Consider the following 144,179-nt stretch of genomic DNA (forward strand, 5'->3'; position numbering starts at 1 on the left):
ATGATGACGTGAATCTTTAAAAATGTATTAATTTCCTCCACTGTTGTATTCTTCATTTGTTTATTGTCAAGTTTCCAATCATTGTATTGCATTTTCCTCAACAATATAAGAATTTTATAAACACCACCTGATTGCATAACACTTTCCACCAAATCTTTATAAAAGAACTTTATTTGTTTATATATTGCAAGGCTATAACTTTAGACTAGTTTAAAATGAGTGTATACATATGATCATCCTTTACATTTAATTTTTGCTAATGATTAACATTTTAATTTGATTAAACCGGTGGCTCCCAACAGTTCCAGTTTTGCTTGGAGTGACAACAAAGCTCATCTTATATTATGTAAAAGAAAATGACCAAGAGATAACCATTTTGTTTTTGCATTCTTTTTTTGCAGTTCTCATTTTGTCTTTCCTTTACAGCTGTGTGTTTTCATGCTTCTCTACAACTCACTCCCTTAGAGGTGGGGGTAGGTTTACTTCAGCTTGAGGTAACATCAAAGGAAGGCAGACTTTGATTACCAAGAATTGTAAAACCAATTCGGCTCTTTATAAACGCTTTGGTTTCAGTTAGGCGAAGAATAACAGGCAATTTTTTTTCTCAGCGTTTCAGAAGTCAGATTATGACACGAAATAATCAATCCTAATACTTCCTGAAGTAACCGAGATTATCATTTTTACAGTAATTGTGTAGCCCTACTTTTTGCTGCTGTAGTGAGAAAAATGAAGCCACATACTCGTTCCGTTCACCACCTGCTGCTATTTCTTCTCCAATGCAGTCATGTGCCTTACTGCTAGCTAATTTCACAGATTGTCTGCTGTGGTAGAGAACGTCCCTTTAGTCATCCTAAAGACAGATACAGAGATGGGCCCACTTTATCAGATAAAAGAAATGTACTTGTGTAATTTGCTTTAAAAAAAAAGATACAAAGAGTCGAGACCAAGTGTTATTTTTAATAAGTTCACACAATGGATGAAATAGGTGTTCTAAAGAATTTCCTGTGACCTTAAATCAACAAGCAGCAGCTCTGATTATCTACCTCTGTTACGCTGTGTGTCACTGTGAGTGTAACTGCATATCAGTGTGCGCTCTACTGCAGCTGCCAGCTTTTACTATCGCAAAGACTGTTCTAATGTCTGTGCTCGTTCTCTTCCTAACATTTGCTCCATTCACCTCTACACGCTGCTTGGATTTGTGCAGTGAGCATTGTGTGAAATTCTGTGGGGTCCTGGCATTCATGTGCAGATTGGCGACCCACTGCTTCCTCTGTTCCTGCGTGCTCTGGGTCATGCACTGAAAAATAAAGAATCATGCTAGCAACAAATGGCAAACCCAAAAGTCAGCAGTTCAGTTCACGGAACCAGGATTTCATGGAATGCTAAAGTAGTGAGAGGGGAAACATGGAGGTCAAAGGTAAATGACCTTTATATGTGCTTAAATATTAGTAACACATAGTAGCATACATTTGTACAAAACAATTTACTTAGTCTGATTGAGTGCAGAGGTATTTATTTCCATTTAAATCTTTTGGGTGCAATTATTGCAAAATGCTGAAAAAAGCTCCGTGTGTCCTCTGTGTAACTATCATTTTCTATTTTAAGCATATTAACTGGTAATAACATTGTGGATTAATGGTCAACAACATACTTTATAATCTCTTATAATTAAAGTAATGTGTAATGGTCACATTGTAATTCCCAGGGTTTGTGTTTTGTTTTGACAAGTACTGTTATCATGTGTTGTTTACTTATTTACAAGCTTATTTGCAATTACAATAAAAAAAAGCAGTAAGTGACATTTCCTTGTATAGACAAATTTTATCCTGATCTACAGTGATGGTGTTGATCACTAGCTAACAGCTGTCATGAAAACAAGTGTTTCACGAACTGTATTGCTTCTCTTTTATTTTAACGTTCAGCTTCCTTCACTTTCTCATGGTCAGCTGGTGACTGTAGACCATTTCTGAAATGGAGTCAGGTTTGGTGGTTCTGGCCTTGGGCATCTCATCGTCAGATAAAGCAGTACAGTTGTCTTCTGCAGAAGGTAGTCCATGGCTTGAGTCTTCTGTGAGTTTTTTACACCTTCCCTTGCAACACAGCTTTTGCAGCATCCGCAAAAGAGCAATTCTTAGTTCTCGAAAGCGCAGGGCATACAGCAGTGGGTTGACTGAAGAGTTGACTAGACAGAGGGTGCTGCAGAAAGCAAAGGCCCGCTGTTGGTCTCGGGTCAGGATCACTGAGACATCTACTAGCATGAAAGAAAGCACAGGAACCCAACAGCCCACCAGTATGAGCAGAATCAGGCCAAAGGTGCGAGCCAACCGGATATCCATCCTCATGCGAGATTGAGCTTTTCCTGCTGCTCCCTGGAAGCTGGTCATTGAGCACTCATGGCGGTGGGCCTTCCACAGGATGAGAGCATAAGCCCCCAAAATCAGAACCAGAATCACAAGGACGAAGCTGGTCCAGAAGGCTTGATAGTGCTTATTGATGTATGGAAACAAGTTTGAGCAAGGTGGAGTAAGGCCTGTGGAACACCTCCAGCCCATTAGAGGTAAGAAGGAGAGGAAGATGATTGTACTCCAGAGAATCAGAAGGCTCAGCAGGGCTCTGCGCCGTGTCAGCAACACCTTGTAAGTCGAGGAGTGGTAGATGCAGATGTAGCGGTCCAAAGCAGTCAGCAGTAAACTTCCCACTGAACCAGAGAAGGCCATGGTGACGCCGCCTAGCTTGAAGAGGTAGGCGCTTGGGTCATCTTTGAGATGAAAGAGGTGAAAGTGTAAGAAACTTATGGTGAAGAAACAACTGGCAAAGACATCAGCCAGAGCAAGGCTGCCAATAAACAGATAGGATGGCCGCTTTCGCAAGGTGGCTGTGCTAGCAATCACCCCCAGCACAAGAACATTTTCCAGTAGTGTGACAGGGCCTGCCAGGAAACAGATGGTGCCGATGGCTTTCCTCTCTTCGTCACTCAGGACCATGTAGCACGTCAGATTCACACAGGACTTGTTAACTGGGAGAAAAACACAATCAGTACCGTGACAAGTCTTAGCTGACCAGTCAACTGTACATACAGATGTCCTTTTTTTATATAACACAGAACTCAATTTTACCATTAATGAAAAGCTGCATAGCTATTGTTGATGAGATATTACCTGTGTGTCCATGGTCTACAGAAGTAGCTTTCTCCCCGTCCGTCATTCCAGCTACTATAATTAGGAAATGAAGTACAAAAAAGCTGTAACAAATGTTAGAAGTTATTTATGAAGCACAGATGTCTCTACAGAATCTGATCTGTCATTCACATCTTTATGTGTTAAGATTCCGTCACTTTGACGTATGTCACATTAGGTCGGACGGGACAGGTAACTTCCCGTGGTGAAACAAACAAACCAGAAAACGTGATTACTTTTTTATCTTGTTGTCAACATTGAAGCTGGAGCTTAAAGGGAACATAAACGTCTCTGAGTCAAGACAGAAAGTCATTTAGAGGCCAAAACAAACACACGATCATCACAGTTTCAGCTGATGATGTTACAGGAGAGATAGTCGCCTGGTAGAACATGGTTTCAAGCAAGCCATAAAACACTTTGATTTTTTACTGAAGGCTGAATTGAGTTTAAAAATTCACAGAGATCTATCCTTGTGCCTGTTATGTTAAAAAATAAGCCAATTTTTCATCATGATATGTTCAGTGTTATAGTGAAATTTCAGCTACTATATCTCTAAAACATTTAGCTTTCCCATTCATGTCAGGAACATCTATGCACATCACATAAATGTTTATCCCCTAGGGTGGATACTCTGCATTATAAAATTATGTAGTTTTTGTTAGCTGGCTTTTTTGGAAATATTTCCAGACTGCTGTTGCGCCGTCACTGTACAGGAGCTCCATGTTGGTGCCCTCTTGTGGAATCAGAGGAGACTGTATTTAGTCGTTTTATCAGCGGGTGAAGGTCACAGTTGAATTAAACGATCTCCAGTGAAGTGCGTCGCCTGTATGCAATCAATAGATTAAAGGGTTTGTGGAAAGCTGAGGCAAAAACATTAGATTGAAGTAAATTATGCTGTTATAAATGAGAAGAACTGCCTTTAAATGTTTGCACAAAGTGGCTTAAGATTGAGGATTTCTTTGTTCTTTTTTTTTTTTTTTGGCGGGGAACAGCATGACTGATGAAATACAGAGGGTTTAATCAAAATATTCCTGAAGCAATATATTTCTAGAGCAGCTGATAAACACTCAGAAATTATATAAATAAGATTAGGTGTGGCATTGTTCCAATTATACCACGCTATACTGTTTTCCACTGTATCTGTGACACAGCCATGTGAAGACTATAAAAATTGCATATGTATGAGGCCAAAGGAAGCACGTATTGAGAAAGATCCTTATTGAGAGACATTTTATGAACATTGTGGTGACATGCGCAGCGTCGTGTGGCAATAACCCCTTGAGTCACTTTTGCGCCTTGACACATTGTTACAAAAGATCATGAACCCTTTGGGCAGAATTGGAATAAAAAAAAAATAAAACTACTATTTGAAGTCACTCTTCTTTTATGTATTGCAGGAAACAGAGACTTTATTAAAATAAGTCAGAAACAGCAGGTCAACTCTCTACACATTAGATTAGAAATATTGCAGAAAGCATATTTTTTTCTAACAATTTCACACTTGCAAAATGCCACTTAAACCAAATTGCTAAATCTCATATATAAGAGAAAAAAATTAACTGTTAAATAAAGTTATAAGAGCTCACCTTCTCTTCTTTCTTGGCAAACTACTGAAATATCTGATTTCCTGCCTCTTAGCCGCAGAGCTGAAGCTGCATGACACGCAAACCAGCAGGCGCGAGTACTGGTGTGCATGTGAAGGGAGAAGACAAGGAGGGTATAGCTGTGATGACATGAGGGGGCGGGAGCTGCTTAGACGACATCTGAGATAAAACAAAAACCAAGCCCACTTTTTGATCAATTATCCACTCTCTGTCACAAATTCCAATTTTCTTCTGTTTGTTTTTTTCCGTAATATTTTCTTAAACAGAAATAGAGATTACCAGTAGATCATTCAAAGATCAACCCTTTTGAATTTTGAAGTCTCTCATATATTTCAAGTATGCTTCATGAGGTTGGACTGTGGCGAAAAGCCAATAAGATTATTGAGTGTCAGATATCAAATGTTAAGTGTAAAAAGCATGATCATAAAAAAAGAGGAAGTGGGCCATAATCACATTGGGTTTTGCAGCATATTTTGCAAGCGCCAACAGCTTCTTATGGTGCCTAAATATCTCAATAAGAGAACTTTCGTTATTTCTAACGAACTACCTAAGGTCAAGATTGAACTGTCCTAGTCAATGTGAAGCCCTCTTTCAATTAGATTATTTCTATTTAAATAGCAATTGTTTTCCACCTCTTTTTGTTATTATCTTCTACTCATATTCATCTGACAAAACGGCATCTATCATAACAGAAATATGTGCGTATACCCTGTCCCTGCAGGATCACTTAGTTAATGCTTTACTCCAGGGGTAGGCAACTCCAGGCTTCGAGTGCCGGTGTCCTGGAGGTTTTAGATGTGTCCATGATCCATCACAGCTGATTTAAAGGGCTAAATGACGCCTCAGCATTTCTTGAAGTTCTCCAGAGACCTGGTAATGAACTAATCATTTGATTCAGGTAAGGCAAGGCAAGGCAAGGCAAGTTTATTTGTATAGCACAATTCAACAACAAGGTGATTCAAAGTGCTTTACAGAGACATTAGAAACAAGAACAAATAAAAAGCCTGATTTAAAATTGATTAAAACAAGCAAATAAACTAACTAACTAATTAACAAACAAACAAACAAACAAAACAGTATATAAAATCAAAACAGATAAAATCAGAACAGTAGATAAAATCAGTAGTTAAATGTAAGTTTTGAAATTTAAGCTTAAAAGTGTGGATTTGGTGCTTTATTCAAATGCAGCTGAGAACAGGTGAGTCTTCAACCTGGATTTAAATAAACTGAGTGTTTCAGCTGATCTGAGGCTTTCTGGGAGTTTGTTCCAGATATAAGGAGCATAAAAGCTGAATGCAGCTTCTCCGTGTCTGGTTCTGACTCTGGGAACTGATAAAAGACCGGATCCAGATGACCTGAGGGATCTGGAAGGTTCATACTGGGTCAGGAGGTCATTGATGTATTTTGGTCCTAAACCATTCAGAGCTTTATAGACCAGCATCAGAACTTTAAAGTCTATCCTCTGACGGACAGGCAGCCAGTGTAAAGACCTCAGAGCTGGACTGATGTGGTCCACTTTTTTGGTCTTAGTGAGGACTCGAGCAGCAGAGTTCTGAATGAGCTGTAGTTGTCTGACTGATTTTTTTAGGTAGACCTGTAAAGATGCTGTTACAGTAATCAAGCCTGCTAAAGTTGAATGCATGGACTAGTTTTTCCAGGTCCTGTTGAGACATCAGATGTGTCTCAACAGACAGGTGTGTTGACCTAGGGTGGGATCTAAAACCTGCAGGACACCGGCACTCGAGGCCTGGAGTTGCCTACCCCTGCTTCACTCATTAATTCTATACTCATAAAACATTGCTTGAAGGATTAGAAGAACAGTAAGTAAAGGAATTGTAGATAATAAAAAGATGGCTTTAATTCCTTGGTTTTCTTGTTTGTCCTGCAGTAGACTGCTGACTTGCCCAGGATGTACCTCGCCTTTTGCCCTATGAGAGCTGGGGTAGACTCCCCCCCCCCAACATGAGCCAGGAATTGGATAAGTGGAAGAAAACAGATGGTTACTACAGTATTGCGACAAACCCGTATAAAGATTTTTAGATGTAAAAGTTGGCATCCTGCATTTGGCTGGCACACATATTATGACAAATATGGTGCAAGAACACTGAACATTTAAATGTGGATAGACATGAAACGTGTATTCTGCACTCACAAATAATCTTGTCACGATCCTGGGTCTTATGACCCAGTGTTTTGAGTTTGAGTTTATTTTGATGTTTATAGTATATGGTTAAGCTCATTAGTTTTTCTATTTCATTTGTTATTAGATTCCCCTTGTGTCTTCCAACCCCTGTTAAGTCTCCCTTGCCCTTCATGTGTTTCATGTAGGGATGGGTACCGGTGTCCGGTGCCATGATGGCACCGGTTCTGACATAAACGGTAGTAACCAGACCGAAAAGCAGCGCACATTTCGGTGCTTTATTTCGGTGCTTTTTTTTCCTGAGCTGTGATACACTTCTAGCCAATCATTTTACGTTTCCGAGGATAGTAGGCGGGGCCAGGTACGTAGGTTCTGTTAGAGCAGAGCTACAGATTAAAAATGTCCAAGGCGAAGCGGTCAAAAGTCTGGCTGTACTTCACAGCAAAATATGCAAACTCAGCAGCAACAAGTGCTTTAAGCTGATACTGTGATACTGTCAAAGGAGGTAACACCAAGAATCCGATTAAACAGCTGGCGACGCATAGCGTTTTTTTAAAAACCGAGAAATGCGCCGTATTTGATAGCTTGCTGCGAGACCTCACACCGTGCACGTCGGGTGGGTTGCCAGTTATCGGACCCGGAGCAACATCCCCCAAAAACCCGAAGAATAGAGTCCTGGCCCCTAGCCCTGCCAGTGTAGCAGAAATGATGAGGATGATGATGCAGCAGCAGCCGTTCTTCTCTGCGTGAGTAGCTTAATGTTCGTGTGTAATTTACGTTGAGTAGGCTAAACACGTTATTACATTAATGCAGGTAAGGTGAACTAGCAAACATCATCATAGCTACATGCGGCTGTCTTCTTGTTTGATGGCAGATACTCCCTTCACCCTGGCCAAAAAGCTAAAATGACCAAAGAAAAAGTGGGAAACAGTTAAACATGAGAGGTTTTTGGACGAAGTTTGTGTTTTTTCCATTGTTTATGCACTGCTTCCAGCCAAGAGTGATACCATATATGCCCCATAGCTGCAGAAAAGGCTAACATTGTTATCTTTTTACAAAAACCAGCTGAACATGAGAGGTTTATGGACCAATTTTGTGTTCTCCATTCTTTAAGCACCGGTTTGAGCACCGTTTAAGCACCGGCACCGTTTCAAAAGTACCTATTTGGCACCGGTATCGGATAAAACCTAAACGATACCCATCCCTAGTTTCATGTCTGTGTCTTACGTTGTCAAGTGCAGGTTGTCATGTCTGCGTCTCATTATGTTTCCTGTTTTATTTTGAAGGGGTCCGGTGTTCCTATGTTCAATGTTTTTAGTTTTGCTCTCCTCTTGTGACGTCCTTATGTTCATGTGTGTCAGCTGTTTCCCCATGTGTTTCCATTTCCCTCATTATCCTCCTGTGTGTATTTAGTCGGTGTGTTCTGGTCATTCTTTGTCAGGTCGTCTGTTGTTCACGCCATGTTCTTTACACCAGGTTTTTGTTTAGATTTCCCAGTTTAGGTTTGTGTTAATTTTGCTTCAGTTTGCCTTTTGTTTGTACCTTTTACCAGCCTCATTAAACAGCTTGCTTTTTGTTAACTTTCAAGTTTTGTTCCCTGTTCCTTGGAGTCTGCATTTTGGGTCCTTCTTGTCAATTCATACAGTCTGCCCTCGCCAGACTGCGACAAATCTGTTAGGAAATAAAAGTTGATTATGTTCATCTGGGTGTGGTGTTTTCAGTGGTAGAAACATTTCATCACCCCTTTAAGTGGCTTTTTCAGTCTTAGCTCACTCCAAGTTCCCCCAACTTTATAAACAATGCATCTGCAGAATGACTGAAACTTAATGAACAATGGGCTGTGAGGTCAGTTCCTTGATCATTAATATGCAAGTTCTCATGACCACTGATCAAAGACCATTTACCGAAGGCCTCTACATTAAAAATGCTACTTTTGGGATTTCCTTACCTGGATGATTGAGCATGCATCAAAACCCCTACAACAGACAACTTTATAGTTTTTTCCTCTGTGTGTGTTGCAATTCAATAAATCTGACTACATGTTTGATTTTTGATCCTTATATTTCACCACCAAATTCATTCTAATGTGAGCCACTCTACTTTGACAGGATTTCAAGTGTCCAGTTCAGCATTTTGAAATTGAACTAGTCAAATACTGTCTGCATAGTGATAGCACTGACTCACTTGACCTGAAACCCTTTTATGTGAGTAGTCCACTCGCCCATTGTATTGTAGTACTGGTGGCAGTACATAGGGGGCAATACTAGGCAACCCTGATTCAGTAGGCAATATGACTGAGTCAGGAAACTGGCCAAAAGCATCAGACTAAAGGTGACAAGTTAAAAGTTTGTTTAAAGATTATTCATTAGAAATACAAACGCAACAAGCAGTCCACTCAGCAATGAGGTCATTTAATTTAGATTAAGTCCCATGTGGTAAAAATAGGCTGCATTAGTTTGACAACAATTTAATCAGATCTCTAAACCACATACCCGAGGCAATCTGAAATAAATTAGCAACCTATTTTAGCATTTAGAGAAAATCATGCTCAATAACACAGAGTCGGTAACTGGGTCTGACGAATTTAAGTAATATATCAAATTTCATGAAGGAAAGGAGTTAGTGTTCTACTACATGACTGATTTAAAAGAAAAGGAAACAAAAAATGTCTCGCGGAAAGGCAGCGATATCTGGTGCACGGGCTGTGTCTTCTCCTCCTTTGACCTGATAAAGTCAGCAGGACAGAAAGCAGGAAATGTGATTAGGAGCAGGCAGCACAGCTTCAATAAGATTTCTACTCGCTCACTGTCTGTCCAGGTGCAGCATAAACACGACAGACAACAGGGCAGACTAAAAGCTGAAATGTTCAATTATCTGTTGAACTGCATCATCCTGTTACACAATCCATTTTTAGAAATTGCCTTGGACACAAACATCAGGGCCAGCTCTGCTGCTTCAGACAGATTTGGATTAAATCCATTAATCAAATTTCCGCTCCTCATTTCCAGATTGCCAGACCCTCAGGGAGCAGTATCAGTTCACTGACATGAAGAACACAGGAAAAAATGATTGGGCAAAAAATCTAATTACTTGGATGCTTAATTCTTTAATCATGCTTAATTATTTACTTTGTTTTTGTTAAATGAAAGGCTCGACTTCTAAATATGGAAATGAAACGCACCAAATGAAAATTGCAAAAGCACACAGATAAATCTAAATCTCTGACTCAAATAGCTTTCAATTACATCGTCATGGGAAACGGGGTGGAGTGGGTGGAGACGTGTGTCCAGGGGGGATTTGTGACAGAAGGATAGCAGCAGGATTGAAAAGCAAGGTTTACAAGATGGTAGTGAGACCCTGCTGTGATGTATGGTTTGGGGACGATTTGAAGATGGAGGTGGCAGAGCTGAAGATGCTGAGACCTTCAGTGGGAGTGACCAGGATGGATGGGATTATTAATGAATTCATCAGAGGGACAGCTCAGGTTTGACACGGTTTGGACATGTACAGAGGAGGGACAGCGAAGTGGGTTGAAAATAGAGCTGCCAGGCAGGAGTAAAAAAGGAAGATTCATGGATATACGTAATGAAGGAGGACATGCAGAGAGCTGGTGTGACAGAGGAGGGTTACATTCAGGTTCATAATGTTTTGGGCAATAATACAATTTTGTAATTTTGCCACTGTTTGTGTCTGTGCCCCTGGAAATTGTGCATATCACCAATTGTTTCCTCTTAGTTGCAGCTTGTTTATGGGTCTCTCTGCCTTCATATTAGAAATTAAGGCAACTTATAGCATTCTTTATAGTAACTGAGGAGCATGCGTCATTAGGTTCAAGATCACGTGACTAACTTGGCCATTCAAGATTGCCCAATTTCTTTATGTTCTTTATGTCTTTATGTACTCTTGGTTTGCTTTTGCAGAGTGTTTTGGGTCGTTATTCATTTGTACTGTGAAGCACATTTTGACTACTTTTGCAGCATTTGGTTGATCTGAGCAGAGAGTATAACCCCGTGCACCTCAGTCACATCAATAAATACTAGTGGCCCAGTTCCACCGGTAGCCACACATGCCTACATATAACATATTTCACAGACAGATCATGAGCTGTTCCTTTCTTTCACCATACTTTTATCTTGTCATCATTCTGATACAAGTTCATTTTAATCTTTGTTGTTCAAAACAATCTTTTTCACACCTATATAAAAATGGCTGTACTTCCTAAAATACATCATAACTTAAAGATTAAACTGTGCTCTTCAATCACATTTTGACGGTTCGATTTGACATTTACTGTGCTGGTGTACTGTGACAAAATTACAAAAAAAAAAAAGTGCAACTGTCTAAAAATGTATGGACCTAACTGTATGTTTATTGCAATAACTGAGTGAGAGAAAGATATCAATTAATTATGACAAGGACAAGGATATTCACTTGCTTAAAAATTGAAATTTAACAGACAATCTAGAGCGTTGTTTACTTTCACTTCAACTGGGACATGATCAGGGTTCTTTTTGAGGGAATACGAAATATGAAAAGTGATAGCTACAATTTTTAATTCAACGTGAGAATTATGAATGCCGCAGGAACCTCGATGGAGTTCACAGAGATATCTGTTTATCTGTAAAGAGAATGTATATTTTAATAGGTCACAGCCACATCCTGTAGCGTTGACCAGACTTCCCACAACCCACAACTGCGTAAGCTCTATTTGTTTCTCAACAAGAGAATTAAAAACACAGCTCTGCTCTCAGGTCTGAGGCCTCTGACCTCTTCTGTGCCAACAGTCACACTCAACAGTCTTTTAACTGCAGTCATGCTGAAACCTGCAGAAGTTTCCTGTTGGGCCCGTACCCACCACTAACCGAGTCAGCTCAGCAGCAAATTTTATAAGAAAGAATAACTCCTGAGCAAGTTAGTGCACAGCTGAACGAGACGATACAAGGCCACCCTATAACCAGGATCCCACTCCGTCAGTCACAGGTAACAAAGCGCCTGGGAATAGCATACCTTATCATAGTATAGGATTAGGACTACATATATGTATTGATTTGTGTTATCTATTTAAATTGGGTCACTGCAGTGGGTAGGTCATCAGGCTCAACGCCCCTCAGCTTATGTTAGCTTTGCTGCACACAAGGTCTTGCATTGCATGAATACAAGAGGTCATTTGTAATATGAAAATCTGAGTTCATAAAACTTGGATGACTCATTTGTAGTGTTGTGAAATTTTCTGTAAAAAAAAAAGGTCTGCAACACTGTCAGCTGTGGTCAAGCTATTTTTATTACTGCATGCATGCAGGAGAGCGAGCACACACATCAAAACATCACAGGTCTAAGTTACGAGCACTCTGCCCTTGGGGTGTCTCAGCTCCTCTTTTATACCTTCACAAACAACTCTGTATCTTCCCAGTTACAACAGGTTTCTGTCCAATGGGCTGTTTCTGGGCAGAAAACAACTCCCACTATCTTTTCCCAGGAAGCTCTTGGCACTGGTCATCTTTGGAGTTTAGTCCTTCTACGCCCTAACAGTTAGCAGATAACATAGTGAAACGTCGTTAAGCAAAGCTAAGCAGTTTTCACAAGGTCATGCTGACACATACACATACTCCATCTAAGCATATGCATAAGCACTTAAATATTTTAAATGAGAATAATAGATATTTTCTATTAAAATAGTGAATAAAAATGACACCTGCCATGCACATGCATGCAGATGCAGAAAATTCTAATTATTGGATGATAACCTGCACTTGGTGTCCCTGCCCCCAAAAAGTAAAATGAAACCCATACCCGTGATTGCAAGGAAGTCATTAATAATTCAGAAATCATGCACTGCTATTTCTGGTGTGGTGATGCCAGCATTAGTCGAAACAAATAAGGAGTTAAATGTATTTGTAATTTAAACAGCTTGTTAGGTTCATAAAGCTGTAAAATAATACAAGTGAATTGAGCCTTTGCTCATGTAATGACGGAAACTGGGAAACCTGAGAAATGTTGTTGAAAACTGCCATTATTTCTCATCTGTTTTGTAAATCAGTGGTCTGTTAAAAGTCACATTTAAATATATATATATATATATATATATATATATATATATGGTAAATGGTAAATGGCCTGCATTTGTATAGCGCTTTTCTAGTCCATAGGACCCCAAAGCGCTTTACACTACATTCAGTCACTCACCCATTCACACACACATTCACACACTGGCGATAGCAAGCTACATTGTAGCCACAGCTGCCCTGGGGCGCACTGACAGAGGCGAGGCTGCCGGACACAGGCGCCACCGGGCCCTCTGACCACCACCAGTAGGCAAACACGGTAGGCAAACAACTATATGAAAATAGTTCTGTCAACTACACGTCAACAATAACTTTTTCATCTGAAAAGGTATTTTTTCCTGTTTGGTTTCAGTGGTTCATTCCAAATATGCTCTGTGGGCATTTTTCACAGAAAACCATCTGCGGCTGGCACATCTTCAAAAAAATGGCACATCTTCAAAAAAAAAAAAGTGTTATCTGAGTGTACCAACTTCATCTGCGCACTGTGGTGCTAACTAAATAAATCTTAAATAACAGTAGGGATGAGAAGGACCTCCAATTTAATGTGCCTGTTTTACCCAAACCCACTTATAGATCAATTTCACCATGGGTTTCATTTTAATATTTAAATTCTGTAAATTATGTGTTACTTTTATAGCATATTAAGTTTCTTTGTTAAGTAACTAATGTACAAAAATGGTACTTCCAGGAAAAAAAGGTTTAATTTGAATATGTTTACTGAGAGTACAGATTTTCTTTATATGTATTGAACTTATTGCTGAGCTGTGTGAAACTGCTTCTGTACTTTCCCCACTTCCCTTTGTGTGGGCATATGACAAACATTTTGCACCATTCAAGTTCATATTCATAACTTCAGTCACTTGTTTGTAGGCCAACAGGACTCCGTAAACAATCAGGCCAATAGATAATCTGTAATTTTGTTCTTTATCTCTGTGTGAGGAAAAAAGTTTCCATCCAACTTTCTAATTGTACACTATCTGTGTGACGTGTTGACACTGCTTGGCTTCTGCAGCCAGTCAAATATGGCGAGTAGTCCTTTCCACCCCCCCATGTGTTTCTAGCGACCTACCCAGTCTCTGGGTGACCTACTTTCCGTACATAGCTGACTCTTGATTGGCACAGCCCCATTTCAAAGATTACTTTGCTTTGGGGAGTGTCCTGCCTTGCCATGGCCTTCAGCCTTCAGCAGCGTTGTGCAACTCTTTAAAAATCCAGGCGAGAAAAGAAGGCAAGGCCTCGATGACACAGAGCGATGACACTTAGCCCTGCCTGCGCTCATAAAACCTACTGGAAGACTGCCATGGAAGTCAAACCTCAAAGTCCTTTGAAAAGATTGGGTGGAAAAGTGAGACCAACATCAAAGGGACAAACAGGGTAATATATGTAATATAGCCCCCCCAACCCTTATTAAGACCTCCACCCAATGAATTTAACCCTAAAACAAAACACTTTTGGGATGGACAACCGCTCATAGACATTGTTATTACAGCCTGTTGCTGCTGTGTCAAGTGGGCATAAAAGGGGTTAACCTGAAAAAGCAAGAAATGTGATAAAACAAACCAAAACAGTTTCCTGTGGCACAAACCTCAGTAAATCTAAACACTGGACGTGTTTACAACCTAACCGAAGGGGTAGCGGACATGCTTGGTGTCTTGGTGTTACATAACACTTAACTGCCTCTATGCTCACTCTAAACCTTTATGTAATGTTTTACGTGCCATCTCGGGTATTTCCTGTCTATTACGTTAACTTCCAGAGCCCGAAAGTGGTGTTTTTTACCTTCTTTATTTCACTTCTCTCGGGAAATACCCGAGCTCCAACAAAGGCAAGGAGAGGAGGGTCGGCAATTAACGTCACCAGTCTGGCAACAGGCAACTTGTCGACTGCCTCTTCGGTGATTGGTTGTTTATTTCGTAGTCGCTTTATGATTGGTTAGATTTGCGTTGCAAGGGAGTACATACCGCTGCTGTAGAGTCCATTTTGTCGCAATTCTGAGTCGGGAGAGAGAGAAGTGAGATCTCTTCACCGGCCTTTAACACCAAATAAGCTTCGAGAGTGACGGATTTGTAGGAGATATAGTTTGCTGTGCTTCCTACATAGTCCGTAGAGGGAGTTTAGAAGCTAACTGTAAATTCTTTTCTGACGAAAGGCTTTAACAACCAAGCCTGAAGAAGTCGGTAAGAAACAGTTTTGTACCTCGTCGCCATATTAAACCGAGTTTCTTTGTTTTGGTTCTGTGCCAAAATAGAGCGTCCTAGATCATAAAAAAAAACGTTAGAATTTGAACCACTGGATTTGCTAATTAATTCAATGAGCCTATATGAAGGGTATACTTACTATTTCGTTTTATTATTAATTTACTACACAAGAACAAGGGAAAAATTGGCCGCAGTTTAAGCCCAGCCTGAGCAAACAGAAGTGGGCTATGATGTCGCACTTTTCTTACATAACATTTTCGTGTGATAATCGCTATAGATTACAAGTTATATGCAAGGTTTTTATAAATGTAATGGCGAGGAAATGTCATTTTGTCGGTACTTCAATGTTATGTAATAGAATATTTGAAGAAAACGTCAGTTCCCAGTCACACGTCACAACACTGTGAGCGCTATTGTTATGTTGAGTCCTGTCTATTTAGCATATCTAATGGACGTTAAGTCCTGTCAAGTTAGCATATCTGATAAGCGTTTTTTGTTAATGCCCTGAAGGGTCGGCGACTTCTTGGAGTATCGTGCGCCGAGGTGAATTGATGTTCAGCTCGGCTTCACGAGAAAACAACGCTTATTGGCACATGAAAACCTTAGACCCTGCTGGACACAAATGTGCAGCGAGAGGTAGACAGAAGACTACTTCGAGGACCTGGGGCCCGATTGGAGGAGAAAGATTGAAGAGAGACGTCTACTCGGTTAACTTTCTGACAACAAAGAGGTGAGCTGGCGCTGTTTTCCTGGTGTCCGTGTGGGGGATGGGCGAGCCTCGCTGTATGGTGTTTCTGCACGTAGTCTCTGTACTTGTTTTTATTGTGATGTGGTGCGCCTGTGCTCGCGGTTGGTAGTCAACAACTTGCGCTGTAATTGCATAGATTATTAGCGTGAATAGAAATGTATAACCAGAGTTTATTTTTAATAATACTATTCTCACAATTTAGGTGACACGTAGAGCAAAACCAGTATGGGAGGTGGAGAGAGGTACAACATTCCAGTTACCCACCCTGAGCGCCCTTTGGCTAAGAAGAACCACCAGCTTGGCCGGGCAAAGCAGCGAAGCCGTGACCAGAACGGAGCAGCTGCATCCGTAGGGGGGGCAGGGGGCCTTCACCACCACGGCCACCGACGGAGCGAGAAAGGCGCTGCCTACCACAGGTCTCCAGAGACACGGCAGGCCGTGTCTGCAGAGAAGAATGCTTCTGTCCGTTTTTCCACCAACTATGATCAGAACTGGGAGGGTGCAGTGTCTCATCTCAACACACTCCTGGCAACCCAAGGCAGCCCAAGCTATGCAGGGCCTAAATTCAGTGAGCCACCTTCACCCAGTGTTTTGCCCAAACCCCCTAGTCACTGGGTGTCTTTCCCTATCGGCTCCTGTGACAACAGGGAAGTTATGACCTTCCAGCTCAAGAGCCTCCTGAAGGTGCAGGCCTGATGGGGGTGATACCAGTTCTTCATTTAAAGAAAAAAAATAAGCCAATGCATGGACCCACCCACCAGGAACGCCTCAGTTCTGTAGTATTTTTAGCTCTTTTCTTTTTCTCTCCTTTTTTTGGCCGACCTTCAAAGTTGGTGGATGCTTGACAGGAGCAATGTTTTGCAATTCCTGTTTACCATCCATTTTAAAAAAACTGATCATTTAAAATTTACAGAATTGCAGCCTTGCTGGTTGGTGATGCCTTTAGCGGAGTTTCTGTGACTATGACAAACTGGATATTCTTTGTACTTATGTTTTGTTTTGTTATTTTTAATCTTGGCTGCCAAGGCAGATTGAGTGTGCTTTTTTCCCCAAACAAGGATGGTAACATTAGTCAGGTAAATTCCCATCACTTTTACGGTCCACTTCTTTGGACAGACATGGTGTTTCATTTATGTTTCTATGAAGAATGATCTTTGGAGTTATCTCCTTAAGCTTTAGGTGCTAAAGCAGGTTCATATTTGTAGCAATTTTATTTCTTTTAATCAAGGGCCCGGTGTTGTTTATATATCACATTCATTGTTTGGCTAAAGAAGGCACTCAACTGCAGTTCTGCAGGGAAAAAAAGATATTTTACAGGAGATGAGCTGTAGTGTAACTACAGGTTAATGGTATAACCTCAAACGAAGGGTAGTAAGAGACCATGGCACACTGGCTTTGGACCACCAACTCACGTACCCTTTTTTACTGCGCTGTGCGCACATGCACTTGGAGTTGAGTGTGTCCAAGGTCTACAGCACTCTTATCATAGCATTATTTTGTATAAGTGCTTTCTGTTGTGGTTGTTGAAAGATGTATAATGTGCTGTGTATAACCAAAGCAACGTTTTGCTTTTCTTTTTTTGGACATTTGGGCAGAAGGCAGTGTTGCCATTTCCACTTGCCAACTCGAAGTGAATGGTTTGACGTCTCCTTGATCACCTGTTCATCTGTTCTGATCAGTACCGTTACTGCTCCTCAGTCTCTGCCTCTTCAGGACAGTGCCTGCAGCTCCAACATGCGGAAGGGGGCCTTGCTTAAATGTGGGACTACTGAGTTTTGTTTTCTCAAAAAAACCCCACATTGCCTGGCCCTGTTGGCTGTATGCTTTTGTGCACAAGGCGAGACAGAGCTAAGGAATGTTTCTGAAGAGGCCCAAGCGCCTCAATGTGAGACAGGAGGCTGGTGTTTGTGTTTACAAATTAAGTCTCAATGGTTAACTACCCCATAATCAACAGACACTTGCTGCCTGTTGTCTCTTGCACTTCTGTCCCTTAACCTTCTGCACTGCAATCAGACTGTTTTCTTTTTTTCACAAGTTACAGGCCAGGATGCTGTTCAATTAACGGAGGCGTAATTGACTATCTTCTATGGATTCTCTTTCAGTTCTCTGTTGAGGCTCTTTGCTTTCCCTTTGCAGAATTGGAGCCATTCATGGCCAGCTTAAAGATGACAAAACAAAGTATGAAAGCTTGTGAGTTCAAGAGCCATGTAAATAATGAACTGTATAAAACACTTGTAGCATATGTACATTTGCAGGCCAAGTTTGTGGCCTGTTTGACAAAAGTATTTTTAGTAATAACACTGAATGTATGAGACATGCTAAGGTCATGTCTTGACTTCAATACTGAAGAATATTTTTGTTAAAAAAAAAAAAAAAGAAGCTGCCTATAGCATCTATCAGTACCCCTACACTCTGATCTTTCCAGAGTTATTGCACATTTTTTATTGTGTATTGTGCAGTGTAGGTTGAAAGATGCTAAACGGGAAAAACAAGTAAAATAGAAAAAAAAAACTCCCAATTGGACTCTAGGAGACTTGCAAATGTATAGATTTGAGTTGTGAATGTGCTTACAATGGTGTGTAAGCATAGCACTTTTAAATTGTTTTATTTTTTACAAAAAAGAAAAACTGTGCCTAAGTTAAAACTCATACTGAAACTGACCATAATCATTGGTGGAAATTCCCAAGTTGACCAAATATTTTCCAGACATTTTCGGTTCTTGGCTGTTCTTCCGCCTGCTGACAATTGAAAATGTCTATTATTTTAATTACTGCCTTTTCTTGGTTCATGTAAACTTTTTTTTTCTTGCCCAGACTAAATCATGCATGGCAGTCTCCATATTCGAAATTTAATTCAGTGAATTGGCTTTTTAATTTGTCCCTCGGATGAAATGTCACCAAGAACAATGAAATGTGCCCTGTTTACAATTGGTGTTAATTTGTTACAAAATGTAAAACAAGAAAGCACTCTTTGAATTGATGAAAAACTTGAACGAAAAAAAAAACAAACCTCAAACAAAAAATTAAATCCCCTCCCCTACCCCCCTACTTTGTGTTTGAGTATTTTTGACTTGATATAGTAACACTTGTTTGACACTACCTTTACAACACAGCTTGTTCAACTAGAGCAGTGTAAGAATGTATTTATTGTCAAAAGATATCAGGTATAACAGTTTAAACAAGGGAGTTACTTAGGGACACGAAAAACAATTGATTCTTATCTTTAGTATATTATTACATAACAAAATGACTATTATTGGGTACCAGCTGTATCAGCATATCTTTCATTGTCACAGCAATTACAATAACTATAGTATACAAGTTGGCCTGCTGAAATTAAACCAGACCAGGGCATGTTGTGAATACTGGCAAAGCAGGCCTTCAGTTTAATTTAACACATGTACAAAAAAAAAAAAAAAAAAAAAAAAAAAAAAAAAAAAGGAGGGCAGGAGCCAAATGTGCTTTTCTTACAAACATAACAAAATTGTTTATTTACCTTTGGCAAGAGATTCCTCCATATTCAAATAAGAAATGAAAGCAGGAAGCACAAGACTCCTTTTACACATGCACACCTTTCTATAAATACAACCTTTTAACATGTCTACTTGCACCCTGGTCTCTTCATAAAGGTCACAACAGCAGTTCTTAACACAGTTGGACCTTGAAGCATTCAACTTTGAGTGCATGCAGTTACATTGATAGATAGTGACGCACAAAATCATTGCTCTGCATGAGTTCCATAGCTCACTACAGTAGTAGCTTATATCCAATCTTTTTTTAAAAAAATTTACAATATAAGGTATTCTTCTGTTACGAACTTTCCCAATCCAGAAGGTAGCCTTCTCTCTGTGTGGGAGGGAATTGGTGCAGTTCTCAGCAGCAAGAGCAGGGAACCATATGTTATACACGCTAGAGTCAATACTGATAATGCTTGTAGCTACAAAAGCAAAAATCTTGTGCACACATACTGTGGTTCTCCTGTCACTGCTGCTTGTACGTCTGGGGAAAAAAAACAAAAAACCTGGGAGGAACGTAACAGAACATTATTAACCAGTTAATTAATCATTAACCAGATTAATGAAGCCAACAATGTGAAGTAATGCATGTCCAAAATGGCTAGAGGTGAACATTAAACAGAAACCTCTAGAGAAACATAAACAGGGCTTTGGAGAACAGTCTGTCAGTGGCCTCCAGACTTGCGTCCAGCCCAGGACCTGGAGCGAGAGCGTGACCGGGACATGGATCTAGAGTAGGAGCGTGATGGGGATCTCCTGACAGACTGTTTCTGGGATGGGTGGAAGTCTTCGGCAGGGCTGTGAGACCTGGACTGGCTCTTTTTACCTTTTGGTCTTGACCTGGACGCTGATGGGGAGCGGGAGGTGGAGTGTGAGGCCGTTTCATGGTGTGTTCTGTGGTGGTCACTGGGAGGAGCTTTGTGCCTATTGGGATTATCATTACAGTTACTATCATTACAGAGTACAGTGCCATGTTTATATGATTACTGAAATACAAGAGGACAGAAATGAGCCCACTTGTTATTTTCATGGCTTCTGCTTCTTCTGTGTCGGCTGTAGGATCGAGAGCTGAAGAGGGAACAAGAAAACAAAATTGCTGAGTTACTGTACAGTTTGAGTGAATTACTTTATATCCTTACAGCATGGCTTGCCTACATACAAGCAGTATATGGCTTCCTCTTTATTACATAAATTGTTTCCTGCAGAAACTGCCACGCTCGGACATCGTCCAAAGTTTCTGTGTACAAACCTGCAAACATCATGCCCTCTCACAAGCTGCGCATGGCCCACACAATTACAGGAAACTACATTTATGGCACATGTCACAAGCAGATCATAACTAAAACATAGTCACAAATAAATATTTCACAAGAGGTGGTAGACTCACTCATGTCAGCACATAGAAATAAGTGCACAACAGCCACCAGGCACACAGCACATTCGTCTCAGAACACTGCAGAGTGCACAAGCTCTCCTTTAAAGTTAAATGACAGAGGGGAGGAACCACAGCAGGAACTGGTCTTATTGTGATTGGTCACTTTCAAAGCAATGACACTCCAAACTTGCTAAATGACTGCTTTAGTTAACTGTGTTGCACCAAGTTGCAATCAGCCAACAGCATGAGTGCCATTTCAGACTGTTCACTTACATTTTGGTAAATGAAGTTCACAGAATAGTTTTTTTTTTTTTTAAATGTAATGACAACTGTCAATTAATTTAATATTTAAATGTAACAAACAAACAAAAAACAAAACAGAGAATTCCAAGAATGTATTGCATATCAGTTTGTAATTATGAGGAAATTAATACTAAATATAGGCTCCACTTTAAAGTTCCACCAGAGAGACGAGTGATACACCCACCATGTTTCCTCAATCCATCATTCAACCATCAGTTTTCTTTACCGCTTATTCCACTCAGGGTTGCAGGGGCAGGATATGAAGCCTATCTCAGGGTTGAGAGGTGGGCTATAGGTCCCCAGCTCATCATGAGAATAGCAAGTTGCTAATTTGCATAATCCAAAATTGTAAGATAGTCACCCGAGCAATTCTTTGAGGGATGTTGAAAGGTTGGTTAAGCTCTCGTTTCAATACCCTTGACATATTAAACAGTTATAAACGTAAAAGACAGTGAAAGACAGAAACCCAAACTCAAGTCAGTCACAAGCTAGTGCACTCCTAGACCAAAGTCTAGATAAATGGGAGGGTTACGTGTAGAAGGGCATGCAGTGTAAAAACTGTGCCAAATCAAATAATTTTAATGTGGATCTATCTGCTATAGTTAAAAGTACATTTGTGAAAAAGCCACATTAACTGCTTGTTACGTTATCATTAAAGTAGTGGCCAGTGGCAATAGCTAATAATCAAACAAAAACGTTAAAGTGAGGGATAAGAAGAAAATGAGAAAAAGTCCTGCCTGTATAACGTCCTAATTTAACAGAATAACAATTTGTTATGTCTAAAAAGTGTTATGTTCGCAAAATCCCAGATTGAAGCTGAGAAAACAAACGAAAACAACAAACGGTCACATATATACGGAAAATTCTGCCAGTCCCTGCAGTACCCCACCGCCACCCTTTGTATTATATACGTGAATACATACATGTAAACACAAAAGGTTTCTTACAGCAGGTAAGTTCTGACAGGGTTGTAGCTCCTGGATTAGGTAGATTTGATGTGTGATCATGTGTATGTTTTAATGCATGTTTTTGTCTCAGGTTTTGTCACAAAACAATTTCAAAGCCAAGTCACAGCTGGCTAAACTAAATGAGACATTTTTCAAAACATTTTTGTAAGTAGAAAAGTTAAAGTTTGTCATTTTGTCCACAATTGCCTACAGTCTCTCTTTAAACCACTATTTTCTCTGCTGCAGTGTGCAGCTCGTTAGATCCTCAGCTCTGGTCTTCAGATCTAGTTCAACAAACCTCTGGATTCTCTGCTCGGTTCAGCTATTGTTCCCCTGACACTGCACAGCCAGTAACCTGTGTGGTTCTCCATTTGTCCATAATGAGTTGTGACTCACTGTCCACAGGCTGCTACGTTACTGATGACAGGTGGCTAATGTTGCTATCATTTAGTTGCTAATAGTTAAACGGCAAATGTTAGCATGTTAACATTTATGATAACTCCAAATTCCTGAAGTGTTGTTCAATGCTCTCCGGTGGCAAAGAGGGCAGCTCACTGGCCCTTCTATAGCTTGACCAGCCTGTGAAAAAAACCTTTTATTTTTATATTATTAAATATTGATACAATTAATATAACACTGTATATTTTATGTTGTGGATTTGGATTGCATAATGTTACTAAAGCTTTGATATAAATATGGGTTACTAAACCCTATGTCCCCATTTCGTTGAGTCACCCCTGTTGCAGGTATTGCTCTGATATAAAGTAGGACAGCTGCTTGCAGCTTTTAGCTAGCTACCTAATCTAAACATCTTATCAGACTAAGCTAACAGCCCATCTCCATATTTTAACTTCAGTAGCTTTACTGTAGATTTTCCTTGTGGAAAAAACAAAAATGAGGATGGCTACAGAGTTTGCTTCTCTTCACGTTGAAGGTTTTTAAACAGGTGGTTTGATGGAGAACTCCCACCAGCTTTTTCCAAATAAAGGTTTTAATAATGCTTGCAGGAATAAGTGCTGCTGTTTTGCACACTAGAAAATGTTTGCTTTAACCCCAGCTGAGCTCAGCATCTCAGTAACTGCTCTGCCTCTGCACTGTCTACCCACACAGAGCAGAGGCAGAGTGCCAACTACCCACACGGCATCTCCCTGATAAACTATGACAGCATCTTCCCTGCTGCTGTTGTGTTATCCGTTTTTTTGTTGAAAAATTGGGGGCTGCTTGGGCTCAATGTTGTAATATTGTTTTAATTTGCACATGTGCGCCAGATATATTTCTATTGCATATTTATTTTTAATACAAAACGTGTGTGAAACGCTTGCACTTACATAATGACATCTGAGTGCTACAGAGTTTAAACAAAGCAGTGAAGCAAAATTTGCATTGAGAATTTTATTTATATTCATGTTACTCGAATTGTTGCAGCCCCAGTATGTACACACACACACACACGTCCCCCCCCCCCCCCCACTCTATTGAGTCATAAATTGTCCCTCCATCTTTCCCCTTTCTTTTTTCCTCCTCCTTTGCAAGTGCCTGCTTTCAGAGCTGCAAACATCCATAAAGGACTCCTTCACACTCACTACATTTATATAATTATGTTTTTGGTGAACTTTAATGTCTTATATTCTTTAAAAGGTGTAAAAGTTGCCAAGAACTCACTCTCTAGGGCTCTCAGACCTCCGAGGGCGACGGTCAAAAGAAGGGCTCCGGGACCTGCGGCGATCATAACTGCGACTCCGTGATCGTCTTCTGCGGGTATCCCGATCATCCTCATAGCGAGAGAAACTGCGAGGGGAGTGGCGCTCCTTGGCCTTCATCTGATTAGGGGCTTTATTGACAAATCCACATCAAAAGGTTATGTAACAATACAACACATTTCCCAAAAGGAGATGGTGCAGTTAAGCTCAAGTAGGAATGCCAATTGGTCATACTCTTGCGGTCTCCCTGTGCAAACTGGATCTCAATCTGGCGCCCGCAAACCCATTTACGATCCAGGTTGTGAAGAGCATCTTCTGCATCCCGGACATCTTCAAACATGCTGGATTGTTAAGGACTTTTAATTTGGAAAGGTGGAGCTGAAAGCTGCACGCATGCAATACAAAAAAAACAAAACAAACAAAAAAAAAAAACAGCAAGCAGCTGCAACACAAGTAAAATAAAAAGCAAACACACAAAAAAAAAAAAACACCACACAGCTACTGGATCAGTGAGGCCAAAAATGTATAAGAGTAATTCATCATCTCAGCATATTTCTTTCATTTATAATTGACCGTCTTCCGTAATACCAACTCAAATTATGTAACATTAAAAATAGGCCCATTTGTGACTTCAAATTGTGAAGACAAGACAAATACTAATGGTGATCAGATTGGGTAGGATACAAAAAGTCTGGCTTGTTACCTTTAACATGCTTGACCTTCAGCTTGATCTTTATAGCCTTGGCAGAAGAACTTGAGGTTTCCTGCTTGTCTTTGCCCAATAAACACTTTTCTTTTCCTCCCTTTGGTAGACAAATGGAAGCCTGGAAGCTCTCTTTTTTTGTCCTCTTTGTATCTTCATGCTTTTGCTCTGTCTTTATTTTCCAAATTCCACTACTGCTTGTCGCCTGGATGTCTTTGGCTTGAATCTACTCTACAACCGCCTTTCAACTTTCTTTGGTGTGGGGTCTCCATACCTGTATCTTTACCATTCTGAGGCAACAACAGAAGAAATATTGGTTAGGAGTATATTTAATGCTAGAAGCATTAAAAAAACAAACAAAAAAAAACAATTACATTACAAAAACTCCTCTTAAAAGGGAAATATTAAATCAGGTGTTACTCAATTCACTGCACCCAACAGATCAGAGTTGATGCTTTACAATCCATTAGTGAAAAAGTACGAACATAAACTGAAAGAATAAAGGATATTGAATGTAAGCAAATCCTCTTGGTCGTCGTGTATAGAAGTCAAGTGGAATGTAGACATCTACAATAGGCCCATAACGACCAAACTCACGCCGTAAATCCTCTGGCCTAAAGTGTCATGAAATAAGCACATTTATTCTGCTGGCTACCATATGAATTTGGCTCGAGTCCAGTGTGCAGCACATACACAAGAGTTGGCGCCAGCAAAGCATCGGACATTGCTTAACAGCAAATAAACCGAATTACTTTCTTACTCATAAGGAAGTTTCCTCATCAGGACATTTAAGGTGAATTTGTGCAATTTAACCAGAAACTGTCTTTTTCACATATTCATTGCGGCCATAAAACCCATATATGGCACTTTTCACAGAAGTGATTTTTTTATTTTGTGAAATCAACCACACTTAAAAATCTACTTATTATCTTTAATAATAAGTACTTTAAGTCATACTATTCACATTTAGGCCTCTAGATTATCAAACAGAACTCATTACGCTAATTTCCAAATACATTTTTTATTTTAATCTTGGCAGCAGAAACAATGTAGCACAAAGGCAGTTACACCTTAGGGATACCAATGTCCCCAGTTAGGAAGCATAACCCATTGTGAATCCATTTGACCTGCTTTGGTGCCAATGTTGTAGCTGGCATCATGACATTCGTCATGGCATCTCCAGGCTCGCTCACACCTGCCACATGTACTCACTGTGGACTTGCATCCGTGAAGACAACGGGCTAGTTCTAAGTGTTGTCTGGTAATGCCAAACACAGTGTATGGCATGTGAGCACATGTCCTACTAAAGGATGCCCTACATAGTCTTTGGTCAGAAACACACACATGAGCAAGGCTCTGTTCATCTTCACACAAAGGAGCAGATACTGGTCCTTTTGCTGGGTCAATTCCCTTCTATGGTCCCGTGAAACTCCCCTGAAGGAATGGGCTGTCTTCTGGGATCGCCTCAACAGTCTTGTGGAGTCAGTCAGCACTCCTGACTGTTATTCAGTCAGAATAATACCAATTCTATTTGAGGGACTCTTTGGAAAGGATACGCATTGGCTAAAATTTCAAAACACTCAAAAGACATTCTGTTTAAAATAAAATTTAAAATGCCTTTACTCTCATAGCACAGTCAAGCAAGTGCCTGAACTTTTTGTTTAAGCTTAAACAGCCATGCCCTCAGGATAAAGGCCTTTTGAACTTAATTTGAAAACAGAGCACCTTGAAGTGCATTGAGATCCCTTCCACTGTCTTAAGCCTGTGCTGGGAGACAAATCAAACCTCGTGACAGGGCTTAAAGATGTGCAATCCTGTAAGAGGTGGACTATCTCTGTAACTCGAATGGACCACAGTCTTATGATGTCAGCAATGACATGGGCACCAGCAAAAAGTAAAACGAGAAAATAAGTGAGAGGGGATATAGAGAGAGCAACGGTCTGTGGCCACCACCTTCAAAACCATTCTGTCGTATTGTTGCCTCTCCAATCCACCTGTTATCACTTTCACGTGCACCAAAGCAGATAAAATGAATTCACTATTTATATGCCCGAAGTTTTAATTGGCTGTAATGTTCACGTGTTGCCTTAATATTTTTAATTAAAAATATTAATGATAGGAAGGACATACAATTAAATTCCATAATTAAAAAGTGCATAGTGCAAAAGTGCGTAAACTACAGATATTGTAGTTTACTTGCAGGAACTGCTGCTGTCCAGCCTTTAGTTCAGTTTCAAAGACGTATTTCAGTCGTTTATTTTTTTTGTCCCACAGGTCAGGGTGTAGCGTTAACTTCAGTTACAACACGAATGTTTCAGCTTCTTATTTCTAAATATTACCAAATATTACACGGTTGTGTTGTCCGTAGCCAGCTTCTCTGTTCGGAGTCGCTCTCTGACCGTTAACGTCAGTTTCCTAATTTTGATGATGACATCACGTTGACATGTTTGCTAACTAACTAGCGTCACATTTAGCCTGACCATGCCTGCTTGCACGCCGGCGGGGTTGAAAGTAACAACGTACCTGGACTCGTCGGCGATGTTTCTGACAAAAAGAGATGTATTCGGAGGCCTCAGGTATCTCGCCATTTTTCAGCGGCCCGTTGCTACTGTAGAGAGGCCGTGAATTCGTGTATTGCAGCTATCTGTACCGCAGCTGAGACAGGCTACGTGGTCAGTCAGAGCGCTCTCTCGGCACTGCGCATGCCTAGAAGTAAAGCACGACGGTCTCTCTTGCTCTCTCTTTCTCAGTCCTCAGACAGGGATGTCAAACTGACAGTTTACATTGTGGACCACATATAGGCTACTTTGAGCATAATTGGATCAGTGAAACTCCCTCTTCCTGTGAATGTAAAGAGGTTTAATTGCATTACAATTAAGTAGCAAACGAAATAAGTTTGTCAGCACGACTCGACTGGAAGACTTAAATGTGCAAAATTAAAGAAAAATATTTAGTTCATTACTGAGACGGTCATGTAGTTATAAAGTTTTTGTTAATTCAATGTCTTTTGAATCCACAGAAATTCCTATGGTATATAACTGCCATTTAATTGTTGATCTATTATTTCATTACGTTATTATTGTGAATGGCCAAAGGGAGGGTCCTCATCAGCAGGAAATGTAATACAGTTAAAAGTCTAAAATCTGACCTTATGTGTGACAAATCTGTTTCATACTGTCTGTGATTATAAGAGAAACATATGGCAATCACAGAGTCCTGAAATTAAATGTAATTCCCTAAAAGTTAATGTTTTAAAATATTTGACAAAATTTCCCTAAAATAACCTTATAAGCTTAAAGCTTCCTTAAGTTGTCCCTTTAACCTTTCCTGATTTAAAATTACTTTTTTCTTTCATCAAACAGAAGCCAAGTCCCCACACTGACCACAGAAACTGATTTATGCCTGCTCAAGCCCCCAGAACTATCCAAACCAGTATCACGGCATAGCGTGCATTAGACCCGCTAGTCCACTAGAGGATGGTGTGGACGTCAAGCCACAAGCACATTTCTCAATATAGCAGACATGGCAAACACAACTTTTATCAAATGCTTCTTTGCATGGATATCTTTTGTTTACCTAGTTAATATTTTATAAAACACGTTAGACACAGAAAAAAGGCCTCACAAAGCAATGACCTCATGAAGACCATTGCAAATATAAGGGGACAGAAATATGACACACACTGCTCTTTTTAATCAACACTTTTATTTAAATAGACACTGGTTTCTTCACTGCCAAGTTTATATCCGTTTGCTCTTTCTGATGAGAGTTGTCGACCCAATGGTCAAAGTCTGAAATTGGATAAAGAAAAGAAAACACTTTTAAATTACAGACAATATTAAGATTATAATCCAGCAAATAGTTTGTTTGGTTTTTGATGCTGCTACTGTCTGAATTCTGGTAAGGTGGACTTTACCTCAACTATCTCTCCTCCTTTGAGCTCTTGGACGTGGCGGAGCCTGTCAGTTTTGCAGACCAGTTTGCCGCCCTCAATATTGACAATGCACTGCAGAGAAGTGGAAGAGACAATACACATAAAGAAACCCTCAAAACAGACAAGAAAATGAATTTAAACCCTTCACATCTTCAGGCCCACTAACATGTAATTTTATTTTACTTGACTTTTCCAGTAGGAAGAGGAGTATTCTTAGACACAGATGACTGAACTTTAGTCAAACAGAAGCAGCAGATGCAGCAATAAGTGACCAATTTAACAGTGGTACTGTTGCCATAACACAACGTAGCAGTTTACTAAATATGAGTATGATTCACGAATAAAGAGAATGCAGCATTTTTTTAGTCTCTCAAAAGTTGCATCATCCTGAAGTAAATTAGCATTCAAGATAATATTTCATATAAAAAAAGAAGTTAAATAAAAATGAGTAACCTTGATCTTCTTGCCGTCCATGGTGGTGATATCAGCCTCCTTGCCGATGGTAAACGAGTTGGTCACGGACTTTCCGGGAGTCTTGGAGGTGATGACAAAGTCATTGCCACTCTGCTTGATCTCAGTGATTGGCTTGACGTCCTTGGCCACTTTGATGACATCTTCTGGGAGCTCTGTTAAGCAGAACACATGTATATTGTTAATTTATGCACAATAACCTACAACTTCAGCTACTGAAAATAATCAATTTTTTTCTTTACCGCCCAGCTTTTTTCTCACCCATGGCCCTGAGGAACTCCTCGTAGTTCTCCTGAGCATAGACCTGCCACGTTCCACTGAAGTCCATGTTGTTTAGAGGGTCTGGCTTCTCCTTCACTGAGGTGGCGGGAGGCTGAGGCAGCTGTGTGAAGCTCAACACAATGTGGAGATTGCTAGCGTATGCCCCACCTTCTTATACTTGATGGTATAGGGCTCCCAGTGCTATGTCTAATGAGTAACAACGTCCTCTGAAGTAATCACATGTTTGAATAACCTGGAGTTCATTTATACCTATGTGGCGACACAGCGTTCACCAAAGGTCAATTCATATTGGTAAATTTAGTAAATTCAGTAAATTTAGCGTTTAAGAGCTTCACTGGTGTGAAAGTTGTGCAGATCACACATGGACTTGGCAGTAAAATGCATGCCAGCCTATTTCACAGCTTGACTATTTTGATCCTCATTAGTATTATAAAGGAACAGCTATTCTTCTTTGAGGCTCCACTTGCAATTTATGACAAAGGATCTGAATCAGCAAAAGAGCACACGAACAAAGAATCGAACCTTTTATCAGAAGGATATCAAATCGTAGAGGAGTTTAAGGATGAAAAGAAGAAAATGCTAAATGAAAGCATTTCATAAACATGACTAATATGCAGACCTTAACTGAACCTCATTCACGTCTCCAGCCTGCTAATGTAAATCTACCACTCTGAGGTAAAGTAGAAAGGTTAATGACACTGCGGACTGTTTGCTTCCAGAGTGGAAAAGAAATCATTCATTGCTAAATCTATTTTAGAAGTAATCCACTAGAGAAAAATTGCTGTAAATCCCTTTATTCACTACACACACACACACACACACACACACACACACACACACACACACACACACAAAAAAATACAAATCTGCTTCAACGGAAACTAAGATCAGAGTTTAGGGTTTTTCAAAAGCACTTAAAGTGAGACTTGTTGAAACTGGCAGCATGACCAAAAGCAGATAAATGACAAAATGCAGTGCAAATTCAGTGCTAGTGGAGCAAGTAAAAGCCAGCAAACTAGCTCTGTAATGTCAATTACATATCGTATCTATATGTATCTAATTGCTTACAGAAAATGCTACCATTGTTTACTGCAGAACACTGGCTACTATAGTGGTATTTTATAAGATAATCAGCCGAAAAGAGTTTCATTAAGCAAAATACTAGACACATCAAATAAAGTAGAAGCAAATCCTGGAGTAGAGGATACTGTGGTTTGTTTGCAGGAAATTCTCAAAAGTAACATGTGCGCAGATCTTGGTAAACCCTCACTCCCTGCAGAAATATCGATTTTTGACTCAGTTTGGAGTCCTAACTCAACTCCACTGCATTAGCTGGAGGTTTCTCCCCATGCTTGTAAACACTCACGGTCACGTCAACCGTTTCAGAGCCGTACTTGTTGCGTACAAAGATGCTGTACTTTCCAGAATCTTCCATGTTGACATTGTTTATAGTGATGCTGCTGCACTTGGGCGCCTTAGTGATTGTAAAGTGATCCTGGCTGAATATCTCCCTATCGTTACGAAGCCAGAAGATCTCTGGGGCTGGTTCGCCATCAATGTAGCACGTCAGACACAGAGACTGAAGAGAAGGAGCAAACAAGATATGAAATGGCAGGTCACAGAGAGAAGCACATATGCAAGATTTAAACAGTTATTGTACCTTGCCCTCCATAATGGCTACCACATCAGGAAGGCCTTTTGTCACTTTAGCCCGATCTGAAACAAAAAGGCAAAAATAACTCTCTGCTGGCATATGATGTAGAATCTTTTAATCTTTGCCACGGAAAGAAATGTCCTGGGATTAACACATAACCTATCACTCACTTTTCTCTGCAATGGCCAGCTGCCTGAGGGATGAAAACAAAGGGTTAGATCAAAATGAATTGCACAGTGTCAGGCAACGATAATCTGTTTTCAAGTAAAACCTCTGTCTTTTGGAAAACTGTTCTGTCAGTGTCAGTAAAAGCCTAGATATCTCATCCAGTGCATTGGGTGTAGCACTTACTTTAACCTCTGGTGCTCCAACAGAGCGTCATCAAAAGCTGTTGGATGTTTGAAAAATAATCACAATAAAAAATCTGGGGAAAAAAACGATCTCACAATCTAAAACCTTTAAACTAAAATGACATTTGCACTCACCTTTTCCCGACAGGTCAAGAAACCGTTTGTGTGTCTCTTTGCCATCAAACATCTCCAATGTGTATTTTCCTTTATCGCTCTCTGTTGGGTTAAAGATTTCAATCCAAACCTTCTGCATGCTGCTGCCAGGCTTTGTTCTGGCTCCCTCGTCAATCCTCTTCTCTCTAAGCATGGAAAAGAGCATGTACACAGTTATGTACTGCCGTATATTAAAGTTACTATATAACACAGTTATGTTAGATCAGTGTGGCAGCCGGTAAGAAATGATTTCCTTTACATCACAGCTAAAGCATTTTTAGCACTGATTAGTGCAAAGAGACTAATGAAAAATGAAATGGCGTTAAGGAGCCTTTAAAATATTCTCATTTGCTGTTATCATTGAATGATCCAGCAGGGGGTGCTAGCAGTTTAAGAATTTGAAGGCTGTTTCCAGGCTATGTTCTTTGTAAAGCATATGAGGAGGATGAATAGGATATTTTAGTGGGCAGATTTGCATGTACACATCAAAGACATCAAGGCTCTTTTATTTTTAGGTCTTTAACATGCAGCTGTTGAACTTTATTAGACGTTTTACAGCCTGTTCATGTAAGGGAAGCAGCCTCAGACTTTCCCATAAAAACAAGTGTTGAGGTAAATTATCACGCAGTGGTAGATGAAGTACTCGGACAGCGGTACTAATATCACAATTCTCCATTACAACTTACAACTATTACAATCCATTACATTGAAAATGTATTTATGGCATAAACAGAGGTTAATAGAGCAACTTGTTTCCTTTTACTGCTTTGCTATTAAATATCACAGCATTGCTATTTCGCATGCATTGATGTGCAGGATAGATATATATAGAGATGTATAGAGAAAGTATCAAATTCTGGGATTTAGGAAGAAGATTCATCTTATTTTAGATTAAAAATTACTTCATTATAATAATAAAATTATATATATATATACATATATATATATATATACATACATATATATACATACATATATGTATATATATATATATATATATATATACATATATGTATGTATATATATGTATATATATATATATGTTGTGTGTGTATGTATGTGTGTATATATATATATATATATATATATATATATATATATATATATACATACATACATATATGTATATATATATATATATTAAAAGCTGGCTGCTTTGCTGCAGAGCTGTTGAATTAATTTAAAATAGTTATATGTCTGAAGCAGGTATTGGACGTTAGATCAGAGAAGTGTTCTCTTGGTGAACTTACTTGAAGTACCAGCTGGTCTTCAGGAAGCTTATGTAGTATTTAAGTGAGCAGTAGAGCTTGAAGCCTTCACCGGTGCTCTGAATCTTCAGTGAGCTGGCTGATAATGCTGTATGGGGGTGGGACTCTCGATTAATATAATAGCACATTTTGGATATATTTTAGCAATTCAAAACAAAGTGTTTGTTATCTGGGGTGCTCGGCACAGTAATATTCTGGGCACGGAACAGCTAATCAACATGGCTTTCAGGTGTATTATCCCCATCCCGACACAGCTCACCTGATGTAGAAAACAAGCCACTGGCACATTTCACCAAGATTGTTCTTCTGAATACGTGTCACTTACCGCACTGTTTACTCAGGTGCTGGAGAAGCTTGTCATACTCTGCAAATTAAAAAAAAACAATCATCCATATTCAAATAGATTTTTTATATTTTATTTTAAATGACTAATTTCCATGATAAATCAAATAACACAAAAAGCAGTAATATTTGTTTGGCTAGAAAATCAAGTATCACCTTCATCCAGCAAGTCCAAGGTGCTCACATCTTCTCCTCTCCCGTCTGACACCACAGCTCTGTACGAGCCTGCCTCTTTCTTTGTAACCTGAGGGGGGAAAAAATCATCTACTGTGTAAAAGTTAAACATATTCAGAACATTCACCATTTAGTATGTGATATCTGTGAGAACCAAATATTTGATTAAGAGGCATTTCCAGGGCAAGGCTCACTTCAAGGTGAATCTTGATTCATCTCAAGGTTAAGACTCATGTAGACTTAATCCTGTAAATGTCAGCTGTCACTCTGTTTATCTCCTTTCGCTCTCTATATCAGCTACAGTGTGATGATTCATACTTGCCTTATCTGAAAATAGAACAGGACACAATCATTATGCATACCTGTGGGATAGTAAGCACGCTGACCCCTGATGATGGATCATATGCAACCTGAGTCACCTCCAAACCATCCTTAAACCACTTGAGAGATGTTTCCTTTTTTGCATTTGTCACCTGCGTCAGGAGAGATAAACAACACCTGTAAAAACAGCACAAAGTGTTCTCGAAAGCTGGTGCAAAAATTGTGGGTCCTTTCATCTTGTTTTCATCTTTGTTTATGTTAGTATTTTAGCTTTGGGTTACAAGGAGGCTCATATGTTATTATACTGTCACATTATTTTTCAGTCACTTTAGACTGCCAAAATCCATTCAAGTTAGAGTTATATGAAGATAATTATGTGCCAAAATAATTTCAGTTTTAATGTAAGAAACTGAATAAACTTTCAGGGACTGCAGAGGTTGAAATGTTCCTTCACTCTTTCTTCACAAGTGAATACAAAAGATGGTGACGATAAGAAGTTTCACATTTGCATTTGGAAGCTGTGGCTATGAAGTCTGTACCATTTGGCCAAAATAGCTCTCAAGTAAAACAGGCTGTCCAAAAATGCAAAAATAAAACAAGTCTGCTACAGAGAAACAAGAACAACCAATGTGGCCAGACAAACAGTTCAGTTAGTTCTGATAAAAAAAACCAAACAAAGAATGATCACCGGTGAATTCAGCCACATTAAAAGGCAGAGAGGTGGTTCATCACCGAATCCTTTAAATGATTAAAAATGACCTCATCCAAACAAACATCTATCCAAATGAAGAACACGATCCAGGAGGTAAGCACACAATTTATCAAAGGCTACATCTGCACTAGAGCAAATACAGTGCTCAACAAATGTAGTAGAGTACTTATCACAAAAACAAGAAAACACAAGTATTCAAAAAATTTGTCAAAAACTCATTTGAAACTAAAAATTGTTGTTTTTTATTTGGCAAATAAACCATTTCTATGTTCAATTTTATGTTCATACCCACATTTGAAATTAGAAAGTAAAACATTCAACCACTAAAATGATTTTTTTTCATTCAGAAATGCAAGTAAATAACTGTAATTTGGCATTTTAATAAAAAAAAAAATTTTTTAAGCTTTTTTTCTAAAACCAGTAATTCTGAAAATTCATGAATAACAACAAGAATTATATTATAGCATTAAAAATATCATTTTCGTTTGAGAGCTTCCACAGACTGGTAGATGGAGATCTACAGAAAAATGCTTTGGTGCAGCTGTGGCATAAAACTTATATTGGGTGATGATCTAATATATTTGCAATTTATGGACAAAAGTATTGAGCCACATCTTTGAACCACATGAATATAAAATTAAGCACTTAGCCATACATTTTGCCTTTGTGGAAGAAAAGACCTCACTTTTCTTCCATATAACACAATCAGCTGTAAGTGGTATTATTGTAACATGGAAGCTTAAAGGAACCAAAGAAACTAACTATTAAAGCACGTGGTGTCCTACTGACCCAACAACTGAGTTTCAAACCTCTTCTGGCATCAACATCAGCATAAAACTCTGTATTAGGAGCTTCATTGCATGTGTTTCCATGGCCTAGCAACTCCTGTGTATCCCAGTACTTTTGTCCACATTGTGCTTATTAATCACTACGAGGTGAAAACCATTCATCAGCTAACTGATGAAACAGCCCTCTTTGGACAGATTAAAGTGGAATGACAGAAAGAAAAAGGCGAGAAGGCTTGGAACAGCTCAGACTTAAAATTGTTGATGTGACAAACATTAGTCAATAAGTGATAACAGAGTTAGCATAATACTACTAAAATGGTTATAGTAGCACTATTTTCTGGTGGTTAGTATAAATGAGATATGTCAGTATTCGGACATATAATATGTAAAAATATAAAAGTACCTTGCACTTCAAAATTAATTCACAATCCTCATTTACACTCCAGGACAAGAATTCCTGGAAATAAGGACCTTGGAAAACAAAACAAATGATTATCCATCCATACTGATCATTTAATTTATTCAAAACACATCATTCATAACAGTATGTTCAGTACACGCACAGTGGTAGGTGTCTGAAATATGAATTATGGTATGATTTAATCAGGAAACATACTGCAGGAAAGATTTCCCCAGCTGGTTTTTCTTTTATAGCTTAGTATTCTGCTTGTAATAGACAGAATGAGTTCTGTGGACTTTGGGTCTCACGTGGACTTTGAATAGTGGATTTGATTTGAGATATTCTGTTTACACAAGCAGACACTGGGACATTGGCCTCTACACACAAAAGAGTTTTGGAGCAGAACCTCTCGTATCAGGTCTCAGAGCTCAGGTGATGAAAACAGAGAATTCAGCGGCACAGGAAGCTTCATGTCTCTCTCTATGCAACTCTCTAATTTTAATATGTTTCATCAATACAGCGATTATGAACGCCTGTTGCAACTATTAGCTTTCACCTTGGAATGAGATAAAAAAAAAAAGTCTTTTAAAGCAACAAGGCATCACTGAATGAATAAGATCAGTTCACAAAGACATTTCTCAGCATTAGGTCAAACAGTCATCATAGAATATCTGCGCCACTGGCTGTCGTGATGGTCCTTGACTGTCGGCTCTGATTGCATTAGTTGTTTTTGATGTGTGGAAGATTTCTTACCAGTCTTCCTCTTGTTGTCATGTCGGATTGCATCAGCCAAGGCCAGCGTCTCACGAAACTCTGACAGAGACACAGACAGCGTCAGACTGAGTGCAAGAATGAACCCAAACAAGATCGAAATGACATTTAATCAGATGAGAAGTGATTTCGACCTGTTGAAGTTGTATTTATACTGTAAGGCAGCGGTCCCCAACCCCCTGGCCTCGGACCGGTACCGGTCCGTGAGTCGTTTGGTACCGGGCCGCGAGATTTGAGGCTCAGGTGTGAAATGTATGGTTTTCAGGGTTTTTATCGGTTTTCAGCGTTATTTTGTTATTGTTTTTATCGTTAACTCGGATTTCATGGGTCTTTTCACGTGTGTTATGAATAAATCTTCTTTTTTTCGGTACCGGTACTAGTTTTATTTTGCTGTATTTATCCGCGACACCTTAAAGGCCGGTCTGTGAAAATATTGTCGGGCATAAACCAGTCCATGGCGCAAAAAAGATTGGGGACCGCTGCTGTAAGGGATATGATATCTGTGTTTATATATCCTTTATCAATATAGACACACATGGCACACATCAGCAAATAAAATCCAATTTTTACATCTAAGCACTATTAAATAAATCACCTAAAGCTGCACGAAAAAATATCAGCAGACATGTTTTTGAATGCGCTTTTGCATCACCACCTTTTCAGATCATAGCACGTCAATTTCTCTCCACAAGCAACATGTTCAACAAGTTTTCCATTTTCTGTTCCACTTCTCGATGACCTGCGCATGAGGGTAAAACTCACTGAGTGGGGGTGTGGTGTAAAAGTGAAGAGAAAATCTGGAATAAACAGATTTTATTTTTGCATTGCAAATAATATAAGTTATCTGAGATGTTTGCATCATTATTTTTGTATTATTGTTGAATGGTTTTCACCCTTTTATGTGTGTTTCTGTGTTTCTAAATTATTAAGGGAGGGAGATGTATTTTAGTTAAGGCTGCATTTTGGGTTTTTTGCAGTAGCGTGTTTATTTATTCATTAAGTGCCTTTTGTGACATGCCTGCTTTTCTGTGCAGCTCTTCCTTGTTTATCGGTCCTCAGATTTAGCACTACTCACTTAATATGAGAGAATGACTTACTTTTATCCACAAAGACCAAAGTGAACTGGTTCTTGGCGCGGCCGTCTCTCAGCTGTGCCGTGTACGAGCCCTCATCCTCCTGAGAGAGCTGATCAAACAGTATCTCCACCAAACCTTTGGCCTTGTCAAAGTTGATCTTGCGGTGCTGCAGAAAAGCAAACAAATGTTGCCACACATACAGCACACCCATCAGCTCAGATGATCCCAGATGGCAGGTGAACGTGCTGCTTGCAACTACCCTATAGATGGCTCCTCGTACAGAGAGAATACATCATGAAACAGTCACATAAAAGCATCTGAAATGCTATGTGCACACTGAAGATGAAATACTTCTTCTTTTCTATAACACATGCAAACACGCAAACAAACAGTGACACAGAGAAAACAGCCTTTGAGCTCATTTTCACGGCTTTTATGCTCATCAAGATAAGTGTATGCCTTGCATGTTGATAGGCCTCAGTGGTGGATGTGATTTGTGATGTATGGCAAGCCTAAGGGCCCTAATCAGCTAAATGGCTTTTGAATTCACAAACCTCAGCTGTGATCATTTAGAAATAATGTGTAATCAGTGCTGTTCAGATGGAACTCTGATATTGGGAAATAATGGAATAAATGAAAATGAAATACAAGCGATAAATGGAAGCTGCTGAATATAAAGCAGCGGCAAACAAACCAGGGCAAAGAAAATGTAGCCGACAGAGTTGTGAAACCGCAATAAATATGCTGCCTTGTATTTGTTTTTCTCTCTGTGCACACATCAATGCACGGTTCAATAACTACAATGGCAGCACTGATTATTCTGTGCTCAGTGTCACAACACATATAAGTTTGTTCACATTCAGTTTATGTTCCTTTATGATTATGTTTCTTTATTTTAGGCGATCTGACTTTGAATTGCACTTTTACATTTTCCATATTTGGTCTCTCATTACATTACATTACAGTAACATTACATTAGTTTATCAATAATAGGGTAAGGATCTTTTTGAAATAGCTTTTTTGCTTCCTTGTTTTTGTTGCAAATAGTTACTGAGACAGAAATTTTCTTTCTTTCTTTTTAAACCCTGACCCTTATGTGACATAAGGTCCAAGTCTCCATGACCCTGGATGGATAAATAGTTAAAAAATGGATGTGTGTGGATATACACTATCTGTGCACTTTATTAACTGGACCTTGCCAGTGCGTGGTTGGGCTCCTTTTCACCTTCAGAACTACCTTGATTCTTCATAGCATAAACTCAACAATATTTTGTAGACATTTCTCAGAGCTTTTGGTCCATATAATGCAGTTGCTGCAGATTTGTTGGCGACACATCCATGATGTAAATGTCCCATTCCATCACATTCCAAAGGTGCTCTATTGGCTTGAGCTCTGGTGACTGGGGAGGTCATTTAAGTACAGAGAAGTCATGGTCATGTTTAAGAAACAGCTTGAGATAAAGAGAGAACTGCTGAAAAGAGCCATAAGAGGACACTGCTGTCATAAGGGAAGGACATGGCCAACAAGTGTTCTTAGGTAGGCTGTGGTGTACCAAGTGGTTGTTTTAGCTACTGTTGCCTTCCTATCAGCTCAAAGCAGTGTGGCCATTCTCCTCTGACCTCTGTTATCGACAAGTATTTAGTCCAGAGAATAGGCGCTCACTGATATTTTCTCTTTTTTGGACTATTCTCTGTAAACCTTAGAGATGGTTGCACAGAAAACTTTCAGTAAATCAGCAGTTTCTGAAATACTCAAATCCGCCTGCCTGGCACCAACAACCATGGCCACATTCTAAGTCACTTAATGTCCTCGGGATTCCCATACGCTTGTTTGCCATACACCTGGGGTCATTTTCGACCCGAGAACAACACAAGGGTTTTAAATCACCTTTCTTCATCAGTCTGATGCTCACTTTGAACTTCTGCAGGTTTTCTTGACCATGTCTACAGGCCTAAAGCCAGTATTTTGCTGCCATGTGATTGGCTGATTAGATATTTGCATTAATGGACAGGTGAGTCTAATCAATTGTCGGGTGAGTGTAATATATTTCAACTAGTTGTGTCATAGGAAGGAAAAAGGAACATTTTTCTTAATATACCAGATTTCAAAATTTCAAAGAGCTATTTCTTCTTGCACTAGAAGGTAACATTAGTTTATGTTATTGTTTTAACTATAGATTTACTACCCTAAATTATATTTTCCTGAAGAACAGTGTCCAAATTTGTTTCATGTGCCTTGCCCAGATGTTGGCTCTTTCCCCCACATTCACCTGAGCTGATTTTTCTCCTAGACTATGTAAAATTAGCACAGCTTCCAGGCCTGTCTGTAGCCGTGAACACCTGCTCTTCATCTTTGTTGATAGCCTCACCATCCTGCATCTCAGGATGTTCGTTTAAACAGTAATTGCTGTTTTGAATTCACACTGACTTGTCATAAACACAGATGCTTGCACCTACACCTGATTATTTTCACCCGGTAGGGTTTCACGACATCTGCAAATTTCCCACGTCGTGAGCATGAAAGGGGGGAATTTTCAGCAAGCTTTGATGTCACTACCTGGGGATTCAAATGTATTCTATATTACATAGCAGAAACGGAAAGCTGTAAATCTGGTTTGTGGCCACTTGAAGAATTTGAAAGTGTGAACAAGCATGTCTGTACAGCATCACAGATCATCACAGATAACCCTTAATTTAAACCATGACCAAATTACTGTGTAATTAGTGACATGTTTCAGCATTTCGTATCTGGTAGTTTGTTTTACACGCCCAGAAATTTGGAACCAAATCATTCAAAAATCTCATGACAACACTGAGCTTTTAGTCAAACTGTCCAAAAACCTCCTTCCTTTTCCCAATCACGTCTTGATCCTGATTGAAAATGTCATGCATGAGGTGTGTCAACAAAGATGCAAAAAAAATTTAAGGACTTCACAGAAGAGTCTTGAATGTGCAGAGAATCCAACTGTACTTAGACTAGACTTCATTTCTAATCTGGGTCTGCTGTGTTAGATTACGGGATAGCGATATCTTTTCTTTCGTAAAGGATGAAGCACCTTATTTTAATGTGATGACCTCCTATTATGGCTTTCATGCAAATATTTCCAAGTCACTTCACTCAAATAAGATGTTTCCTAGACAAACAAGATCACAAGTGACCTCTACTCACTCATTTCGGCAGACTGTCAAACTGAATTTCTCAGATATTGATGTGGGCTGGCCCAAAACTAACCTGGCACAGGTGATATAAACTGCTGTTCAACACTAATAGAGTAACCTTCAGCAGCTTAAAAAGTGGCCCATTGGCAGATTCTTACATTAACAACGCTTAACCATTTAAAGCAATGGTAGTATTTCTCAGGGTTTGTGAACTCCTCAACTCTCAAATTGGCAAGGACACAGGATAACCAGATCAGTGGCTCTTACCGGCGTGCTGGAGATTTCCCGGTCATTGAAGATTAGACGGAGCTCAGCTGCATTACTCAGACTCTCAGTTTGAAGCCAAAGCCGTACACTGCCTTTCTCAGAAACCTCCACCTGCCAGGCCGACTTCAGTGCAATCACTGCCAAAGATAAATTAAAGGCAGATTAAGTGATCAATAAATACTAATAACACTAATTCCAGTGATTAAAATAAGCTGATAGCACAATGTGAGCTCTTCCTCATATATTATAATGTCTTAGCAGTACGTACGCGGATTTCTGACTTGCCAACTGAGTTCTTTGAGCCGTTCAAGATCTGGAAAAAAAAAAATCCAACAGAAACTCAAGGTTAATTATAGTTTGATCTGAACACGGGTTACATAATGCAGTTGTATTGTCAAAGTACTAGTGAATAGTGCAATAGTTGAAGATCAAGATCGATTGAGACCATCTGCCTTGCTGGGCGAGTGACCTTGTGGAAGCGGCTGTGAGCAGAATAATTACTCGCTTGCGAGAAAAGCTTGATAAAGCTTAAAATTAAAGGCTCTTTATATTCCTGCTGCCGTCAGCTTCTTCAATAACGCAAGAGACAACTGAACATTTTTCATTCTGATGAGTGTTACGTTTAGAAAGGGGCATGGGGTGCTCGCAAGTTTACCACTTTACCTTCAGCTGTGAAATCGTAGCTGGACGACTGCTGGGGGTTGTCGCTCATGTTCACCGTGTAGAGACCCAGATCCTCCTCAGAGGGGTCTGTGAAGGTGAGGACTGACCTGACAGACAATGAAAAACAAACAGATGCATGTACAGAGATGCTGAAGCTGTCTTATTCCACCACATCTCAAACATGCGCTATTGAACTGAGCTCTGGTGAATGAGATGATTTGAGCTTTGTGACATGGCGTGATGTCCTACTGAAAGCAGCTATCAGAAGATGGGTGGGCTAATGCTGTTCATGCCAAATTCTGACCCACCATCTGTATATCGCAGCAGTAATCCAGCCTCATCAGACCAACACTGTTTCATAATTTTCTGTCTTCCAATGTTGAGCCTGTTTGAGTCCTGACCTCAGTTTCCTATTCTCACGAGTGGCACCTGGTGTGGTCTTCTCCTACTTGAAGCCTATCTGGTTCAAGCCTCGTGGTGTTGTGTGTACAGCTATGCTCTTTTTTTATACCTCGGTTGTATCAAGTGGTTCTTTGAATATGAAACTGAAATGCACCGAGTCTTTTTTACCTTTTTTAACTTCAAACACACTTTCCCGTTCATAAATGCTGTTAGACATTTTCAGAGAAAAAATAATGATTGCTCCACATTGCACATGAAAAACCTACCTATTCGTCTTGGTTTCTGCTCTCACTCTCCCAGCACCAATTGGGTCTGTGTAATTTTTGCTCCAGAGGAATTTGCTCTCATCATTCATCTCAGCAGCTTCGTATCCCAAAAATATGAAGCCATCATCATCCACACCAATCTCAATGTTTTTGGTGCCTGAGAAAGAGAAGCCTGCTTAGAAGGGGTCGTGTATTTCACTTTATTCTACAGTGCTTCTGGTGTTGTAGCACCATACCACTATATAAGTAATAGTCCATTTAGTGGCACCAAATTGAACATAGTGCATATGCTGGATAGTGCATATTTTTCACTGCTTGGGTGTACAACACTATCCAAAAGTCTTGGTCCATTCCTCATTTATATTTTGCAAGGAAAATGAGAAATTAAGGGCATGAATGTATTGAAATGTGTGAATATAAATGGAAACACATTAGATAAGGCAAAAGTTTGTGCAATTTCAAGGAGCCTGAAAAATCAATGTTTATTCTCTTTTAAGCAAGCTTTAGTGTGCTTTCTTTAAGTGGACTTCAGGAATACTTCTACAGTGACATTCAAAGCTCTTTTTTGGATGTTGGCTGCCTTTTGATGATCCCACACTGCTTCAATAATGTCCAGGTCGGGGCTGTGGGAGGGCTGATCCATGACTGATAGTGTTCCACTGTGTGTTTTCCTGTCCAGGTGTGCTTTCACAGCATTGGCATTCTGTTCGGGATCATTGTCATGCTGAAAAAATTAAGCTATTGCCAATCAGACACTCCATGGTGGTTCCAAAGTGCAGTGATTTACACATTAGCCTAACAAATGAAAAATCACAGTTGGAATTTGGGACGAGACATACATCCCTTGGGGGTTCCATAAGGAAGGACATCTGGCATAAAAATCTGTCAAATAAAATATGTTTAGCTACTTGCTGTGGCAACCCCATGAGCATAAGAGAGCAGCTGAGAGTAGCTTACCACTAAAATCCATCAAAATCTATAATTTTAGTGGATCAAAATCAGGCGTGATGTGAATCAAATTTAACAAGCTCTTGGCACTTCTCCGTCTTTTCTCCCTGTTTTCTGACTTTAAAAATGAGTTCTGACAGCCACTCTTTCATTGAGTAATTTCTGAAACGGTTTAAGGATCAAATGAAAGGGTGGATCCATCTCTCCGGCCGTGTCAGGTCTTTGCTGGACTTTTCTAATTTTTTAAGGACATAATTGTCATATACTGTCCTTCCACAAAGCCTTAGAGCTACAGCTCAAGTCTACTTAAACAAATTACAAGGAACTCTGTGTAAAGAACTGCATGTTTTGCTGGATATAAAATGAAAATATAATGTATTTTTATTGATTTATTTTTAGGAAATCCACTTGTTTGCTTTGTTGTATAGAGCTAAAGCTGTTCCTGTTTCCTGTGTTTATGCTAAACTGGGTTAACCATCTCCTGACTCCTCCTTCATATCTGACAGACAAATTTGAGATCTTTGCTAAGATCTTTTGTTCCTTTTCAAAAACTCAACAAAAACAACAAACAAGTGTGCGGTTTTCCTATTATTACATACACATAGGAATTTTAATTTGTATAGTTTGTCTAGAAGCTTACCTGGTTGTGTCTGAGCTATCACCGGCTCAGACGGCAGAGAGGCATGACCCACGCCAGCCTCATTGATAGCCGACACACGGAAACGATAGGTCTCACCCACCTGAAGTCCCGACACCTGGATGCCATTAGAAACACATCAAATATTTAACAGTCACTGTCATAATTCATCACAATCATTTAAACATTTTTAGCCCCAGACTCACAAAGTAATGAAATTCTAGTATGGAGGTCAGAGATCATTTTTACACTGATAACAATCCAGTCATAGGCTAAACCACACCGTCATCGCTTGCCCTGTCACCTGATTAAATTTTGAACATGCTTATACTTCGCTCACCTTGTAATGCGTGTCAGAAATAGTTTTTTCACTCAGAGCAGTCCAGTTCTCTGATTGGTCACCCTGGCTGATTTCGAGCAAATAGCCAGCGACGGGGCTTCGTCCTTCATACAGTGGAGCAGCCCATAAGACCACCAGGGAGCCGTTTCTCACCTCCCTGATCTCCAGGTCGTAGGGGCAGCCTGAGAAAGAGGAGAACAGATCATGGACTTTGAACACAGGGCAACAATGTGAGGCCAGAAAAGTTCGGTAAAAGTGCACAGACACAAAAACAGCTTGTCTTTGTCACAGTGGAAAGTCATTACAGAGCAAACTATAAATAACAATAAAGTCAAAATGAGTACAATGACTTTCCTTAATCTACCCCGACTGACTTCATCCCAGAATGTGGTAGCTAATTTGCTTAATGATTTTGGGTCACTTTTAAATCATTAATGGCACAGAGGAAAGCCCATTTGCCAAGATTAACGAGCTGCGCTTTAAAAGTGGCACATTTGAGAGCGCCTTTTTCCATTTTCAATATTAATGGCACACAAAGCTGATATGAGCAGAGTCAGAGTGGCTGGGACATCTACTGAGCCTCGACTCTGGACTCTAGGTAACCTAAAGGGAATGCCTGGAGACACCGCTCAGCGCTGAAAATGCATCTCTCCTGCATTAAGTGTAGCCAACAGGCTTCAGATTGCTCTAAAAACATTTTCTACTCTTGGAATGGTTTTATTGCATTGAGAATAATCATTTCAGGCCTGCACGTACCACAGCTGTTAAATGTCCAAGCATTTATTTGGAAGGGGCAGCCAATCACAAGACTGAAAGGAAGCTGAGGTGGCCTGCTTCAGATGGAGGATAAACTGAGAGGCAGCATCAAGTACAAGATAAGTGTCATTTTGAATCATGCAAAGCTGATGGTAGAGTCTACCATCAGCTTTAAATAGGCCTGTGGGTGACACATCAGTCTAACGTCAATCAAAAGTAAGAAAACAACAAAATTATTATTTATTGTTACTCCATTAAGAATGAGTCAAAACATAAAGCTAAAACTTTAACTGATTTCATTTAACAAAAAGATAGATACTACGTTATTTCCATCATTAGTCATTTATTGCTTCAGTGACTTTTTCCTACTTTTTCTGTAGTGTTTTCAGTGTCTTGCTTTGGGATACCAACAACCATCCATAGCAATATTTGAGCACAAGCCACAGATGATAAACACATAATGAATTCCACTAACTGAATCTAACCACAGGCTGTTTTTGTAGATACTGTGTTTTCACTTGACCACTGACCTGCGCTTTAATGGCACAATAAGCAAATAAGCACATTTTATTCTGAAACCAAAATATGTATGTATGTGTAGTGACCACACACACACACTTCCACTGATTTATATAAATGGGCCTTCAAGTTGATGGATGGTCTCAGATGGTCACAGGAGCCAGGGTCAACAAACAGAGGAAACCGAATACCAGGAGGGTACTGATGGAGGCACATAGCTCAGGGGATAAAACAGATTTGTGTATAAATGTAACAAACAACTTTTAATATTTAAGTTCTTACAGTTACAGTGCAACATGCAAATTACATTGTGGAAAGTGAACATAGATTTGAGCACTGATCAAAAGCTTTTGTTAACATTTTCATATAAACAGAGTTATTTATTTCAGTAAGCTGGATCCTCTTTAAAATAAATAAAGAATATATTTTATTCATAACAAAGACAGGTCCAAAAAGCTTCTAATAGCTGCAGTTCCACTAATGGATTCAAAAGTGACTCAGTCCCCATTGACTCCCGTGTTGAGATGCCTGACTTCAGAGATAAAATCAACATGTTTACAGACTGCTGAAAAAACATGACATGGTTACAGTTAATTTCCACTTCAAAAATAATTTATGGTCAACCTTTGCATTGTATCCCAATATAAATGGTATTATATTAAAAAGGGTCACTAACTATATGTGTTGTGATGGAAGAAGTGTTTAGGGTCTTTAATTAAGTTAGGGGTGTATTGTTCAATGGGCTAATTCATGCGTGAAAGGGTTGCTCACATAAATAAACCAGCGACAAGCAAAACAAAGTGCAGATTTAAACATTTAAGTACTTTAAAAGTAAAGCATGCATAACGGAAATTTAATTTCACCTGGCTCTGGCATCGTCCACTTCTCACATAGGAAAGCTTCACTGGGTTCAGACGGTTTCCCGATGCCGACCACGTTGGCAGCAAACACACGGAATTGGTAGAAATGTCCGCTTGTCAGGTTGCAAACCTGCAGAAACATTTACAGTACACTTTACAATGCACCTGTGTCTTGGGGTAATAGAGTGATTAAATCCCCCCCCCCCCCCCAGATATTAAATATTGCTATTAGTTTATGGCACCTTATTGTAATACTGAGTTGTAATATTACTCAGATCTTCCCAATTGTTAAAGCAAAGCTGTTCCCTGGTCATGAAACTAGAAAATACATAATTTATTATTGACATATTACTTGAGTATTGCCATTCTATAGGCTGTATTTGTTTTTGTTTTCCTTAAATTGATTTTCTAAATTATTTTAATACTGTTTCTAAGAACATCAGTGTAGTGTTATTTATCTGGCACAAACAGTGATTCAAGCTTTTATTCATATAAATCAAAACCAAGTACTTGAAAACATGGATATGATGTCCCATCAAGCAGGGACAAAAAGCTCCCTCATTGAACAGTTAAAGCCTCTTGACTCAGGAAGGCATTTTACGACATATTTTCTCTGGAGATGCTGCCACAGCATTTTTCTGCAGCCTGTCCCCAGACACTTCTGCTTTGGAAAGACAGGCGAATCAGCCTTATTGATCGCCTCATTGATCTTTCTATTCACAGCCACTTAGACTTTAAGGCCCTTATCGGCGCTGTGAACACTTGTGAACCTCTGCTTCTACTTTCAGCTCTCCACCAGCAACTAATTGACACAACCACGGAGAGCTTTCTTCACTGTATCTAAAATACGCCACCCGACACCTGCTGCCATGCTCGGATCATCAAGCTACAGACCCCTGTGCACGATGGTGCATGGGCCCTGTGCTCATGGCCAGAATGCTCTCTGGACAATCCAGCCTGCAACAGTCTGCAAGTCCCTTTATTAACTAACGATCCCCCTCTAACCACACTTAGGTGGAGCAACAATCATGGTATTAGACTGAGATAAAGCCCATCCCAAGTAATGACTGCAAATTTCATCCACTAGATGGCAAACATGATGCATGTGATTATTAAAGAACTATTTTCCATCCTCCAGCGGGACACCTGTTTTATAGAGAGTTTTATCAGCAAAGCATCTGCAAGGTTGGATGATGAAAGGCTGAAAACATGACCTGTACTTCACCTAGACTTGAATGTATTCATATTTTTTCTTTTGCAGCTTCTCTACATTTTAGGTGTAAAATATCATATTTTCTATTCCACTGTATTCATCTGAAGTTTTTTTTGTTTTGTTATTTTGCAGGTTAGGAAAGATATTTCATTAAAAAAAGAAAGAATAAAAAACTGTTTCAGATTTTTATAATTTTATCTTAAAAAGCAGTCTAGACAGTTTTGATGGTTATATTTAAATATCAATTTGAGGCTCACAGAGAAGCCTGTTAGTATAAGTTGATTTCTACTTTATAACAAGCAAGCTACAGCAAAAGATTAATTAATATATATTTATGCATCAGACTTAACAAAGCAGTGTTAATGTGTCACTCAAAATAGCATCTGCTCTGGAAAAAAAGTGATTTTTTTCTTTTATTAACTGGTAAGTATATGCATATGATAATACTTCTGTACTGTAAGTAGGATTTTATATGAAGAACTTTCACTTGTTACAGTAGTTGTACAGTATTTTATTGATACTTCTACTTAAGTGAGCAATCTGTGTACTCGTTTTAGTTAAGTGAGAGAAAAACAGGAGGTTAAAGTGTGTTTTTGTCTTCTAAAATGGGCTCCTGATGGTCCTTTGTGACAGCTAAAGCAAAGAAGCTTCCAAACCAAAATCATGAGCACAGCTCCAGACAGAAAAGCAGCCCTGAGCTCAAAATTGCAGCACAATCGATGTTCTAATGACTCTAATTTGCATCCAGGAAGCCAGCAACTTGATTCAAATGAAGGCTCACGCCGATTCTGTGCTTCTTGAAGATGCAATGTTGAAAAGGCTTGTTTAGTCCAAAAGGGGGCGCTGCATGTTCTCATCACAGGGTTTCTTCTTCAGCAAAAGGGGTCTCCAATCCTCAAAAGTCTGCACTTTGCAACACGCGGGGCTAATCTTGATTTATGGTGGCACAGTCATTTTTGTTCTAATTGGCTTTGTCTTTGTTTTTCCCAGGAGCTAAAAACAGCCACTCACACATAACACATTTGCACAATGTCTAATTACAGAGCACCTGTAATCTCTCTGAGACAGGTTAAAGATTTAACTTTCCTCTGGGTCTCCATGGACACTGCTTGTTGCCTAGTGACACAGCCAGTGCGGATGAGGGAGCTTTGGCCGTTATTGCCATTATTTAGAGGCAACTGCAAAATCCAGAAATAACTTTTATTATTGTCATTATTATAAAAGTCCTTAATGCAAGGACTAGCAAGTGACTAGAAATCTCTCCGTGCACTTATTCTTTTTTTTATTATTTTCATCAAAAGTATAACAGCATGTTTTTTGTTTTTCGGCTGCTGTCAGTAAGTGGAAAACATGCAAACATGTTTTCTGCTGACATAAGGAAACATTGCATAACGCTAGCACTTTTGTATTGTTTATGCTGTCCATACTAACTGTACAATGTTTGATGACTGTATGAATATATCATAATAACAACAATGAAAACAATACCAGCCTGCTGTTGTTTTGCAGGTACAAGTTTTACCATGTTGGCATTCTACCTTAAAGCTCTAGGCTTACTGTCTTAGCTGCTAATTAGCACAGACAAGTCTGGAATCAGTGTTGAACCAATCTTGGTGCTAAATCGTGCCGCATGCTAAAGAGGACGCCGATGTCTTGACATTTTTAAAAGCAATCCATCCAAACAGTTTGACATTTTTCTAATTTAAAAAAATTACAACTGTACACAGCAATTGACTATAAAAAGGGGATGAGCTCTATTTCCCAAGGAAGTTGAGATCCTTCAACATGCACAGCAAAATATTGGAGATCAGTCAGCTGTGGAAAGTGCAGTCTGCTTAACTGTGGTCTGCTAGAGAAGCATCATAAAACCTGGTGACAACAACAGACTGACTAAACTGATCAGGAAGACCGACTCTGTGACTGGCTGTAAACTGGACACTTTTAAGGCTGTGGTGGTGACGAGGTCACTGAACAAACTGCTCTCCATCATGGATAGTGCTGACCACCCTCCACAGCACTTGCTGGACAGGCAGCAGCCGCACCCCTTATCTAACAGACTGATTCAGCTCAGCTGCCACGATGATAAGCAAATGCAATAACACTACAATCCAACATATCTGTCTGGCACGTAATCATGTTTCCTTTCATTTACAAAAAGTATTGACATTGCTACTTTGTCAGGGTAGCTGTAGCTCAACAGGTAGCGCAGGTCGTCTATGCATTGGAAGGTTGCTAGTTTGATCCCTGGCTGCTTCAGGCTGTATGCCAACTATCCTTGAGCAAGATACTAACACCAACTTGCACTCGGATGCATCCAGTGTGGAAAAAAATGTTTAGATGAATGGGTTAGTGAGTGCTCTGGTAGAGTAGAAAAGCGCTATACAAGAACCAGTCCATATATTCTTTTAAAAAATATTTTACATTATTATTATTAACATTATTATTATCATTATTAACATTATTATTATCATTATTATTATCAATAATAATACTATATTCTCCTGTGACATAGGAATTTCCCAAAATGGGTTAAATAAAGAATTTCTAATGTTAACTTATCATTTTAAATGGAGAAAAATGGTCTCTTTAAAAACTGCATTGCAAAGTCCGCTCTGCTTTCTGTGCCAGTCTGGTTGACAGCAGACATTTCAGTGAAATCCCAAAACTGTGCCTGTGTCTGTAACTGTAACCAGACCATCACCTAATTCAGCACTTAAATTTCAGAGAAATGGTCCAAAACTTTCAGTATTACCCACCTTGAACTGGCGCTCTTTGACAGGTTTGACGTTGACCTCTCTCCATATTTCCATGCCCTTTTCCTTCTGGTCCAGATAGTAGCCACGTACAGGGCTTCCCCCGTCAGAGAACGGAGCCCTCCAGCCCAAAACCATCTCTGACCCAGTGCATAGCAGAAGGACGATGGCAGAGGGAGCAGAAGGAACATCTGGACAAGCAGAAGGAAATGGGGAAAAAAATACATATAGATGAGAAAGTCTCAGCAGGCACTCCTTCTTGCTAAATAGACCAAAAAATGCCAATAACTCTCTGGCCGACAACAGCTTCTGTCCAAATTTTCAATCTCACAACTCTAGGCCTACATTAGACTTTCTCCAATGATAACGAAATAAATATTCACCTCATATTCTATTTGACAAAAATGCATTCCTCACAAAGAATTGGATTCAAGCTATTATCCCACAGGTAATGGTAGAGTAGCAGAATAGATGTGAGATTATTCTGACAGTGAGTGCCAAGCGAAATGAGTCACAACTCTACTATACTGCAGGCTGCAGAAAGCATATTATCTGAGACTGCAAGAAGGGTCAGTGGCTTTTCATGTATAGTCAGTCTCTACCGGATTAGTCATTTGGTAGAGCTTACTTGACAAAACATATAGACTGTTATGTGACAGGATCACAATTTCCGTTAGATATGATAACAAGAGCAGTGAACATTGATGTGCTATATTAATGCAAGCTTTGATTTCTCTGCCTTCTTTGTTAAATATTTTACAAAAATGATTTTGCACTACCTAAAATGCTGCAACTATGTGGAGGACACCAAATAACAAACGTAGGGTGAATGTTGGAAGCCTTTCATTGTCCTGCTTTACAATGCATATGCATTAACGGGGAGGACTCGTGAGGCTGCAAATGAAAACTACCAGTGAAAAACAAAAACCCATTCTACCAAGACTGAGCGAAAGCTGAGAAAAAGCAAAAAAAAATTATTAAACTGTGATGAGAAGTTTACAAACACACATTATGGGCATGAATGTCATGATAATTTGGTGTTTCAATGATTGACCAGGTCAAAGAAATCCAGAGTGGAGTGTTTTCACAGCGTACAACTTTAATAACTGAGGGCAGAAGTTTGAATTTGTTTTGGGTTTTCTATAATCCACACATGGTCAAAATTATACATAGAGGCTGAAAAATACACATACATTCACTTAAATCTTTTAATAAGTGGTGCTGAAGGTTCTACAGTGTCTTTTTAAATGACAATACAAAGGCCGATTAACTTCACGTTATTGATCTTGATCGACTTCAGCTGGCAGTTTCTCTTTTCTAACATTGAAAATGATTTATTAGACGGCACTTATTCAATTGACCGATCAGATCCATGGGAAAATCTGAGGATTTCAGTGAAGATCTAAGCAGAATTGCAGATTTAAACAAGTTGTGAAGGAGCCATTTGTAAACAACTGCAACAGATTCTAAGATTATCAGTAAAAACAACTGTACATAAGTACAACTCATTTGGATGAATCATCACTTTGCTTGGAAGAAGACTCAAACGGTCACCTTCAGATGACAGGAAACTGATTGGGATGTTCAAGACAACCCAGGAACCACCGAGTCTCAAGCCACAGGAGCTGGCACTGCTGGAGGTCTACATCACCATGGAGAGGATGTTGACTAAGACAGAAACCCCTGCTCTAAAATCAACACCTTGAAGATCAACTGAAATATGTAGCTGCCCTTAGGCTAACTTTACACTTCACTAACGGCCTTCTCAAAGCCCTGGCCTCAACCCTATTAAAAATTTGTGAACTCCACTTAAAAACCAAGAAGCCAACCAATTTAAACTGGTGGTCAAATATCCAGGTTGAATTATGTCAGATGTTAAAAGAAACCATTAAAATCTCCAAATTATTATGACATTCATGCCTATGATTAGCATATGCATACCACAACTGTATACCAAAGAAACCCCTGAACATACTCAGCACTCACTGCCATTTAAACATTATAATATAGTGTGAGTGCTCTGAGTTAGATGCTCAATAACAGAATTACAAAATATTTACAAAATATTTAGTATTTTATGTTTTTGTCTGGCAGGCATGCTTACGAATGGCTGATTTGACCATGATGGGTTGAGACTCATCTGAATAGCTGCTGTTTCCTGCTCGGCTCACACACTTTACTCTAAACACGTAGTCCTTCCGAGTCTTGAGGCCATGGACTGTAAACCTGAGGAGAGATTATGTTCAAATCACATATATTGTAGTTGTGCATTTTCTATGATATTCATTTCTATTTCTTTTTGACTTTATGTTTTTAATTCAGTTCATTTCCAGAGTTGATTTGCTGATTTCAGTTAGCTTTTGCAGTTTGAACATACTTAGTTGTAGTCTAATTTCAGTGTAGTTTTAGTCTTTTTAAGTATTAATGTCAGGTGGGCCAGAGGCAGGATTTAGAACAATTACTATAGATGTAAAATGAAAAGAAAGAACTTTTTGAAAGCAGTCTCTTAGGTGTCTAAAGCCTCAATAAATATTCCCATCAAAGGCTCACCAGACAAGCTGTCATAACAAATTTGACCAATACTAAAAGTAAGACTAAAGAAATCTGAAAGTCATATTGATGTTATTTTCAGTGTTTCTGCTAAATTAAAGAAACATATCTGTTTACACTTAAAAAGTTTGTGTTTTATTTTAATTTAATTCAATTTCTTTTTATATCCACTGTGAGTTTTAATATTAGTTTTTGTTAACTATAATAACCTTTATTTATCATGCATATCACTTATAATTATCTGGGAATGGCCTATGAAATTAGATCATTTTGACTGTCACTATAACTTAATTTTATTCATACTAACATTTTACCCACATACCTGTTTTTATCAAAGGGCTTGTTGTTAACTGTCTTCCAGTTGTGTTTGCCAGCTTCACTGTAGTACAGATAATATCCCAGGATGCCGTTTTTGTCTTTGGGCTCTTGCCACTGCACCAGCACAGAGGTGTCTGTGTCTCTAATTGCCATGACAGAGTGAGGTGGAACTGGCACAGCTGGTGGGAATCAGATAATAAACAAAAACATATCAACTAAAACCACGAAACTTAAAATGGTAAAAGGAAAACTGACTACAAGATAGAAAACACCTATTTTTCTGTCAATAATCTCCTCAGGAGTTGGCCCACAGTAGAGCTTGGAGTAACTTTGTTGTTTTCTATACTGAAATAATCTAGAGTAGCATTATAATTCAAGGACTCTATCATTGCTTCCCTGTCTTGTTTGTCTTGTGTATACACACATGCACTCACACACACCTACACTTGATCTACAGGTCCTAGAAATGCCTGTGTGGGCTCTCTCTGGGTGATTCTAACATTGGCCAAAGGCGTGATCATGAATGGTTGTCTCTCCTTATCTCTCTGACAACCAACCTGTCGAGAGCGTACCCTGCCTCTTGCCCCATGTCAGCTGGGATAAACTACCACACAACCCTGAACTGGATGAGAGGTAGGAGATGGAAGGACTTATTATAATTTAACTTCTGGTTTCATAATATAACACTGGCACCCCTGGTGTTTAGACTGGTTCTAAACCTTGCTTTCACCATGCAGCTTTAAGCCACTGGGTATGAAATCTTCTGGGAAAATGAAAAATCACTGTGCAACCAAAAAAGGAAGATGACTTTTGTTTTTCCCAGTAGCTACTGGCAGTTTTCTGCACATAAAACACTGGATTCTATAGGGTGCATAGTAATAACTGTAAAAAATCTACCCTTAAAAGGAAAGAAAACACACTACTGGTATATAAGGCAGAGAAATATTATTTTACGTGGACTTACAATATCATTACTTTTTACTGCTACAGTTACATATTCTTGGATTTAACAAGTGATATCTGCCCAGCCAACCCTGGTTGGTGTTTCTGGGGCAGGTCTGCCAAAAAGTAAATGAATAGAGTCATCATATATTCATATATAGGTACAATATAAAATTATACCTATTGTTGTGCATCAAGATATTCACATTCTGATTTTCAGACATGTAGAGGACCCCTTTTCTCTGTCACAGTCAATTTTGGGAGCGTACATTATTGAATCACATAAGTTCACGTGGAGCATCTCCTATTTCGCTTGGATATGTTTTGTACTTTTTTATTTATGGGTTGTTCCAAAACATCTGCCACTTTGCAATGAAATGTTTTTTTTAAACAATAATCCATTTCATATGTGGGAAACCTTAGAGGTTATCAAAAACACCGCTTTGCTTTGTTCCACCTCCACTGGGGGTACCTCCAAATTTTGGGAACATTCCACTGAACTAAATATTTTAAGAGGAAGAAAATGCACTCAACACATTTGTTAGAGCACAAGGGTACATACAAAGTTGTTCAGAACCACTTACTGAAAACGTTACTTTTTTTTTGCAAGAAACTTTCATGAATTCTATGAACCAAGCACTGAAGGAATGAAAATAAAAACCTTAGCACTAATTTCAGTCTTTTTTTCTGTCAAAATAAAAAAGTAGTGCATGGCCATGTTTCAGTATTGTTGTTTGGCTTGTTTGTGCTGTTTTGTTGAATCGATACATTTAATCACATTGAGAAAAGTAAAAATAAGGCGGGTAGGTATTGCTTATATGCTAAAAATAGATCATTTTAGGTCATTGGTAGACATGTATGTTTCAGATTTCGTGGCTATAAAGAAGGTATTATTGTCATAAAATTAAAACAATAGGTGTTATTGGTCCATAAACTGTAAAAACATGTGAATTTAGCCCATTGCTAACCCCCCCACATAGATGTGTTCTAGGCAACTTAATGACGTTATATTATATATAATGCAAAATGCTTTGTAGTTTTGTAGATATAAATTAAATGTTATTGTGGTCAGATAAAAAAGGATCCAATGCTTTTATAATGAGTCTAAGTGCTAGAAACAGAACGCCTCATTTTATCCTGATGCTAAGTGGTTGCTAGGCAACTTGTCCACGCAACAACATCAGATACCGATAAGAACCAGCAGGGGCCCGAGAAGTATCTGTGTGCCAACTTGCGAAGTCAGTGCCCAAAGAAACTAACAAACAGACAAGGATTTGTGTGTTATGGTAATGTTATTAGACCCATAAGATACGTCTCATACTGTCATTTATTTAAAATGATAATTATATGGTTGATAAATTATTCCTATCGAGCCCTCAATATTGTACTGTGATCTGTTCTCAATAAGAAATCCAGATAATCTATTAAACCACTGAAAACCGAGATAAATATAGCCACATCATTTCTCTTGTAAAATTACTGTATGAGTGAACATGCAGAGTGGGAGAAATACAGTTCAGTGTGGAAATGCTGAACGATGACGGCACGCTTTAAAATCTAAGTGACCTTTACAAGAGGCAGAGTAATAAATGGCTACCGGTACATAACATATTTAATCTCACCTTGTGCCTTTCCGAGGGAGATCGGTGTGCTCGGCTCAGAGGGATCACTGACACCATACTTGTTGACTGAACGCACTCTGAAGTAGTACTGCTTGCCCTTCACCAGGTCAAATACTGGGAACCTGGGAGAGTTTACCACCATGTCCAGACTCACCATCTCCCAGCTGTTTTTTCCTGTCAGGGACTGAAACAGGTGGGGAATTAGATTAATTTCCAAAGTGCTGTCTATCTCAAGGACATCTTCATAATTCAGGATCCTTAAAATATGCAGGTGGATTCAATCTGCACAGTTTGGAGTGACAGACAGTGATACTTTGATTTAGAAAGGCAGAAATATGAAAAAAGGAACAATATGCCAGGAAAAAGTTAAAAAGAAGACAGATGGGTAGGTATGCAAATTGTAGACCGCCAGTTTGTCATCTTGAATTTTTTTCCTTTTCATCTTTGTCAATTAGCCATCATCATGCAGTGTCTACATTATAGGCTACATTAACGTAGCTGTTGTCCTGCTCTGTATTGCCATCATTTCTTTCCCCAAGTCTCCGGTGAGAAACGGGTATGTTCCCAGAGATCAGTGATTATAAAGTGCTTGCTCAAGGGCGAATATGATATTTGAATGTTCTCTTCATTATATAAGAGGAAGTGAAGCTGTAGACTTTTAGTAATTTCAGATGCCTGTGACAGATTTGACAGTTTTATTACCTCAGTAACTTATAAAGCTTCAATAAAGATCTATTTCCTGTAGCAGTTTTTTTGATTATTGGAGCTAGAAGCTGTTCAGTGCCTGGGCTGATATTAGAGAGCCTTTAGGCCTTCTATTATTGTAAAAGCCAGGGGCTGTCCACACACTCCAGTGTGTTGGAGAAAACTTTTTTGACATCCCTGATAATGCCTCTGAAAAAAGATTTTTTTTAAAGGTTGCTGGATTAGATGCATGACTAATTTTAAACCAAACAAAGCCTTTTAGATAACACATTCAGCCAACAGCCAATCACTAGAAAAAATCTCTGCATGCAAGCAAAAAAAAAAAAACAACTCCTGATGCCAGAATATGTGGCATGTAAGAGCAACATCAAGGTCTGCTTGTTTTTAATAAGATGGTAAAGTTTCAGTTAAACTGACAACACCGCAGTATATGTGGGTGTGTATTTCTTCTCCTTCTGTCTGTTTAATTAGTGCTGTTGTCAGCAGCCTGCTGTTAATTTGACTCACGTTCCAGCTCCGGACTTCCCAAACAAAACAAGGGGGAAGTACTGATGCAAGAACACTGATTCTTGTGTTCACTGGATGTGAAGGTATTACTAATTGCAACTGTGGTTAGCTGGATACGTGTAAATATTCATATATGAGAGAGAGCATTATATACACTTATAAGAAACTTGGATTGGAGCCCATTCACCTTCAGAAGTGTCTCAGGTCTTTGTGACTCGAATTCAACAAGGTACTGGAAAGATTCCTCAGAGATTTTGTCATATTCCTGGGTCTGTTGAACCAGCGTTTTAAGTTTTAGTTTATTTTGATGTTTATGTTTAAGTTCTTTAGGTTAACTAAGTACACTTGTTTATTAGATTCTCTTTGTGTTTTTCTACCCCTGTATTTAACTTTCTCTCACCCTTTATGTGTTTCATGCTGTGTGTCTTATGTGTCAAGTTTGCATTGCTATGTCTGTGTCTCATGTTTCCTGTTTTATTTTGAAGGTCTGTGTCCTATGTCAGTGTGCTTCCTTTGTCTCGTTATGTCAGATTAGTGTCAGCTGTTTCCCCGTGTGTTTCCACATCCCCTAATCGCCCTTGTGTGTATTTAGTCTGTGTGTTTCTGTTTATTCATTGTCAGGTCATGTGTTGTCTTTTGTGCCATGTTTCCATGTTTCCATGTTCCATGTTCCAGGTATCTTTGTATCCAAGTCAGGTTTCATGTTTTGGTTGTTTTATGTTTATCTTTATGTCTGTGACGGTTCTCAGTCATCCAGGTCGGTCATCGTAGTCAAAGGAGCTTGCAAAGAAAAGCGTCTGGACTTCTTTAAGTTGCTTGAAGACGTTTCACCTCTCATCCGAGAAGCTTCTTCAGTTCTAAGGTCAAATGGTGGGGAGTCCCAGATTTAAACCTAGTGGGAGTTTCCCCCCCACAGAGAGGCAAAAGGACCCCCTGATGATCCTCTAATCGCCTGAGCCAAGGTGTGAAACTGGGTGTGGGTTCCAATCAGCCAGGGTTTCGGATGAGCTCATTGTGAAACCTGGCCACACCTTATCATGCGAATTCCTGAGGTCAGATGGCCCAGGATGTGAGTGGGCGTTAAGGCGTCTGGGGAGGGAACTCAAAATGTTTATCTTTAGTTTCCCCAGTTTAGGTTATTGTTTAGTTTCACGTATGCCTTTTGTTTTGTAATGTTTTACCAGCCTCAATAAACGGCTTGCTTTCTGTCAACATTAAAGGTTTGTTCCACGTTCCCTGGTGTCTGCATTTTGGGTCCTCTTTGTGAATTCATACAGTGTGCTGCTGCATACTGTAACAGAGTTTGATCCATATTGACGTGATAGCATCACACAGATGCTGCAGTTTATCAGCAACACATCCATGATTCAAAGCACAGCCATTTAACTCACTGTAATATTAAAGAACCCAGTTTAGATGGCATGAGCATTGTGAAAATGTGTACACTGTGGTCATAGAGTGATAGACATGTGCTGTTAAGAAGCACCACACCATGTGGTCTTCTGCTGATGTAGCCAATGTGCTTCAAGGTCTGACATATTGATTGTTCAGAGAAGCTCTTCTGCATAACTTGGTTATAGGGAATGGTTATTTGAGTTTCTGTTGCCTTGTTGTGAGTTTCAGCCAATGTCTTCTGGCCTCTGGCATCAACAGGATATTTCCACACAGAGAATTGACACTTACTAGACATTTTCTTTTTTTTCTTCAGACCATTGTCTTTAAACAACTGGGCTGGTTTTGTGTGAAAATCCAAGTAGATTTGCACTTTCTATAATAATTACACCAGCCCATCTTGTGACAACAACTATTCCATGTTTAAAGTCACTTAAATTCCCTTTCTTCCCAATTCTGTGATTGCGAGCATCTAAATGCATTTAGATGCTGCAATGTGATAAATGTAGATATATGAAGTTGAAAAGATTTATTTAGCAGAGTAGCCAGGTGAGTTTATATCTAATTGTAATTTAAATGTAGATATTTTTTAATGTCTTTTACTGTAGTAGGTGCGTGTTTGTTCAGAAATCTTAAAAGTGTAGATGTTTTCTGGATGGAACTATTAATCCAGCATCTACAGAGCAACATGAAACTTTTGTTGGAAACCTGAAGGTATAAAAATCACTGCTCTATCAGGTCTGGATTGCTGTCTGTCGTCTGCTGAGGTTTTAAGTTGCTGAATACTGTGGTTGCCAGCTAGATGCAATCATTGTATTCTGTTTGGTACAGAGTAGGTAAAGTACATCGTCTATTGTTGCTAAAAACAGCTGTATGCACGCTGCAGGCAACAATGATGCTATGTGACTCGAGACTGAACCAAAACACTAAAGCTGCAGTAAAATGGAAGCAATTAGCTGAAACATGATATACCGCTTCGTAAAGTGCAGAAGCTGCAGACTCTGGTGAAAATTCTGCTGGGTTTTCAACTTACACAGGCCCATTGCATTTTCTTAATCTATAATTATGGAGTTAAGGAGCTTCGGCTCAAATGAATGTTTAACATTTTACTGCTGTCCATTTCCCACATATGCATATATTTTTAATTCAGAGGCAGGTCTTTTTAAAATGAAATAAAAGCCAATTTGTAAAATTTCACAGAAGGTAATCAGTCTCATTTCTCAGATTTGTAAATTAAACTGTATAAGTTTATCTCAATTATCCAGCCATCTTAGAAATCTAAAATCTAATCATGATATCCTAATCTTTCAGTTTTTCTCCTCTTCTGGCATGAACAGTTATCATTGCAATTTTAGTTTGCAGTTCTTCAGACAACATATCACATGACTTCAGATTAACCCTGACTCCCAGAGCAGGCCACTTCTTCAAATAGCGGATCAAAACAAATCAGCTTGATAATAAACCTCTGATATGTTATAGTGACCAGTTTCAAGTCGCTGTGAGGAGATTTTCTACTGGCTGCTACAAAGATTGGAGATTTTTCTCCAAGTTTAAATTATGCTCAGATGTGATTGATCTAAAAATGATTTTTAGTAGATGCACTAAAACTTCACTTATGAGCTCATAAGATGAAAGAAGTCCCTCGGGGAGGCCTGCAGCCAATCAGAGTCTTCTGAGTTGTTGTAATATGAATATTTATGTGCCGTGACTGACCCGCTCCACGTAGAAGGTGAGCGGCTCCCTGCCTCTGGGTTCAGGCTCGGTCCAGCTCAGCACCACGTAGGTGTCGCTCACCTCGCAGGCGTGGACATTTGTGGGAGGAAAAGGAGCTTTGATTCGACCTAGAGAGCAAAGACAGGAGTAGGAGGCGGAGGATGACGAATGCAAAAGTTAGAACAAGGTCAATGAGAATGAAAATCCAAAAAAGTGTTGGCTGAGAAGCTGCGTTTGATTCTCTTTCTCTTAAAATGCTTTGCTGCTGAATGTGTGGACAGCACCTGGCTACCCCAGTTTCACCTCCTTTTCTAATACCTAGGTATAGCAGATAACATGTAGTCAAATACTTTCAGTGACACTCCAAATGATTCAAGGACAATAAAAGTGTTCAGGTTTAGCCAGAAGTGTCCCATCTGTGTCTGCACGTTTGTATTCCTTGTAGAGTTTGTAGAGCTGCAGTGTGGATCAGAGAAGAGCTCCACAGCTGAAAGAGTAGTGAAGAGAGAGGGATGGTAGAGGCAGCAAACCTTTGTTAGTATACAGAGGAGTATCTGAGCAGCAGGACACACTGTGCTTTAAAAAAAAAAAAATTCATCTAGTGCTGCAGCGGTTACGGAAAAAACCATAAAGCCATGTAGTAAAATCTGCTGATGACAGACAAAAGCAATGATAAGCTCCTTAAACCCATTTTCAGGGAGGGGACTATTTATAATGAATGCTGTGAAACTGTGAAGACATACACATATTTGTGTGGTATATGTGAAGAGAAATGAAAGTTTACTGAGAACACAGATATTATTAAGCAGGCTCATCGGCGGTTGTACGGGTTTTCTCAGCGGGGTAGACGAGGGAGTAATTATAACATATTTCACCTCCTCTATTTAATGCATGCTTGCATTTCTTTCATTTGTTGCTCCAGAAAGACAAGAACAGGCTAAAAGAACAACTAACACCAGTTTTACATTTATTATAAGAACCCAAAGATCCCTGATAGAGCTCTATAAACAAACAAACAAACAAACAAGTACACAGTAAAAGCCAAGCCATCACTAATAACCCCACACATGTGCTTCATAATGAGCATAACAATGCCTCCAGGACTGAGTTTTAAAGCACAGGCTTGCACAACAAGCCAACAATACTTGGTAATCAAATGATCAAATATTGTCCATAAGAGGGATGTTAATCACAGTGAATATTTTTTGGTCTCTAAATGGTTTATGTACTTTGCAGCTTTACTGCTTTTGCATTTACATTTCTTTTGAACATTTAACTGTTTATTCAATGCTGTATTGTTTGACTTTTGAATATGCTAATTTAAGGGAAAATGGTTTGATTTTTGTGGCTCTTAAAGTGCTTAATCAAACTCTGTTTGAAGCCAAACAATATAGTCATTTTAATGCACTCTTTTTTTTTAAACAACCAAGCAGTAGGAAAATGATGTTTAATGTGCAGCTAAAATGAGCATTTAGGGACAGTAAGTGGAATGCACCTGATTGGTGAAGTCAGTCACCTGACCTCAGTTCAAAAGAAGATGACTGCAGCACATCTTTAAATGTCAAACATAAAAGTGTTTAGCATTTTATTATTTACACATAATGATTCAACGTGGCAGACTGAAGTTTTCTCCCATACGGTGTGTATACTGTGCACAAAAGGAAAGGAACAACAATACATGTCTGAAGATTTCTTCCTGTTAAAATGGAGTTTTTTCTTCCCACTGTCGCCAAGTGCATGCTCATTTGGGGGGGCGGCGGCGGGGGTGGGGGGGTTCTCTGTAATATAAAGTTCTCTGAGGTAACCATTGTGACTTTGCGCTATTTAAATAAAACTGAAATGAATTTCATAAAACTTACAACCTGACATCTGTGTCTGATAAGTGAAACCAATGCCAACTTTAACCTTAATTCTTTTTTCAGTGATCATCTGAGGTCATTAAAACCATGGGCTCCTATAGTCTTTGCCCAATGCTGATGAATATATGGCCTCAAACATAATGAATAAAACATCAAATCCACAGTGTGGATTGGTTGGTGGTTTTTAGGTGTATAGATTGAAGTTCTCTGGTGACCTGTAATCGTTTTTCTTTGGCACCAAAGACTATTACTTCAGTTTTGTTTTTGTTTAGCTGGAGAAAATTGTGGCACAACCAGTCATTAATTTCCTCAATGCATTTACCAAGAGCCTGTACAGGGCCTCGGTCTCCTGGTGACATTGTGATATATTTGTGTGTCATCTGCATAGCTATGATAGTTGATTTTGTTGTTCTTTATAATCTGTGCCAGTGGGAGCATGTAAATGTTAAACAGAAGGGGTCCCAAGATGGAACCTTGGGGAACTCCACATGTGATACTTGTCTGCTCAGATGTGAAGTTACCTATTGATACAAAGTATTTCCTGTTTTCTAAGTATGTTGTGAACCAGTTTAGTACAGTTCCTGAAAGACCTGCCAAGTTCTCCAGTCATTTGAGTAATATGTTGTGGTCAACTAGAGCTTGAGACCATAAACTCAATAATAAGGAAGAGTTAGATGTCTTTTTTATTAACTACAAAAGTCACATCCTGTTTTGGTTGTGACTTTTTTTTAGCTCACTTTTCTAATCTGGAGGCTAGCCTCCCCTTTTCAGAAAGCCAAAATAAGGGAGAAAGTTTCCTCTTTCATTGAACTTAGAGACCATAATTTAGTGGCTCTCAAACTTTTCATGCCATGCACTCCACCTTCAAAAGTCAAACAAAGGTCAGACCTCCAAACGTCACAATTTTTTATAGATCATAAATAATAAAAAAGGGATCCAAGTTTAATTTTAGAGGAACAAAGGTCAGTGAGACAGCATTAGCAAACTACATACATCACATTCATTCGGCTTAGTTTCTCTCCAACCCTCCCACAGCTCTACAGCATATAACCTTTCAAATATTCTGATTCTTCATTCTACACACAACATACAATCTGGACAAGGGAGTGTCTGAAGTTATGTGTACTGCAACAGAGTCAGTCTGGATGGAGACTGATCTTAGAAGTTCAGGATGTTGCAGTGCTATGTCATTTCACTTCTGTTAAAAGCTGCACACATGCACTTCTTTGTTATACATGTATACACTCCTTCTGCTCTAAACCTCCCCTGGAGAACAGAATAAAGAGAGTATAAATGGACTCCCTGTGCTACATGTTTTAGATGGCTCCAAAAACACAAATTCCTCCTCCCGCTTTCCTTTTTATCTGTCCGTGGGTTACATTGCCAAGGTTATCAGCCCTCTTCACAGGCATTCACAGTAGCTCGAGCCATTATGTGCATTTACCAGGACACCGCCAGGGATTGTTCATTCTTTTCAGTTCTGTAAATGGAGCAAATGCTCATTGCTACAGTCATACAATTACTGCAGCTCATTGTTAAATATAATATGAAGATGCATTAAGCCACAAACCCCGAGGGATCCTGCAGGCATAAAGGAGGCACCATGCGTGCCGGTAAAACATGGATGCTGTTTTAAATCAATGGGGAAAATGTTCAAGTGGCTTGTTTTTCTGACAAAATTATGCACTGTAATAAAAATAAAGCTTCTCACCTTCCAGTTCATCTTTTGTGATAGTAATGGTCCTTCCCCTGTCCACTGTAACCACTGAGAAAGGAGAACAAAACAGACAGATACAGGTTGAAGATAGAGAGGATAGAAAGGAACGTGGTACCAGGGTAATGAAGTTATATATGAGCTTACGATAACAGTATTATTGTATTAATGTTAGAGGAGCAGCCACTGATAAGAAAGTCGGACTCAGAGAGACACAAAGAAGTGAGCTAGACCGACATGGGAGGATGGAGAGCAGGCCGGAGGCAAGTCAGCCTTCTGTCTGTCCTTCATCTGTGTTTAATGATCCACAGCATCTGACCAGAGTCCATCTGTCCTCCCAGTTACACACAGGCACGCACACACTCCACGATCCACATCGCATCTTATTAATTGCTTCCATCATTCCAACATTACACCGTTGACCAAACAGAAAAGCTTTAAACTACGTAATCTTTTAGGAAATAATGTGTTCTACCCCACAATGTAATTAAGAAGCTGTCAGAGAAACAACTGCAAAAGCCCGCGGCTCTACAAAGTGAGATCTAAATCTGCACACCTACATCTGTTCTCTCTGGTAGTGCTGATTTCCTTGCAGGTGTAACATGGCAACTGAGGCAGATGAGGTGAATAAACAGTAGGAACGAACTGATAACGCATTGTTGATGCTCTCTGTAGTCATTTGTAGATGCAGATGAGTGACAAATTAAAGGAAAAGCCTGAATAAATAAGTGGGGATACATAGTGCACGCAGATGCTTCCATGAAAAGGCGCAGGGGTCGCTCAATGGCTTGATGTGTTCGAAAATAATGTAAATCATATGCTGCGATCACAGTCAGCAACAACCCAACAGCTGCATAAGATTTTGAGCCTGATTTCAGACAGAATTGCCCAATGATTAAGCTGCATTTCCATCTTTTTTCTGCCATTAGGTCCACTCTAACTAACTACAAGCGAGAGGGAACATATTTTTTCTCTAATCACTCACTGGAGACAACCATATCCACCTGAATCCAAAGGCATTTTAAGTTGTTGTCCTTGGGGCAGGGTGCTAGCTATGTAAAGTACCCCTTGATAACAGTGGTAAACCCACCCATGGTGCTGATTTGGTAGGCATTTGTCCTCCAATAGCACTTATGGAGCAACTGCATTTTCAAACCACAGTGCTTGATGATGTCTGCTATGTTTAGTGGAGGAATTTAAACTTTCTTTGACTCTGGCTCTCAAAAGACCATAAATTGAAATATGTAGGAAAGTGCTGAAACTTCAAGGATCTTTTCTAAGAAGCAGGAGTCTGTTCATGTGGAGCTATGAGTCAACAGCTCTTGTTTGAAATGTACTATATAAATAAAGGTGACCTAACATTAGTCTGAATGAAGGAAATAATGATACACTGGCACCTTTTCACTCTGGCACACGCCATGTTTTCCTCTCATTACCCACAATGCAGCTTGAAAGCCAACAGTTAAGTCAGAGATTTAAGTCAGTAAAGTCCAGATGAAAATCTCAAGGTATGAGAAGAAATTCTTCTTCCTTCTGACTCTATAATCTTAAATTTTTGGTTTTCAAAGTAGACCAACTTTCTCTAGAGCCAGAAAAGCATCTTTATGCATCTTTTGTCAGACATCCAAAAGTTCTACCAAAGAAAAACACTTTGATGTGTCATGCAAGTTCCCCCATTTTTACAAACCACATGAAGTACATGAACCTGACAGCTAACTGATAGGACAGTTTTAGTGCCTGTGATCTTACATCAACAAGGCTGCCCAAGAGAGAAAATGACATCTTAGAGACTGGAAACATTTCTTTATTTATTCATCTTCTTTTATGAACTCAAACAATTAATTATTTATGATTAAGGAATAAATACAACTGCATCGCAAAGCCTGATTCAGTAATTTAAGGAATTTCAGGAGAGTGTTTTTTCCACTTGCTAATTGATCGGGGAAAGTTCCTCCACTAAAGCACTCATGCATATTTGTTGTGCATACTTTGGCATTATTTATGATATCAGACGCCAAAAAGACAAAGCTCTTGAGGTATTCTTCCGGTCAGGTTTAAATTTCACTCCACAAATAAATTAGACGGTGCAGGAAAAATCAGCAACGTTAACAGTGGATTTACATTTTACAGCTTTTTATATGTCAGTGTTGATGTTTAATGTGTTACCCATAGTCCTGGTGTGTTCCAGGGGGTCTGCAGTGAGGACGGGCTTCGTGGCTTTGGAGGGGCGCCCTGCACCGGCCTGGTTCACACTACGTACTCTGAACTGGTACAGAGTTCCTTCCTTCAGCCCAAACACTGGGTAATGGCAAATCTTTTGAATATCCCCATTGCAGCGCACCCACTCACCCTGGCCGAGGTCACATCTGAAAAGGACACACGGTGCGAGGGAGAAGTCAGTCCTGAAAATACAGTAATAAAGAAAAAAAAATTGTACAAGAAAAACAAAAAACTAACCCATTGTGTTTGAACAACACTAGGTGCAGTCTGCGGGGTACAGTATTATAACACCAATTCTGAAACACTTTATCCCACATAGCAGCCAGTATGTACGCCACAGAAGAGTATAATTGTGACCAGAGAGCATCGCGAAAATAACAAGGCTCCAAAAACAAGGCTCCAAAAACAGAACAAAAATGTTTTTTAAGTACAAGTCCAGGCTCAAATTGTACGACATCAATAACAAACTGTTGCCACTTTTCTAACCAGACGGGGGGGTTGCTAGGGAACTGGGAAGTATCCTACACTTTGTTTCGTTGTTCAGTAACCAGTAGCGTTTAGAGCTGTGTGCTGTGACTAAAGAAGAAAATACACAAACGAACATGAAATGCAGAAATGCAAATATATGAGCACACATGTTCAGGTGATCCTGACTGATTGATTTTGGTTATAGCTCCAGTAGCTGCTCTCCTCAGAGAGCCTTTGAGTCTGCTGTTAACACACAGTTGAGGGTTGATAATTACCATCTATACCATCCATCTCATTAGGGCTCTGCCAACTTAATATGTCCAATTCAAATTCCTCAGCAGCAGAAGCACACAGAAGGGTTAGTAGTGTAGGCTTACTGTTGGTCACATGTTGACTTGCAGTACAGGAAATCACTGTGAGTCCAATCTAAAATAAGCATTTTAATGAATGCCAAATCAACGTGAGCTCACTGTAGGAGATCCAATCTCTGTGCTGGATATTTCTGGCAATGAAAACCTGAAATCTTTTCGTCAATACTTTTCTTTCGTTGTTTTACTGAATTCAAACATGCACACAGTCTGAAAAGGTAGTGTAGTCAGACTAATTGTCTCACAGTTCATCAGTTGATTAAGTGCCTGTTTAAATGACATAATCAGCTGTCATTTTAATTAATATTTAAATGACATGATAAATCACCAACCAAGCAATGACTTAATGTAGAAGCTTAATGTAAAAATCAATATGAACACAATGAAAAAAACAAAACAAAAACAGTTCTGACAATCGAAATTTCATCAGTCAATTTTCAAGGTTAAAAAAAAGAAAGAAAAAGAAACCCTGACATTGCATTTGCAATATGTAAAAAACATGAAGGTGACTCGATGCCATGGTTTGCTGTGTGGCAGGCAGGATGTAGGACCCAAATGCAGGACTCACGGACAATGAAGGAGTGAACTAAAGAAGGCAGCTTTATTTTGGCTGTAAATGACTCTTCACACAAAAAACAAAGCCTTAAAGCGAGGAACTAGAAATACGAACTAAAATCAAAACACTAAGACACTGGGAAGCTAAGGAACTAAACTGGGAAACAGCTGAAAAAACTACAAGAAGCATGGAGGAAAAACACACAGAGTAGTGAAGGTACAACGTGACAGCACACGTGCTCAGTGTGTGTGAGGACTACAATACACAGGTTGAAAACCGAGAGGATGGAAACGGGTGGAAACACAGCTGGGACTAATCAGACGTAACGAGACAGGAGTAAAGCAAAGCTCCAAACACTGAACACAGAACACAAGACTATCAAAATAAAACAGGAACCACACGACAGGCACAAGTGCACGGACTTGATACTGAACAGAGGGAACACGGAGCACAGGGACAGGAGTGACATGAGACACGACTAACTGGGGAACAAGAAAATAAACATGAAGACAGAACTAAACCTACACTGAACATAAAGGGCACATGAACAAAACCCAAGAACTAGAAATCAAGAAATACTACAGAACTTAGAGCGCTAGAAATACAAAACAGAAACCACAACACTAACAGTGATAAACCATGATGTAATCAAAAACTAATAATAACACAAAACACTGGGTCACTAGGACCGTGACACTCTGTCTTCTGGACAGTGTTGTGTAATATAGAAAATGATAGGAAAAATTTGTCCGAATACAGAGGTGGGGTGTACCTCACCTCTAGCCCTGGGACATGCTCGGGTTTGTTGAAATCTAACAGTGTGTGGACACATTTGGAAAGAAAGTGCAGATGGATGTGATTGCACCAAAACTGTTAAATCATTAACTTTTTAAAAGGGAAAATCTAGAAATCCTAAAATATACAAAGAAGCACATTTCTATGTGAACAGGATAAACACCTGCTCAGTGGACTGTTGATTTGCCAACACTGTCAGCTAGTTTTCAAAGGTCTGAAATAAACTTTCAGTGTCAGCTTTCACTTTGTTTTACCTGATTCATTTGAACCCAACGGAATATTTGAAGTAAGCGGTACATCGCGATTCTCACCGTTCCACATAATATCCCTGCACAGGTGAAGCTCCATCAGCACTGGGCGGCTGCCAAGTCAGGAAAACGTAGTCCTTGTTCACGTCAGACACCTGCACTGCGAGAGGAGACGCGGGACCGCCCACCACTGTAGCTGATGCATCTATGGATGTCAGCAGAGAGTCAGTTAGCGAGAAGAAAAACGGCATAGAAATATTCAGCCCCCAGCTATGTACTAATAACTGAACTGAATTTGTGTAGTTCTAATGAAGGCTGAATGAACCAGTAAACAATACAAACAGGAGCAATTTGTCCCAGCTGACAGAGAAGTTTGTGATGTGCTGCTTTTTTCACATTATTTGGAATATATTTATTGGATTTCCAGTTTAGCACTCAACTAAATCGTTTACTGTGGAAACACAGGGTTTGTTTTTCCAACAAACAAAGTAGGAGAAAGATAGTGAGCCAAAGGAGGAGGAGATGTGTAAAACCAAGGGGAAAAGGAACTGGAAAGTTTAATTATAGGATCTATAGCAATCTAGTTCATGCAATTGATTCAAACATATAAGCCTGAAAGTAAAAAAATGGCCACCAATCCTGGGTTTCTTAAGTTTTCATGTCTGCAAGATTTTCAGAAAACTTGACCTCTGACCTTGAGGTCAAGATCACTGAGATTCCTGTCCAAGATTTTTAGTAGATGCACCTATGGCATCAATTTGAAAATCCTACATTGTGTCAGTCTCAAATGATCATGTTCACAAAGTTGGGCATTCATGCCACCCGCCTGCTGGTGACGACAATATCAAAAATGAGTTTTGCTTTGTTGACCTGCTATTGTGTGTTTCTCCTAATGACCAAAGGATTATCAATGATTTTAAAGTAATCAATAGTTGCCACTCCACATGTTAAGTTACTCCAGGAGATATTCTATATAAAATAAATTCTGTGTGCTCAAATTGGAAAGATTAAAAAAAAAAAAAAAAAACAGCGTCTCAAGTACCTGATGTTCTTTGATCCAGTTTTTTTTTATCCAAACCACTTAAAAGAACATGTGAACAAATGTAATTCTTCCATTTCAGAGCCATTAGTGACAGTTAAGTTATGGTTTATTAGAAAATTGTTTAGACAGAGATGGAATCATTGCTAAAAGACGGGGTGGTAGAGAACGTATAGGTACAAATAAGACCTTCCGTGAGCTCTAACTTGTTTTGACCAGCCACCTATCCCACATGGTGATCTCCCTGGAAAGTTTACCTAAAATGCACCTTTTGAAGTCTTCTCCAGCAAATGATCAGAAAACAGATCAAAGTTCTCCGGTAGCAGTCGTTGTTTCTGATGATCTACATCACAGACCCTGCATTAGTGAAGTTTTGCTACTTTAAACTTGATATATCCCACGATACTGATGCTCAAAGCTGGTTATGGAAAAAGCTGTTCTGAACACAAACAAGACTTTGTCTTTAGATTTTGATATTATAACAGATCAAGTGTGTGTTAATCTCTGAACTTTCAAATCTCCTGCCGTCTCAAATTTGACACACACACACACACACACACACACACACACACACACACACACACACACACACACACACACACACACACACTTGTTTTCATGTCTTAGTGAGGACATCTATCTGTCAGCATCTGACATAATGCTTTCCCTCGCTGCTTACCGCAACCCTAACCATGAAACTCTTACCCAGGGGTGTCGAACTCCAGGCCTTGAGGGTGGGTGTCCTGCAGGTTTTAGAGCTCATCTTGGGTCAACACACCTGAATCAAATGATTACCGGTAATTCATTGTCAGGCCTCTGAAGAACTTTAAGACATGTTGAGGAGGTCATTTAGCAATTTAAATCAGCTATATTGGAGCAAGGACACATCTAAAAACTGCAGGACACCGGCCCTCGATGCCTGGAGTTTGACACCCATAATTGTACGTAATTGTAACCTTGACACCAAAACCCCATTTTGACCCTCAAAAATGCCTTCAAACTCGTGGGGACGGGAATTTTGTCCCCATAAGTGACTGCTGGTCCCCGCAACTAATTTCTGTCCTCACAAAGATGCCTAAACATGTACACACACACACACACAGACATAGCGAAAAGGATAAAAAAAGAAATGAAGAAATAATTCAAAGCAGACTTGAATAACATAGCGTGACATGTTTGCAAACCTTTTCTTGATGCTGAGAATAGATTGGTTTTTTTAACAAAAGGCTTAAGTCAACATTTAAATAAGAAACATATCTCGTTCCTTTTTAAATGCGCATCCACCAGCCACCCTCCATCCCATCCTTCATTTCTTATTTGTTTTTTATTGCAACCCCCCCCATTTGTAATGCTAATATGATGGCTGAATGATGGAGAAAACACACATTCAGAGACCTTCCCTGATTCCAAAATTAGTACCTACAGCTCTGGTGAAAAAAACGAGCTCCCAAACAAAAGAGAGAGCGAGTGAGCCAAGTAGAGATTTTATAAGGGGCATTGCAGAGAGATTTACCTTGCATTAAGTGTCCGTATACGTGTGTTTATTTGGGCTCAGATGTGTTATCGATGTATGTGCACAGGAGCTCATGAATGATTCAGAGCACTTCATGCTGTCGCTGTGGGACTTAAGGTTGAATACATACATGAACAAGCACTACAATTACTTTAAAACACATACTGCACATGTGTCAAACCTCCTCGTAGTGCTGCTTAGATTTCAAGTTGATGACTCAAGTGTGAGCTACTCTCTGGTTTATTTGCATGTCGAAAGAAGAAAGCGGCATATGAAAAATATATACTTTCATCGAACAAAGTTAACAAGCCCTCGACGGAGAAATATTTTGATTGATGGTGCAATTTCCCCGTGTGAATCAGTTTGCTGACAGGAAATGAAACTGGAACCAAAATCTGGTGAATACAAATAATGTTTGGAGGAATGTTTGCTCTGAACTCGAAAGTTAAAAAAGACGATTATATTTTCCAAAAGACAGATATTTTGTACGCACAGGTGACAAGATCACACTTTGTCATTATTTGTCATTTTGCCGAGGACTGAAAACATCACATCAAACAAAGCGTATAATTTGAAAGACAGCTGGGCAAGTTCTTCAAAGAAGACACTAAGTATTTGAGGAGTTTCTGATGTGATCTGACACCCACTTACAAGCGTGGCACAATGCCTATGAGTGGCTTTAGGAAGTCGTTGAAAACAAGCTACGTACTTCAAAAAAAGCAACGTGTCTGCAAAATGAATCATACATTTCATCATCTGCTTAGATAAGCATTAACTGTTACCACTATATATGTTATTATGTAAATAGAAGCAGGTAATGCCTAGGCAACCTAGGTACTCATGTTCCCAAGGCCTATTGTTGTGAGGTTTGACGATGATCCACAAAAAATTGTGGATAATATAAAGTTTTTACTGATTTTCAAATTTGGTGCAAATTTGACGTTTACACCCGATTTTCACCAAAATGAAATCAGTTGAATCTGTTATTAGCATCTACCATCACATAAAATTTGGAAATGATTTTTTTGAAAACTGTAGATGCTAGATGGCTAACAAACAGAGAGACAGACAAACAAATGCAACTGATTACATACTCCCTCCCTTTGGGGGGAGAATTACTCACTTGGCAGAAACTCAATGCATCTAGGAAATCCAAAGTTCAAACCAAGCATTAGAACAGAGAAGAAAAGTGCTTTAGCTAACTTTGAATGTGCCATGGTTGTTTGTATCAGACGGGCTGGTCTGAGTATTTCAGAAAATGTTTTATCTACAGAGATTTGCCAACATCTATAGAATTTACAGAGAATGATTGAAAAAAAGAGAAAATATCCAGAGAGTTGCAGCTATCTAGGTGAAAAAGCCTCGCTGATTCCAGAGTTCAGAGGAGAACCACCAGATTGCTTCGAGCTGTCAGCTATGACAAGAAACTGAGGCAACAGTTCAAACAGGCTCCCCAAATCTGAACAACAGAAGACTGAGAAAAACGTTAGTTTCAATTTTCTGCAGCTTTTAGATGAGGGGGGTCAGAATTGGATGTAAACAACATGAGATCATCGATCTCTCCTGCATTATTGTTGCTGACCATGTCCATCCCTTTATGACTACCCTGTATAATCTTATGATAGCTGCTTCCAGCAGGACATGATGGCCTCCACAGTGACCAGATTTTAATCCAATAGAGCACCATCAAGACTTAGTGGAATGGGAGATTTACATGATGGATGTGCAGCTGACAAATCTGCAGCAACTGTCTGATGCTATCATGTTTCCAGAGTTTCCAGCACTTTGTTGAATCTATACCAATACAAATTGAAGCAGCTCTAAAAGTAAATTGGGTCCAACCAAGCACAAGCAAGAGGTAATTAATACAATGACCATTGATGGTAAATATGCTTAAAATGAATTCACATTCAGTTATTTTAAAAATGTTTGCTAAATTTGTAATATGACCAAGAGTGCTGGGCACTTCAAGGAACAAATGAAGAGCACTCTGTTTTTAGATGCATGTTCTGCTTAGGTGTGTTTGTAAAAACAGTGAAAATGTGGGATATTACAAGACTGTGACTGGTGGTTATAAAAGAGACATCAGAAGGAAAGAAGCACGTGGTCAAGAAATTTCTTATGTTATATTGAAATAATGTGAAGCTCTTGTGTTATTATTTAGTTAGAGTTTAGTTGGTTTTTATTCTTTAGTTTAGTTTCATCCATATCTCTGAGTTTATGAGTCTTTTCCTGTCTTTGGTGTAAGTCTGTGTTGTCCTCTATGTTGTACTTTTAGCTGTGCCAGTACTTTCGTCTCTCCTCTCCCCTGTCTGTCATGTGTTTCATGTATGCGTTTCCACGTTGTCAAGCTCGTGTTGTCATGTCTACATTCTATTATGTTTCCTGTTTTATTGTGAAGAGTCCGTTCCATGCTCAATGTGTTTAGTTGTACTTCCCCTGTGGCATTCAGGTTCATTTGTGTCAGCTGTGTTTCCCCAGGTGTTTCCACTTCCCTCATTACCCTTCAGTGTATTTATGTCTTCTGTCTTCACCAGGTCAAGTCACATCTGGTCACAGAGTTTTCGTTCTCCTGTTCATTGTCCAGTTATCTCTTGTCATAGTTTTTCATGAATCCTGTTCCGACCATGTTCAAGTCAGTTTTTATGTTTTAGTTTTTCCCCGTTTAGGTTTCAGGTTAGTTTTTTTCCAGTTTGCATTGCTTTGTTTTTGTTTCGACATCAGCCCAGATATAAACGGCTCATTTTTTGTTATACCGCATTTTTCTTTTGTGTCCGCATTTTTGGTCCACACCTCAAACACACCGGCCCACCCCCCGTGACAGTTTTTAAGACTACATGAATGGTATGTTGGGGTTTTTTTATAATCATGATGATCCTTTTGAGAGCCAGCTGAGGGTTTCCTATTGTTTCTAAACTTTAAGCTAAACTAATGCATCTGGAGGTTTGCTGTTTGTTCATGCTAAGCATTTGCACATGAAAAGTGGTCTTAATTTTCTCTCAGTGAGGCTGTGGAGGTATGTTTTCACATTAGTGGATAATTTTGAAAGCACCAAAGCCAGCTTCAGTATTTATATTAGATCCATTAATCTTTGGACTCTAATGCATTGATAAATTGTAAGTGTAGGCTAACATTTTAGAGTATTTCACCTGTGAGATAGACAAAAGCGCTGTGCTCTTGGATTCCATCCGTGGTTCTCAGTCTTGCAGTATAAAGACCTTCATGCTCCTTGTGTGCAGCCCTTAAGGTGATGATGGCCTTGGTGTCAAATGTTTTAATCTCCACATTGCTGGATTGATGCAGTTGTACACCTGGAAAATAGAAAAAGCAAGCTAAAAAGTCAAGAATAATGCTTTTATGACCTATTACTTTCATTTTACCAACTTCACTGTTCAAAAAGGCCTTTCACGCCACTAGACTCGAGGTAATTAATGCTTTAACTTCTGGCTGTGTCCCTTCATATTTTAATGAGGCCATTATTCACCCTCTTTTAATTTTAGGAAAATTTCAAAACTGCCTTCATGTCCAAAACATTATAAAAAGTGGTGGCCAACCAACTACCAGAAGTTTGAACTGTTCACAACATTTTAGATAACTTTCAGCCAGATTCACTCTACTGAAATTCAAATGAAATTTTAACACATTAGATGAGATGAAATGCAGTTACCTGCATTTCATCTCATTTAATCCTTATACTCTTGCGTCTGTCAGCTGCTTTGACACAGTTAATCGTAGTACCCTGATTAAGAGATTTAGAACGTGGGTGGGCATTTTGACTTATTTTCTTCCCATCCCTCTCACTGGAGTATTACACTTGCTTTTGCTAATTTTGTGTCCTCTCCTGCTGCTTTATCCCGTGGTGTGCCACAAGGTTCAGTCCTGGGACCTATCGTGTTTGCTCCCACTTGGACACATCCTGAATAACTTTGAAGACATTTCATACTATTGTTATACGGCTGATATTTCATTGTACTCGTCTTTGAAACCCCAGAATGTGACCAAATTATCTGTTGTTCAAGACTGCATTCATATTATAAAGGACTAAATGGTATCCTATTATCTGTTTCTCAATACAAAAAAACTGAAGTTATGATCTGTGGACCTGACATCTTTGTTCCCAAAAGTAATTAAAATCTTGGACCCTTGGGATGATTTGCTCTGAGTAAATCTAAAAGGTCCTAAACTTTTGGCGATTAGAGCCCTCCATCGTCAGTTGCCTCCATACATCAGTGAGCTACTACAGCCATATATAACTTCTAGATCTCGGAGATCTGCTGATCCTTGCGGGATGGCTGTCCCTAAAGCCCTAGATCTGTGCTTTCTCTGGACCTAAGATCTGTGTTAATACATTTTTAAAAGAAACTTAAGACCAGCTTGTGCAGGCTTGCCTTGATTTAGTTTTATACCATTTTAATTGTTGTGTATTATTCTCTTCTGCAAAGCACTTTGTGAACTTTGTTCTTTAAAAATGCAATATAAATAAATCTTACTTACTTAATTACTTTGTATTTGCAACACTTACCATCTCTAAACCAGCTGACATCCTTCTGGAAGAGGAGCAGAGCTGAGGTGAATGTACACTCCAGGGTGAGGGTGTCGCCCTCTTTCACCCAGGTCGGAGGAAAGGAGGTGCCAAACCGAGCTTCCTGTTGAAGCTGTAAGGCTAGAATAGATGGGAGGAATGGAGCAGGAGTAAGAACGCATGGGTGATAGAGACAGAAATGCCTAAAAAGACCATCTAATACAGACTAGAAAAAGATCCACTGCTTTATCCAAGCACACACACACACACACACAGCAGCTATAAGAGAATTCCCCGGGGGAAACGTCACAGGACAGCAGAAAAGCTGCAGATGGCACTCTTTGTTTTTAAGTGAACAGTTCCTGACAAGTTATTCCTTTAGCTGCCTGTCATTCTCTGCCTTGTCAAAAACAGCAAAGCAATACAATCCGGACGTGCAAGATATGTGTGCCATGAGGTCTCGTCAAATCCCATTCTCAGGGATGAATCTGAAAGATTGTGACATGCTTCTCATAATGATCTTGTTCTGCTTAGAAGTCCGGGCTATCACAGCAGTGTGCGTAGAATTATTGAAACACACCGCAAAGATGTTTGCTTCCCATCATTCAAATCCTGCATTTCCCTCAGTGCACTGATGTTATGATAAATTTACCGCAGTCACGCTTTAGTTTGAGTGATTTGTTTTGGAAAATACAATCAGCTCCATATGAGATAATCAAGTATCAGTTACAAAAAAATAGCAGCATGTAATTCTTCAGCACATTCTCCTAGCAAGCGGCCCCTGATGCCATTACAAGCTGATAAAGCTTCATTCAACATGATTGCCACTTAATATCTGTGTGTGTAGGGAAAATATTGGATTGTCTCGCACCTACATGGTCATTCCTCAGAAGCAATAGTGTAATACATACATAAATTATATTGCTCCTGACTTTACTTTTCCAGTTTTGCCATGTCTTTAAAATCCCTTTAAGATAAAATAAAAATCAGCACATTTTCAATAGAAACCTTGCTTTCTTTAGAAACGCGCACATTTGCACAGTCAGTATATGAAATCTGTCGAACCTGACAAGAAACACGCAACATCTGTGCACGATGATGCCAATGGACAGAGTTGACTAGCAGTAAATTTTTAGCGGTGCATACACGAGTCACAATATTAAAATAACTCTTATCAAAACAATCCAGCTTGTTGAGAAATGGTCACAGGCCTTTGCTGTCTGAGACTGGTATCCTTGGGTCCTGTGGGTTACAAGCAGGGTTTTCAAAGTGTGGCCTGCAGGCCAATGAGAGCCCTTGGTAACCGTTGGGAGGCCCGTGGGGGCAACAACAAAACACTCTAGGACTGGATATTTCCCTCATTCACTTTATCTAACAGCTCAGAGCAAAACTAAGGGAGCTTTTGTCTTTATTTACAACACTTCAAACATTCTCACCACCCACCAACCACAACCAACCACCACCACCACCGAAGCATATGTTTGAGCCTTCTTCTTTTGGGATTTTTCTTTTAGGCTTGGCAAGTGTATATATATATTATATACATAACAAAGTAAAATCCACATGAATACCAGGACCAAAATTTCCCAGCAGGACACTGTATGGTACCAAGATGATCAATGTTATTCACATCTCTATTAAGCAATTTGAATGTTGTGGCACATCAGGGTAGCTAGACAGTAAAGCTTGATTGCTTGTGCCCTGCAGTCAAGCAATAAAACTGATGGGTAAAATAACCCACATTCACATCCCTAATATGAATCATAAAAGATATATACACAATATGACCCATTATGGTTGTTGCTTCATTGAAAATGTGTCAGACTACAAGTGGATATTATGTTTCTAAAATTTCTTTTGGCTGCTCTATCACCCTAGCCCCCTCATCATCCTTACACCAACCCCTCTGCAGGTCCTCCTCTACATCCATGAATCTTGTCTGTGGTCTTCCATATTCAATGTCCATTGCCCAGTATGTTTGATGAGTACACAGACTCGGTCTGCGGATTTATCAGGAAATGCGTGGAAGATGTCATCCCATCCAGAACAGTTAAATCCTTCCCAAATCAAAAACCCTGGATTAACGGAGATGTTCGCACGGCACTGGCGGCACGAAGCACCGCTTTTGCCTCCGCGAACACATCGGACTACAAACACGCACATTACCAACTCCGGAAGACGATCAAAGCAGCCAAGCGTGAGTACAGGGACAGGGTGGAGCAACAGTTTGACAACCCTCGGAGTATGTGGCAGGGACTAAACACGATCGCAGACTTTAGAGGGAAAACCAGCACACCGCAGACCACGGCCTCTCTGTGTGAGGATCTAAACGTATTCTACGCTAGATTCGACACAGCGAACACCATGAGACCGGACAGTGTGCGCACCGCGGATGACGTCAGTGCGCACACTGTGTCTGAGGAGGATGTGCGGAAGTGCTTCAGGAAGGTGAACGCGCGCAAAGCTACTGGTCCGGACGGGATTCCCGGCCGCGTCCTCAAGTCATGCGCGGATCAGCTGGCTGGAGTGTTTACACACATCTTCAACCTTTCCCTCTCTCTGTCTGTAGTCCCAGCCTGCTTCAAAATGGCCACCATCGTCCCTGTACCCAAATCCTCCACCATCTCCTCATTGAACGACTGGCGACCTGTAGCCCTGACCCCCATCGTAAGCAAATGCTTCGAGAAGCTGGTCAGGGACTTCATCTGCTCTGCACTACCCGACTCACTGGACCCTCTACAGTTTGCATACCGCCACAACAGGTCCACTGATGATGCCATAGCCCTGACACTACATACTGCCCTGTCACACCTGGAGATGAGAGACACGTATGTGAGAATGCTGTTTGTAGATTACAGCTCAGCATTCAATACCATCGTTCCCTCGAAGCTGGACAGGAAACTGCAGGATCTAGGACTGAGCAGCTCCCTCTGCAGCTGGATCCTTAACTTCCTGTCTGACAGACGCCAAGTGATCAGACTGGGCAGCATCACCTCATCCCCCATCACACTGAACACTGGTGCTCCACAGGGGTGTGTACTGAGCCCTCTCCTGTACTCACTCTACACCTACGACTGCACGGCCACTAACAACTCCAACATCATTATGAAGTTTGCGGACGACACTACAGTGGTGGGTCTTATCACCAACGGTGATGAGACGGCTTACAGGGAGGAGGTCAGCGCCCTGACCCACTGGTGTCAAGACAACCATCTCACCCTCAACGTCGCAAGACAAAGGAGTTGATAGTGGACTTCCGGAGGTGCAGAGAAGTACACACCCCCATCACCATCAACGGCACTGCTGTGGAGAGAGTGAGCAGCTTCCGGTTCCTTGGGGTACATTTGGCTGAGGATCTTACGTGGTCAGTACACATAAACAAAACAGTGATCAAGGCGCAACAGCGCCTCTTCTTTCTCAGGAGATTGAAAAGATTCGGCATGAGCCCCCGCATCCTCAGGACCTTCTATCACTGTGCCATTGAGAGCATCCTCACTGGATGCATCACCACCTGGTATGGCAACAGCACCGCTTACAACCGCAAAGCTCTCCAGAGAGTAGTGCGGTGCTCTGAACGGATAATTGGAGGTGAGCTTCCCTCCCTCCAAGACATCTACAGGAAGCGCTGCCTGAGGAAAGCGGGGAGGATCATCAAGGACTCCAGTCACCCCAGCCATAAACTGTTCAGACTACTTCCATCAGGAAGGAGGTTCTGCAGCATCCGGTCCCGTACCAGCAGACTGAGAGACAGCTTTTTCCATCAGACCATCAGACTGCTGAACACTTCATAGACACCTCAGCTTCACTACTGGAACTTCAACATTATGCACTCCGTACTGTACAGTAATGCCACTGTTTTGCACATGTCTCAACTCTGTATATTTTTATATATTTTATTTTATTGTTTACTCTATTTAATTTGTAAAATATGTATACACACACACACACACACACGCAGAAAAACATATTTAGTATACACATCCAGAAATGCATATACTGTATGCATATATATATATTGTACATATATTTATTAGTTTCAGATTTAGCCATTCTTATATTTTGCTTGTTTTACGTTATTGTATTTTGCACAACTCTGTTGCTTGTGAAGCTCGCACACAAGAATTTCACTCACATGTACTGTACCAATGTACCTGCACATGTGATGTGACAATAAAAGTGATTTGATTTGATCACCGTTGTCTCTTTATCCAGCTCACTCCCAATGAAAATTCTAACATGATAAACTCTGCTACCTCCAGCTCCACCTTCAGTCTCCAAACCATTATAGAAGTCTCATTCATGATAGCCTGCTTGATTTGGCAAAAGTTCTGCCCATCCTGGTGCAACTGTCTCCATTTTTCTGGGCTTGGGACCAGCATTAGGGGTTAGACTTGTAGTCAAGACCGCCTAATCCGAGACCAAGACCAGAGGGTATTGAGACCAAGACAAGACCAAGACCGGGACAAAAAAGACTAACTTTTGTGTGCTTTTGAGGGCTGACATGATGGTACTGACTGGCCCCAAAGTCATCTGACAAAACAGTGATCACCTCCAACAACTGTCTAAAGAATGGGAAATATGTAACTGGTTTCAGTTATACTTTATATATAGATAAAATCGTAACATCAAACTGAAGATTATAATCCACAATGTGGAGGGATTTGAGCATGGCTGAGCCACTGTGTGTCGCTGTGTGACAGCTGAGCAGCGAAAGGAAATTAATTGAGGAGCCGGCGCTCGCTCAATGGGAGTCGACTATTCTGATTCACTACAAAGCACTCTCTAAGCACGGCTCTTAGAGCTAAAGCTTTTGCGCATGACACATTATCGAACGTTATGCTGTGTGTCATGGATACTGTTGACTCCAAATCTCCCGACCACTATGTTGATCTGAGACAGCAAGACAGAGACAGCGAGACCAAGACAAGACCGAGACCAAAGTCCGTCGAGACCAAGACAAGACCAAGACAAAAGTCCGTCGAGACCAAGACGAGACCAAGACCACGTAAAAGTGGTCTCGAGACTGGTCTCGAGACCAAGACCGGTCTCGAGACATCCAACTCTATTAGGGGTACACAGGGTTGTGGCCACCTGTGGTTGGGTTATGTTTGCAAAAGTCATTTATATAAGTGTTAAGTTAAATCTGGGCACTAAAGCTACTTGGAAAAGGTTGGATGAAGATGGTAATTTGTGAAAATACTAACAAAAATAAATTAAAAAACAAGGGGAAGTTGAAGGGACATTAACTAATTTAATATAAAACTCTAAAAGTGTATATATTTTTTCAGGATGTCATGTTTTATACAAAAACTAGAGGTCCTTGTAAGATAAACATGTCTATGTCAGATAGCTGTTCCTGGCAAAAGCGCTTCTTTGGCTTGATCAGATTGCGAGCATATATATGTATATAAATGATGTAGTTCTAGGTTAAAAAGTCCTGAACCCCACACATGGCAGAAGCTAATCTAGGCCACAGAGTGCCACAGCTAGTGCGAGGTGCTCCGCAGCTTGAAGCGAAGTGGGATACATCTCCCGCTGTCCCTGGAATGAAATATACATGACTGTCGTTTCTGCTCACTTGGAAGCAAGTCGTTTTATCCCTTCAGTAACTACCCCACAAATAGTCTTACTTATGCCTGTACATCTATGAACACCCACACAGAAACATAAATTCCCGTGATATCCAAACAGCATCAGTGTGCAGCTCCCTTTCATTCCTCCCATGTCTTTCTTTAAGAGGTGCCACATGCACAGCAGAGCCAAACGTTGTGTCACAGTCTTCAAAGTCACTCAGCCTGCCCTCGTTTACTGGTGGAGGGTGGAACATCAAAGGGTGGCAGAGAAAATGAAAGGGGACACTTTTCATTAGGCCCTGGTGTGAAACTTACCGGAGGTCTGCAAGCGCTCTGAACCAGCCACGGCTCCTTGATATGCTGAATCGCAGGGCGGCAGAGCAGGACAGATTGGAGAGTGGCAGGCAGGGTCAGAAACAGAGAGAAAAGCAGTGAATGATACTGTGAGACTGAAGAAGAAACATGTTTAAAAAAGAAAGAAAGCAAGAAAAGATAAAGCAGAAGGCAAATCAAACCTGGCAATGCCACATTTATGCAAGTCACATCTAATATTCCCTTTAACCTAAGGCTGTGTTAAAGCCTGAAGAATACCTGTGAAATGTAGAAGAAGCCTTGAAGTGTCTCATTAAAGTCATTAAAGTGAGCTCGAGCATTCAGGAAGTGAAGCCTTTTCATAAAAGGGCAGGTAGGTCAAGGTAATAAAAAATAAATAAAAAAATAAATAGTTTCTGTAACTGCTGTGAGGCAGTATAGCTCACTGTAGATGTTATTAGTCACTGCTACACCCACTGTCTCATTTTAATTTATTATGCATGAGCACTGCAACGGGACCTGTTTTTCTGATCATTTCCGTTGATGCCGGTTCTCTTACAAACACCAAATTTACATAGAAACTCAGATAATGAGGATAGAAAACCGCACCGTGGAGACCCGAGGCATTAGGAGGATGGAGATACAAACATTTGGTCAAATTTAGCTAGCATAGCATCTGCACCCTGGGGACCTTAATGATCATCTGTGCAACAACATAAAGCAAAAAAAAATAAATAAATAAATGAAATGCTTTATTTGTCATAGCAGGATTTCAAAATATGCATTTACGTTAGCTGTAAATGGACTAATGAAGAAAAACATGCCTGTAAGGAAAAACCCAGCGCTACATTCATGGCGCAATGTAAAAGGAGGTTTAAGTAAATATTCATGGAAGCTTGAGGTGCTGGTTAAATTTAACGTTTGAACTTTATTTTAGTTAAACACAATATCGTCTTCTTCTCTAGTTTCTCAGTGGCTAGCCAAATCACCTGGGATGTCAGGGGTGGAGCTTCTTTAATCTGAAAATAAAGTTAAAGTTAAACAAGGTAAAAAATTATTTTAAAAAAATCAGTTTCACTTACTACTTTTATTCTACTTGTCAAACTAAGAGGTGCATGGCTGACAGTTGGACAGGCTGCAGTTGAGACACTTGTTTCTACAGGCTGTTTGTGCAAACTTAAGATGTTCTTAAAGTGCTAGGATTTCCTTCCATGGCTGATGTCAGTGGTCTTGCCTCGTGCATCGTGTTTTCATAATTAATCCTTTATGAGGATATTTCTTTCAGGTTATGGTTTTGTTTTTGTTTTTTTGCAGTAAATATTTTTTAAGATGTTTTAGGTGGTGTTCTTCTTTTGCTTTGACCACACTTCTCCAGTTTCCCCAATGTTTTTAAGGGTATCCTGCATACCACGGTGAGACGTTTTCAGCTAATACCTCTTTCTGAATCACCTTGTAGGTGCCAAAATACTGTATCTAACTCGAGGAACTAGCTTAAAAATTGAATTTAAAATCGGTTCTTTGGTAACTTGTCTGTTATGTGTAGACAACATTCAGGGACAGAACAGTTAGGGACAGAATTTGGCATAAAAGGTGAAGGCATGAATCCATCCTGCCTTACATCAGTGTTTCTAGCTGGGGATAGAGGTGTGATGCTGTGGGGGATATTTTCTTGGCACACTTTAGACCCTTTAGTAGTAGCTGAGCATTGTTTAAACACCGCAGCCTACCTGAGCATTGTGTCCAACTCAACATGACCACATGTATCCATCATCTGATGACTGCTTTCAGCAGATTAACACATAATGTCGCAAAACTCGGATCATCTCAAACTAGTTTCTTGAACATAACTGCGAGTTAACTGTTGGCCTCCACAGTCACTAAATCTCAATCCGGTAGAGATTGGGATGTGGTGGAAAGAGAGATTTGCATCGTTGATTTGCAGCTGACAAATCTGCAACAATTGCATATGCCATCAGGTCAATATGGACCATTTCTGGCATCTTGTTGAATCTGTGTTAAATAATTAAAGCAGAGAGGGTTAAACTTTTCCACTGAGTGTATGAAAAGTATGTTTATGGGGAAAATAAGGAAGTTTGAAAATGTTAGAAGTATGAGATCTAAAGTTCATTTTTTCATGCTTCCGATGTATGATCTCGAAGGAATTGCACTCAGGAAGCCAGAACTCAGGTTTTATTTGAAAATGGGAAAAGATAAACTAACAACAAAAGAGGTAAAAGTTGTGTAAACCAGGTTTGAAAAATGTTCAAACTAAGTCAAATAATTTATTGTGTCAGTGTCTCATTGTCAGCCTGACTGAAACTAGACTCTTCAGTGTTTTGGGGGCAATTGTACTGTATTCCATCTTTGCTACTGGTTTTTGAGCAAAGCTGACTCGAGATGAAACAAGAAACCACTCACAGTTCACCACGAGCGTTCCAAAGGTCACAGCTTTACCCAGGAGACTCTTGGCTACCACTTTGTACTCGCCAGCATCATCAGGAGAGCACCTTTGTAGAAGATATAGAATGTCATCTGTTTGTGAGTGAGAGTTGAAAGTGGGTGAATTTCAAGCCACAAGAGATGTTGAAAAAGCTGTGACCTCTTTTCATGTGCTGGATTTGGGTAATAGAAAAAACCTGCAACACAGCACGCACATGTACTTCTTAATTGAACCGGCACGTTTTATCTCATAACACCACCATTTAATTTCCTTATCTTACCTACAAGTAGCTTCAGTTTCTTATTCCATTCCTAATTTGTCAGTGGCAAGGTCAAGTCATCTGCTGCGTGCCCTATCTTGCACACTTCCATCACATTCATTCCAGTTTTCCAGACTTAATTCGAGATTTGAGCTAGTGACCCACCTTCTGATCTCCAGTGTGTTGAGACCAAATTTTTGTTGAAGATTGTAATTCCATGGTCGGTCAGATATTATCAGCGGCTCACCATCCTTGTACCTGCCAAAAAAGTACATCATTTTTGTTTTTTGAATATCAGAGTAAATGAACATCAGGCTGTACTTGGGTGGTTTATACTCCTGCCTACTAATTACTCATGCACAGCTTTCATAATCAATTGTTAGTTTGGCTGAATGTCTGACGACTACAGGGGGTCTTTGATCTGTTATTCTGTCTTGTGCTGGGCATTGTTGAGGGCAGCTCATTGGGCTTGATGGGTCCCATATGGGGTAGTGAAACTCACGAGCCACAGGTTGTGTGGATCTCATAGCTCATGAATACTAAGCATACACAGTCTTTTCATCAGCTAGTCTCACAGCAGCTCAGGTATCAAGGTCGACAGTTTGGCACATTGCCTGAATTAACACAGATTATTTCATATTAATACTGTGTGCAATATTCAGCTCAGGGTTCTGGACAGCAATGTCATGGCTCTTGGTCTTTTTGGTTTTTTTGCAAGTAAGTTTTGGACTTTTAATGTAACCTTTTGTTTATTTTGGATCAATTACATATTAAATAATGATGCAATGTAGTGCTGCCACCAAGGACTGTTTTATTCATAGAAGATTCATCTTTCTGTTTTTGCTCTGACTTCCCAATACCCAAGGATATTCAGTTAGCATGGATATAAAATATAGAAAGCAACAAATCATCAAACTCAAGAGACTAAAACCAGAATGCTTGCTAGCTTGATAAATGACTTAAGAAGTAATTTTCTAAACCTGCTTGTTTTTGTGTGTGTTGATAGACTGATTATTTCAACTCTGATTATATAATACGCGGTTTCTCCCCAAAAGGTACAACTCTGCAAACAGTTTATTCTGCTCTAACTTACTCTATCCAAGCGAGAAATGAAATTAAAGGGACACAATTATGCAGATGACCCCATGTCAGCTTGAATAGAAACTTTTGGACAGTTAAAGAAGCAGTCACAGGGGGACTGGCATGGAGGAAAACAGCCATGGGTGGGCTGTAACAGGTGCCTGGTCTACAATATACAGTATTCTCAGTCTCATGTTTTCCTTTTTACATGCCTATGATTCAATCAAACCCCAAAATACAAATGGTTTAACATACCAGAATAAAATTCCCCTTCCACTTAGTGATGTTAGGTCAGCTGTGCCATTAAACTTTCATTTTTATGATTTTTGTTTTTTAAGTGCTCAAAAAAAAAAACCTGTCACTTAAAAATTTTTTTTTAGTAGATTTCAAAGTCTGCTATGATGACAGTCTTTTTCCTGCTTTCCTGCAGAGCAAGATCTCAGGCAATCCAATTGTTCCTTAGGCCACCAATCATCAATATTTCATTGAGAAAACTACTATTACCTAAATAAAAAATAAATGTATAAAAAGGATTCACAGCATGTGTCTGTAAAGGTTCTCAGTCATCCAGGTCATCGTAGTCTAAGGAGCTTGGAAAGAAAAGCGTCTGGACTTCTTTAAGTTGCTTGAAGACGTTTCACCTCTCATCCGAGAAGCTTCTTCAGTTCTAAGGGTCAACTGGTGGAGAGTCCCAGATTTAAACCCAGTGGATTTCAGACTCAGCAACACACTCAGACAAAAACTGGTTCACCCGAAAGACAAAACTTCAAAACACAAACTTAACAACATGGCGTATGCTGTACAGTGCAGCGAGGAATGCCCAGACTTCTACATTGGAGAGACCAAACAGCCACTTCACAAGCGCATGGCACAACATAGAAGAGCCACCTCCACGGGACAAGACTCAGCAGTTCATCTACATCTAAAGGACAAAGGTCACTGCCAATGTTCACATTTTGGACAGAGAGGACAGATGGTTTGAAAGAGGAGTGAAAGAAGCCATTTATGTCCACTGTGAGCGACCATCTTTGAAGAGAGGTGGTGGTTTACGACACCAACTGTCTGCCATCTATAATCCAGTTTTGAGTTCCCTTCCCAGACGCCTCAATGCCCACTCACATCCTGGGCCATCTGACCTCAGGAATTCGCATGATAGGGTGGGGCCAGGTTTCACAATGAGCTCACCTGAAACTCTGGCTGATTGGGACCCACACCCGTTTTCACACCTTGGCTCATGTGATTAGGTAGAGGATCATCAGGGGGTCCTTTGTCCCTCTTTGGGGGGGAAACTCCCACTGGGTTTAAATCTGGGACTCCCCACCAGTTGACCTTAGAACTGAAGAAGCTTCTCAGATAAGAGGTGAAACGTCTTCAAGCAACTTAAAGAAGTCCAGACGCTTTTCTTTCCAAGCTCTTTAGACTATGATTCACAGCATGAAAATTTGCTGTGAATAACATAAACACACGTGACACATAAACACCTAAAGCATAAACAGACTTCCTTATTCCTTATATTTATTATATGTAGTTATTTATGAGATAACATGACAATGCAGTTCAAAATATACACATTTTACAATAACAAATTGTGGATTCCTCTTTATGTCCTCTAGCTGCTGTGCTGGAAGTTCCAGAGTGTTCAATGGTGAACCAGCTATGTTGACGAATGTTTCTCCTGTCTCTTCTTTACTTTTAAAATGTTCATTTATCAGCTGGAACAAATGCAGATATCGATATGTATGGCTAGACCAGAGGATAGGAACCCATTACCCCAGGATATTGCACCTTGTGTTATAGACAGAGACCAGCTATGTATGTGATGTGTGTCTGTTTCTAAAAAGGGTGGATTTTCCAAGTTGAAGGATACTGCATGCTCACAGAGTAGTCAATTACAGGGTCGACCCACCGTAAAGCATACCCTGCTTTTTCCTCCTCAGTGGCTGTAATGGGAACCGTAATTTATTAAATAAGCATCATGTTGCGTTCAGTGAAATTTGAAATCAGTGACAGTGTCTCTGAATTCAGCAGCAAAATGTCGAGTTCACACATCAAGAAAGCTAAAGGGCTGTTTTCCTTAGACTTTTAAACAATCTGGCTTCTTCATTTAAACCCAAGTAGTCGCATCTTGCTGGCCATTAGAACAAATGCAGTTTTATGGCAATTAAACATCGACTTACTGTTCATTTATAATGTTAACAGTATAAAAAAAAAAGTAGTTTCTCAAGTAAAATGCTTAGAACAAGTTTTGTGGTTTGTTATTTTTATATTGGTATTTATTTTGCTTAAGTTGGTCATGATTTTGTAGGAAGAGCGATGCTCCTGGATTTTTCAGTTGTAGTTTTTGGCCCTTACAGCTCCACAAGGCAAGGCACATCTGGTTGTATTATATTCAAGAGAGTGTAGACATTTCTACAGCATATCTACAAAACTAGACAAGTGACGTCATAGGTTAACACCACAGGATGCAACTTTGCCCATGGTCCTGTGATTTTTGTGGGGAAACTGCACATTTTTAGCATAAAGAATGCAGTTAGTAGAAAGAGATGAGGGTACTCACCATGTCACCTTTGGGGTTGGACAGCCCTGGACAGTGCAGGAGAGTTTCACAGTCATGCCTTCCCAGACAGTGTGAGCCCTCAGAGGGATTGGAAAGTCTGGGGCCTTCTGACTCAGTTGCTCCAGGTACCTCATGTGGGCAGATGCCTTCATTTCTGCCTGAGGTACAGACAGAGTGGTGAATTTATCCATGGAAGGAAAACATGAATGTCTATAAATATTTATTGTAGATAAACACACTGTATTTTTTTAAATATAGCAAGTCGCTGTGCTTTGGCTGTCATTAAAACAAGTGGGAGGACCAAGGAAGGATGGAAAATTATATATTAAAATTAGCAACAGTAATCAAGAGGGAACCTTTCTGAAAAATATTCTGGTTGTTATCTACCAATCAGAAAAGCTGTATTTATTTAAGGTGGTCAAACTGTGGCACTTTTTCACCAGAAATGCTAATATCTAAACTGTTTTGTAGTCTTTTGATGAATAAAATAATGGGATTCTTAAGACAAATACTTGACTGTACCTGTTTGCGAAGAGCTATCTTGTTAACACGAGTGCGTAACAACTGCTGGTTCCTGATCACATCGATTTCCACCCTCTCGGCCTCATTCCCAAACATTGTCCACTGCTCTCTCTCATACTCTTCATCAGCAGCCATGGTTTCTTTTAGGATTTCCCTGTTGGTGTAAAGCATGAAGTAATTTAAATTTGTTTGGTGGTTATTTATTTGCTGTTTCGTAATGTTGGATGATTTGTCCCGAGTATAGTATCGTGAATGTTGTTGAAAAGAAACAACACTACTACTACATTGCTCCATCCTGCAGTAGCTTCTTTGTAACCTCTGCAGCCTTTGATGTGTTATATATGCCATGCCAGGTCCCAGATGTTTTTTTTTTATTTTTTATTTTTCTACTTTATTGCCTACATTAACTCTACTTGTGTCCTTATTTGGGCATTCAGTAGGGCAGTAGTGAGCAATTAATTTTCTCAAAGGGTCACTGGGACTGGTTTGGAGAACCAGTTATGCTAATGTGGCCTCTTGATGTAGCCCACAACAGTCCAAGTTGCTTGTGTGGCCTCTTGGGGATATTAATGGCCCACCCCTGCACTAGGAGGTGCCAGATTGCCATTTTGGTTGTCTCACTAACTCGAACCATCCAATAGATCAACAGATTTAGGTCTAATATTACTGTAGTTTCTGTAGGTGTTTCTCTCTCCAGGCTGGGGTAATTAATCCCAAGGCAAACTTCGACTGCAGTGGACAGAGTTTTCTGTCTGGGTTGTTCTTACCAAGGATGATTTAGATCATTCTGCTTAAAAATGTGAATTTTCAAAAACAATTTTCTCTCATTACAGCTCCAAAGTTGTTGGCTACATACTTTTTTTACAGCTCTCTTTTGGATGCTGTTGAGGTTTGTGCACTGTGACTGATAGTTATGCTGACACAGGCAGATGTAGCTGGTGCCTGTCTGCTAAGCTTCACCTACATTAATTAGATTCACTGAACTGGACCTCCCAAAGGTGTTTGTGCTGTTGGTGTGAGTAGCATGTTAAAAAAACACCTAGCATTCACGAGAGGTAACAGCAGAAACTTGAATTGCAGGTAAAATTTTAAACATGTTTTGCAATAGATGGCTTTACCTTTTGAGAGAATCCAAATAGCGTTTCTTTTTCAGAGGGCCATAATACAATTTCAGTGTGTCCCACTTCATTTACAGTCAAATGCTAGTTTTATGATATTCGTCAGATTGTCTTCTCAAACGCTCCTTGATGAGGTCATTAGTTCGCTGCTCAATTTGTAGCTTTCTGTCATTTCATATAAGCACGGTTCTCGCACACGTTCAAAGGCTTTGAGGCATCGATATTTATGAGTTGTACATCAAGCCCGGCTGCCACTGCTGATTCACATCACTGTAAAAACGATGCAACGCTTCTACCCTGACGAACACCTCTTCAGGAATCCTTTAGGTGTGGACAGTTCAAAGCGACACTGTGTCGTCGGCCGTGTCACATCTTTGACTTGCCTTTCATCAGGCTGGTTGTCATGGAGATGCAAGGCAGTTGTGATAGTATATTCAGTCAGAAGAAGCAAATTTAATGTTTTTTTTCTTTGTTTGTTTTTTTTTCAGGGCAAAAAGGTGACACACTAAGTAGGAAAACTTGCGTTACTAGAGGAAGAGGATCAAGGCTTGCTTTTGATTAGTCTCTTCTTTTGTGTTAATCTAAGTGTTTGTGAAGTTACAAAGTTAATCCCCACCAGCTCTCAGCTCTTGAACCTGTGCTCTGATCTCCTTGTAAGCTGTTAAACAAACCAGACACCTCTTAAAAAATTAATGAAGCCTTACTGGTAGCCCATGCACGTTTGCATGACATATTGACGGTATGAATATGTATACATCTCCTCTGTACATCCAGTTAATCCATTTGAATAGATATATACATACTGAAACATGCTATCATGTAATTATAGTTATTATGAATACTCCTCTCTCATCATGGTAGAGTGCATGTGCATCTTGAAGCATTTTTTGACTGACAGACCCCAGGGCTTAATTATTTGCCACAGCAGAGAGAAAGAATCTTAAATATTCACACGAGCAGTTCTGAGTTTTTTTTGCTAGAGCATGAATCGCTCGGTAAATGGCCGAGATCTTTTAGTTAAATGCGCAAACTTCTTGATTAAACGGGCAAATAAATATGTGCAAACACACACTAACAATCCCATGTGCCTAAAAACACAGTTTTCAGTATTTTTTGCCACCGGCTTGTTTAGCAAAGTGTGTTGGTGCTTTTAATCTCTCTGGGTTCAGATTTAAGCCTTGAGTGGAATGAACCACTGGATCACATCGAGTCAGTGGGCATGAAGAGGTTTATGGGTTTATTATTTCTCCAAAACCTTTCCTGTCTCTGCAAAGAAAAGGAAAAACCTTCTTGCCAAGACAAACCGGGCATGCATGAGTCAGCTGCATAATTTATTTCTTACCTATGTGGGGAAGATACTGGAGAGACCATTACGTGAATCTGATAGGAACATGTAGTTGCCAGCACAGAATGATCTAGCACATTTGTTTCCGCACAAATCAAATCGAATGTTAAGCTCCCCCATCTTGCAAACGCTAAAGCAGAGGTCTGGAAATAGTGTGCCAGTTCTCAAGAGCTTTCAGCTTCATCCTTCCATCGTTTCGTTTTTGGCCCGTAGAGGTCAGTCATCTTCAGCTTTTTCCAGCCTCCATCTAAACTATCCATCTACACTGTGTTCATCTGAGCACATCTGAGGAGAAAGGAAGTTTGAAGATGCACTTCAGAGGGAGTCGACCTTGCAAATTTGCGCGGTAGGGTTTGGGTCTTAAAATCTGAAGGTGACACAAAACTGCGGCATTAGCTGAGCATGTTTGTGGATGGATAGTCACTGGTTGATGAGATAGGAGGGTTGTCGTGGTGATATGGAAGAGGGGACATAATGAGATGCTAAGTTGGCAGGACTACATCATTGCAGCTGAGGCTCATTACTTTCAGTTGTGTTTTGTCTTTCAAGAGGGTGTGATTTCACCCTCGATGACTTCCCCTCTTTTCACTCTTGCTACTTGGCAACTGTCTTCTACTATTTCTAATCTGCTACTTTAATACTCGTTGTGACCTCTGTTCATCTGTCTATTTACTTTTTTCGGCCACTTGCCAGCCAGAGCTTCCTTTCATGGCCTGAAGAAGGAAATATCTTTTATTTTTAGCACTTATGATGAAGTCTACACTAGCGATGTCAAATCCTTTTTGACACAAGAGTGTAATCAGGTTGTGGATAGACTGGAGAACAGGAAACTGGCTGCTGCTAAGCCTTTAAATTTGAAAGTGCTATTGACTTGCAACACAGACACTACGTGACCCAGACAGGACAAGGTGCCCCTAGAGCAGAAGAGGGATTTTGGTAAAGCAAATCAAGTCACTAGAGGCAACAATCCCTCAGCGTGTGTTCTCTGTGACCTAAACCTCTCTATTCTGGGATTACTTTTAGATATGACAGCCGAGCAGTAATCCTGTCCTGGCAACATGATCGTAAGACACTTAGAAAGAAAAAGAGTTCATACATGTCATCAGCAAAATCCTCTTATATTCTGATTCACTTACTAAGTTAAAGACCATGTGTTCTGGCAAAAAAAAAAAAAGTCCAGCTTGAGTACCAGAATATTTATTCTTTTGCTTCGTATATGAAGTCCAACACAATTAACCAACATGTCTTTCAAATCGACCCACAAACCAGTTTTATAATTCCCTCTTGAGCACATGGAGGCCTTTTTTCTTTAAAACCTCATGCTCCTTTTGGCAGACTGCCTTCACTCTTCACTTGTTTGAAAACCAAACCGTCTGCTGCAAAGATGCTGCAAAGATAGGCTGTTATCAATGGACCTGACTGCACCAGACGCGAGAGCACTGTGTAGGTGGTATATGTTCTATAAGTGGAAAAAAAGACCTTTTTTATTTATTTATGTTTCTTTACTTTCACAGACTGTTTGCAAAGTCCTTATACTCAGAGTCATAAAGTGATTAAAAAAAATTAAATATCTTTTAAATTAAACCAAACTAGTAGGTTTAATCTGCAGTAGTCTGTAGATGTTAACTACATAGGTAGTTAAGAGGTGAGTGAGTGAGTAACTGGGTAGGTCATCATTTTATTGGAGAGCTAGCGCGGAGAAACAGTCGGCCATTTGCCCTCACTTTCATACCTGTGGTCAACTTATAATCACTATTTAACTCAGCACCCATGTGTTTGGACTGTGAGAGGAAGTCAAGAGTCCCCAGTGAGGACTCGTGCAGGCACAGCAGAACATGTAAACTACACAGGCCATCACATTCAAGCCAAGGGCTTTCTTGCTATAAGGCTAACCACTGCCCCACTCTCTGTAAATGAACCAGAGTCAAAAATGAAGATGTTCGATAGCTTGAGTTTATCAGACAATCATCAGTATCGGCTGACTCCTATCTTTGATTAGCTGTCATTTGAGCGTGGCGGTAGTTGATGTTTATCAGTGGTGTCCCATCAGTCTCGATCCTGGTTACAGTTTCATGCATTTGTGTGATGAAGGGTTTCATGAACATTAAATAAATGGGGAAACAAATATTTATTATAATTAAATAACAAAAACAAAAGAGTTTTATGGACTAACAAATAAAACAGTGCTTTGTGCTCTACATCCCTCCACAGGATGTGAAACTCCCCTGCTTCTATCTATAACCACAAAAATACAAACATATCTAATATCCTTCTTCTGCATGACTGCAGTTGAATAGTTATTGCTTATTTGGTCCATGACATCAGCCAGCAAATGAAGGGACCCAGCTGGCCTTTTATAGACTGACGAGAACGAGGGAAAAAACCCTGATTTCCGTTGTTTACTGAGATTCTCTATTGACAGAAAAGCTCTTGTGCTGTATTAGCTCGCAGGGCAAAGCGTCAGTGGAAGTTGACCCACTCTTCTTCCTCAAATAAAGTGGAGAGAGAGCATGGATAGTGACGGAGAGGCAGGGGTTTTATGACATAAACAGATCATCCAGGAAGGAAGTCCTCAGGGAAAAAAAAAAAAAAGCGGAGCCTTGTTGACAGTGTGAAGAGACTCGTCCATGGTTGCTGCCCTTTTTTTTCATGCACTGAAGATTCATCCTGCGTTAGAAATCCCCCCATCAAGACTTGCAGATGCAGGCTTCTGGTTTTTGTGAGCCTCTGCTACTAGGACTATTTAAAGGATCATGTGGTTGCTCTCACTTTCTATGCTTTTGAGTCACATTTTTGGACCTCAAGGATGTTATTGTTTTTTTTAAAGAGGATGATTTGACTGCATCGTCCTGCAAGGTGATATGCATTTGTTGATAGATATCCATTGAAATTCCCAGGACACATTTCACTGAGCTTGACTCGTCTTATGGAAGTATTGAATATTTACGACACTAGAATTAACACGTTTCAATAAAGACATTCTTGTCTAGTAGTTCATCCACAATTATTAAAACGTAAATGCAATGATTTCAAATTTAAATTAAAACGTAATTTAAATGTAAAAGTATTTTTCAACAAATTACATCTGTATGAAGATGATCTGTGAGCTGTTTTGTGCCTCACCATGTCCTGTGCCGAGGGAAGTTGTCCATGTCGAGGACCTCTTTGACTGACATGACATCACCGGGTATGATAGGAAAGACACCTGAATAGGAAGCCTCCTCATCGCTGTGACATCCAAAGTGTTGTGGAGGACAAAAAAATAAAATAAAATAAATAAAACAAAGCATGATTAACATGCATCTTGCAAATCATCAAACGACACACAAAGGTGACAGATTACAAAATAGATATCTTCCCTTGTCATCCTTCACAGTTATCTATTCTGCTGATAGAAGGATATTAGCACGCCTATTAACTTTGTCACGGATTATGACACAATATCCAATTTGTTGTTCATCAGGCCATTATTCTCCTCTGCCACTAGAAAGCAGCACTGCCTCTAATATCCTCCAGCTGAGAAGCACAGGAGGCCGTGCATCAGAGAGTGCTTCGGTTAATGTAGGCAAATACAAAGTACATGAGGGTTCATTTATTCAGGCGCTCCAGGGATTCACTTTAAAGCAGGCAACTCTTATCTCAGTTAAGAAAACAACTTTTATGCATCTTTTCTGGTTCCTGTTGTGAAGATGTAGCGAGGTAAACAATGGCAAACCAAAAATCAAACAAGACAAAGGAAACTGCAAAGAAAATAAATCCATCACAGGCAGAACTTCTTTGAAACACATCCTCTGTAATGTTTGTCACACTAATATACCCTCTGTCACTCTGCAGCTCTGGGGTAAACCCAAAGCGTGGTTCATAGGATGGTGTAGCATGTTTGTCACTATTCAGTTTATACTACTCCTGTGTTGTCAGTAGTATTACTGTGCAAGCTGCTAAATTGGATTCGCTACTATTTTAAATGGGAAATACAAAATACTGCTTTGTTAAAACATATTTTAATTTTAGCTATGACCCTGTGGCAATGGGATACGAGCTAAAAACAGGATATTAAACACAGTGGTAGGGCTGAAACAGTCGTGTCTTCAGGTTCTTGTCTGTGGGCAGTAAAATGTGCAGTGTTTGCAGAATTGTAGCCTTGTGCTTTATGCGATTATTCAACTAGCTTCATCCCATGTGGGGTTTGAAAACCCTAATATAGCCATTCGAGCAGAGCAGCATGCGACCTCTTTTCTCCTCGAGTGTGAGAAATGTCATAACTGCAATCAGCTGCTGCTTCTGCTCTGTCAGTGTTCCCCTTTTCATCACTGGTGTACAAACACATGTTATTATTGTGTTTGTCATCAAGAGGAACTGCGGTTGGTGACGTTAAGCTCATGCAAATGTATAGGCGAGTTTATTGGATTGTTTATGACACGGTCACAGCCATTTGAAAGTTTTACTGGTCACTATAGTGACCAGTAAAACTTCAGGCTCTACAGTATGTTTGATTCAGGTGATGGTTTGGCTGTTTGAGCTACATTTAGTGAGGTGGAATATACCAGATGAACTAAACATAAACTGCAGTCACTGGTCACATACAGGAGAGTGTAAATATTGATGCACTGCCAACACTTCTCCTAGTTACCGCCTAGTTATTGCTTCATCATATACTACTCCACCAACCCCCCCATTTGTTTATATTTTGCTTTCAAGAATTATTTATATATATTTTTTTCTAACACGGTCTTTTACAATAAGTCCTTAGTCTTTCTTACGTTTTTTCAAAAGCCTTCTTTAGACACTGGATGCTTTTCACTCATTTTTGTTTCACTCCTTTTAGCTGTCTCTATTTAACAGACAACGTAGCAAATTTTAAGCCAATTTCAAATCGTGTCTTTAGGCAAAACCGATCATCATTACCTAGCCTAACTTGTTTCCAAATTCTTTAGTTGACTCTATAAAATATCCCAAAAAATAACCTAATTTTACAGATAAAATAGTATTTTTGTCTATTAGCTGATGACTTAACACAGCGGTCCCCAACCTTTTTTGCGCCACGGACCGGTATATGCCCGACAATATTTTCACGGACCGGCCTTTAAGGTGTCGCGGATAAATACAACAAAATAAAACTAGTACCGGTACCGAAAAAAAGAAGATTTATTCATAACACACGTGAAAAGACCCAGGAAAACCGAGTAAACGATAAAAAGATAACAAACTAACGCTGAAAACCGATTAAAAACCCTGAAAACCATACATTTCACACCTGAGCCTCAACTCTCGCGCGGCCCGGTACCAAACGACTCGCGGACCGGTACCGGTCCGAGGCCCGGGGGTTGGGGACCGCTGACTTAACAGATCTCAGCAGCCTGTGCAGTATGTCTGTAAAAATTGAGGAACCTGAATATGTGGAGGACAAAAGAAAAAGCGGTAGGCCTGAAAAACCTATCTACGGTAGATGACCAGCAGGTAGTGTCCTTAAAAACTAAGAAAAATAAAAACCCCAATCAAAACAGGACCTGAGAAATTGGCCTTCCTGGACCTCAACATTATTGAAACAGGGTGGGGTCATCTTGCAAGAGAATGGAACAAAAGTTAGTCAAAATCCAAAATGTAGCGTTGAAACATCCACCAAGATCCATGGAGAACTACACCTACAGACTTAGAGAAAGAAGTTACAAGAAAGCATGGCAAGAGTTCAGGCTGTGTCGACGAAAGAAGGTGTTCATAACAAATAGTGATTTTCCCTGCACATCACTGTAAAAACTCTGTTTTTGCCTTATATGTTTTGCATGTTTCAGTAAACCGCTGCACCTACTTCCCGTTTTTCTAGTAAAGAAAAGACTTTTGCCCAATTATGCAGATATGTACATTTCTGAGCCTACACTGCACCACAAACTCTACATCTGAATTTCCAACATAAAACTGAGTTGACATTATCCACAGTATGTGCACCACCATGGAAGGAAAGAGGCTTTTGTTGTTGTTGCAGTTGTGAAACTGAATAGCACATTTGTAACACGAGAAGCACAAATTTGAGTTTTTTCCTTATCTGAAGACGAGGCTTACTCTTTTAGAATAATTGCAACCTCAGTGAGAGGCTATTTTATAAGTGCGAAGGCTTCCCTTGTTTTTCTTATGTAATGAAAACCTTTTCTTTTTGTTTTTAGGAATATGCATTAGCTTTTTTGGATTCCTGTTAATTAAAAAGCTGCTGCTCTTATTCTTCCTGTGAAGTAGTGTACGTTACTTTACCACAGAGTCCCACTGTAATAAATAAAAATCTCAAAATCTCAAATGCGATGCCAGAACTGTATTTTTATCCACCTGCGTCACACAAACCCCGACCGTTGCTGTTAACATCTAGCCTCAAGCATTGCTTTCAACAAGTCATCTTACAAATGGCAATGCAAATTGACGTGACTTCTCTTTTTCTTTTGTTTGTAATCTGGGAAATTTCCCCATTTCACGGTGCTGAGAGAACAACTTCTGCTTTTGCTTTCCTATAATTGTATTTTCTTTCTATTGTTTGGGTTCCCGTTGAATGTGTGTACCACTGAATAATGTTGTGTGTGTGGCTGGGTAGTACATATATATATGTGTGTGTATATATAGATATATGTATACATGAGGGCGCATATTATCAGGAACTTCCAAATGCATGCAGTAATCCGTGCAGGCCAAAAATGTCATGCCACTGCTGTTGGTTGAAAGAGAGTGGTTGTTCGTTTGTGTTTACAAACAGTGGGCTTCCTCAAAATATTAACTTGGTGTAACTGGAAGGAGGAAATAAAAAAGAGGGAAACTTGATGGAACTGGACGTTCTGTTATCGCTGTTTCATGCATGTCAACATACTGTACAAAGACTGTTTTGTGCTATTCTACAAATATAAAAAAATGAAACCACTGTAGTGAAAACTGTTCCCTTCTCTGGTGTTGGCTAAACCTACCCAGAGGCCACTTTGCTCAATCTAACATGAAGATAAATTTGAGTGTGCTCCCACGAGCATGTTCTAAGTATAAATTTCACCAATGCACCTGCTCCCTCTCATGCTTCTTCTTTTAAACAAAAGGAGACATGACCTCTAAGTTCAGCTGAACTAAGCTAGATGGAATAATTGCTTATTTTCAACTTCCCCGAGGATAAAAAATTGGCCAGTTCCCTTTATTCTGCAATGGAGATTGTAGACCCACAGGTTAGCCTAATTTAATAACTCACTACAGCAAGAGGGGTGCATGAAAATGAAGGCAAATTTGGCTTGAGAGTATGAGTATATGTTGACTTGTACCTGTGTGCCTGCTTTCATTTGTGTTCTGCCATAGTGTAAATGGATAGGCCTACTGCATGTGAGTGTGGGCAGCCAAATGAAAAGAAACAAAAAAAGTTATAAAAAAACCTTTTGAGAAAATTAAAATGAGGCAAATAACAATGAATGAAGAATGAAGTCTTGCAATCTAATCATTACACATGACATGTTTATAGTCGGTTAAAACTTTAACCTTTTAATTTAATTATTTTGAAACTTTAGAGTTTAATAAACCACCTGACAATTTTATTTATAAAATGTTCATTTCCATATATAGCTTTCATTTGTATCATATTTGCTACGTCTTGAATTTGCTTTAAAATGGTTTTTAGGTTTTTCAGGAGAAAAAAATCACATAGTTGTAGACGTCTCAAAAATAAAACTATATTTATTAAATATGATGGACTGGGTGTTCATGGGTTAAACTGAAAGTCAGCCTTGGACCTTGAGATTGTTTTTGGATGTTTGTGTAGCAGGTTAACTGAAAGGTATTCATTTCCTGCTTCAGGTAATTTTCATGCTAACCACAAAGTAGCTGAACTGATGCATCTGTACACACAGGTGTCTTAATTTATCCGTTAGCTCATCCCGCTGTTGTCTCCTTATCATATGATCAAGAGTTTATGTTTAACTTTAGCCTTTAAAACCGGCTGTAGTACAATGTCAAAGGGACTTCTGGTAGAAAAGACTGAAATATAAAACTGTTTGCTTGTGTGCATGTGTTGAGGTCGTTTTTTGATTGAATGTGTCATTGAACCATGTAGTGAATCAGTACTAAAAATGAAATTTACATAAAGGATACATTTGTTTTATAGCAAAGATGCATACGGATGTCCTCTGCTATCAGTAAAGCTGCAAGGAGTCCTCATCTTAACAAGTTGCTCAATCTGTTAATCCTATATCCTGTTTATTTCTTTTTAATACTATACAGAAAGCTGCGTATGGTGCGAGACAGTTCCACCTTTTTCAAATATTAATCAGTTTGCTTCATCGATTTTAAAGCCTCAAGCTGCACTTTCCTATTATAGTGCAGTGAATTTTCTATTGTGATTTTTGTTTAAATTGTCTCTTTCATTTAAAAATAAACGTGCAATAAACAATACTGCACATAAAGTAAAACAGAACTAGTTATTTCTGGAGTTTTGCTTATGAAATTTGAGTTTGAACAGAAGTCTTCATGATATGACAACACAAACATTATGCTTATCAGTTTTCTGTTTTTGTATTCCCTCGAGCTGTTACTGTGAGAGTGATTACGCAGCTTTTTTTAAGCCACTTTTTAGACTCTGAGGTGTCCCAGAGTTAAGAAGAGTTTAACTTAGATCCTGTATAGTAAACAAAAGTACTGTAAAGTTGCTAGTGCTGGCCTTCATAACTGCTTTCGGTCTTTGTGTCATAGAGTGAACAAGGTACTGGAAACATTCCTCTGAGATTTGGCTTGACATGATAGCGTCACACCAAAGCTGCTCTACTGGATTGAGATCTGGTGACTGCGGAGGCCATTTGAGCACAGTGAGCTCATTGTCATGATCAAGAAACCGGTTTGAGATGGTCTGGGCTTTGTGACGTGGCATCTTATCCTGCTCTAAGCAGCCATCCAAAAATGTACACTGTGGTTATAAAGAGATAACTGTGGTAAACACTAACACATTGTTTAGTATTTAAACAATGTGTACAAAAACACCTCTGCAACCAACCCCACCCTGAATATTTCCTCTTTTTTAAATCGTTCTCTGCAAACTGTAGAGATGGTTGTGTGGGAACATCCCAAGTAGATCAGCAGTTTCTAAAATCTAAAATGGGACGATCGTGGCTCAAGAGTTGGCAGTTCGTCTTGTAATCGGAAGGTTGCCGGTTCAAGCCCCGGCTCGGACAGTCCCGGTCATTGTGTCCTTGGGCAAGACACTTCACTCGTTGCCTACTGGTGGTGGTCAGAGGGCCCTGTGGCACCAGTGTCTAGCAGCCTCGCCTCTGTCAGTGCACCCCAGGGCAGCTGTGGCTACAATGTAGCTTGCCATCACCAGTATGATGTGTGAATGGGTGAATGACTGAATGTAGTGTAAAGCACTTTGGAGTCCTTAGGGACTAAGTAAAGCGCTATACAAATAAAGGCCATTTACCAATACTCAGATCAGCCTTTCTGGCATCAACAACCACGCCACATTCAGAGTTACATCATCTTTCTTCCACATTATAATCTTTTGTTTGACTCTCACCAGGTCTTGACCATGTTTGCAGGCCTAAATCCAGCGAGTTGCTTCCATATGATATTTGCAATAATAATCAGTTGAACAGATGCATCTAATGAAGTGAATTTCATGTGTATGCAGTACTTATTGATCACTGATGACAGTAAATTCATGTAAAGGCCACATGTTTGAGTGCGTTTAGTTCATTATATTGATAAGTAGTGGTTTTTAAATGAAAGGGTAAAAGATTATTCCTCCTTATCTGTGCTGTTAGCAAACCCCATGAAAAGACAAAACCAACTCTTGATTATAATGTTTTGACCTCACTAAGCCTGTATTTTCTATTTAAGTAATAAAAATGGAAAATAAATCATATGAAATTATGCACAGAGCAATGCTGAAAGAAACAGTTACTGAACAGTCAAATAATCACCAGAAACAGACCTGTTTTGGTGAGAGCCGTTGTTTTTGATTTTTTTTTCCTTGGGGGACGGTGTGTCGATGTTCCCTAAACACCTTAGGCAACTAGTTGTTTTAGAAGTGTAACAGAAAGCGATTTCTAGCAAAATTATCAGAAGTTCTGATCTGACAGACTTCAAGCTTAACACTGCATTTTTGTGAGCCCCCAGCAATACACCTGCCAAGTTTGAAGTAAATCGAAAGAATAGTTGCAGAGAAAAGCGGAGAACACATACCACACATAACACGAAATAAAGAGGTTCCTGTGTTTATTAGCGAGATGAAGGAACATGCCACTTAGTGTAGCTTGTTGAGATTTTTATAGGTTTTGGGCAACAAAGAAAGCCTTTGGCAGAAAAGAATAAATTGGATCTGATGTCAAAGATAATACCTTAGTTCCTCTTTGGTTGTGGCATTTCCCGAATTTTGTTAAAATGAAGATAAATATTATCAAATTAATTCATTATAAATGGCATGCAGTGATGTTGCTATCACTGTGTGTCTGTTTGCACCTTGACGTGAAGGTCCTCTTCTTGATCTGGGAGGACAGCTGCATGCTGTGAGACATCTGGGACGACTGCTCCTCCTGCTCTCGATGCATCACCATCCTGGTTTCCATGGTAACCCCCCAACCGGCACCTGGGAGGGGAGGGGAAGCTACGAGTGAGCATGCAGAGGTGTGTAGGAGGCAATGTGATTGTCAATAGGAGTCAGTCGAGCACTAAAGGCACTGTAGCCTTAGCCATGAGGGTATCTGTATTAGTAATCAGCAACCTGAAGCTGGGTTTGAAATTGAGTTCAGATTAGTTGCACGATTATGCATATGTTTACAGTGAACACCTTTACCTGTGTGCTTTAAGCTTTTCAAAAGCAATAGATTTATAATGGGAATAATCAGCCCTAAGTTTTAATTGTATATAGAATATTTGTCGTAGTGCTTAAATCTCTTATTGAAGTGACTACAAACAACGAACAAGGTGAAAATAATAATAATTATATTTCTAAATCTACAGCAATCAAAAAAGGTTATCAAACACCCAATACTACTTCGATAAAGGGGTTTCAATCCAATATGTCAATGATACACTTCAGAGAGGAAAGGAAACTGTTCAGAATCCATTTAATACTTCAAAACCGATTAAGCATTTTAATATGTAGCTTTACAAAAACATTTTAAATACTGCTGAAACTACTTTTTTTTTCATTAAGCTGCTGATTATCATAGGCTCTTGTCGTACAGGTCTAGAGACTGAATGGCGACTGTCTAGCAACCTGTGGTTGCTACGGAGAAACATATATTCCCCAACCAGCTGGCAAGTGGTTGCTGGAGGTCTTTTACTGTTGCTAGGCGACATTGCTTTCAAAGAGATAAACTGTGCTGGAGAAGTCGCTGACTTGTCTGCAGACATTCACCAGCTACTCACTAAGTGGTTGTTACCCTTGTAATGCAAACTGGAAACGAAGACTGTTTGCCTTTTGAAATGTTTTGTGACACAACTTTTACTTTGAAGGTGAACGTTCTCTATTTTCTTGTTTTTTGTCACACTTTTTTGTAATTTCACTACAGCTCTGAGGTTAGTTTGCAGGTTCTTGTGTCAGGGTTCCTGGGTCGATGACCCAGCCTTTTCAGTTTTGAATTTTGCCACTGTTTAGTTTTCACATTTTATGTTTTATGTTTGCCCCGGTCTGTGTCCATTATGTTCTGTTCCACTTCCTGTGTGTGATTAGTCAGATTCAGTTCAGCTGTGTTCTCACCTGTCTCTCATCATCATCACTCCTGTGCATTTAAGTCCTTACTTTCCTCCAGTTCATTGTCTTGTCATTGCTGCCGACAATTCTGCATGTGTGTTTTTCCAGTTCAGTTAGCCAGCCAGCCAGCCAGCCATTCAGTCAATCAGTCAGTTTCAGTCTGTTGTATTCCGTTCATCCTGCCTTTGTAATAAACACTGTCCTTATCCTTCATAAATCCTACGTTTAGGTCCTCTCTTCCTTCTCTCCACACTGCGAAGCCCTGACATCTTGCAGACAAGTTAGTACCTTTTATGCAAACTGCAGTTGACCATGGAGATCTGCTAGCAAGAGGTTTTCTTGGTGCTCCACCCAATTTGGCAACGTCCAAAATCACTTGCAAACCGGCCAGGGAATGATCATTTTCCCCCAGCGACTGGGGTTTCTACTGGGCCTCTAACTGGAAATTGAAGCTTTAGTTATTGGGTTAACCTATAAATTGGTAAAATAGAAAAGAAAGCTAAAGAAAAGTGAAAACCTACAATTTTTTTTGTGTGTTGTTCACTGTCCAGCCTACTGTGTTGTGACATGTTGAAATGGTGTGTTATAGTGAATCACCCCCTTTTTTTTCAGCAACTGAGCCTCAGTTGAGCTTGGCCATGGTGTTGCACACACCCTGTCCATCATTAATCATGTGTTTGCTCTGGGGAGGTGAGTGCAGAACGCACCCAACAAACAGAATCAGGTCGTGCCTGAATGATAGCTTCATTCACCCATTCCCAATAGCAGCCACCTGTGTTAGCAATATAAACAAGCGCAGTGTGTTATTTCTTCTCATCTCCTTCAATTGCATTGTGGAAGAGGTTTGGGGAACAGGCTAATACGCTTGCAGGTCAGCTGATTCCCTTGCTGCTTTACTTTATTTTATTTTATTTTAGTTTTTATGCGTCTCACTGCTGCCCAAGGGGAGAGGTTTGTTTGAACACAGAGGATAGTAGGTCAACCTCTGGCACATTGGAATTGATCAATTTCCATGGGGAAGCCTGGATCCCCAGGCCCCTGGAGGGAAAGCAGATAAAGCAAAGTGGCTCTATTTCTATGCACCGTGCAATTTTTTTAAAGTCTCTGGAGTAATGTGAGAGCTCATTTTCTAGGTCTGATGTTAATAATAAAAATCTATCAACCTGAGACAAAACAAGGTAAACGATTCACTGTTTTAAACATTGACGGGAAAGAAATTATACAAATACATCAGGAGCTTGACTTGTGGTCTCCCAGGAGAGTAATTAAAAAGCTACATCCACTAAGGCCATCAAAAGACAAGACAATTAAGAAGTTCAGCTAGCAGAAGAAGCGAGCAAACATTTTCAAGAGAAACAAGAAGAGAAGGGAAACCTTTTTGACAAAGCAAAAACACTAGCAATTAGCTGCTATATGCAAATGTACTGTAGAGGTACAGTGCATGCATTTTACCCAGGCTTAGTGTTATTAGGTACTCTAATTCCTCAGCAACTGATGAACAGCAAAAAAGCCTTGCTTGCTATTTGTGTTAGATCTAGCTAGTGGCTGAGGAAATGGAAATCCCACTCACAGTTTCTCTTGTTGCCAAAGATCTGTAGGACGAATATGTTCCACTTCCTTTTGTCTCCCTGTCTCACTCCTTGAAGATGCTTTTCAGTCTCTCTTTATTGCCTTTGACTGTCTGTCTGTCTTCATCTACTGTACCTCACTCTCTCTATGTCTCTTGAGTAATCAGGGTGACCCTGAACTTGGTGTCCTTCACTGCCAAGTATGTCGACAACACAATGCTGTCTCATTCTTAAGTTGGTAAATATAGACCAATGACACCCCTGTGTATACTGAAACGTGTGTACACACACACACACACACACACACACACACACACACACACTGCCAGATCGATTTAGAAAGATCTTTGTGTACAAGCAGCTAAAAGATGAGACAATAGCTCCCTGTTCAATGAAACCCCAACAGCTGAAAGTAACAGCTGGAACGGCCTCAGGAGAACAACTGGCTGTGGTAATACTACAAACTGCCACTAAAAGAAATATATATTTATTTCAGCCCTCTCAGCACTGTTCCACCTGGGTACAAATGTTAGAAAATTAAAGGCTAAAGCACTGGGGAGGTAGATGCCCGTGGTGAGAGAAGGAAGATCCAAAGAGAACGGGAGAAAGCGAGGAAGAAAGAAATGATAGTTGAAAACAAAAGCAAAAAACAATAAGTAGTATTTGAAAAGGAAACAATCTGTCACATTAACAGTATGACCAGTTAGTCTGTTTTTAAAAAAAAGCAGTTGGTATAATGCAGGCTTCCTGTGTGATTGCTCGTGAATACAGAGCAAAATCTTTCTACTGTTAAAAGGATTGCAATGACTTTTGGTTCAGAAAATGATGATGGTGATGCCCACAGGATGAACCCTAATAATTGTCACCAGCATTTCATAATTTACACACATCCTCAATAGCTTAGCATAAACGGCAGTAACATTTATGGCCCTCTGATGATTAATATACGAGAGTAGCTTCACTTATACTTTCTAGCCCCTCAGTTTGCAATCTGTTTAAAGTAAAATGTTTTAAATCAGCTTTCCTCTGATTGGCTACCCAGTCAGTGTTCATAGAGATGACCATATTAGTGGTATCTGCTTGCAATGACATCAGACAGGGCCAAGAGTTGAAAAAAAAAAAGTTTGAAACTTAACCAAAGCAGTCCGAATCCTGAACTTTTGGCTCACAGGAATACTTGTACATACCTTATCTGTGGGTGTATGTGTACTTTTAATCTCCTTTTAGTCTTTTGTTTTGCTACTTGGAGAATGATAACACGTTCAAGGACGAAACTAATTTGAAACCTGTTACACCGGATTGTGTTTTTGTGGCTGGCTTTAATAATTAGTTCAGTAAACACTGGATATCATAGTTTCAAACTTTCCAGAAGTTTCCTTTCATGATTTGACTTCGAGTTGATCCTCTGCAGCACGACTTTTTTTCACATTCTTTCCTGCCTTTCGTTTGTTGTCTTGGCCACTGTTTCGTCTCATTAAATAAGGCACTGTATTCCCAAGAGTTTATTGGAACTGTGTCTATTCATGTTGCTCTCAAAACTTTTTATCTCTGGAAACATAAACTTGACTGAAATCCACTTTTTGGACATTAAATCTGCAAACAATTTAAAGGAAATTGACATTTTACTATAAGTGGTACAAGATTTTCTTGTGTCTAGTGGTCATTTGACTCACAGAGACTCAAAGCATTCATCGTTTAAGGCCATAGCAGTGTATAAAAGGTTGAGGAGTTATTTATAAGCTTTTAGTTGCCACACCTGCCTCTGGAATATCAGTGCACAATACAAGCTCAGGTTGCCAGGCTTTCTTTTCTCATACATACATGAGCAGTGACCGTCTGACTAAGAATAACTGCTGAGACAAAGCAGCTGAGGGCCATCTTTATTAGTTCCTCTTTCTCTGAAGGAGTCCTCAGCTTTAAGGTTCACCAGGACCATCTAATGTCAGTGCCGTCTTATATTTTTACCATAACTGCAGAACAAAGAAGAGGCCTTTAACGTGTTTTCTTGGATCCTCAGAGAGGCATGAATGATTTAGCACGTTTGTTACAAAATTGCTGAAGTGCTGTCATGCTCAAAAGCTCGATGGGAGCAGCTTGTGTCTGTTTAGTGCCTAATTTATTTAGGCCACTTATGCAGATCAGTTTGTTTGCATGTTCCCAGAGTAATAGCTCTGGGAACATACAGTACAGTCAATTACATTCAATTACTACACGTGCCAGGTTAAACATGTACGGGAAGCCAAGAGGAAATAAATATTTGCAGCACTTTCAGAATGACTTATGTGTTATTAATCATTAATGCTTATTCACAATTCATGCTTGGACTATACTTTTACTTCTTTGAAGTACGAATAAAAGCCCAAATTCGGTGGGGGTGGGGGGTGGGGGGCTCATGGAAATCATATCATTTCATCTGAAGCTCACAAAGCGAGAGGTTGCATTGACGAGAACTGGTATATCCAAGCTGTTTCTTCTGACTGGTCCAGAATATTTTATATGGATCAGTGGTGGCAAAAGGAAAATTAGGAGAAGCTGTATTAACTGATTTAAAGACAATAATTGATCAGAACCTACAATAAGAGCGAAAACTCAAACAACTTCCCAACAACTGACAACCTGAACACAAAAATAGATTAAAATAACCCAAATTTCTTGACTTATCTGATCACAGTAGAAGACTTGGAGAGAATAAGATAGTAGGCACGACACTTGTGAAATGGCTTGAAACTGCAGACTCCTTGCTCTCTACTGCTGCTAAAAAAGTTACCGCAAGCACCAACTAACAGAATACAACTAAACAGATCAGCTTCTTGTCACAGATACATGATCCGTCTTGAGTCCTCTAAGAAGGATGTGATACTCGGTTTGGTGGTGAGTCATCGGCCTTTGTCAACAGGTACCTCATCACAAGCAGACACTTTACAGGTGTGCAGTTGACATTAAAACAAAAGGTGGATGTGGTTTGTGTGACTGAATCACAATGTTGTCTCTAGTTATTATTAGGCAGTTTTTTCAGTTGGACTTGGGAACTTTTTTGAGTAAGACTCTAAAACCTCATATCAGAGAAAGTTCTAGCATACCCCAATCCTGGAGGCCAGGTATTTCTTTCCTTATTTTGCAGTTCATGCTTACAGTAAATCTGGCGTGACCTGAGCCAGAGGCGAGAATATGAAAGGATACGATCCTGCATGGCATTACATTTTTTCATTTGGGGTTGTTCATGTTTTGATAAGCAACAATGTCATGTTATTATTTTCTGATAACATATGATGAATTACTCGGTTTTTAATGCATTTCATCTCATTTAACTGAATATCTCTCATCGTCATGTGATACCATCAGTTTATGTGTCATCATATTTACCTTTTGCGCCCTTGAGCAAATAGCATAGTATGCCGGGCTTAGTAATGAGAAGTTTAGACACATTACACACCGTGCTGACAAGAGGCAATGTGCAAAAATGCACGACACTGTTAGGTTCAGACTGAATGTTCTTCCCAGTGCTCAAAATTAATTTGGTATCAGTTTCAAGACTTTAGTGAGTGTTGTTCCACTGGGAAACTAAATATTACTAAACTTTCTTTGCTATCTTCTCCCCCAGTGTTGATCGGGCCCAGAATAGAACTTAATGGACACCAAAGTCTGCAGGATGATCCATCATTTCCTGGCCTGCCTTGACAGCTGTTTCCATGCCTTTTTCTAATCAAGGGCCCATTAAGAGATCATTAGAATGCAAGAGAGGAAAGGAAGGGGGCGAAGTGATTGGTTCCAATTACATGCAGACTTCTATTTATTAAATGACATGGTCTTGACGAGACGTAGGTGCCCTCTACAAGGGGATGGCAGGAAAAAGGACGCCAGTTGTTGTCAGTCATGTTGTTGTTGGATGTGTCTTTACTTTTAAAAAGGCTTGTCACCACAGAGCCAAAAGATGATCGTCTCTCCTTTATATTTACTAGTTGGCATTAAGTAGGTAGTTTATTAATGCTAAATAAAGCTTGTTTAGCTTTTAGCTCTTCTGAATTGCCACCCAGATCTAATAAAGAGGTCTGCAGGTCTTGCTTTAGCTGATTGGTGAAGTAGTTTAGTGTATGAAAAGCTGAGAGAGAGATTAATGACGGGGTATCACCTTCCTTTACTGCCTCTCAACAGACTGACAACTTACAAGAGCTGACTGATGATCGGTGCTTTCAAGTTGGTGTTAAATGGTAAGTGGACTTTTGAAATCTGTACTTTGCTCGAGTATTTCTTTCTTTTTTTTTTTTTTTTCAACTTTTTACTTTTACTTCCTGCATAAAAAAACCCCAGTACTTTTTACTCCTTACATTTTCATACTTTAGGTTCGTCTATAGTGTTTATGTTCGGGAGTTAAAGTGGGCAGGAAGCTCCTGGTGACTGTAGGACGTGCTTGAAGTACTTTAGCATCTAGCTAGCTCCACAGAAGAGGAGTGAGCATGAAGCTAGTAACAATTTTAAGTAGCAGGTAATTTCAATTTCAACGTTTCTATCAGCTTAACAAACATCAGCAAACACACAAACTGTTTGTGTGCAGTTTGCTGCTGAGTGTGCTGCTAGCTGAAGGTCCAGCTGTTGTGAGACAGCTGTAGGAAGACAGACACACAGGGGAGGAAGTAGAGAGGTTATATTTAAAGGTAAGAGCTGCTTTATAAAATGCAAATGGTCAGAGTTGGGTTTACATCAAATGCAGAGATGAATTTGCATTGAAGCGGATGAGCCTTAGATTAATTTACTGAATTGCAGCTTCATACGGTCTTAGTGTAAGACAGTATAAACAGTAAAGTGTCAGTATAGGGGATGGACATCAGACATCATAGCTTTTAAAACTGCTGACATCGTTTTGAATTCAGTTGTGTAAATCTAATATTAGTATAGCACAAGGTTCATTTACCTTTGTACAAAAATTATTAGTAGGATTCTCCTTCAAGGAGCTACTCTTACTTTCTTACTTTGATTACATTTCAGAGCCTGTACTTTTTCACTTTTTCTTGAGTAAAAACATACGTCAACTTTTAATGGAGTATTTTTAACTCAGGTGTCTGTACTTCTACTTAAGTAAAGAAATTCTGTACTTTTGCTACCTCTGTTCTTTTCTACTCTACCTGAGCACTCAAAGCACTTTTTAAGCCTATTACTATTCTTATGACTCACAAGAACTCATATTTTACAAGAATTAAGGTAGCAATTTACTCTGACATAGGGAAATTAATCAGTGTTGTATTCTTCTTGTATAATCTTTTCTTAAACATTAGATTTTGTCTTTGATGTTTAAGGAACGTAAATAACTGATTTAACTAATAAACAAATGAGCTCTGTGTGAGTAGAGTTTAAAGTTATATTAATCAAAAATACTAATAGAAAAGTGTCTTTATCCAGTAACACAATCCTATCACTGCATATATATATAGAAATAACAAATGGTATACAGTGTACATTATAAAAGTACAGGTCATCGAGAATCAATACATAATCGGCAACTGATCAATTCAGGCAAAAACAAAACATCCGGTCACTAGGGGACAAACTGTATTCCCTCACCAGTTGGTAAGTGCCTGCTGGAGTTCGATGGCTTTCCTTAGATGGTTCCACACCAGAAACCACCTTGTGATTACTTTGGTCACTAGCAAACTGATGTGGTTATTCATAGTGTGCCTTTAAGATACCATACAGTCTGGCCCATCTGGACACTCCTTCTGCTCAGAGGTTGAAATCGGGCTTACGGGATTTAGCCTGGCAGCAAAGGGACGATTGTTAACCTTTTTCATTGTTTATTACTATTGCTGTTGGCTTTTTCTTTCTGCCTCCCACGTCCTGCTATACATGTAGATGCATCTTTGTCCTGTGTATGTATATGCTGGTGACTGCTGTTTTCCTGCTTTGCAATTAAAAGTTCAATAAAAAGAAAAAACAAAGATACCATACACTCTGTAAACAGTTGGCCAATGGTTGGCAAGCTGTGGTGAAACTTGAAAAAGTGCAGCGCAAAAAGGTAAACGGGGAATGTTTGCCTTCAGAGTAAATGTTGTGCCTTACTGCTGCAACCGAGAAATGTTACCAAAAAAAAAATACATCTTTTAGTTTGAGGGTAAAACTTGTTCGCCTTGTAATCGGAAGGTTGCCGGTTCGAGCCCAGGCTTGGACAGTCTCGGTCGTTGTGTCCTTGGGCAAGACACTTCACCCATGTTGCCTACTGGTGGTGGTCAGAGGGCCCGGTGGCGCCAGTGTCCGGCAGCCTCGCCTCTGTCAGTGCGCCCCAGGGTGGCTGTGGCTACAATGTAGCTTGCCATCACCAGTGTGTGAATGTGTGTGTGAATGGGTGGATGACTGGATATGTAAAGCGCTTTGGGGTCCTTAGGGACTAGTAAAGCGCTATATAAATACAGGCCATTTACCATTTACCATTTAAGTTGGCTTCTTCCATGCTAACTATTGGCTAGTGCAGCCATCTACTTGCATGCAAAGTTTTTTGGTGCAGCACAGTATACATCTCTCAACCAATTTCACCTAATAACTGCCACAACTCATACTCATTTTTCTCTAACAATCTGTGGTTGCTTGGTATGTCTGACAACCACTCGCTGGTATGCTTACTGGTCTCTAGGCCTGTGTAACTTAGGCCCAATGCAAAATGGCAAAGATCAATTTAATTCAGCTAAATGGATTTTTATTTGGGTTCAAAGAGCTTCACAGGCATAAAAAATCACTTATTAAAGCAGAAATATATACAAACATAAAAACCATCAGAAATACATGCCTACAGAAGCGCACACATAGACATGTAAATAATACATAGTCAAACATAAAATCATGTCAAGCACAGAAAAATATGAAAACAATCTTAGAAGAAACAAAAGCAGAAGGTCAATATGATATTGATGAAAAATATATCGATAAGCCCTGCATCTACCAGGCTTTTAAATGTGGCTGAACCCAGTTGCTATAGCTGTTGTTATTAATTGTATGGACTGTTTAAATGCCAGATTAAAAGTTTCTTGTTTCAGAGTTTGGGGCCATACTTTAGGAAGGCTGCATCCCAAATCCCCAAGAATATCAAGCTATTTATAGCATTATCTTTGTTAAACATCTTGTTTCCCCTCATTCATTTTCATATTATTGACACACATTGCTTTATGTCTTATATCTGTAAGTAACTGGCAAGTCATACACACTCTCTTGTGTAAAAAGACAAACTATTTTGCAGTCTTTTATTAGCTGAAAGTTTACTTTCTCTCTCTATTATCTCACGAGGATAATGAGAACCTTTAATGAAGGACCTTGAAGATCAGAGTGCAGAGTTATTAGCTATGGGGCATGGATGCATTTCAATAGACCCAGTTAACTCTCTGCACCTTATCAGAAAAGACATAATTAGAAAACAGATGGCCGCATCTGAGATTGGAGGGATGTTGTTAATAGTTTTATGACGAGACCCCCAAACCTATAGCTGTTATGTACGGAGCCCCGCAGGGGACATGGGAGAAAAAAAATTAAGACTGACTTTTTTGCGAGATCTCGCAAAACTAACTCGGGATCTCGCAAAACTTTTGCGAGATCTCGCAAAAGTTGAATTCCAACAATGGCGGCAGCTACTTAGTTGTAATATTACTCTTTCTGGGTCACAAAATACACTTTTAAGATATTTTGAGGCATGAATGTAGTTGTGTAAACGTCAGATACCTGCTCGGTTTACAAGACATCACATATTTGCAAAAGTGCTCCGACGTTTTCGGAGATCTGACACCCACCATCTCGAAGCTAACGGGAGGTCGAGACCAACTACAGCCGGGAGGAACACCGCTTTCCCGGCACATCGTGCCTCGACCTCCCGGTCGGCTTCGAGCTGGCGGCCTCCGAAGAATGCGGCTAAAACCCGAGTTTGTTTTGCGAGATCTCGCAAAAGTTTGTCTTCATTTTTTTTTTCTCCCATGTCCCCTGCGGGGCTCCGTAGTTATGTTCTCTAAGCATCTTCAAATATATTTTCTTCAAATAAGTTTTTCCTCTTTTTGTTGTATCTCTCCAAACTAGAATTTTGCATTGCTTGGTTATACAAAAGATAAATTAGCTGAACATGACCCAAAATAACAGTCATAAAGACTGCTTTGCAAACGAAATATCACAGGAGCTATTAAATATTGAGATCTCTATTAAATACTTTAACAAGGACGTTTAAGGTCATAAATTGAGCATTTTTTGAAAAAAAAATTTTTTTAACGCTAAGCTGTAAAGGCTTGATGGGGCATTATCGTCACTGTGAAGGCGGGTGGGGCAGCATGAACACCAAGTTTGTGAATGCAATAACTAAGAGACAACACAGGATTTTGAAACAAATACCATCGATGAAAATACTAAAAATTTTGGGTGAGTTTGTATCCCAGTGACCTTGAGGTAAAGTTTTTTTGAAATGTTATGAACATGATAGCTCAAGAACGAGGGGAAGTAGGACTTTCAAATTCATGCTATAGGTGCATTTACTACAAATCTCAGTCAAGTTGCAATCCCAGTAACCTGGACATCAAGGTCAGAGGTCAACGTTTCAGAAAATCCCTAGGATTTTCAAATATATACCATACAGTAGGTGCTTTTATTAGGAGGCTGAGGGGGAGCACTGGCATTTTTTTTTTAGAATGAATAATATTGTAATTTATATGAAAAACAATAAGAAAAGAAAAGAATTGTAATCAAGGTGTTTGTTTCTGTAAATACCATCAGCCTTTGAGTTTTCTGGCAATAATTGAAATGGGCAGTTATTTATGCAACTGTCTAACATGGTTGCCTGCATGTTGTCTTAATTTAAGTGGCCCAGGTAGTCAGTCTGTCAGTATATTCATTGATCCAGGGGAGGCACACTCCCTCAACACTGTCTGACACTCAGTGGGTGCAGAAGCATTGGGTTCATCCAAACTGCTATTCCCCATTGCAGGTTCTTTTATAGCTGTAAGACTCGAGGGTTTGCCCTGAGATATCCTATTCAATCTTGTCAGGGCTTGAAAGTGGAGAAAGACGGCTTTCTGACAGACAAACTACTGCTTGTTACTGCTCCTAGTTTCTTTTGTACATCTGTCCAAAGAGGAGCCAGATGGGGAGATGCGGGGCACGAGCTTGAAAGCTTGACAATATGCTCTATGACATGACTTTCTAAACACAACAGATAGAAAAACCCTAATTTCTCAAAGACTTTTTGAAACACCACGGCTACAGTTTAAAATCCTCTTGTTTGCTTTCCTCACTTCTCCACAACACGGTTTATTCTCATGTAGGTTGTTGTCCTACTTTCCTTCCTTTTTCTTTTCTGGGTGTTACCCAGTTTCTTTGTCTCTCGACTACCCACTTACTCTTACACACAAGATCCTTTCACATACATTTCATTGTTGTCGGTCTACTTTAGTTTTTCTTTCTTTCTTTCTTTTTTAATTTTGTTGGAGCAATCTGTGACTCCACTTATTAATCAACCAAAGAAACGGAAAGAGTTTTGAAATATTTGCAAGCCTTGCTCACCTTTGTACGCCCTAACTGGAAAACTGCGATTGTTTTTAATTATTTGTTCCCTATGTAACAACATCCCTAAGGAAATTATGTAAATTTGTAAACCTGGACCTTACTTAGAGTTTCAATCTAAATTATCTGACTTTTGATCTAATTTAGTGCTCAGTTCAGGTAACATACTCATAGTACGTGATTTTAAGATCCATGTAAATGCTGAAAACACTCAACACTGCATTTAATCTATTATTAGACCCAGTTGGCTTCTCTCAAAATGTAAATGAGCCCACCCACCACTTTAAATAAGCCCTGGATTTTTTTCTGAAACTGAACATTTAGCAGTATTACCTGAAAACCCTCTTTTGTCTGATCATTTCTTAATAACACAGCAGTGGGGAATAAATCTCATTGCAGTAGACGTCTTACTGAAAGTGCTGTAACTAATGTATGTAATTCCTTCACTTTTATCTTCAATGCCGTGTGCCAGTAGAGTGCAGAGCAGCTACCTAAACTCTACTCGCACAGAGGTCAATTATCTTGTTAACAGTGTTAAATCATGACTTCATACAACTCTGGATACTGTGGTTTCTCTGAAAAAGAAAGCCTTAAATCAGAAGACCCTTAAAGCAGAGAACCTTTAGTCTGGAGAGGAAATAGCATCGCACTAATGTAAAATATCTTTGTTTAGCCTGGAAAAAGAATGTGTTGGCCTATATAAAGCCCTATGTAAAGCTAGGACTTACTGTTCATTAGTGTTTGGAAGGAAATTGGAACAACCTCAGGTTTTCAGCACTGTAGCCAGTCAGCAAGGCTGACAAAGAGTCAAAACTCTGTTGACCCAAGCATTCCTTTAAAGCGAACTAGTAATGACTTCATGAATCTCTTTTCCAAATAAAAATAATAATAATAATAATAAATTTTATTTATGAGCGCCTTTCAAGTCACCCAAGGACACTTTACAATAGGATAAAACACTTAGTAAAACAATGGCAGAATAAGAACAATAAAATAAAGCACAAGATAAAATGAACAAACAGTGGATTCACAGTGAATATGCAGATTTGAATAGATGAGTTTTGAGTTGGGATTTAAACTGGGGGAGAGAACCAATATTTCTTATTTCAGGGGGCAGAGAATTCCACAGCCTGGGAGCAGAGCAGCTGAAAGCTCTGCCTTGAAGGTGAGCAGAAGAAGTTTGAAAATTATCCGGAATTTCACAGGGAGCCAGTGAAGTTCCTGAAGAACAGGGGTGATGTGCTGGTAGGAGGGGGTTCTGGTGATAATGCGAGCAGCAGAGTTCTGAACCAGTTGAAGCTTATGGAGGGATTTTTGGGGGAGACCATGCAGAAGAGAATTGCAGTAGTCAATACGGGAGGTAACAAGACTGTACAAGAATGGACGTAGACTGGGTGGAAAGAGAAGGAAGCAATCTGTTAATGTTACGTAGATGGAAGTAGGCAGAACGGGTGAGGTTATTGATGTGTGATTTATAAGAAAGTGTACTGTCTAGGATGACACCAAGGCTCTTAACCTGAGGAGAAGGGAGAACTGTGGAGTTATCGATGGTGAGTGAGAAATGGTTTGCCTTCAAAAGGTTGGATTTGGTGCCAATAAGGAGGATCTCAGTTTTATCCTCATTGAGCTTTAGAAAATTAGAGGTAAACCAGGATTTTAACTCTGATAGACATTCTGTAAGGGAAGAAGGTGGGAGGGAGGAATCAGGTTTGCAAGAGAGATATAACTGGGTGTCATCAGCAAAACAGTGAAACTGAAGATCAAATTTGCGGAAGATGGTACCTAGAGGGAGGATGTATATTATAAAGAGAAGAGGGCCTAAAACTGAGCCTTGGGGTACACCAGAGGTGACGGGGAATAGACGAGAGCGGAATGATCTTAGTTGAATAAACTGGGAACGGTCGAGGAGATATGATTGAAACCAGGCGAGGGGTGTGTCAGAGATGCCGAGAGAGGAAAGTCTGCTTAGAAGGACAGAGTGAGAAATGGTGTCAAAGGCTGAGCTCAGATCTAAAAGGACGAGAATGGTGAGAAGACCAGAGTCAGCTCCGATTAAGAGATCGTTAGTGACTGACCGTGGCTCAGGGGGTTGGGAATCGCATCTGTAACCGGAAGGTCGCCGGTTCGATCCCTGGGCTCTCTGTCCTGGTCGTTGTGTCCCTGGGCAAGACACTTTACCCTACTTGCCTACTGGTGTTGGCCAGAGGGGCCGATGGCGCGATATGGCAGCCTCGCTTCTGTCAGTCTGCCCCAGGGCAGCTGTGGCTACAACTGTAGCTTGCCTCCACCAGTGTATGAATGTGAGAGTGAATGAATAGTGGTATTGTAAAGCGCTTTGGGTGCCTTGAAAAGCGCTATATAAATCCAATCCATTATTATTATTATTTAAGTAGAGCAGTTTCTGTACTGTGACATGAGCGAAAACCAGATTGAAATCTCTCATAGATGTTATTATTAACCAGGTGTAAATGAAGTTGAGCTGCAACCACTTTTTCGAGTATCTTAGAAATGAAGGGTAGATTGGAAATCGGACGGAGGTTGTTAAAGTTGTTAGGATCTAAAGAAGGTTTTTTCAGTATAGGAGTGACTAGAGCAGTCTTCAATAAGGAGGGAATGATACCGGTGGTGAGAGAAGAGTGAATGATAGCACAGATGAGTGGGAGTAAAGAAGAGAGGCAGGATTTCACAAGCTCCGTGGGCATGGGGTCAAGGTGACATGTGGCAGGCTTTGATTTACATATGAACTCGGAAATATCAGATAAATCAGGAAGATGAAAAGTGGAAAACGGCTCAAAAAGGAGAAAAGGTTCTGGAGAGGGCGTAGACATAACATTTGATCTGAGTTGCTGGTGGATGTTATCGATTTTCGTAGTCCAGAACAGCATCAAGGAGTTGCATGTTTCAGAGGAATAGAAGTGCGGTGGTAAAGCGTTGGGGGGTTGAATTAGTTTGTTGAAAACTGAAAACAGAGTCCTAGCATTACCCTCATAAGAACTGATAATACCAGAGTAGAAGCTTTGTTTGGCCTTGTTAATGGAGTCTTTATACTGAAGTACATGGTATTTATAGATTTCTGAATCAACAGTTAAACCAGATTTCTTATATTTACGCTCTAGCTGCCGAGCTTTGGCCTTCAGAGCTCGGAGGTCAGAGGTAAACCAGGGAGCAGAGCGAGTGAAGGAAACAGAGTGGGTTTTTACAGGAGCCAGAGAATCAAGGACAGTGCGTAGACAATTATTATAATATAACAACAAATCATCAGGAGTAGAATAGAAGTCCGGAATCTGAACATTGTCCAAACTGGTAGTGAGAATGTCCATATCAATGTTCTTGATGTTGCGGAACGAGATGAGACGGGTTGGCTTGGTAGAAGAGCAGCAGAGAGTGAGGTTAAATGAAAGGAGGAAGTGGTCAGTTATGGGGGTTTCAGTAGCAGAAAGATTCGAGGGAGTAAGACCAGAACAGCAGACCAAGTCCAGGGTGTGTCCTTTAGAGTGAGTGGGGAAGTCGATAAATTGTTTAAATTCAGAGCCTTCGAGACAGGAGGAAAAGTCTCTGGTGAGCAGAAGGTCATTATTGTCCATGTGAATGTTGAAATCTCCCACCAAGATCACATTTGGGGAGAGAGATGAAAGATGGGTTAGTAGATTAGCAAAGTCACTGAGAAAGACAGGGTTAGGTTTGGGGGGGCGGTATACAGTAGCTATGATAGTGGGAATGGGTCCAGTCAGCTCACATGCAAGGACCTCTAGAGAACTAAAGGTATCAACATTAACCGGCAGGACTTTCAAGTGCTGGCGAAAAAGGATCGCGAGACCACCCCCACGACCTGAGCAGCGGGGTTTAGAAAAGTAAACAAACCCCAGAGGAGCAGATTCGTTTAGCTGAGAAAAGTCATCAGGTTGTTGCCAGGTTTCAGTTAAGCAGAAAAAGTCAAACTTACGGTCAGATAGGAGGTCTTGGATGAGAGGTCCCTTAATCCAGAACATTAAAAAATATTCATAATGAGCAAGCAACTTTGAATACTACAGATATTTATTAAGGCTCTCCGATTGATCTTTCTGAGTTAACTTTAGTAATTACTTTCAGCAGCTAGATTCTATTCTGACAAGACTGCGCAGTGTAGCCCTACCATTAATTAACACTTTGATCTTGAATATCATCAATCTATCTCTAAACGCCATAAGTCTTTAAGGTTGTGGTAATGAAATCATTACTTAACAAGGCATTGCTTAACCTAGATGTCTTAGCTAATTCTTAGCTAATTTCAAAAGTTCTTGAAAGCATAGTTGTAAAATATTTATAGTAGTATAGTAGTCATATTTACTCCTCTGCAGATTTGAATAATATCTATCTAGTAGATTACAGTTTGTTCATGCAAATGGGGAGAATTCCTTACACATTAAGGTTAATTATGGATGCTTCCCTTAAGCTTCTCTTGCTTGGGTCTCTGTTAAATCCAGAATCAAATTAAAAATCCTTTCCCTCACATACTAGGTTTTGAAATCTAATCACCCATCTAATTTTAAAGACCTCGTGGTACCATATCACCCCAGTAGAGCACTTTGCTCTCAGACTGCTGGCTTGCTTGTGATTCCCAGGACGATTAATAGTAGAGGGGGGTAGAGCATTCAGCTTTCAGGCCTCTCTTCTGAGGAACCAGCTTCCAGTTTAGCTTCAGGAGAAAGACACTCTCTTTACTTTTAAGATTAGGCTATACCTTACATTTTTGATAAATCTTATAGTAAGGGCTTGATAAAGTGAGCCTGAACTCTCCCTTAGTTTTGCCTGGGTCAAAACTAAGGGGGCTGCTATGATGCATTGATCATTTCTTCGTCGCTACCTCTTTTAACTCTTTGTGTTTTTACACCACACTGCATTTAATCATTAGTAGTTATTAAACTCTCTTCCACAGCATGTTTTTGTCCTGTCTCCCTTCCCTAAACACCAACCGATCATGGCAGATAGCCGCCCCTGCTTGATGCTTTTTCTGCTGGAGTTTTCTTGCTGTTAAAACACTACACTGTCGCGAAGTGCTTGCACATAGAGGGTCATCTGATTGTTGGGGTTTTCTTTGTATTATTGTAGTGTCTTTATCTTACAATATAAATCACTTTGAGGGACTATTATTGTGATTGGTGCTATATAAATAAAACTGAATAAAATTGAATTGCTTTTTCAGCTCCAGCACTCCACTAATGTTAAACAATATCTACTTTTCCCTTTATGTATCAGACCTATTCTCTCTTCAAGAACTGATGAACCCATTCATTTATATGTAAAGGGCAGAGCAGGAGCCCCATGTTCATTCAGACGCTTGTATTTGGATGAAGAGAGTTGCAGAACACCCAAGGGCTGTGAACTCTATTGCACAAAATACTTTGTGTCTACTTGTTTGCACAGAACAGCGAAGCAAAATTGAACCTTACCTATCAGCATCATCCACTAATGCAGGAGTTATATTGTTCCTTTAAAAATAAAGTAAAACACAGTACTAGTTTTATAAAAGATACAAGATAAACAAAAAAGCCCTCATGGGGAAGCTGTCTGGACAACCTGGCATTATCTTTGACTTTTAAAACCAATAATTTGCTGCACAATCTGTCACATTAGACAGTATCACTTCTTTGTTTCCATGTAGCTGTCTAGGTGCTTTACTTCTGTGTCACACATTTCCAGGATCTTTGGATTTCAAGTAATTTCTACCAGGCAGCATGGTCATAAATCTAAGCTTCTGACATGTTCATAATGTAAGTTCGTGTCGATATCGTGTCTCAGGATGTATTGATTTAATTGTGTGGTTATTTTTCATACTGTGTGCGTGCGTGCGTGTGTGTGCGTGTTTGTAAAAAAATTTTGTCACTGTCCTACAAAGTGCACTCTGCAAATTGTGTTTCCATGATATATGAAGCTGCTCCTTTTGTTATATTGAGGGCATTGTTTTTTTGTTACTGATGCAACTTTGAAATTAGATTTGCCACTCCTAATTTGGCTTTGAAACCTGTATATTACATTGAATGATTTATCATATCTTGACATTACCTGCAAAATATAATTAATTTTCTTTTGTTTATTTTGTCCACTTAAGCTGCACCCCCCCCCCCCCCCGTTGCCCCAAAAAAAAAGAAAAAAAAGGAAAAAGTCATACTACAGCGGCGTATAGTAGTTACAATGAATCTGTTATTCTGATTAGATATTTAAGGCTTGTTTTGAGTGAAGCATTGCATATCACTTACTTTTTTCTTTGTTTCCTGTTTATAGGTCAGCCTTTCATTGGAAAATATCTTATTAGTATATCTGGTAACAGTTGTATAACTAAGCTAACAATGGGCATTAAATCTGAGATGCGCACAAAAGCTTATACTGTATCATGTCTTGAAGTTAGCTACACTTTTCCCCTTTTCAGTTTGAACAGTGAATGGAAGGATCATTTTCTCTCCTAGCTACTCAGAAAAAACCCAAACAAAACAATGGACTCTCATTTTAGGCTACAGATACAGTTGCCAACAATGCTGTGTATTTTTTGTATATAAACTCAAATCACAATCAATTGGGTCAGCCCTTCTTAGATTCTTTAGGCTATAATTTAAACTACCCCCTCTGAGCGTGCCTTCTAACCATTTAACCATTTAATGACATTTCTATTCTCAGTGTGCAGTCTGTTGCTAAATCAGTGCCACTTGTGATTTTCAACATGAAGCTGTTTTTTTTTTTTTTAAACGGTTAAGCACGAGACTTTTACAGCATGTTCATCCAGGCAGAAGTAGAAAAACAAAGCTACTTTATCATCATTAGTTGACTGAAAACATGCACTTAGCAACAGGTGGTTGAGTTGAACTTTGGATTCTTTGCACCGTCCACATCACCTCTTTATTACGTGACGAGGTCAATGTGTACGGCATGTTGCAAGAACTTTCAGTATGTTACAAAACAGATGCAAATTTATTTCGTTGGCATGGTTTTCTCACATAAGCACTGTCTAACCAATATTTTGGTTAGTGAATGCCAATTAATCAAAACATTTCTTAGAAGTCGGAATTCAGAATATGTTCAGAGTTTTCCCAATCAAGCTTGCATACAGTACTGTGTCTCTGCTACACTCACACTGCAACAGTTTCTAAGGAAGTTCTCCAGTATATAGACATTTTAATAATTTCCAGTAATAACTCAAAACTGAAAATGACACTTTCACAAATTTTACTGTAGAACATGTTACTCAATGGTTGTTATTAAACTCTTATCTCTTAATGCTACTCAGACTTGCAAAGATGAACTTCCAACATAAACAGTAAGTGGAAATTTACAAAGTGTAAATAAAGAACACAGACAGGTTATATATCATCTGTTATAAAACAGATGTCTAAAATGTGCTGTACAAAGTTCACATGTGACTCACATCACATGGTTTCAACACACCTGACATTATTACTTTATAGGTGTATTTAAAAGTCTGCAATGACTCTATTAAAAGCCTCAGTGTTATCTACATGGCGTGGGTGGAAACCAACGCCACCTTCTAATATATGTGATACCGTCTGTTTCCTTCTGCTGGAAGAACAGCAAACATTGAGTTCGTAAACATTGCGATGAAAAAAACATTTCTTTTTATATACATAAATGTAGCCATTTCATGAATTGTACATCTGTTAACACTGAAACATGCTGATGAGAAAAGAAATTGAATATATTGTTGCCCTGCAGACATTCAGTCATTTTACTCCCATTTTAAACACCTCAATATGTGACAATAAGTGTCGGGCTCAGTCTGCTGCTGTGTTCAGCCACTATGCAATCGCATTTGTTTCCCCATCTAATCTTTAAGGCTGATCGCCCACATTGTAATTTAAAAATGACCAGACTGGATTTGTGTATTTAGGGTTTGTAATAAGTTGCAACATGTTGTCAAAGAGATAACACACAAACGCGCATGCTTTTGACGTGTCATTAGAGTTTTGGGAGTTATTAATAGTGTGCCACTTTTCTTTTTGTTGCCCATTACATAAAACGTGAGATACGCTATGAATTCCCTAAGAAATTAGATGTGTGTTGACACCTATTCACTTCACTTTAGACATTACACAATGACATATTCAGAACAGATGTTATTAGTTTGGAAGGAGGTAAACTTTGGCTGTTTAACCTCATATAAAATGCAAATTATGTTGTTGTTTTTTGTTTTTGTTTTTTTTAAAGTGGGTTTTTTGGCTAAAAAGTGACAGTGACGAGAAGAATTTGCAGAATTTATAAACTGCAAATGCACCCAGGCTTTTAAATGTAAACCCAGTTAGTTTCTACCAATATTTTGCAATTGTCAGATAATAAATAAAAATATACAAAAATATACGATACAAACAGGAAAATATAGTCACGCATAGGAGTGAAATGTACTTAACAATTCAGAGGCAGTTCTCCATCTTGAACTACACAGTGTGTTGCTAACCCACCCATCTACTGAAGTTCTGCCTCCAAAGTACTGTCAGTCCTCCCGTCAAAAAAACAGAGAAATGTTCTCTATAGTTATTCAAGGACCGCGATGGGTGGGTGGGGGTTAGGGGTCAATCAAAGTCTATTATTCTTGAATTCTTATTGTCCAACTTCCCAGGAAAATTGGTCTTGATTTCTCTACTTCTCCCTGGTCTTCAACTTCCTCATTGTCGTCGTCTTCCATTTTGGAGCCATTGCAGGTCCACATGTAGTTTGTCCTTCTGCAACTGTTTATAATAGAAGGTCCGCTACATAATTCAGGCATCCAGTTTTGCTTGTATCCTGATTCAAATGAGATATCACTCGATAGTGTAGTCTCACATTCCTTGTCAGAATCTGGAATAAGTGGTTGAGATGGAGAAAAACGGGTGTTGCAGTATGAGTGGGTCGGTGTCGTTGAAGAGCTATCGTCACATCCAGAATCGGACCACTCTGAGCTATTTAAGCTGAGCAAGGAAGCTAACGATGACTCGTCCATAGAGGGTATGAGGTCTGATAGGAGAGGTTTTCTCTCTTTGTTTGACAGGCATGTTGCATCACTATTGCTGCTCTGTGACTGAAAATTGAGGAAAGGCAACATGAGTTTTCCATTGATATCCCGCACTGTGTGCAGCAGCAGCTTCCCATCTGGGTTGGTGTCACAAGAATCAGCATCAGGTAATGGTCTTGCATCGCGTGCGATCACGTGGTGCATGACTTCACGTTCAGTGACAGCCTGCTGAATGTCATCATTCTCTTTAGGTAGAACAGCCACAGAACTGTAGATGTCAGAGGACTGGGCACTTGTGTCCTCAGAATTTGGAGTTCTGCATGTTCCTGTGTCCACAGAGGAGCCAGTGTGGTCTTCCCAGGGAGGGAAAGGGATGTCCTGGGGGGAATAGCCTCCATTCCAAACTGAAGGCCCATTTTTATTCATCTGGATTTTGGCATAAACTATTTCATCCATGTGAGGGCATACCTCGACTTGAGAAATTACGAGAGTTCTATCTGGATCCTGCAGTATCTTAGGGGTTTCAGAAGTGGTTGCCTCCTGTTTCCAAAACAATGAAGCGATATGGATCAGTCAAACACACACGATTTGAACAGTTGATAAAAGTATTTTTAGGTCTACCAAGCTGTTTAGAAATCTGTAGTTAATGCTACATTTTTTTTAAATTAATTTTTATTGAGCCTCAAGATTATAGTACAGAGATATAGATGTAACAAAATCACAATGCTCCTTTTTATATACACCCCCCCCCCCCCCCCAAAAAAAAATGAATGAAGTACATCAAATTTCACCATATTTAAAGAAGTGCACCTAAAGGGCAATCGCTCGCACAAAATTAATCGCCATCTCAACAATAAGGGTATACGGTGACTGCCAGGCGAATGTCAGATGGGTATGGTTTTCATTTTCTCTAAATGTTTTAGCAATATATCCCAGTTAATGCTACGTTGATACAAAAAGCAAAGAGAGCATACACAGACTACAAAAAACACCAGTTACCAAACCATGACTCACTGCACATGCTCCTTTGACTTTACTAAAACAACACCCACAGTGTTTCATTGTTTGTATCTTAAGTTGATGCTACACTTTATCAAACTGAACCTGTGTTGTGTTAGTGATGTGCAATTGATATTGATTTTCCGGTAAGACAACATTTCCTTGTGTGACAGTAAGGAAGGACACAAAGACACAAAACAATGGCCTTACCAGTGCTTGTGTCATGCTCTTTGACTTTCCACCTTTCACATATTTGCACGTACACACAGCTGATACTATGACTAAGGCAACCACACCAGCCGCAATCAAGAGAAGCCATCGCAGAAGCATCCACGGATTTTCTGAAATAGAGGAAAGGTTGTTTGATAGACATGTTACAGGAAAATGCTTGAGCACTTAAAAGCAGGGAGCTATAAAACTTCCCAGGGTGACGTGCATGCTTAGGAATGTTCTCAAGGAGTATCCTGACTACACCTGTCACACAGAGCACATGAATACAGACATTCCTGAATTTCTGGTATGTAGAAGTATTTTCGAGATGAACTTGAATGATAGTTAACTGTAACTCCTCTAAAATAATACAGAAATGGATTTTCTGTGAAAACTCCTGTGCACTTGTGGCTTTTACTGTCATATAAGGCACTAAGGAATGTACACTGGCAAGCACAGGTGAGAACATTATCTCTGCAAGTCCAATGTGTAATCTTATCTCTTGCCTAATCGAGTTCACAATAATAGGGGCAGATTTTTTTGAGATTTAAAAAGATTACGTTTTTAGTACAGATTTACAGAAGGAACAGCGTGTTTATTGTGTAGCCTCATTTTCTGCTTCATTGCAGTGTCAGTGAGTGCCTCATCTGTGTGGTGCAGATGCAAAGGCTTTAAGAAGCGCTGATTTATAACAAACTGTCTTGATTTATTATCAAACACTGCAGTCACTCGAAGGAATTTGTGCAGTCTGATTAAAGTCAAATGTATAAAAAAAGCAATGTTTTCAAGCATCTTAATTTTTGCATTTTCTCTTTAGCAGGTGGACCCTTGAAAGCTTCCTATGGGGTTGTCAAGCAGCACACAATTTTCTCAAGTGAAACCTGATTTTTGTAAATATTATCAGGGTACAGGAGTTTTAAGAAAGGTACACAAGTATTAACATTCAAAACTGACATCAAGTTTTGTTGTTCAAAAACAGCCCATCATAGTTTGAATACCAACAAACAAACGACCAACATATTCATGTTTGAATAAAATGATATTTTTATATGCTGTTGCCATTATTGTGCTAACCTGGCAGTGTTACACAGAAGGAGGCGCTCTCACTGCTCGGGCGACCCCAGTCAGAAGATGGTTTGTAGATGACTGTGCCGCAGTATTTAAACTTCTTCTTTAAGTTGATGGTGAACTGGCCAGTGTGGCTCTCAAAGTGCTAGAGGAAAAATACGTTCATATTAATGATAGTTGTGTAGTCACAGCTTAGAGCAATCAAACACATTTTGCTGTGTTCTGTTATAATGCACAGGAGAACTAAACATGAACTAATGGTAAATGCTTTTTAAAATAATTTAGAATATGTTTCTCAGCTTGTTACGAAGTTTAAAATACATGTCAGGGGCCCACTTACAATATAGAGATCAGATTTTATCCAGATCAAGCTTCAGTTCAGTTTAAAATTCAGTTATTCAAAGCCAGTGTGGATTGGTTGTCATAGTAAGATAACCAAAGCCACGAAGTCAAACACAATTCGAAAGCAGGTTTATTTAATGTAAACATATTGGAACAATAAAGGATGTCATGGCATCACCCGACCGTGACTGGCTTGATATTAGCAAAGGCGTTCACATGGAAGAGAGCACTGCATGATTTGTCTCGATCCTTTTGTCTTGATCCATAGTAGAAAAATAACACTTAGGCAAGGAGAGAATAATTCAGTTATGTCATTTTCTAGCAGTCCATATTTGGAAAAAAGATGGGATTTCCTGCCACTGCATTTAATCAGTTACAGAAGAAAATGGAATCAGCACTCCTTATTCACAACCCTTTAAAATGGCCTTTTAATGTAGCTCTTAGTTTTTTCCCTGATCCTTTGCTTTGGACTCTAATCTGATTTTTCCTATTTTGTGTTTGCATTGTCTCCTTGTTTAAAAATACTTAAAATCAACCCTATTCCTATGCATTTGTACGCTTCAAGCTAAAAAAAAAAGTTTTTAGTCAACAACATTAATTTCTCTATGCTCTTTAGTAGTAAAATAACATACAACAACACCCACCCCCAATAATCAGAGCCCACTTGACAAAATGATACAGAAGATAAAAATACAGATATGCAGTTAAGCTCAATACTCATGTTGTATTTTTTTTACCCTTTTATTCACATGAAACATAAATATATCTCCCTAACGTCTGCTAGTGTTTGTTAGTGCGTACTTATGAGTCATTAGTCCTTAGCAAAATATGGCAGTGCAGTGAAACATTATAATATGTCATTGATCACTCATTTACACTATGCTTAACTTTCCTCTGATCACTTAGTTGTTGTGTTTGTAGCTTTCCAAAAACGTGTTACCAACAGGGAAGTTGAAGATGTGTCCTCTGGTGGTCATAGTATTAAAAACATCCATAATGCACTTGAAGGCTGTTAATTTACTCTTATCAGGTGTTATAAATGCTATAAATGCTATCAGTGAATGGCTAATATTAGCCAATATATATTGGTTGGGCTCAAATAATAAGAATGACCAGAGTTGAGCTTTTTTTAATGTGTGTAGACTGGTTAACTGTTCTTACTGATACATACAGTTGTTGTCATCAGCAAACAGTAGTAGATTAAATGTCTATATTTTTTTAATTTATTGTAATTTTGGTTTCACTTGTGCCGTATTTTACACAATACATAGATAATACATAGATATGCACAGCATGTTTTATATTGTAAATTCCTACTCACCGTTGTAGCCCAATCTGGGTAGTATAAATTCAAGGTATAGATAAATTTAGTCTCGAATGGCACTTTTCTGCCGTTAATGATGATGTCTGCAATGGAGACTCCATTTGGTCCCACAGGCAAGGTGGCATTAACAAACAGAGACGACTCTGTTGTGGATGTAGACAAGATGGGTGGACCAAAAATAGCTATGGAGAAAAGATGAAGATGGGGAAAAAAAGATGAATCGATGAATATTGCGATATGATAGTTCTTACTATAAGATGCAAGGAAATGTATGATTGAGTATGGGTATTCTTACTGTGTTCTGAAGGTTTAAACCTTGTCTCAGTGGAACCGTGAGCTCTGCCATTAACCAACACCTTAGCGTGGTAAGAAACATCATAAACAAAGGGCGTTTCTGCCGTCAGGTCACAGTACAGGACGGTGATATTCTGACACTCGTCTTTTATCTTGTATGACTGATCACTATCATCACTGTAAAGAGAGTAGTGCAATATAATCGAATTTTGATAGCAAAGTATATTAATTATTCATTATAATCCTTTTATATTATAAAAAGTTGTGAAAACCAGCATTCAAGCACTGAAAATATTATGCGCCTCAATGGCTGCACTGAATTCACTGAATTCTCCAAAATCATTTTACCACACATACGTTTTTTTTTTATTTGAGAGAGACAAATGAGCATTTTGTGTTAATAAGAAACCATTATCCTGCAGGCATGCTAGTCTTTCTCTGCAGCTAAAATGAAGCTGAAAATCACTCCAGAAATTTCAAGTGACAGTAGCTGGGAGAAAAGTCAATTGGATAGGAGGAGCACTTGACATTTGTCTAAGAAACTACATCATGATTAATTGGACAAGATGACATTTCCACTTTGTGGAGGCTGTTTGTAGAGACTGATTGAAAAGAGTAAAAAAAGAAATCAGCTTGGCTTCATATGAGTATTGCAGCTCTCTTTAGTGACGAAAGCAGCATAGAAACAAACACGTAGGCTGCTAATCACTTGTAACAAGCCTTATTTTTTTGGAGATATTTAGACGTTCTTTAGAAGTTTTCTAAGCCACACAACAGCATGATAAACTTGACTAACTGTGGGATTTTTGAGGCACGTTGTGAGTCACTGTGTTTTTATAAACACACATGTAGGGGAGGAGAGAAAGGGGGAAAAGAGGTGGTGAGGGAAAGCAACAGAGGGGCCTCTACTCTTTGCAAAATAGATTTCTAGATCCTGACGGATAAGAATGGCAATTTTCTATATTTTTGTATGAAGAGATCCAATCTCAAATCTCCAAAAACCATCATCAAAAATGTATGAATCTTTAGAAAAGGCCTGAAATCAGCTTAGATTTTATCAGGATTTACTCAAAGAGTAATTGAATATTTGTTTTTGTCTCTGCAGTAGCCTGTATGTCAGCTCAGAAACAGAACAGTATTTTTCCACTGCAGTGGGGTAGTTCATGGAAGGACCATTAACAGTGTGTGTCTGTGGCAATTTTAGTCTTTTTTAAAATGTCTTTAGTAAACATACAGAAATGATAAAACAGAGATTAAGATTATTTTACACAAGTCATGTGAGCAGAGGACATTTGTAAAAATAAGCAAGGTTTTGTCCAGCATGCCATACCTGCCATCGCAACACTACATCTATATACAACCCTAAATCATGTGGCGCCCAGCCCTGTGTTCTTAATTTGTTGTCAAGTTGCATTATAAATTTTCCACGACAGTTTGTAATGAGACACCAGCAACACTTGGCAAAAAAGTGTGTTTGCATTGGCCCCTTATATCAGAGCAACAGTGCAGGGAAAGTACAGCTGTCACATAATCTTTCATCAATCATGCTGGACTTACTTCTTGTACTTGACACTATAGAGTAACCTTTGCCCTGGAAAATCACTCTTTGCAGGATCCCAGTGGAGTATGTTATTGAAATTCCTGGAGTTAAATTGCACTGTGACATTGCCAGTTGAGGATTCTGTAAAGACAAAGGGAAAAGTCTGTCAGTCTTTTGCTACAAATAATAATCCTTTGTTTGAATAAGTGATTTCTTTTGATAGTATTTTTAAAACCAATAAATTCAAAATGAGTCATTTCTGTTGCTTTTTCTTAATACAGTCGGTCTAAAAGCACTCGTGCCCTCAGCTAATACAGCTGCCTGAATTTTGAACTAAAGAGGGTAGCAGTTACCCAGTATAACTGAACTGAGCACACACTGGATTGGGACTGCGGGGAGATCATTTAAGATGGGCTTTGTTTCAACAGGTGGCTGAAACTCAAGAAGCTCTTGGTTCCTTTTCCAGTCATATCTTTGATACATGGATATAAAACTCGGCCATTTCCCAGGCTGTGACTCAGGATGGGAAACCATATCCTTTACAAGCTGCATTTTGGAGTCAAACCATACGCACAGATTTAGTGGTTCAACAGCGCAGATTGTATTATTATATTTCAATTTTAAAGTGCATGAAGTTTATCGAAAGCTTGAAATTTGGACACAGTAAATTCAGAATTTGCTTTTTTTAAAATTAGTGGTTCAATGTCATCTATTAAAGACTCCATTTTTTATTTTTTATTTTTTTGTGGTCCTTTACAATGGCCAAGGAGTTCTCGGTCACCGAAACTCTTTCATTTCAAATAAGAGGGAATAACTCTGCAATTCTGCAAGTGTTTCTTTTTTATTTGTGCTGTTAGGAAATAATGATCCATTTAGTGTAAGCCTGCCTCTAGTTGACACCTGTAAATAAGAGAAAAAGATCCAAATTAACTTGCTGTACTCACCAAAGCAGAAAAAGAGAAGCATCATAATGTTCATGAACCACATCTTCATCACTTATGTGGGCTCCAAAAATTCCAGGTAGTTCTGCTCTCTTTTAAGTAAAACCAAAAAAATACAAAAAAAGGGGGAAAGAAACACACACACACACAAACACAAACACACCTGCATAAAAAAGCTACCTGATGTCAGAAATCTTCCCAAACAAAACCTGAATGAATGTGAAAAACGCTGTTAAGTCTTGGAGCTGAATAAGGTTTCAAAGCATTTCCCTGCCTCTGCTTCTCAACCATCTCTGATGCGATCTATGAAAGGAGTGGCTTAACTCAGGTGTGCAGGTGTACTGGACTTTGACTTGCCATAACTTTGTTCCTGTTTTTCTTCTTGCTATATGTCCCGCCCATTTTCTGTTTCCAGAATTACAACTTCCTTCTTTCTTCCCTCCCTCCTCACCTTGAGTCAGTCAATCTCTCTCTCTGGACTTGTGTTTCAGGTTTTCATGGTTTACTGGAAATGATCGAGATTTGAAACTGGAAAAAACAGAAAGTGAAAGAAAAAAAAACTTTGCGTATATATGGGTCACAGACCACTGTTATATATGCTGAAACAGCCCAGGGTTGACACTTATAACACACAGTTCAGGCAATAAATACATAGATGTGTAAGTTATGTCACAGTTTCTGTAAGTGTAGTACTGTCTGATTCAGAAAGCTGTGGGATATGTGCTGTGGAATTCTACCTGTTTTGGAGGTTACAATGAAAAGATTAAGGAACAATGCCCAGTGGTTACAAGATACTGGCTCATTCACACAGATCATCTGCCAGTAGGCTTGGCTGGTACTAGAAACTCATTTTCTTTTGTTCTTTGCATGATTCACAGTTCCGTATAAACCTTACTTATAGGCGTTGGACCCTCTTAGTTAATTCTATGTGATTTTAACGACTCTACCTTTGAGGCAGGCTTTGCTTGCTTTAAACCAGCTTTCTTGTGATTGGCTGCTCCTTCCATACAGAAGTCTGCCCTCACAGACATACATCACATACATATATAGACGCTTATGCCCCATCCATCCATCCATCCAAAAATCTTTTTAATTAGATATTAGCTTCATATAGATTGGTTATAGGTATTATTTTTCATTTGTTTTTATTTGAAACATTGCATAAGATTATCTGAAATGATTTGCATCCTGAAAAATAAAATGGCATGTCATCTATAGCAAAAGTTTGCTGATGGTTGAAAATCTGTTAAGTTCTTTTCTTGATTTTCTGACAACAACAATTATAAACAGACTGGAAGAGAGCAACATTATGAAGTAAAACAAAAGTTAATTGTAAAAGTGTACTTGATATTAAACTCTTTATGCTGTACTCTTGACATAAAATGGTTGCGCACAAAAGTCAATGGCTCAAACACAGAAAAGAAAATAGAACGGGTGACTGATCACCTGAAAAAATGAATGCAACCCAAGTTCGTTGACACAGCTATCGCTTTCAAACAGAGGCCTAGTAGATTGCCTGGTTAATGTTTCTCATGGCAGAGAGTTTGATTTGTTTGAACAGGAAATACATGGTTATATGGCTTGAATATCCTTGTCTTACACTCATCAAAAAACAGGCTCCTGGCTCCTGAAAAGAAGTGCGTAAGCTAAGTTGAAAGCTTAATGGGCAATTCATGGGTTTCAGAGTTCAAATTCCTCAGCCTAATTTTAGATTTTCATCTAAATTTTTAAATACATATTAAAAAAGTAACCAAGGTTACCAAAAGATTTTATGATTTTTCGCTCACTTAAATTAATGTGTAATCTCTTGGCGACAAGCAGCATACTAAACAATTAGGCACTTTATGACAATATATAATGAGGCAATTAAAATTTTGGACCAAAAAAACTATAGGGGCACAACTTAAGAAATTAAACATGTTAAATTTTGATAATTTTTATCACATTCACTAATCCAAAGTTAACATATAAATATTTACATAATCAGGCTACCCTGGTACTCAGTGACCTTGTGGTTCCTGAGTTTAGAAACACTCAGAGCACTTACTGAAAATTATGAGATGTGTGTATTTTTTATATATAAATTGCTTATGTTATTGATTTTAAAGTCAGCTTAGGTTCTTAACGTTGTGGTGTTGTGATGTTCATGCGACATATTTGTCCCCATTCATTATCTTTTTTTAAATACGTAGGCAGACATCTCAAAGCTGGGAGTGCCTATTGTATATAATAGGAATGCAGTTATTATGCAATATTGGATAAACCTGTTAGGCATCAGTAGCTCTCACAGTTAAAACAGACGCCCTGTTTGAAGGGAAATGTAGTTTTACGTGTTGATGCAGTCATGCTTAAGTGAACTTTGGACTTGTAAGTCTTCAAAAACATATTTATTTATATAAATGTTAGATACTCATAATTTTTTTTTATCCGACAGACACACTTCCGGCTCACAGGATACTTACTGTTAACGTTGTTAAAAGTACAGCTAATCTTTAATCCAGAAACACTGCAGGTCTCACGGGGAAGCAAAGTGATCACATTAAAATATTGTATGCCACTCTGAGCTTTAGAGTCATAAGTTTCATCGTTAATTGCTCGCTTATGTGGCAAAGGGCAAATCATAATCAAATTTAACAAAACAACAAGCTGACAAAGGCTGACTTTGAGAGTTGGGAGTCTGAGCCTTGAGTTATGACCGTAAGTCACAATTTAAAATGCTCCCACGATTTGAAAAGCAAAACTTATTTCTACTTGGCCTCTAACCCTCATTCTTTCCCTGTTTTAATGTGATTAGATTTTGTGATGGCGCCTAGTTTTCTGATAAATTATGCATGCTCTTATAATCTGTGGGCTTGTTCAATTAAAACTAAGAAGTAAATGTCATTGTTTTTCTTTGCCTTCCCACTTTTTTTTGAACAAAATTAATACATTAAAGCATTGAAACCAGCTCTTAGGACAAAGTATATACATGAGGTGTATATGAGAATGATTTTGAAATCCAAAATGCTCTTTTCTACTACATATTGACATATAGGTGATGGAATCATAAACACAGAAGCAATATCTGTAGGTCAGGCTGAAGTGTTTTATGGTGATTTGATGTTTGCCCCTGAAACTAATATAGACTATTTTGCTAGACTTCTTTACTTTGACAATAAGGTTTAAAGAAAAATACTAAAAGCGAGCAGTTTGCTGCTGAAATACAAGCCTGAGGTTCCCCCTCAACAGAAAAGTCTTAAGTCTTACGTAAACATCTTATAAAGATGTCTTTTTTAAAAATCCTTTACAGAATGAAAGAAAGCATATCAGGAGTTAACACAGATCGCATGCAGTCTAACAACCTCTCTTACTAATTTAGGTCTCTTTCTTCCTAATAACTGTATGTACACAATCTGCTTATCATTGCGTTGTTTTCAGTGGGTTATGGTCTATGACACCTTATTGTTGACAACAACATTTTGGCTTTAGTGCTTCAATGCTTGCCATGACAAGCACTGAAGAAGGTGTAATACACAATATACTAGCCTTGAAGTGGCTAAACAACGAAAACAGACTCTACTGGCCTGTCAAAGCTGATGTATGACTCTGCTTTCTGCATCTAGACACTATGCTAAAGAGTAAGTAAAGGCAAAAAAAAGAAGAAAAAACACTACTTTACAAATCAAAACTACTTTGAACAAACAAAACCACAATATAAAAGAAATCTGTGCTTGTACAGAGTTTCCAATGACTTTTTATTATAAAAAACGTTATTATTATTATTATTATTATTATTTTTTTTTTTTGGAGAACATTTTGTTTGTGAAAGAATCTTTGCTTTTCCTATTGTGGTCAAATTAAGTTACAACAGGAGAAACAAAAGCTGTGATTTTCTTAGACACAACCTGTGAAAGAGATGTGATGCACTTCTGTAGCCTCTTGCACTTCAAGAACATCATCAATGAACCATCCTGTGCACTGTCACAGCAAATCAGATGTATCTCGTGTGTCTTATCTCACCAGCTTGTTTGAGCCAGATCTTTGATCTGGTTCAATAAACGTGGGTTGAAAAGAACAGGTCCTGGTTCTGGATCAGGTCTCACGTTGAAGAGAAGCCATGTGATTATTATTCAATAACATAGAAATATTGCAGAAGCAAAGGTAATCATTACAAATAAGGGTTTATTTAAGAACAGAATTTCTTTAAAATGACTAATATATTTCATTCAGTTTCTTTGTTGATGATCATGATCTATCTTTAATTTTCACTGAAAGTGAAAAAGCAGATTAAAAACCAGTGGAGTAAAAATATATTGAGTTCAGGATCAGAAGCATTTTTGATCAGTCAGCAGTGTCATTCATTATTTGACAAAACTGAATACACAGAGAATTTTTTTTCCGCTTTCTACAACAATGCAGGTGTAAGGAAGCATTGCTTGTGCAAAAAAGCCTGATTATCCCAAAAAAGCATACCGTAACGAAATATAAGTAAGGGGAAGACAGCCCTATTCATACTCACCCAGTCACAGGGAATGAAGAAAAATTAAAACACGGTGGAAAGAATAGGAACTGGAAACAGGACAGAACAGGAAATGAATAAACTAATATAAACAGTAACTGGATTTAAGAACTGAAAATTGCAAATCACAGGAAAATGACAGCCTTCCCCTGATTTGCAGCTCCACCCTGTATTCTATAGTAAAAATAGCTAATTATATATCAGAATCAGAATACTTTATTGATCCCCAGGGGAAATTATTTTGGTTACAGTGCTCCAGTACAAACAGTAACACAGACAGACAATACACTAAGTAAGGAATGGCACAATATATACATGTATGTATGTCTCAATAAGTGGTGTGTGTGTGTGTGTGTGTGTGTGTGTGTGTGTGTGTGTGTGTGTGTATATATGTCACTTATTGATAAATAGCTGAATAAGAAAGAAGAGCATGTGCAAAAAATATAGTAGGTTTTCTTTATAGTTTTAGAAAATGCTTGTTTTGTCTATAGTAAAATTTCTTCGTTTTATTATTATTATTATATCCTAGTAAGTTTGAATACTACCAATATTTCTGGCCACAGTAAATGTAGCATGAAAGTTACGTGGCACATTGCTGCCCATCCACCTCCTTTATTTATCCAGGAAGTGTCTTGAGTTACACTGTTTTATGAGAGACTTGGCCAAAGTGGCAACTTAAGATGGGCGTTGCATAGTTACACAAAAACACATTGTGCATTTTCCACTAAAACTGCACACAGTACTGAAAACAGGGCCCGAGAGACATGACGGATACAATCTTCATACACTTTTATGTAATGGGTGCTACTTGCTGCTTCACTAATTCTGCTAATTATATTTACCCCCTTTTTGCCACCTTCACCCTTTTATATTGTTCTCCCAACAGTCCCTTTTGAAAGACCTCAAGTGAAACTGATCAGCCCAAAAAGAAACCTCACGCACTTGACAGATGAGCTGCACTTCTTCAATACAAAGAAAATATGCGTCTCACGCAATGTTTAAGCGAATGAATTTGTGAGAGGCAGGTCAAAAAGTAACCTACACACAGTAACCTTATCCAGCACAAATTGGGTTAAAAAATACATTCTTTGACTTCTGCATTAATGCCATTTTAAATATATATAAAGCTCCTTTAGGCTCATCAAGAACATAGACAGAAGCTGAACAATTTAATTAACCACAACAAGGAGGAGAGGAGGTTATTATGATGAGGCTTGAATGTATACTCTCTGAAAAACTATAGCAGAAAATAGATTCTTCTAAACAACAAACTCGCTAATGGGCAAATAATGGTTTTGTGATGTGTGCCCTTTTCGTAAATTAATGAGAATTTTTTTTTTGTTGTTTTAAATGTAAAACTCATCTACCATGTGTCTTGAGGCGAAGACCCTTGGCTTGATTGGTAATGTGATTTGCATGGTGCATGCCTGGCCTATTGCCATGACATTATCCAAACCCATCAATTAACACTAGAACATTATAACTTTAGCAGGAGGTGGAGGTGTTTGAGTGCAGCGAGTCAAAAGTGGAAAACAGCTGGAACAGCATTAATACTTAGATGAGATGGGAATCTATTGGTGAAATGCATGTAGGCCATGGCTGCTTTATATTGCAAGCACACAATGCATTCTGCCCTTCACAGAGTCTTATTCCAACACAGGATTGTTGATGTGGACCGGATTTCTTGATGCAGATATTATGTTGCTTGAATAATGCATTACAACCACAGATCCCTGATCATCAGCTGTCAGAAGAGTGAGGTTGTATCCTTAAAGAGATGAGTCTTTTTAAAGTGCCCATGTTATGCTCATTTGCAGATTCATATGCTTTTCCAAGAGGTTTGCTTTGTTTTGCTCCCACCGTTTTAAGATATGTAGATTCGTCTCTTAAACTAGTAAAAGCACACAAAACACAATGGAAGGAAAATGAAAAAAAAAAAAACACAGCAGAGGTTTTTCTGGGGAAACGGTAATGAAACGGAACAGCTGAGCAGCTGCAGAAGTGACAGAAACAGGATTAAGACGTGGAAGATCTGTCAGCTTTGTGGGGGAGAGATGCAGGTATGTGTGTTTTAATCGCATCATTCATAAAAGACTGAGATACTAAGATACATATTTACTATTAGTTTGCTACGGCTGTCCAATTATGTTATTCTCCCCAAAATGGCTGTGTTTTTTGTTTGTTTATTTATTTTTTTGAGCTTTTGCAATGTTTTATTCTACTTTCATTGTGTTTTGTGCTTTCGCAGCATTTTTCTGTTTGCTGGTGTTTTCTGAACTTGTAGTGGGTCACTGTAGACACCACCCCAGGTAAAGAAAATAGACAAATGAGTTGATGAATTATCAGAGTTTTAAATAATGTTAATGTTTATATCTTACTATACCACACCAATTTTTTAATTGTCTGTAAACTCCTCTTGGCACACAGGTACATCCCCCTTATCTACTGTATATCCGATACCTTCATGTCATTGCCTTATCTAGCAGCCACCTGAGCTAAAATGACCCCATCTGTGGCACCTTATAAAAACATTTTATCGTTTTATTTCATGATAATTGAATGTAATTCATATCCACAAAACTTTGATCTATGATTGATATATTATGATGCCATCATGTTGCCTAGAAACAAACTCAGTGACTAAAATCATAGACTAAACATGAAATATTGCCATCCTAGTCCTGGTTCATTGACCCAGTAGTTTAAGTTTGGTTCTGGGCTTGTTGTTTATTTCTTTGATAGAAGTTGTCTTGGTCTTTGTGTTTAGTATTCTCTTGTGCTTCTGAGTTTTTTGTAGTCCTTGGTTTTTGTCTTGTTATGTTTGTTGCCCTCTCCATCCCTCGGTCCCGTTTCTTCAACTCTGTCATGTTTGTTCCTCTTCCCGGGTCTAGTCTGGGTGTCTTGAGTCCATGTATGAGTTTAGGTTTTGTAGAAGTTTCTAAAGTCTCTTTAGCTTTTTGTGTTGTTGCCGTAGTTTCATATATACAAAGCTAGTAAAGAGTATCAAAAACTTGATACAGTAACTAATACTAAAACTTACTTTAAACCAAGTTAAAAATAAAAAAAATAGACTTAAAAAAACTAAGGGTATTTTTGTATTGACAAAGCTGAAACAACAGGAAGACACGTAGGAAATGTTTTTAGTTGTTGTCAAATTTTTCAGGGCAACCAGCACGAGGCAGGTTTAGTATTATGATTATTGAGGCTGGGATGTCACACAAACATCTCAGTGTTTGTATTAAAGTACTCATTCAAAACTTGCTCTTGCTCCTGGTAAATAACCTGTATAATTAAATTGCACTGAAAATGAAAAAAAATCAACAAAAACTCAAAACATTATTAAAAACATAATTAAATAAAATAGAAAACTAATGCAAAATACCAAACTAATAGCCTTTTGGGGGGCAGCAGTAAAGTATCAACACAATAACCGCATTCACTCAAAATGTTTGCAATAAATTGGATCAAATGTAAGAAATAAGTTCAGGTTCTGTCGTTATGTGTTTTGTGTGCTCACAGAGGTGGTGAGCACATGTGAAGTGTGAGCTTTGAGTTTCCTTATTTCAAACAGTAATGCTTTGTGGCTATGTGAAGCATAACGTACATAAAAGTGATGATGTGATAGTCTAACCATAAAAAGTGATCACAACAACAGAACATCATGTTATGCAGTCCTGTGTTTAATCTGGACCTTCGTTATGTGTTGTTATTTCCAGTTATGTGTGCGGTCTCTGAAGTCTTTCATAGACTATCGTACTCTGTTGACTGTTGGTTCCATTGGTTTGGTCTTTACTGAGCCGGGATGGAAATGTGTAGGAATGTTTTGATGTTTAATGCAGTCTATGCTTGAGTTATCATAGCACAAGCAACTCAAGTGATAAAAAATGGTCTGCTAAGCAGCTTCCTCTTTGTTTGGGGGGGTGTGGGGGGGTGGGACCAGCCTGTAGGGTTATGCAAATGTGTTACATGGTAAAGTAGATGAGTTACGGAAGAAAAGCCTGGACTACAAATGAGCTGTTACAAGGAGTTTGCAAGGCAGTGCTTTCTCAGGGAAGCAATAACTGCCTTCGGCAAGAACTTTGTAACTTTCAGACCTTTTTCTCACACTTAAAAGTTATATAACACAACGAAGAAAAGGGTGGTAGTGGTTTAATCTGCAGTTCAACATTGCACACAGGTCTTTTTGAATGTGTGCAGATGCATGCTTCCATATAGACTCTGTCCATCTAGTCTAGTTCTCACCCCATGTCATGAAAAATTACTGTGCTGTTTGAGATTTTATATAAGCTAGTTGTTTCCAAACTTGTGTCTTTATCCTGCTGAAATGCTGGTGCCTTTCAGACACCAAATATTTCTTTAGCTTTAGTATCCCTACTTTAAAACATGTAGACTTAGGTTAGCACCAATTCATCAGTTCTGTTTTATCTTTTTTGAGCTATTCTAATTCTACTCAGTGAAAATTGTTGCTGTGTGGATCTCCCTGGTCTCTATCCTGAATGAGCTGGGACAACTCAAAGGGAAAAAATGTGAAAAGGAGCCAAGCAAAGGTTTTCACCTAACATATTTTACAGCTTTGAGTTGATATCTGTCTAGTTATAATCTAAATTCTAATTATGGTGAGCTGAAGTCATAAATAAAACTCTCTCTCTTGCTAGCAGCAGAAGTGCTTTTTATTGGCCACATTTTAATGTACCATGAAAAATTGACACTTTTTAATTAGAGCATCAAGTCAGTTAAACTTTTGGGATATTGATCTGGTCAGTTAAGTAGTAGAGGGAGTTGTTAGTCAGTTTCAGCTGCCTTGTTGTAAATAAAATTAAGAACAAGTGCAGTAAAGGGGCAACAATTAGGGTCAGTGTCAGAATCAGGCAGTGCCTAGATCCATACAGAGGTTGGACAGGTAGTCCAGGTCCTCCAGGATATCACATCAACATCACAAGAATGTTTCTGTGTCTCCCTCCCACTGTCTTGAGCACATGGATGAGAATCCAGGAGATGGGGCAGCTCTCCTGACATCCTTAACTCATCAGCAAGACCGGTATCTGCTCCTTTGTGCAAAGAGGAACAAGATGAACACTGCCAGAAATCTCTAACAGGTCTTTAACCAAACAGGGTGAGGGTGGCCCGAGGCCCCAACATCCTCTAGTGGGCCCTGTGCTCGCTGCCTGGCACTGTAGAGCCCAACTGGCATGGACAATAGAATACCAGAACTGGCACCATTGGTCCACCACTGGGGCCCTGTGCTTTTCACAGAGGAGGTTCACCCTGAGTACATGTGACAGATGTTAAAATGGTCAGGAGAAGCCATGAAGAACATGCTGCCTGTAAAATCATTCTGGTGGTGGGTCAGTAAAAAGGAAAGCAAAAAGAAAGATACTGTTGAACTTAATGGTAGATAAACCATTAAGTCATTTAATGTGTACTACTGTATGCTGGATCTATGTTACATGCTAATTTACTCTCTGCTTAATAACACTGTCTGTCCCATTCTGAGCAGGGAGAAAACAGGTCTGGGTCACTGAGCCAAAGCTTGTTTTCTCATTTAAATTGCTCCGGCTCAGCTAAATGGAAATGTGCTGCAGATCTGTGCCTCAGTCCATGTAGGAGCAAACATTAATCCATTAAGTAAATCAATGATTATTAGAGTAAAGACAGCCAATATGCAGCAAACCTGGCTGTGAGAGTTATCAATGGCGGCCTTGTCATTTTTAACTCAACATTAGTGAGAGTTGTGAATCTGAAGCAGGCACCTTGGAGAACCGGGAAGATACAGGCCTAGTGGCAGAATTTACTTCAGGCCCCATGCGTCATCCTGGGTTGACAACTACTATCAATCTTTCTTCCCAGGAAAGCAAGTATATTGGACGTGGATAAAAGACAAAATGCATCACAACAGAATAATTCGTAAACGAATGCAAGCCCTTGCTGGGCTTCTCTGAGGATACACAAATCAAAATGTGACAATTCTAAGTCCCAAACCACCTCCTAGCCTGTTGCCAGTGCAATATTTTACTGATCTTCACTTCACCTTGGGTATTGAATTATTAGGGAGTCATAAACGCGTCCTCCGAAAGGAATAAGGTGTCCTCCATGTTACGAGTGCATTTGTCCTCATTATTGCATTTTCAGGGAGGAATTTAAGGGCTGCATTTTTTTCATTTCTCAAAAGTCAGGTGTCTCTTCTTATATCTCTGGCTGTTTGTCTGGATTTGCACTATAAAGAGATCTATTCCTCAAAACATCTGGCAAGGCTATAACTAATATCATCACTGTCTTTTTATAAACCCTGACCCCAAAGAACAAGTTTTTATTTAGTCCTTTTGGGAAAAGAAACTGGGAAATAATGCAGCCCTTTAGCTTGTACAGATGATGTATTGTCTTCAGAATCTTCATAATACAATCAGAACATCATTATGCTCTCTTTTAACAGTAATTTACTTTTTTTTTCTTATTAAACAAAAACAATAAAGTTAAATTTTACATTTCTATAAGCTCAACTGACATTTTATAAGGTACACCTCGCTAGCATTGGGTTTGACCCTTTTCTCATTTATCATGAACTAGATTCAACAAGGTGCTGGAAATATTCTTCAGGGATTCTGGTTCATATTGACATGATAGCATCACACAGTTGCTGCAGATTTTCCATGATGCAAATCTTCTGTTTCACCACAACCCAAAGGTACTCTGTTAGATGGAGATCTGGTATACTGTGGACCCTTTGAGTACAGTGAACTTATGACCATGCTCAAAAAACCTATTTGATGTCAGCTACGGCTGTGTGGCAGGTAAGGCAGGACTCCGAAACAAAACTAAACTCTGTAAGGCACAAAACTAGGAGACATGGAAACTCGAGGCAGAACACACAGATTAAACAGACAACACAATGAGCAGAGGGAGACTGAGGACATGAATACACACACACAGATAACGAGAGGATGGGCAACAGGTGGGAGCACAGCTGGAGCTAATTACTCACTAAAGAGACAAAGGAAGCAAAACAGCACACAGGACGAGAGACTATCAAAATAAAACGGGAAATAAACTCACAGGCTTGATACCGAGACTGGTGAGAAACAGACGAGAGATTGACAACAAGTGACTAATCACTAAACACGTGATGTTGAACACAGGCGAGGCATGATAACAGAAACCTAAAGACTAAATAACAACACCAAGGATCATGACATTTGAGATTATTTGAGCTAATGACATTCAGTGTTATCTGACTCCTAGCAGTCTGTGGTCATAAAGGGATGGGTAGGTTGTGATGTTTAAATGATGCTCACTTTGTATCAAGTGGTTCAAAGGGTTACAAGAAAATATCACCTACACACTATTACACTATCAGGTGGTGGAGGAGGTGATGGCAAGATGGACATACTTTCATGCTGTTTACACAAAAATCCAACCCTGCATCTGTTTTTTCCAGCAGAAATCGAGACTCATTTGACCACGAAAAAAGCAACTCGATGACTAGCTATGTAACACATGTAAAGTCTTAAATACTTCATCCCATCAGCCATATGTATACATGTCTGTATATAGTTGTCTCCTTAAAGGGTGAGAGACTGAACAAAACTTTGCACAAACATTGTTTTTTTTAAAAAATATTAAAATCCCAAATCATCTGGATTATCATATTACATTCATTTCATCTCCAACAGCTGTTCTGACGTCGAACACAATCTGAAAAACATGTCGCATTGATTTATTGAATCAAGTATCAGCTCTGAAGCAAAACTGAGACCTTTACACAGACTTATAGATGCTTGGAAGTGAAAAGATTCACCACTGTCAATGTTTGTTCTTTATAAACTTAAGCTTGCATGGATCTTCTATGAGCAGCCACACCATAAATCTGAGAAAGCAAAACAAAAAACAAAGATTTAGAACCTCCAATAACAACATTTTTATTCTTGCAACAAAAGATCAAACTTGCTGACTCACTGCATCAAATATATTAGTGACATGCCTAACAAGTAACAACACCAACCGTGGCCTGGAGTAAATCTTTGATTGTCAGAGGATTTTGTGCAACGTTCTCTCACTGCATTTTTTTTTTTTTTTTAAACCAAGTCACTCCAAAGCTAAGGTCCCTGCACAAAGCAAATTAACTGGTAGCACCTCCTTTTTCCATTTTCCACCTTAAAGCTAGGTTTACCACTGTGACCAAAACAAATTGTACAACAGTAAGGTTAGTCATCCTTTTTTCTCAATGTCAGCTTTACGGTAGCGGCTAGTTTTGTTAGAGTCGACAAAGCAACTTGCAAATCTTTTCACATCATGAGACAGACTTGGCAGGCTCTGGATTGTTTCCTTCCCTCAACAACAACCCGAGTCCACAACTTTTTTTGTAGTTTAGAAGAGAGTTTGCATGCCCTTGTTTGCAGAGCAACGTATATGCAATTAAACCACACTGACTAAGCCGTTCAGATCCAGGATTATTTTGCATGGTTGTGACGTTTTATGTGTGGCTAGACTCCCTTGGGTTTTTCTCACATTTAGAAAACTGATTACCCATTCTGACAGCATGGGCAACGTTAAGCCAAAGCACACAACGCCACTCTTCAAAATCAGTCAACGTTGAAATTAAATTAAACCGAAGATACAGAAGAGAACAAAAGGTTCCAACTGGCTGGTGAGAGAAGATGGTTAAATGAAACCATTCTATTTCTCAACCAGCAAGAAGTGTCTCTTCTAAACTTGGATTATTGAAGAGAGCCTGAGCTGTTTAGAGATACTGATAGAGAAGGATTCAGGATTCCTGTGGACAGACATGATAACAAGTTAATAAGCCACTAAATCAAATGCACATCTATACAGTGCCATGAAAAAATCCTGTCCCCTTCTTGATTGGTGTTTTTTGTGTGAGTTCCTTTCATATTTGTCACAATAAATATTTCTAATCATCAAAATGTATTTATTAAGGAAACAAGCCATTTAAGCCTACCTGTCCCTGTGTGAAAAAGCTTTTCCTCTTAAACCTAATAACTGGCTGAGCCACCCTTGGCAGCAACACCTGCAATCAAGCATTTGCAATAATTGGCAATAAGTCTTTGACATTGCTGTGAAGGAGGAGTGGAGGCCAATGCTTCTTTGCAGAATTGTTTTAATTCAGCCACACTGGAACATTTTCAAGCATGAATGAACTCTGCAAAATGCTGTCAATTTTAAAAAAGACAGCTTTAATAACAGACCTTTTCTGCTTTCCCGCAGAGCGTAATCTGCAGCACATTGTCCTCTTTTTCCCACATCTGTAAACGTCTGGACAGGGAAAGAGGAAACTGATCATTTACAGAGATCATCAGCAGACCTTTGAGTCTGTGAGTCAATAAAAACATACCTCGATTGTAACTTGTGAGTGATGCAGTACATAACGGTCAGATTAGGGCTGACCTTTCCACACAGGTTTGTCTACTCGTCTCTGCCAGCCTCCCCTCTGTGGATTAACTTTATCTAGTCAGTCTATGATGTCTTTTTGTTTTTTTTTGTTGCTAGTGTGCCAGAATTTGTGAAATTAAATAAAATTTAGATTTCAAAAAGCTTAATAACATCTCAAAATTACCTGAAACGCAGCATAACCATTGCCTAAACTGCATACATATACCTCACAGATTTATGATTTTGTTTTTCCCAACAGTGTTTCCCAACTGCTAAAATGTAACAAAACAAGTGCATACACCACAAACTATACATACTGCAATGGTACATGTAACACAATTTAAAAAAAAAAAAAAAAAAAAAGTGTGTGTGTGTGGGGGGGGGGGATAACTGTGTCTCTCACCATACATTACCCACACTCGCAGGTATACACTACATGTAAATTAGGAAGTAGTCATTCAATGCCAAGCAATAAACATATTCCCAAATGGACTGCCCTCCCCAAAAGTCTTTATTTGCACGAAAGTTTTTGAAGGGGCCCCAGATGCTATCAAAGCTTTGTTGCCTACCCCATCAACTCTGCCCTTTTCTAAGGGCAGAGTTGATGTTAATTCTGAAATCCATTTACCTGTCCTTGGTCTATCCACCTCTTTTCAAGCAATCGCTGTCACTCTCTTAGCCACCAGCAGCCTTATGTCTAAGGCCTCTCCCACTCTTCAATGGAGAGGCAGCCACCAGTTCATTATACATTTTAGAAATTAAGCCCCTTCCCTGACAATCTTTCACCATCATTTCTTCGAGTGTTGATAAGCCAGGAATGGACAAGAACTGGTTTTGCTCTGTTCTAATAAAATCTCTGTTGTTAATATCTACAGTAGAACTGGCTGCAGTCTATGTCATGCATGGCAACAATTTCATCAACAAGTGTTTATTATCCAGATTGTAAAGAACTCCTATTTTTTGTAGCCCCTGTTCAGCACATATTTTAAATCCCCCTTCACCTCCTCCTGGGGGAAAGTGATCATTTCCCCATATCGGACTGAATATTGAGAGTGAGTCAACTTTGTTGAGGCGGGTCTTAACTTAATGCCACACCCCAATCATAAATATTTTTGACCATAGGATTCTTGGTGTTTCTTAAAATTAGCTGAGTACAGGTAAATAGGAAGAGGCAACTTCAGAGTATACCCTTCCATCTCTCTCCACAATGGCACATTCTCTTATAAATAGTAAAACATTAGTGTTCTCAGCCATGCCGCCCGGTAGTACCATAGTGGTTTTGGGCATTTAAGCCCTTCACTGTCTTAAATCAAATACAATGGTGATAGGTGCAGCCTGGAGTGTCTGTTCTTCAATAATAACTCAATGAAAAGTGTCGTCAGTTGAAAAAATAAATTGTTTGGTGGTGGCAGAGGCAAATTTTGGAATAAGTGTATTTAAATGATTTGATATAAATACTGAATAGGATGATCATATCTCAACCTGAATCTTATTTTAAGATGGCATTATTGAGACCTTGTAAACACTGTTTATTGAAACTTTCATGTAAATAAAATCTTTTTTGTGCCTGAAAAAGGCCCAAAATCACGTGTGATTTGAATCTACATTAACATGTACGACATGCAG

The 144,179-nt window shown here is 39.3% G+C and overlaps 6 protein-coding genes across 8 annotated transcripts; 1 reads left to right on the plus strand and 5 right to left on the minus strand.

The window, feature by feature from the left end:
* Positions 1–937: 937 nt before the first annotated feature.
* Positions 938–4,888, minus strand: cnr2 (cannabinoid receptor 2). Of its 3 annotated transcripts, none has more exons than XM_040030383.1 (3): positions 4,763–4,888; positions 3,159–3,212; positions 938–3,016 (listed from the first exon to the last, which is right to left on the minus strand). In XM_040030383.1, the coding sequence occupies exons 1-3, from the start codon at positions 4,869–4,871 to the stop codon at positions 1,929–1,931; spliced, it is 1,251 nt and encodes a 416-aa protein (XP_039886317.1). In that variant the 5' UTR covers positions 4,872–4,888; the 3' UTR covers positions 938–1,928. The 3 variants fall into 3 exon arrangements, with proteins under 3 accessions (XP_039886317.1, XP_039886322.1, XP_039886318.1); XM_040030388.1 differs by having other exon boundaries at positions 3,159–3,241; positions 4,763–4,870; XM_040030384.1 differs by having other exon boundaries at positions 3,159–3,999; positions 4,763–4,870.
* A 10,066-nt stretch (positions 4,889–14,954) lies between these two features.
* On the plus strand, positions 14,955–18,975 carry pnrc2 (proline-rich nuclear receptor coactivator 2). Its single transcript, XM_040030402.1, has 3 exons — positions 14,955–15,159; positions 15,691–15,910; positions 16,131–18,975. The coding sequence occupies exon 3, from the start codon at positions 16,154–16,156 to the stop codon at positions 16,622–16,624; it is 471 nt and encodes a 156-aa protein (XP_039886336.1). The 5' UTR covers positions 14,955–15,159; positions 15,691–15,910; positions 16,131–16,153; the 3' UTR covers positions 16,625–18,975.
* Positions 18,976–19,710: 735 nt separating this feature from the next.
* Positions 19,711–27,198, minus strand: srsf10a (serine and arginine rich splicing factor 10a). Its single transcript, XM_040030401.1, has 6 exons — positions 26,994–27,198; positions 24,980–25,084; positions 24,002–24,105; positions 23,730–23,898; positions 20,460–20,510; positions 19,711–20,366 (listed from the first exon to the last, which is right to left on the minus strand). The coding sequence occupies exons 1-6, from the start codon at positions 27,056–27,058 to the stop codon at positions 20,108–20,110; spliced, it is 753 nt and encodes a 250-aa protein (XP_039886335.1). The 5' UTR covers positions 27,059–27,198; the 3' UTR covers positions 19,711–20,107.
* Positions 27,199–28,156: 958 nt separating this feature from the next.
* On the minus strand, positions 28,157–29,290 carry fabp10a (fatty acid binding protein 10a, liver basic). The gene is made up of 4 exons (XM_040030403.1): positions 29,137–29,290; positions 28,858–29,030; positions 28,387–28,476; positions 28,157–28,261 (listed from the first exon to the last, which is right to left on the minus strand). The coding sequence occupies exons 1-4, from the start codon at positions 29,201–29,203 to the stop codon at positions 28,211–28,213; spliced, it is 381 nt and encodes a 126-aa protein (XP_039886337.1). The 5' UTR covers positions 29,204–29,290; the 3' UTR covers positions 28,157–28,210.
* A 645-nt stretch (positions 29,291–29,935) lies between these two features.
* myom3 (myomesin 3) lies at positions 29,936–104,504 on the minus strand. The gene is made up of 37 exons (XM_040030400.1): positions 103,469–104,504; positions 100,662–100,788; positions 93,330–93,434; positions 87,744–87,897; positions 87,222–87,379; positions 83,750–83,842; positions 83,304–83,392; positions 80,889–80,933; positions 75,001–75,141; positions 73,628–73,789; positions 67,990–68,131; positions 65,438–65,637; positions 63,269–63,322; positions 59,699–59,826; positions 55,382–55,565; positions 52,822–52,996; positions 52,054–52,175; positions 49,953–50,140; positions 45,987–46,113; positions 43,849–44,030; positions 43,512–43,626; positions 41,924–42,080; positions 41,256–41,362; positions 40,861–40,905; positions 40,593–40,729; positions 37,188–37,332; positions 36,073–36,132; positions 35,323–35,390; positions 33,461–33,571; positions 33,081–33,168; positions 32,908–32,946; positions 32,565–32,670; positions 31,297–31,460; positions 31,163–31,199; positions 30,982–31,004; positions 30,818–30,873; positions 29,936–30,736 (listed from the first exon to the last, which is right to left on the minus strand). The coding sequence occupies exons 2-37, from the start codon at positions 100,766–100,768 to the stop codon at positions 30,467–30,469; spliced, it is 4,284 nt and encodes a 1,427-aa protein (XP_039886334.1). The 5' UTR covers positions 100,769–100,788; positions 103,469–104,504; the 3' UTR covers positions 29,936–30,466.
* Positions 104,505–121,081: 16,577 nt separating this feature from the next.
* Positions 121,082–129,125, minus strand: ifnlr1 (interferon lambda receptor 1). Its single transcript, XM_040030404.1, has 7 exons — positions 128,675–129,125; positions 127,748–127,871; positions 126,192–126,367; positions 125,894–126,078; positions 124,237–124,375; positions 123,163–123,293; positions 121,082–122,493 (listed from the first exon to the last, which is right to left on the minus strand). Exons 1-7 carry the CDS (start codon positions 128,721–128,723, stop codon positions 121,549–121,551), a joined length of 1,749 nt encoding a protein of 582 aa, XP_039886338.1. The 5' UTR covers positions 128,724–129,125; the 3' UTR covers positions 121,082–121,548.
* Between the last annotated feature and the right edge of the window lie 15,054 nt (positions 129,126–144,179).

The sequence above is a fragment of the Simochromis diagramma genome, unplaced genomic scaffold (assembly GCF_900408965.1).
Source record: "Simochromis diagramma unplaced genomic scaffold, fSimDia1.1 OVJJ01000361.1, whole genome shotgun sequence".
NCBI lineage: Eukaryota > Metazoa > Chordata > Actinopteri > Cichliformes > Cichlidae > Simochromis > Simochromis diagramma.

What these genes read in the sequence shown, in the direction of transcription:
- cnr2 (XM_040030383.1), bottom strand. Translation starts at nt 4,871, where the DNA reads ATGCACACCAGTACTCGCGCCTGCTGGTTTGCGTGTCATGCAGCTTCA. An exon ending in TTGCCAAGAAAGAAGAGAAG is followed by an intron (nt 3,213 to 4,762) that starts GTGAGCTCTTAT and finishes TCCTAATTATAG; the next exon opens with TAGCTGGAATGACGGACGGG. An exon ending in TGTAGACCATGGACACACAG is followed by an intron (nt 3,017 to 3,158) that starts GTAATATCTCAT and finishes TTTTTCTCCCAG; the next exon opens with TTAACAAGTCCTGTGTGAAT.
- pnrc2 (XM_040030402.1), top strand. Translation starts at nt 16,154, where the DNA reads ATGGGAGGTGGAGAGAGGTACAACATTCCAGTTACCCACCCTGAGCGC.
- srsf10a (XM_040030401.1), bottom strand. Translation starts at nt 27,058, where the DNA reads ATGGCGAGATACCTGAGGCCTCCGAATACATCTCTTTTTGTCAGAAAC. An exon ending in AGGTCTGAGAGCCCTAGAGA is followed by an intron (nt 20,511 to 23,729) that starts GTGAGTTCTTGG and finishes TTCCCTCTTCAG; the next exon opens with CTCTCGATCCTACAGCCGAC. An exon ending in AGAAGCCATGAAAATAACAA is followed by an intron (nt 20,367 to 20,459) that starts GTGGGCTCATTT and finishes TAATCCCAATAG; the next exon opens with GCACAAAGCTCCTCCCAGTG.
- fabp10a (XM_040030403.1), bottom strand. Translation starts at nt 29,203, where the DNA reads ATGGACTTCAGTGGAACGTGGCAGGTCTATGCTCAGGAGAACTACGAG. An exon ending in GGAGTTCCTCAGGGCCATGG is followed by an intron (nt 29,031 to 29,136) that starts GTGAGAAAAAAG and finishes TCTGCTTAACAG; the next exon opens with AGCTCCCAGAAGATGTCATC. An exon ending in AAGGAGGAGAGATAGTTGAG is followed by an intron (nt 28,262 to 28,386) that starts GTAAAGTCCACC and finishes ATCCAATTTCAG; the next exon opens with ACTTTGACCATTGGGTCGAC.
- myom3 (XM_040030400.1), bottom strand. Translation starts at nt 100,768, where the DNA reads ATGGAAACCAGGATGGTGATGCATCGAGAGCAGGAGGAGCAGTCGTCC. An exon ending in AGATAGCTCTTCGCAAACAG is followed by an intron (nt 87,380 to 87,743) that starts GTACAGTCAAGT and finishes TCTGTACCTCAG; the next exon opens with GCAGAAATGAAGGCATCTGC. An exon ending in AAGCCCTTTGATAAAAACAG is followed by an intron (nt 52,176 to 52,821) that starts GTATGTGGGTAA and finishes ATCTCTCCTCAG; the next exon opens with GTTTACAGTCCATGGCCTCA.
- ifnlr1 (XM_040030404.1), bottom strand. Translation starts at nt 128,723, where the DNA reads ATGAAGATGTGGTTCATGAACATTATGATGCTTCTCTTTTTCTGCTTT. An exon ending in GTTTAAACCTTCAGAACACA is followed by an intron (nt 126,079 to 126,191) that starts GTAAGAATACCC and finishes TTTTCTCCATAG; the next exon opens with CTATTTTTGGTCCACCCATC. An exon ending in CTTCTGTGTAACACTGCCAG is followed by an intron (nt 123,294 to 124,236) that starts GTTAGCACAATA and finishes CCTCTATTTCAG; the next exon opens with AAAATCCGTGGATGCTTCTG.